The 144,179-nt window shown below is 47.2% G+C and overlaps 1 protein-coding gene and 1 pseudogene across 2 annotated transcripts; one reads left to right on the top strand and one right to left on the bottom strand.

The window, feature by feature from the left end:
• Positions 1-19,289: 19,289 nt before the first annotated feature.
• On the bottom strand, positions 19,290-20,807 carry LOC122673406 (annotated as a pseudogene).
• Positions 20,808-66,652: 45,845 nt separating this feature from the next.
• Positions 66,653-143,242, top strand: DRD2 (dopamine receptor D2). 2 transcript variants are annotated; one of them, XM_043870446.1, is made up of 9 exons: positions 66,653-66,753; positions 69,271-69,421; positions 130,038-130,353; positions 135,659-135,768; positions 136,770-136,906; positions 138,062-138,252; positions 139,126-139,212; positions 140,773-141,100; positions 141,978-143,242. In XM_043870446.1, exons 3-9 carry the CDS (start codon positions 130,069-130,071, stop codon positions 142,169-142,171), a joined length of 1,332 nt encoding a protein of 443 aa, XP_043726381.1. In that variant the 5' UTR covers positions 66,653-66,753; positions 69,271-69,421; positions 130,038-130,068; the 3' UTR covers positions 142,172-143,242. The 2 variants fall into 2 exon arrangements, with proteins under 2 accessions (XP_043726381.1, XP_043783183.1); XM_043927248.1 differs by lacking the exons at positions 66,653-66,753; positions 69,271-69,421 and adding an exon at positions 70,133-70,276.
• Positions 143,243-144,179: the final 937 nt, after the last annotated feature.

The raw sequence follows: 144,179 nt of genomic DNA, 5'->3' as shown, positions 1-144,179 counted from the left end.
TTAGAAAACAAACAAAAGTGCCTGAAGCAACAGTGGGAGAGCGGGAGTGAAACCCTCACTGATACCCTTTTCTGTGGCTTTGCCGGAGCAGAGCCCTGGACAGTTACTGATCAGCCTGACAGTGTAGGTGGGCCTTTGTGTTCTGTTTATGAGGCCGTCTTTTGCTCTAGGCTACTCCTCATTCATCCTCAAACCCCCAGGCCGGTCCACTGCCCAGAATTTAGCGGACCGGGGCCACACAGGTTTGTCATCTCAGCTGAACGCTGCAGGCAGTCCTGCCAACTGACAAGCAGAAACCACGCCCAAACACCTCTCCTTAGAAAACAAACTCCTCTCCTTAGAAAACAAACTCCTCTGCCCCACAGAGCGAATGGCACCAGCATGGGGCGTCCTGAAGGCCCTGTCCCCAGCCTGGGTCTTTAGGGGTAAACCTAGGAGAAGCTCCAGGCAGTGACAGGGCCCCAGAGTCCCTGAGTGTCTAAGGCATCCTTCGTGGCAAGAGGGTCTGGCTGGTGGCTCAGATGGAAGCGTCCCTTTCTTCCATATAGGGGTTAATTTCAGCATCCCAGAGACAAGCTTTTTCTGCAAAGAAGAGGGACTGAAGTCAGCTTTAGGGTCTCCCAGCTCAGAGATCCTCATTTTGATCTAGCCCTTTCTGCTTTAGTGATGGGTTCCTACCCAGGAAAACTACATGGTGGGGCGTGGGGGGTGGTGGGGATTCAGACCTGGAGGGCTGGAGGAGGTCTGTAATGGGAAAGCCCTCAGCCACCACTTTCATCCCCCGGGGGCCACCCCTCACGGATAAATCTGGGCACTGTCTCACGTATGTGTTCATTCAGCAGATGCTTATGAAGCATGCGTTTTCCAAGAACTCAGCTAGGCTCTGGGGCACAGAAAAGAAGTGAGGTTCTCCAGGGGCTCCCTTTGCTGACTGAGCCTGCCAGCTACTTGGCCTTCAGCTTGCATCCCAGCCCCTCCCTTCATTCACCAGGTGCTAACCACGCTCACCTCCAGCTCTCTCCAGCAAGTTTCGGTCTATCTCAGGCCTTTTGTGTGTGCTGTGCTATCTAGGACTTCGCAAGATGGATTCCTTCTCTTCATCCTGCCCTAAGACACCTCATTACCTCCTTGGAGAGGTGCCCACAGACACACGTGTATGCCCTTAGTATTCCGCATTCACTTTCTAGCATTTGTTCAGCACTGTGCTGCTTGCTCCCCTCCCTCTGAAAGTTAGTTCCATCAGAGCAGAGGCCCTTTAGGCTCTACTTGCGGTTTCTACCTGGAACGTGGAGCAGGACATGGCAAACGGCAGGTGCTGGGGAGGAACGCGTTGGCTGGCTGGGCGTTCATTACCTCACCTGGCCTCTAGGGGCGCTCTGCTCAGCCAGAGGGATAAGCATTTTAATACAGCCTTGCAATGTGGGAGACATGGGTTTGAACCCTGGGTCGGGAAGATCTGGAGAAGGTGACCCACTCCAGGATTCTTGCCTGGAGTATTCCATGGACAGAGGAGTCTGATGGGCTGCCATCCATGGGGCTGCAAAGAGTAAGACACGACTGAGTGACTAATATTTTCACTTTGGCCCATACAGGCTGATGTGTTTGGAAAGAAAAATTATGAAGGAAAGACAGAAAGCTCAGTTCATTTCAAAAGCTGACTGGTTAACTAAATGTGTATCCTAAGGTGACCTAAAGCCTCATGGGCGTCTTGACTGCCACTGATACTGGTTGATCCTGCTTTCATTGGACATCGGGCAGCTGTGCCTCCTCACTGCCGGATTCGGAGGGACTTTCAGGCCTGCTGCCCAGCCTCCTCTCGGGATGAGTGTTCTCCATGCGCTTCCTGGCCCTAAGTTGCCACGTGTATCCCTCTGCAGCTGTCCTGGCCTCTGGGGTCGACGTGAGCGTTTGCTGTGGCGCAGTCACTTTACAGAAAGGGTCTTGGGCTCCGGCCGCGCTGCACCGAACAGCAGGCATCTCCACTGCATATTCCGCAGGAAAACCTCTCACTTTGGTCCTTCTAGTCTCCCTCTTTGTAGCATGATCACTAATTGACTTACGGATGGTTTTCCTTCGTCTCACTGGATGCAGCCTGACTTTGTCTCTACCTCTTCTAAACCAGGCCCTGCCACAGCTGCACCTGGGGCCTCATGGCCTTGAAATGAAAGATGTCCACTCCCTATGTGGAATCTTGGGATGTTTGTTATAGAACTTCTGAGTTTTGTTGTTCTCAGTCTACAAAGTAGAAGTGATAAGACATGGCTCATAAAATTTTGTGAGGTCCAAAGAGATAATAAATGTACAGACATTGCAAAAAGTGGAGGAAAGTTAGAGATGATTATCCTTGTGACCATCACCAGGTCTTTAGCCCCATTACCTGCTGAGCTCCTGATTGGCTGGTAGGGGTTTCAAGACTCCCTGAAAAATGGGTGAGTTTCTGCCCATTCTTGGGGGAGGGCACTCCCAGGTGCCCCCCAGGCAGGCAGTGTGGTGAAAGGCAAGGACATTAGACTGGGAGTCAGGACCTGGTATGAGCCTGGCTCTGGGTGACTGTAACCAACTATCCCCCATGCGATCAAGCATTTCCTCTTCAGATCTGCTGTGCGGGGTTTTGCAGCCTGTGTTCTGAGAACTACAGGAAGCTGGAGAGCTGCTTTCAAGGACTGAGGAGGGGGATGTCGAGCCTTGCAGAGTGAGTGAGGGCTGCAGGCAGTGCTTGCCCTGACCTGTAGGTGGTGTTTTAGAGATGAGAGGATCATTTGGATTCATAAAACCAATTTCGAGTGATCTCTGAAGCTGAATCCCTATTGACAGTAAGATCTACATGAGTTTTCCAAGCTCCTGAGAAAGCAGAAGGGGTTCTTTGCTTTGGTTATATTTGAGACATGGAACAACAGACTGGTTCAAAGTTGGGAAAGGAGTGTGTCTAGGCTGTATATTGTCAACCTGTTTATTTAACTTCAATGCAGAGTACAGCATGTGAAATGCTGGGCTGGATGAACCACAAGTTGGAATCAAGATTGCCAGGAGAAATATCAATAACCTCAGATATGCAGATACCACTCTAATGGCAGAAAATGAAGAGAAAGTAAAGAACCTCTTAATGAGGGTGAAAGAGGAGAGTGAAAAACTGGTGTGAAACTCAACATTCAAAAAAAGAAGATGATGGCATTCTGTCCCATCACTTCATGGCAAATAGAAGGAGGGAAAGTGGAAACAGTGCCAGATTTTATTTTCTTGGGCTCCAAAATCACAGCAGCCAAGAATTAAAAAGATGCTTGTTCCTTGGAAGGAAAGCGGTGACAAACCTAGACAGTGTATTAAAAAGCAGAGACATGACTTCAGAGAAAGGTCCATATAGTCAAAGCTATGGTTTTTCTGTAGTCATGTATGGATGTGTTAGGTAGTTAGAATAGGGAAAAAGAATCCAAAATGGCGGTGGCTAAAAGACCTGGAAGGGAAAGCCCGTGAAAATAGAACAAAGGAAGGTCCAAGGACCGGAGTGAGAACCTCAGGTAAAACCACCAACACTCCTGGCCGGCCCAATTTACATAAGACAGGCCCAGGGACAGAGAAACATATAAAAAGAGGAGCCAAAGCCCTCTTCCCTTTTTTGCTCTCTCTCTCTCCCCCCCGCGCGATGGAGCGATCTTCTTTTCACGTCTTTGGATCGACGTGCCCTCACTCCTTGAAGATGGATTTTCCTGCTATTATCTAAATAAATAGAGCTGTAACACTGAGCTGTAACACTGATTTATTTAAGAGCTGTAACACGGTCCGTTCGAGACCTGAGAGCTATAACATGGTCTGTCCTCAGAGCTGTGACCCGCTAAGGGGCTTTAATGTCCGTCACTCCAAATTTTTGTTGTGACGAGACAAAGAACCGAGGAACATACACTCGCATGACAGATGTGAGAGTTGGACTGTAAGGCTGAGCACTGAAGAACTGATTCTTTTGAACTGTGGTGCTGGAAAAGATTCTTGAGAGAGTCCCTTGAACTGCAAGGAGATCAAACCAATCAATCTTAAAGGAAATGAATCCTGAATATTCGTTAGAAGGACTGATGCTGAAGCTGAAACTCTAATACTTTAGCCACCTGATGGGAAGAACTGATCATTAGAAAAGACCCTGATGCTGGGAAAGATTGAGGGCAGGAGGAGAAGGGGACGACAAAGGATGAGATGGTTGAATGGCATCACCGACTCAGTGGACATGAGTTTGAGCAAACTCTGGGAGATGGTGAAGGACAGGGAAGCCTGGTGTGTTGCAGTCTGTGGGGTCGCAAAGAGTCAGACACGTACAACAACAAACGATCAAGTCAGTGGGTCCCACAGCCCTGGCACACAGACACCTAAGGAATGTCCCTCAGGCACAAGAGAGAGAGAGAGGCTGGGCTGCTTTGCTGGGGATGGTCCAGGCGGCCCTATGCCTCTCCGCTGTCACAAGCCATGAGAACATGTCTCTGTCTGGGTCCTCAGGAAGCAGAGTGTAAACGACAGAGTTTAGCCTCATTTAATGCCAGGTGCTGCAGGTGCCCTGTTGGGGCACTTTGGGGAAAGCATCTAACCTCTGAGCCCCACTCCCTTCCTCCTCCTGTGAACCAGAGATAAGTATTGTGGTGTGATGATCTCTGCCTTGCCGGGATGCGGTGCAGTCAGTGAGACTGAGAAAGTGACTTCCTCACTTGGAAGATGCGTGACTACTGATAAAACTCCTGGAGGAAGGGCATCCACGTTATTTCAGGAGAAGGGGCCTGAAACTGACTGACTGAGTTATTATCTATTTCCATGCTTCACCTCCAGTTAGCAAGCATTTACTATCTTCTACTCTTGGTGATGCAAAAATGAATTGAACATGGCTTCTGCCCATAGAACTCACACTGTAAGTCCCCACTCTCTCCCCTTGGATACTGCCACCATTCATATGAACGACTCTGAGCCTGTCAGCTTTCTGCTTGCTTTCGAGCCTCCTGGAGGTGCTACGTGTTTTACTTCACTTAAGTCTCATAGTGACACCCGCTGCAGTTGATATTTAAGCATCGCTTTGCAGGTGTGGCACAGAGGCTCTGAGATGTTTCCAGTGAGGTGGAGCCCTCGTGAGTGTGAGAAAGTGGCAGCGTTCCTCCAGAGAACCTGGAGGGCTTCATGGAGGATGTGACACCTGCCTGGATTTTCATGGACAAGCTGAAGGTCACTGCATGGACAAGATGGCAAGAGGATTGCAGGCAAAGGGGAAAAGTTCGGTCAAAAGCTTAGAGGTGGGAATCAGCTGCCTGTGTAATGCAAAGAGCAGGCAGTTACGGCGGCAGTTTAGGAAAGTCAGGAAGGTCCTTGTGTACCAGGCTGAGGAACTGGGACTTCATCCTGGGGCGGTGCTGTGGGTATGTGTGCACGCACGTGTGTGTGGTGGTGTTTACACTGCACAGAATCGTTGCTAGGTTGTAGATCTGATCGCTGTTCTGATGAGAGGCAGATGATGTGGATGGAGATGGGGCTGGTGGTGGACAGACCAGTTGAGAGGTTCTCACGACCGCCTAGTATCTTAGCTAATGTTTACTGAATACTCTTCCCACACCAGGCACAGTGCTCAGCGCTTGCAGAGATTATCTAAGAAATCTTACAACAGCCCCTGAGATGGTACAGTGATTCTCCCCAGCATTACCTAAATGGAGCCTGAAATTTTGAAAGGCTCAATAATTTGCCTGAGATCACACAGCTACCTGCGTAAATTGGGACGTGAACACAGCTCTCTCTGATCAGATTCCAAACTCTCGGCCAACATGACCTACTGTGAACCTACGTTTGGGCAGAGACAGTGGGATGGACAGTAGAGGAAAAGTGTAAGGAACATTCGGGAGGCAAAGCCATTGAATCTGACGAGTGGATGGATGTGGGGAATGAGTGAGAGGGAGAGTCCTCTGGCCCAGATGACTCTGGAGTCTGAAGAATAAAAAGAATTTATGGAAACAGTGTTGCCTTTTTGACCCCAGATTCAGTTGGCACAGGTGTAGTTGGACCTGACTCTGCTCCTCAACACATGAGCTGCCTCTTCTTGTTTTGTTTATAAACTGATCAGCAATCCATCTATGCTGTCCTCCTACTGATATGAAACCTGTTGACCAAGATGAGCGCCCTGCCTGAGGACTCCAGGGCCTCCTCACCAGATTGGTTATGAACCAGCTAATCTAATCTCTTTGGTATGGTCAACCCATGCATCACTAAGCCCCTGACTGCATTACCGTCCAAACCACATTTCTCCACTTGGGACCTTGACCCCTAAGGCACTGCACTTTGGCTATTCATCTATCAACTCTATCAGAAAAGGAAATAAGAGTGTCAGGTGTGATGAGTTCTTGATGGACCCACATTGGGGATTCACAGCATTTCTGCCTGAGGGTTCAAAAGCCACCTATTTAATAAGCAATTCTGGAGTTGCACCTGGAAGACACCCCAAGTGTGCTGTCTATCCCTTTGAGAAAATCAAGGCATTTGTTAGTCTTTCAACACTTTTCAGCCGCATCCAGCAAATTCTAACTTAGCACTTGCTATGTCCCAGGTATGCCTTTTGTTTCCTTTTCCATTCTATGGGATTCTCTGAGGATTCACAGCAGCAAGTCAGCACTCTGCATGTTATCCTCAGACGATGGCTTGTAACTCTTCTGGGGCAAGAAGCTTGACCTCATTTTAACAATCGATGTGCTACCGGATGCATCAGTTCTCCTCTAGTGTCCATTCTAGATGTGCTAATCTGAGGACCATTGTCCTCGACAGGAAGATGGAAGCTGAAGAGTGATGCTTGGGGTTAATTTTAAACCATTAGTCATAGAAGGATAGGAGGACACTGATAACTAGTACTTTTTGAGAGCTTTCCCCTATGCTAGGGTTTAAAAAAAATTTTTTTTAATATATCATTCTATGTAATCCTCACAACAAACCCACAGTGTCAGAACTACTATTTCCATCTTACAGTTATGAAACTGAAGTTCTGAGAGGTTAGGAAAGTCGCCCAAGGTCATCCAGCCAGTACTTAAGAGAAGGATGTAGCCCTTCCCTGCTCTCATTGCTCTGACTGTATCCAGGGAAGCCTTTGTGTTGTGGATTCCTCAGCTGCTTCTGGCTTCAGCCTTGCTGGCATGACACTCAAAAGTCTTTATCACTCCTTTGTATTCATCCTGTGCAACCATGTTTCTCCCATATTAGAGTCATTTGCAATTGTATTGTCAGAATTTCGTTTTTGAAAGTCATCCCTCCAGAGCTGTCTTTCTCAAGAGTGTAAGGTCATGAGATCAGCTGATCTTGTCCTCCGAGGGTTTTGCAATCTGCCTTCATAAAGACTAAAGTACATGTCAGACCATGCCCAGCTTTATTCTCTGTGAATAGCATGACCTTTGAGATGACCTGGATACTGTTTCTCAGGATTTCTCTCCCTGTTCCTTCTCCAAGCCTTTCACCCTTGTTGGAGCAGAATTAAGTGCAAAATAGATGTCTTGCCCTGTCCCCAATCTCTGCTTTGTGAGATATTAAATTGCCAAGGCAGAATAAGAAGGTATTGCATGTTCCCTGTTTTTACCTGTGGTGATAGTTCCTGTAATGAAACGTAGTTGTAAATAGAATTGATTAGGTAACTCAGACTGGGAAATGATATTTCTGTGGGGCTTTTCAAAATAGAAATTTGATTTGTCTGTATGTCAGCTTATAGCAATTTACTTGAGTTTCTATCTGTACTTACGTAATATGAACACGTGACTCTAAGAAGAGCTATATTGGAGTGCATGTTCTATTTTAGGGAAAACAACATTAAGTGACTTTCTATGAAGTAGGCAGTATAGAGGGGTGGTTAAGAGCATTAATTTTTGGAGACAAACAGATTTCAGTGTTTTCTCAGCACTTCATTAGCTCTGAGACTCAGTGGATTCCTAATATTTTTAATCTTTAATTGTCTTATCTGTAAAGTGATGATGAAACAGGGTCTCTATCAATCTCTCAAGGGTGTGTGAAGACTAAAGGAGATAATGTACATAAATGCTTAGCACAATGCTGACACAATAAACTATACAATTCACTTAGGATATCATTATTATGCATACTCACACCTGTTCTCATGGGACTTTGTTTTGGTTTGTGTCAGTGGGTGTGAATCTTAATGTGACCCTCTGAGTAAATGCTTCTGGAATATTTTAGTCTTATTACTACTAATTAACATTTACAGACACATTATAGTGTGCCTAGAGACAGGGAGACCTTAAGAGTGAGGAGACTAGAATCTGAAGTCCTTTTACATATATAGTATATTCCTTTTGATCGCCTCACTCTCCAAGGGACTCTCAAGAGTTTTTCCCAGCACCACAGTTCAAAAGCATCAATTCTTTGCCACTCAGCCTTTATGATTCAACTCTCACATCCATACATGACTACTAGAAAAACCACAGCTTTGACTTATATGGACCGTTGTTGGCAAAGTGATGTCTCTGCTTTCTAATATGCTATCTAAGTGTTTCATAACTTTTTTCTAGGAGCAAGCATCTTTCACTTTCATGGTTGCAGTCACTGTCTGCAGCGATTCTGGAGCCCAAGAAAATAAAACTGGAATCCTTCTGAGCCCAGGGTCAGAAGACCCAGGGAGCATTTAGTTGGAGAGGAGAGTTGGTCTCTGAAATGCAGGGGCCAGAACTTCAAAGAGCCTCAGCAGGGAGGGGAAGTTGAGATGTGTGTGTTTTCTGCAAAGGGCAGAAGGAAAAATCCATAGCTAAAGGCGGTGTTGGATTCTACTAGAGGCTGGTGGAGCTCCGAGAGCCAAGCTGGCTGTGGGGTGGGACGCCTTCGCCGGCGGCAGTGCTCACACTGGGGCCGGCCAGCTGTCCTCATTCAGCCTCTTTCCCCAGACAAGAGGCCAGACTTAGGCTCTCCTGCCCGTACTTGTGAGAAAGAGTGCAGACTGCATGTGTGTGCTTCCCCAGCTGAAACTCCAACTTTGGCAGCACAACACTTGTTTTCAGAGAGAAAAAAAAAAAAAAAAACACCCAGCCAGCTCAGAGGTGATGAGGGTGACAGGGCTACAATTATCACCTGCTCCTCAGCACCTAGCCTATTGTGAGAAAGGCGCTGACAGCTCTGAACTCTCTTTGTGTGGGGAGCTGAAGCCCCCAACCTCTGCTCAGAACATTTGACACAGACAGACAGCTGTGGGACTGGTGTGGGGGTTCGTGGGGGTGGTGGGGGCGGTCACCGCCTCCCCTTCTCTTAATGAGGCGGGAGAGGGCTGAACAGTCCTCCATTTGATTCCAGTTTTGGACGTATTTTGTTTTTTTTATATAATACTCAACTAGCCTTTGCTTAAGAGTTTCCTCTGGGTGCTGGACTTTACGGAAAAAAAAAAAAAAGGAAGGAAACCAATGGGTATTGATTTGAAAGCTCACTGGTAAAGAATCCATTTGCCAAGGCAGGAGATGCAAGAGATGCAGGTTCGATCTCTGGATAAGGAAGATCTTCTGGAAAAGGGAATGGCTGTCCACTCCAGTATTCTTGCCTGGAGAATCCCATGGATAGAGGAGCCTGGCGGGCTACAGTCCATGGGGTCACAAAGAGCGGGACATGACTGAGCAGCTGAACGTGAGCAGGAGCCCGACCTTTATCAGGGGGCAGGGTGGAGGAGGGACCTGCAGAGGGCGCCAGAGGGATTCAGTGTTAAGAGAAGTTCTTCCTGCCACAAGACCCTGCTGAAAAACTGATGATGCTTCTTATTTAACAGGTGACCTTGCGTAACTTATTTAACTTCTTAGAGCCTCAGCTTTCTTATCTGTAAAACGGAGGTAGGTATATCTACCCTGTGTGTGAAAGTCGTTCAGTTGTGTCCAACTCTTTGCGACCCCATGGAAGGTAGCCCGCCAGGCTTCTCTGTCCATGGGATTCTCCAGGCAAGATTACTGGAGTGGGTAGCAGTTCCCTTCTTCAGGGGATCTTCCTGACCCAGGAATCTAACTGGATTCTGCTGCATTGAGGTGCATTCTTTACCAGCTGAGCTACCAGGGAAGCCCATCTACCATGCCAGGTTGTTATGAAGACTGTGTGTGCTCAGCCTCTCAGTCACCTCAGACTCTTTGCAACCCTATGGACAGTAGACCACCAGGCTCCTCTGTCCATGGGATTTTCCAGGCAAGAATACTGGAGTGGGTTACCATTTCCTTCTCCAGGAGACCTTCCTGATCCAGAGATCAAACCCGCATCTCTTGCATCTCCTGCACTGGCAAGTCTTCACTACCAGTGCTGCCTGGTCATCTGAATACTTGTTAGAAATGTAAAATATTAGCCCTCTCCCCTCCCCAGAGCTGCTGAATTAGAGCCTGCATTTTAACAAGATCCCCAGGTGATATGAACATGCATTAAAGTCTGAGAGTCATGCAATTAGTCCACATATGGGCTCTCATCTCTGCCCAGTTACTTTATGGTAAGGACAACTCTAAGTATTACTTGTAGCTACTCAGCACCAGGGGTATAGGCATGATCTAATCGTATCCTTACGTCTTCTCTCCAAGGCATCGTGTTCCCCATACATGATGGAGCAAACTGAGGATTGAGGAAGTTTGAAACTAGCTCACCATTCTGGAGCTAGTAAGAAGGCTGAGTGCCAGTGAGACTTGGAGAGAGAGGGAATTCCAGGCAGAGAAACAGCCCATAGAGAGGCATGGAGATGGGAGAAAGCATCACTGTCATCACTGTTAAGAAATCTTATGTGCATGGCACTGGGCTGGATGTTCATTCATTTCTTCATCTGTTCACTACTGAACATAAGAGGCCACGAGGATGAGGGATGGGAGGTCATCTAGGGCATTCCAGCCCCTATCCACGTTCCAGCTGAATGCAGCCTCATGAGTGAACTCAGCTTCTTTGTGCATGATATCATTTAAATGGTTTACTATAATAAACACATTTACTTGTGTAGAATATAATATAAATGGTAAATCATTATTCTGGTCACCACCCACTGAATGAGGAGGTTGATGCCAAAATGTAGTTATGATTTGATGGCAGTCTGAACTGAGTCAGAGCCTGATGGAAGGAGGAAGAAGGGAGATGCAGAGAGCCACTTAAGGAGTCATAAGTGTGAGATTTGGTGCAGTGAGGGCTGAAGACAAGGAGCTGTAAATAATACCATCTCCTCAAAGTGCTTCCCCCCACCCCTCCCTCCAATTCATTCATCTATCTCCAGAGGGTGCAGAAAGTCTAGCACTGACCAACGGAATTGCTTTGTAGGCTGGGTGTCTGAAAGGACATGACTCTGAAAGCAGGAACCGCTCAGAAGGGACAGAGCTGATCTATATTAATACACTGTCCACCTCACGGGCAACCCACAAGTAGACATGCAGTGTGTGTATCGGAGGGAGGAACATCTGGGGCTTCTGCGTATCCTTACTAGAACTACCTGGCTTCAGTCCTGGCTTGAGTGCTGGGTATTTTCTAGTTCTGTGATTTTTAGATAAGTCACCTAAACTCTGTGCCTTAGTTTCCTCACCTATGGAAAGTAGGCTACTATATAGGGTTATTGCAAGAATCACATGGAATCATGCTTGTAAAATCTTAGAAGCATGCTGGGAAGTAGAAAGCAATTGATAAATGGAAGCTAAAATAATTATTAAAGCAGTTTTTTTCAGCTTCAGAACATTCTGGACACTGCAACCAGAGACCCTGCTGCCCAGCCCTGCCCACCAGTGAGGCAGTACCAGCTCTAGGAGCACCGTGGCTTTGATTCCACTCATCAGCGGTCTGATACTGACTCTGAGACACCTGGTTCCTGTAGCCAGAGACCCCAGGATCTGGCTCTACCCGCCAGTGGCCAGCACTAGCCCTAGGACCTGGCTTCACCCACCAGCAGGTGGGCACTAACCCCAGGACCACCACAGCACCACACCCTGACTTGTCAGGACCCAGCCAATACACTAGCAGGCTGGCACAAGCCCCAGGACTCCTGGGTCCTAGACCTACCACCAGCCCAGGTTAACACCAGCTTTGAAGTGTGCTGAACCCCTCAGCCAGCCACCCCCAGGATTCAGCCCCACCCACCTTTAGACCAGTACTAGCTTTGGGACACCCCAGAAGCTGCAGCAAGCTGTGTCAGGAACTGGCCCCATCCACCAGCAGGCTGACACTAGCTCTGGAAACTTTGGACCACAGCCACCCACCCCAGACCCTGGCTCTGCCCATCTGTGAGCTAGAACTAGTCCTGGGACCACTTGGGATTCCACAGCCAGCTGCCTTGTGAACTGACCCTTTCAACCAGTGGTTGCAGCCTGTGCCCAAGGCAGGGCCTCACATCTAACCAGACTGCCCACAGTAGTCAGACCACCAAAGTAGACCACCACACAACCCACACAGGGAGCACCTGTAGAGCGTATAGCTCCCGTGACAGGAGGGAAGTTTGCTGCTGGGATGCATAGGATGTCTCCTACAATAGGCCACTTCTCCACGATCAGGAAATGTAACCAACCTACCAAATACACAGAAATAAAAAGTGCAAATTAGGTGACAGAAGAACATGTTCCAAATGAAGGAATAAGATGAACACCCCAGAAGAACTGAGTGAAAGTGGAGACAGGCAATCTACCTGATAAAGAGTTCAAGGTCATGATCATAAAGATGATCAAAGACCTCAAGAAAGAACTGATGGACAGAGTGAGAAATGAGAAGTTTCTAACAAGGAGTTAGAAAACATAAAGAAGACCAAACATAGATGAAGAATACAATAAATGAAATGAAAAAAGACACTATAAGGAATCAACAGCAGATTAGATGACTCAGAGGAATAAATCAGCCAGCTGAAGATAGAGTAGTGGAAATCACTGAAGCTAAATAGAAAAAAAAAAAAAAAAGAATAAGAAGTAAGGACAGACCTCTGAGACATCAAGTATACTAACGTTCACATTATAGGAGTCTCAGGAGCAGAAGGGAGAAAAGCGGGCAGAAAACATATTTGAAGACGAAGAGCTGAAAACATCCCTAAACTGAAAAAAGAGACAGATATCCAGGTATAGGAAGCATACAGAGTTCCAAATAGGATCAATCCAAAAAGGACCACACCAAGACACATTGTAATTAAAACAGTAAAAATTAAAGATAAAGACAGGATATTAAAAATAGCAAAGGAAAAGCAACATTACAATACAAGGAAACTTGCATTAGGCTATCAGCTGACTTTTCAGTGAAAACTTTGCAGGACAAATGGGAATGGTGTGATACATTTAAAGAGATGAAAGGGAAAAACCTACAGCTGAAAAAAAAAAAAAAACAATCTGGAGACAAATGCAAACAAAAGCACAATGATCCACAATCTGTATGACACAGCAAAAGCAGTTCTAAGAGGGAAGTTTATAATGATACAAACCTACCTCAGGAAAGAAGAAAAAATATCAAACGAACAACATAACCTTACACCTGAAGGAACTTGAGAGAACAAACAAAATCCAAAGTTAATAGAAGGAAAGAAGTCATAAAGATTAGAGCAGAAATAAATGATACAGAGATCAAAATACAGTAGAAAAGATCAAGGAAACTAACAGGTTCTTTGAAAAGATAAACAAGTGATAAAATTTCAGCAAACTTCAGGCTCATCAAGGTAAAAACAGAGGGGGCCCAAATCAATAAAATCAGAAATGAAAACAGAGAAGTTACAACAGGCACCACAGAAATACAAAGGGTCATAAAAGGTTACTATAAACAACTATACACTAATAAAATGGGCAACCTAGAAGAAACAAACTCCTAGATATGTACAATATCCCATGACTGAACCAGAAAGAAATAGAAAATATGAATAGCCCAAATACTAGTAATGAAATTTAATCATTAATTAAAAAAAACTCCCCCCAAATAAAGGTTTAAGATTAGATGACTTTACAGGTGAATTCTACCTAACATTTAGAAAAGAGTTAACTATCCTTCACAAGCTACTTCACAAAATTTAAGAGGAAGGAATGCCTTTGAACTCATTCTATGGGGCCAATCTCATCCTGATACCAAAACCAGACAAAGTTATCACAAGAAAGTAAAGTTCAGGCCAATATCACCAATGAACATAGGTGCAAAAATCCTCAATGAAATATTGGCAAGCCAAATTAAACAATATATTAATAGGATCATATATCATGACCAAGTGGGATTTATCTTAGGGAGGCAAAGATGGCTCTGTATCCACAAATCAATATGATATACCACATTATAAACTGAAGAATAAAAATCATATGATCATTACAATAGATGTAGACAAAGCTTTTGGTTTTCATTTATGGAAAAACTCTCTTCAAAATCAGTATAGAGGGAGCATACTTCAATACAATAAAGATCATATGTGACACACCCTATTAAAATAATGGCATTTTTCACAGAACTAGAACAAATAATTCTAAAATTTGTATGAAAACACAAGAGACTCCAAATAGCCAAAACAGTTTTGAGAAAGAACAGAGCAGGAGTTATTATGATCCTGGACTTCAGATAATGCTACAAAGCTACAGCAATCAAAACAGTATGGAACTGCCACAAATAAAGACACCTAGATTACTGGAACAGAAAAGATGGTTCAGAAATAAACCTGCACACTTATGGTCAATTAATCTATGCAAAGTGAGCAAAATTCACAATAGAGAAAAGATAGTCTCTTCAGTTAAGTGGTGGTGGGAAAACTGGACAGCTGCATGTAAAATAAAGAAACTAGAACATTTGGTCATACCATATGCAAAAAGAAACTCACAGTGGATTAAAGACCTAAACATAATACTGGAAACCATAAAACTCCTAGAAGAAAACATAAGGAGAATGCTCCTTGACATAAAATGTAGCAATAATTTTTTGGGATTTGTTTCCTAAGGCAAAGGAAACAAAAGCAAAAATAAACAAGGGGACCTAATTAAACTTAAAAGCTTTTGACTAGCAAAGGAAACTATTGACAAAACCAAAATACAATCTACTGAATAGGAAAAAGTATTTGCAAATGATATGAACAATAAGGAGTTAATATCCAAAACATATAAAGAGCTCATACAACTGAATATTTAAAAAACCAAACAATCCAATTAAAAATTGGCTGAAGACCCTTATAGACATTTTTCTAAAGAAGATATATAGATGACCAACAAGCAAATGAAGAGATGCTCAGCGAATCATCAATCATTGCTAATCATAATGTAAATCAAAATTAGAATGAGATACCCTACACCTGTCAGAATGGCTATTATTAAAAGATCTACAAATAACAAATGCTGGTGGAAGTTGTGGAGAAAAGAGAACTCTAGTGCACTGTTGGTGGGAATGTAAATTTTTGCAGCCTCTGTGAAAAAAAACAACAGTATGAAGCTTCCTCAAAAAATTGAAAGTAGAACTAGCATATGATCCAGCCATTCCACTCCTGGGTAAAAATCTGAAGACAGTGGAAACACTAATTTGAAAAGAAACACTCCCAGTGTTCATTGCAGCATTATTTACAATAGCCAAGCTATGAAAGCAATCTTAAGTGTCCATCAACAGATAAATGGATAAAGAAGATGTGGTAAATGTCAGAAAGTGAAGAGGAACTAAAGAGCCTCTTAATGAAAGTGAAAAAGGAGAGTGGAAAAGCTGGCTTAAAACTCAACATTCAAAAATGAAAATCAGGGCATTCAATTCTGTCATTTCATGGCAAATGAAAGGGAAAGTGAACGTAGCTCAGTCATGTCCGACTCTTTGTGACCCAATGGACTATACAGTCCATGGAATTCTCCAGGTCAGAATACTGGAGTGGGTAGCCTTTCTCTTCTTCAGGGTATCTTCCCAACCCAGGGATCAAACCCAGGTCTCCCACATTGCAGGAGGATTCTTTACCAACTGAGCTATGAGGTAAGCCCTCATGGCAAATAGATGGAGAAAATGTGAAAACAGTGTCAGATTTCATTTTCTTGGGTTTTGGAACAGCTATGAAATTAAAAGACGCTTGCTCCTTGGGAGAATAACTATGCCAAAACTAGACAGAGTATTAAAAAGCAGAGACATCACTTTGCCGACAAAGATCCATATAGTTAAAGCTATGGTTTTTCCAGTAGTCAAGTATGGAGGTGGTGGTGGTGTTTAGTCGCTCAGCCGTGTCTGACTCCTTCTGACCCCATGGCCTGCAGCATGCCAAGCTCCTCTGTCCATGGCATTTCCCAGGCAAGGATACTAGAGTGGGTTGCCATTTCCTTCTCCAGAGGATCTTCCTGACCCAGTGACTGAATCCGTGTCTCCTGCATTGGCAGGTGGATTCTTTACCACCGAACCACCGGGGAAGCCCTACGATTATGGGAGATCTTCAGAATCATTCAGAATTCAAAAAGTACAAGATTATACGCGAGTGAAAACTTACCACTGTCCCATAGACATTCAGGTCTTCTCCCTGATAGTGACAAACGTTACTAGCTTCTTAGGCATTCTTTTAAGATAGAGCTTAAAGGTTACACCTGTCCTATATATATATATATATATATTTCCCCCTTTTTCCTTTCTTTTTACAACAGAAGTGGTAGTATACTTTATAACATTCTATTGCAACCCCTTGCACTTTCGACCACAATTTCTCATAAGTACTTTCTTTAACTAGAACTACTGTCTAACCTTTTGCAGTTACGGTGGTGATGGGAAGAACAAACGACTTTATTTCACTCATGCTGGAATCTGGCCAAGTGAACATTTTTGGAAGTAGAATTTCTGGATCAAGAGTGTTCATGCATTTTTAATTTCACTAGATATTGCTAAATTACATAGATGTTATACCAATTTACACCTCCATCAACAATATATGAGCACAAAGAGTGTATTGGGATATATTTTATCATGCATTGTTGGAGGGAGTGTAAATTGGTGTCACCTCTATGGAGAGTAATTTAGCAATATCTAGCATTTTGATAATTGCCAATTTAATAGGTGACAAATGATATCTCAGCATAATTTTATTTTGTAGATCTCATCATCTGTGGAGTTAATTATTTTTCCCCTATGCTTAAAACCCATTTGCATTTTCTATTCAATAAACTGTTCCAAATATTTCATGCCTTTTTTTATTGTTCTGTTAGATTCATTTTCTTATTGATTTGTGAACTCTTTATATGTTAAAGAAATTGTGATATGACTTGCAGATATTTTCTGCTTTTGGTTTGTCTTTTAATCTTACATATGGTTGCTTTTGCTATGCAGGTCTTTAAACATGTTTATGTTGACACTCTTTTTGGTGTTTCTTTTGTGGCCTTTGAGGTTTGGATCATATTTAGGTCATTTATACTCCAAGGTGATAAAAAAAGTGTTCTCCCATGTTTTCTTCTGATGTTACTATGATATCAGTTTTGTATTTGAAACTGTTATTCAACATTTGGAGTTTCTTCCTGTGGAGGTGTTGTATGAATAAAAATTAATTTCTTTGGGGGGTTTTCTTCCTATTTTCCCAGAATTAATTTTTTTTTAAAGAATCCATTTATCCCTTCTGATTTCATATGGTTTCTTTATAATGTACTAATTTCACAGGTTATTTGGATTTATTTCTGTTTTTTTTCTTCTTCTGTGCCAATGATCTGTCAGTCTATTCATATGTCATATCACAATGTTTTAACTTTTGTAGCATTATAATATATTTGAATATACTTTTATATTTGAATATACTTAAATGTATAGTTTACATTAATTATATTCATAGATAGAGGAGAATTTATATCTTCGTAATGTTAAGCGTCGTCAAGACCATTATATGCCTTTTCATTTGTTCAAATCTTTTTTTGTATTCTTAGTTTTCTTCACATCAATCTTGCACATTTACCATTAATTTTCATTGCTTAGTATTTCATCTTTATTTGTATGTGTATTTTTTGCTGTTGCAAATGGAATCTGTCTTCTAGTATGCCTTCAAATTGTCATTTGTTGTTTGCTTATGTGAAGCTCTTAAGTTCTATATACTAATTCTGCATCTAGCCAGTGCACTGATATCTCTCACTGCTTGTAATAGTTTGAGGGCAGGAGGAGAAGGGGATGACAGAGGATAAGATTGTTGGATGGCATCACCGACTCAATGGACATGCGTTTGGGTGGACTCTGGGAGTTGGTGATGGACAGGGAGGGCTGGCGTTCATGGGGTTGCAAAGAGACAAAGTGACTGAACTGAACTATAATAGTTTATTTGCTGTTTTTTCCTCCTTGTTGTATTTGTAGGGTTTCCCAAATGAAAATACTGAAAAAATTTCTTCCTCCTTTTCAATATTTATAACTCCAATTTCTTTCTGTGTCTAACTGCATTGGCTAATACTCTAGCACAGCTTACTACCAGTGATAGTGAACATTTTTTTCTGAATTCCTACCATTACTGAAAATGCTTCTGATGTTTCCTTTTTAAACTCTGGGGTTCAGAGAGATATATCTTATCATGTTGAGGGAGTTGTCATTAAAACCTCTTAATTAAGAGAGTCTAATGAATGAATGTGACTATGGTATGATTCAATTTATATGAAAATTCCTAAAGAGACAAAAAAGTAATACATGGTTAAAAAAAAAAAAGTGAGGACAAGGTTTCCCTTGGAGGAGAGATTACTGACGGAGAAAGCAGATTGAGGGAGTTCTCTGGAGGGCTGGAAACGTCCCATATTAGGATCAGGATGATGACTGAAAAGTGAGTGTTGGTTGCTCAGTCATGTTTGACTCTCTGTGACATTATGGACCATAGCCCGCCAGGTTCTTCTGTCCATGGAATTCTCCAGGCAAGGATACTGGAGTGGGGTGCCATTTCCTACTCCTACTTCCTGACCCAGGGATTGAACCTGTGTCTCTCATGTCTCCTGCTTTGACAGGCAGTTCTTGACCACTAGTGCCACCTGGGAAGCCCCCACATATACAGTAAAGAGCACAATTCGCTAAGTATACAACTCAATAATGGTTTGCGTGCACACACACACACACACACACACACACACACACACACACACACATATAAAATCATCACCCAGTATTCTTGATTGGAAAATTTCGTGGGCAGAGGAGCCTGGCTGGCTATTGGACATGGGGCTGCAAAGAGTGGGACACAACTGAGCATCTGAGCACTACTACATATAAATTAAAGCGAAAAGAGAGATTATTGAATTCTATCATATGCTTTTTTAGCATCTGTGCAGATAATCATATCACTTTTCTTTTTCTATCTGTTAATTCAGTAAATGTGTTAATGAGTTTCTTAATATTGACTCTTCCTTGCATTACTGGGAAAAATCTCACCCAGTGTTAGTGTCTCACTTTATTTAGAATTTTTGCTAATAATGTTTTTTTTTTTTTTTTGTGCAGTATACATTTTATTACTTTGTACTAATACATTCATATTACAAAGGCAACTTAATGGAAGAATGTTTCTTTTGATATTTGAATAATCCAAAAGAACACAAACAGAACTGCACATTAAAAAAGCTCATTTCGATAACAAAAGACAAGTTCAACAACAACAACAAAAATTCTTCCTCTCTTACAGGTAGACATCGAAGTGGATCTAATTCGGTTTTCTTTTTAACAGACTCCAAAGACAAAAGCAGCTTAAAATCTAATTAAAATGAATAAAAAATTTGTTTATTAAACTACTGGTCTCTGGCACGATTTTCTGTTTTCTGTTGTTTTGATGGAGGTTCTTCTTCATCTCTTTCTTCTCGTGCTCTTTTTACTGCTCCAGATGCACCATTTTCATCACATTCATCATCCTATCAAATTAGTTTTCTTGCCTCGAAACTGTACTTTTCCTTTAGCAGACCCAGCCTGGGTAGCTGTATTTCCCTTTCCTTTTCCTTTAAATCTGCGACCTTTTGACTTCCATTTGTTTAGAGATTCCTGTTGATCTTTTATTATTTTTTTCAGTGCTTCTTTTTCCACATCTCCTTCTAATACTTCCCAGGTGACTTCTTTGTTCCTTAGTTGTAGGTTACCATTATTGGCCTCTTTTGCTTTATCCGTGCTTCCTTAGCTTTTTCTTTAAATAGAATTATTCCCTCTTTGGCTCCTCTAACAAAGTGTATCCATTTTTTTTCACCATGATTTGAGGAAAGAGTGTGCAAGTCTTCTCTGCACATCTGATCATCTAAGTCTCCTGAAAATTTCAGCAAGCAGCCAATCTTTTCTTCTAAAGATTTCATTTCAGCACTTTCTGCTAGCTTTTGTTTTTCTTCTTGTTCTTGTTTAGCTCTTAATTTAGCTTCCATTTTATTTTGCTTTCTTTCTTTATTTTTTTTGGTGAAGTAATCTTCCCTGAAAAGTATTAGCAGGTCTGTGTCTTTGTACTTCTGGCCGGGGTCTCGACAAACTTTTTAGCTGATTCAATACTATCAAATACAGCAAATACTGAACCCTTAAATGCTTCGTGTAACGTTCTTCTCATCTGAATGTTTAGTGCTTGACCTTTATCGTCCAACCATTCTTTTATGTCATCAAAAGCTGCATCAGTTGGGAAGCCTTTAATATAAACAGATCTGTTTTTTACATGATTTTTATACTCATCAGTCACTTCAGGGAGGGGTTTGCTTGGAGGTCTTCTAACTTTAGTTTTATCTTCACTTATTTCCATGAGTTCTGCCTTTGATTTATGCAGGACCTCTACTATTACATTAAAGTCTGTCGTTAAACGGTTTAACCTATTAAACTTTATCATTATCTCCAAAGGTACCCAGCCTTCATCCAGTTTGATCTGTTCCTTTAAAAATTTGTCCCGTGGCAAATGGAAGTCTCCAAAATAATACTCAATTTGACGACAGATTTTGGCCTCCAGAGTAGCCATTTTCATTATCACCATTTTCAGCCATTCTGGCTATCTTTCAGTTCCTGGCCCCACAGCGATGCGCCACACGGTCACCAGCAGCGTCTGCACTCCTCTGAGTCGCCAGCTTGCCCACCCCATGTAAAGAAGATCGCTAATAATGCTTATAAGAGTGTTAGTTTATTGTTAGGTTTTGGAATTAATTTTATGCTTCCTTTATTCAAAAGAATTTGAAAAATTATTTTCATCTATGCTCTAAAAAATTTTCAGGGCTATTCAGTTCAGTTCAGTCACTCAGTTGTGTCCGACTCTTTGCGACCCCATGAACCACAGCACACCAGGCCTCCCTGTCCATCACCAACTCCAGGAGTTTACTCAAACTCATGTCTATCGAGTTGGCGATGCCATCCAACCATTGCATCCTCTGTCGTCCCCTTCTCCCCCTGCCCTCAATCTTTCCCAGCATCAGGATCTTTTCAAATGAGTCAGCTCTTCACATCAAGTGGCCAAAGAATTGGAGTTTCAGCTTCAGCATCAGTACTTCCAATGAACACCCAGGACTGATCTCCTTTAGGATGGACTCGTTGGATCTCCCTGCAGTCTAAGGACTCTCAAGAGTCTTCTCCAACACCACAGTTCAAAAACATCAATTCTTCAGCACTCAACTTTCTTTATAGTCCAACTCTCACATCCATACATGACCACTGGAAAGCCCAGAGCCTTGACTAGATGGACCTTTGTTGACAAAGTAATGTCTCTGCTTTTTAATATGCTGTCTAGGTTGGTCATAACTTTCCTTCCAAGGAGTAAGCGTCTTTTAATTTCATGGCTGCAATCACCATCTGCAGTAATTTTGGAACCCAGAAAAATAAAGTCAGCCACTGTTTCTGCTGTTTCCCCATCTATTTCCCATGAATTGATGGGACCAGATGCCATGATCTTAGTTTTCTGAATGTTGAGCTTTTAAGCCAACTTTTTCACTCTCCTCTTTCACTTTCATCAAGAGGCTCTTTAGTTCTTCTTCACTTTCTGCCATAAGGGTGGTGTCATCTGCATATCTGAGGTTATTGATACTTCTCCTGGCAATCTTGATTCCAGTTTGTGCTTCTTCCAGCCCAGTGTTTCTCATGATGTACTCTGCATATAAGTTAAATAAGCAGGGTGACAATATACAGCCTTGACATACTCTTTTTCCTATTTGGAACCAGTCTGTTGTTCCATGTCCAGTTCTAACTGTTGCTTCCTGACGTGCATACAGGTTTCTCAAGAGGCAGGTCAGGTGGTCTGGCATTCCCATCTCTTTCAGAATTTTCCACAGTTTATTGTGATCCACATAGTCAAAGGCTTTGGCATAGTCAATGTTATAGCCATGCTTTCCGGGAAACAGACTCACTCAGAAGGACAATGCAGATAATGGAGTGCAGTTTATTACGCCGGCGGGCCCAAGGCAGAGTCTCCTCTTAGCCAAGGACCCCGTCCAGCATTTGTGAAAATCTTTTATACCCCATGCGTACGTGTCTAAACCCACCTCCTACCCCATGTGTACGTGTCTTAACCCACCACTTGCCCCATGTGTACGTGTCTTAAACAGTCAATAGTCAATAAGCCCGCAGTTACATTCCAACCAGTTAATAATCTATAAGCCTGTGATTACATCTTGACAGATACAAAAAAAAGTTTATGACCTGTCCGGAGACAGGTGTGATTACGGTATGCTTCCTCTTAGGCAATGAGTAGCCTGGATGTGATCTTCAGGATTCCTCTGTCTGGAGGGGGTCTTATCCTTCCATTGTCGTCCTCACAGGCACTAAGCAGAGAGTTCAGAGTCCACTGGAGAGGCAGTTGAGCACAGCCAGCACGGACAGGCCTGAGATGAAGTTCAGGCCCTATGAATTCCTTCTTCATCAATAAAGCAGAAATAGATGTTTTTCTGGAACTCTCTTGCTTTTTCAATGATCCAGTGGATGTTGGCAATTTGATCTCTGGTTCCTCTGCGTTTTCTAAAACCAGCTTGAACAAATGGAAGTTCATGGTTCACGTATTGCAGAAGCCTGGCTTGGAGAATTTTAAGCATCACTTTACTAGCGTGTGAGTGAGTGCAATTGTGTGGTAGTTTGAGCATTCTTTGGCATTGCCTTTCTTTGGGATTAGAATGAAAACTGACCTTTTCCAGTCCTGTGGCCACTGCTGAGTTTTCCATATTTACTGGCATATTGAGTGCAGCATTTTCACAGCATCACCTTTTATGATTTGAAATAGCTCAACTGGAATTCTATCACCTCTACTAGCTTTGTTCGTTGTGATGCTTCCTAAGGCCCACTTGACTTCACATTCCAGGATGTCTGTCTCTAGGTGAGTGATCATACCATCGTGATTATCTGGTCATGAAGATCTTTTTTGTACAGTTCTTCTGTGTATTCTTGCCACCTCTTCTTAATATCTTCTGCTTCTGTTGGGTCCATACCATTTCTGTCCTTTATTCAGCCCATCTTTGCATGAAATGTTCCCTTGGTATCTCTAATTTTCTTGAAGAGATCTCTGGTCTTTCCCATTCTATTGTTTTCCTTTTCACTGATTTCTTTGCACTGATCACTGAGGAAGACTTTCTTATCTCTCCTTGCTATTCTTTGGAACTCTGCATTCAAATGGGAATATCTTCCCTTTTCTCCTTTGCTTTTCACTTCTCTTTTTTCACAGCTATTTGCAAGGCCTCCTCAGACAGCCATTTTGGTTTTTTGCATTTCTTTTTCTTGGGGATGGTCTTGATTCCTGTCTCCTGTACAATGTCACGAACCTCCATCCATAGTTCATCAGGCACTCTGTCAGATCCAGTCCCTTAAATCTATTTCTCACTTCCACTGTATAATCATAAGGGATTTGATTTAGGTCATACCTGAATGGTCTAGTGGTTTTCTCCACTTTCTTCAATTTCTGAATTTGGCAATAAGGAGTTCATGATCTGAGCCACAGTCAGCTCCCAGTCTTGTTTTTGCTGACTGTATAGAGCTTCTCCATCTTTAGCTGCAAAGAATATAATCAATCTGATTTCAGTGTTGACCATCTGGTGATGTCCATGTGTAGAGTCTTCTCCTGTGTTGTTGGAAGAGGGTGTTTGCTATGACCAGTGTGGTCTCTTGGCAAAACTCTTAGCCTTTGACCTGCTTCATTCTGTACTCAGGGCTATTAGAAACCACTATTTTCTTTTTCTTCTTTTAAAAATAGGTATAGAAAATTATCTTATAAACATTTCTCATTTGGTAGTTTCATGGGGAGAAAATTTGCCAACATTTTCTATTTATTCTTTTGTAATTTTTCTGTTTAGGCTTTCTATCTTTTATTGTCAGTTTAGAAAATTATACAATGTATGCAATTATTCATTTTCTTAAATTTTCAGATGTATTTATGTAGAGTTAAGTGTTTTAATTTCCTCTATATCTGTGGTTCTCCCCCTCCTTATGCCTTATTTAGTAGTTTTGCTTTGTCTTTCTTTCATTAATTAGATTACTTATTTATTTTCCTAAAAGTCAGCTCCTAGATTTATACAAACATTTTCCTTTTCAAATTAATATATTTATTTCTGCCTCCAGCTATTACGTCTTTCCTTATGCTTTCCAAAGGGTTGTTTTATTACTTTTATGGCTTCTAGAACTGAATTTTAACCCATTTATTTTATAGACTCTTGATTATTATTACTATTTACTGAAATAAATTTCTCTCTTGATATTACTTTAGCTGCATTTTGTAGAATTTTTATATATTGTCTCAATTATATTCTAGCTTTTCTACCACATTTATTTGTATACATTTTTTGACCTAAGAATTGTTTTAGAAAGTCTTTAAATGTTTTCCCCAGTGTACAAATTTTTTGTGTTTGGTTTTATTATATATTTCTAATTTTAGTGCAGTATGACCAGAGAATAAATTTTATACTAAAAAGTACTTTAAGTACATTTCAGATGAAGACATTTTGAGGATACAGAGTTGGAAATATACAAGCTAAATGTACTTATTGAGCTATGTTATTTTGGTATTCTATAAGCTTAATCTTTATCCACTTGACCTGTGATCATAGCTAAATTAAAACCATTTACTACTGATAAATTTTCATCTGTTTATCCTCATGTTTCCTTTTATTTTTGTTTTGTAAATATTGATAATATGAGATTAATATTATCCATAGGTAGTCATAACTTTAATTTCACTATGAGTTTATCAGTTAGCATTATAAAGTATTATTCTTTGTCTTGCTGAGTACTTTCATACAAATTCAACTTTTCTGATATTAGATGATGACCCGTTCTGTTTTCCTGTGCAAGTTCCTGGTATACCATTATCTACCCGTTTGTTTTCAAACTTTTAAACCTCTTTGTTTTAAGTGGCTTTTATGTGCAGAAGAGTACGTTGTGCTTTTTGATACAATCTGATATATCTTTCTTTTAATAAGTGAGTTTAGTTCATTACATGGATTTATATGATGTATATGTTTGATCTTTCTTCTGTCATTTTATAGTCAAGGCTATGGTCTTTCCAGCAGTCATGTACGAATGTGAGAGTTGGATCATAAAGAAGGCTGAGTGCTGAAGAATGGATACTTTCCAACTGTGGTGCTGGAGAAGACTCTTGAGAGTTCCTTGAACAGCAAGGAGATGAAACCAGTCAACCCTAAAGGAGATCAACCCTGAAAATTCACTGGAAAGACTGATGCTGAAGCTCCATACTTTGGCCACCTGATGCGAAGAGCAGACTCATTGGAAAAGACTCTGATGCTAGGAAAGATAGAAGGCAGAAGGAGAAGAGGGTGACAGAGGATGAGACAGTTGGATGGCATCTCTGATTCAGTGGGCATGAACTTGGGCAAACTCCTGGAGATGGTGAGGGAGAGGGAGGCCTGGTGTGCTGCAGTCTGTGGGGTCACAAAGAGTCAGACACGACTTGGCGACTAAACCACAACAACAAACACGTTTGGCCTACATTCTGTCATTGCTTTATCATGTTTTCTGGTATTTTATTTAAGAAACTTCATCTTTGTGAACCGTTTTCCTCCTTTTTCTTGTGTGTGTAATTTGGAAGATTTGTGTTTTTCTGGCAGTTACCTTCATAACCATAACTTTATATAACGTGTTTAATCCTCTATTTCTTTAGACAGTCTGTTAATTATATAATGCATTCAATTCTCTATTTCCTTAGATAATAGGTAGTAATTTCTTTCATATCTTTGTTCAGTGCTTTTGCTTCACTGAGATAATTGCCTCATTACTTTCTTTTTACAAAATCATAGTGAAATATTTAGTCACAATTTGTTCAGCTCTGTGAAAACTGTTTCATGTTGCCTCTTTTTCGTCTGCTATTTGTTTTCACTGTTTCTTTCCTCCTTTGTTCTTGCTTTTTGTGCATAGACCTTGTTTTGGTTCCTTTTCAAATACTTTTGATGGAAGAGAGTTTTTCCGTGAAGGAGCTCTTTCTGGTTGGTTTGTGTGGGGCGGGGTGGGTGGGTGTGTTCTAGGTAACCAGAATTTCTTATTAGTACTCAGAGTTTTGTATGAGAGGCTGGAGCTTTAATTCCCTCTAGCCAGAGAGGACAGGCAGTTGTCGTGTGAATCACAGGGGAAAGCCTCTCTCCCCCCAACTGTCACAGAGATGATGGACTGTTTCTCATGACTACAGCTCGTTTGTGTGACACCTGGTCTCGCCCCACCTTCTCTGCTTCATGGAACTGGGACCCTGGACTCTCCTGACTCCACCCCATGTACTCCATTCCTGTTTTTGAAATTACAGCGTTTGAGTTTTACAGCTTGAGGAGGGCTGGCTTCTCGCCTTTCAGAAACATACTTTGAAAGTTCCTTCTGAGCTCTGCTTCGAGGACTTCCTCTCCCAGCTTCTTCCACCTGGATCTTCACTGTGGATGACGCTTTCTTCTTCCTATGGTTCTAAGACTCAGGTCTCTCCTACTTTGCAGAGATGGTGTTTGTGCTCCAGCCTGCCATTTGCCTTGTGGCTTAGAGGTGATTTCTTGGAGAAGAAAGGGATGCCAGTGTTAAGTCACACTAGTCACGCTGGGAGCTGACTGTCCTAGCTAACATTATCATGACAACTCTGTTGCTGGGGAGTGGGTCACAGTAAGGGGTGGCCCTGCCAGATGCCGAGAAGGTCTGCTTTTTCAGGCTTAGAGGAGACCAGGTGTGGATGAAAATGGTCTTACTGATAAGTGGGACCCCAGCTTCTGACAACCAGCCATAGGGGCAGGAGCTGAGGAAGTAAATTCAGTTTTGCCTCCTGAGGACCCAGAATCCCTCCGCATGGAAGGGGCACCATGACCGTCAACATGTTCAGTGGACAGAGGAGCAAAAGCATTCATCTTGCATGTACAGATGGTGCAACCAGGGGCTAGAGGGTGAAAAACATCACCGCAAATGAGTCTTCCAGTTTCCAGCCAGGAGCTTGCTCATTTTGAACTTCCTGCTTCACAAATCATCCTGAGAGCGTTGCTCTTTGAGAAAAAGAACACTTTCAGGGCCCAGAAGGCTCTCTGCACTCTCAACATCAGGGCCTGGCATATCTGGCCCCTGGATGTGACTTCTTCCTCCAACCCCATTTCCAGGCTCTGACAGGCACAGTCCTCTTACGCATCTCTCAGAGGTCAGCCCTCCTCGACTCTTTCCATTTCTCTTGCTTTGGTCTAATTAGGTTAACTTGGCCTTGAACTCCCTTTGTATCTCTCACTTGACCCATTGTTTGGAAAAATCCCATGCTTGTCCTTTGCCTTCACTCTTTCCTTTGCTTAAAGCTCTCTTTCCTTCCATTTTCCATTGTTTATTCCTTCATCTTCCTTAGGTCTTTGCTCAAAAGTTATCTGCTCAGAGAGGCTGTCCTTGTCTTCCCTGAATAAAATAGCACCCCTAATTACCTTCTAACCAATTTGCTTCATTCATAGAAAAATTATTTTATAGATGCTTTATTTGTTACTTGTTTATCTTCCTCATTAGAACATAAGCTTCGTGAAAGCAAGGATGTTGTTATATGTGGCACGATGTTCTCAGAAACTAAAAAAGAGATGGTACACAATAAACATGACAGAAACATTTTAGGGGGCTTCCCCGATGGCTCAGGGGTTAAAGAATCTGCCTGAGATGCAGGAGACACAGGAGACCCAGGTTCAATCCCTGGGTTGGGAAGAGCCCCTGGTGGAGGAAAATGGAAACCCACTCCAGTATTCTTGCTGGAGAATTCCATGGACAGAGGAGCCTGGTACTCACTGAGGGAGCTGGGAAACAGTGGCATCCAATCCCGCAAGAACTCTGGGAATTCACCAACAGAAAGGAGAATTCTGATGGAAGGGACTCACTGGAGTTGGGAGTGTTTTGCATTATTCGCCCCTCATAGGAAATTGCTTCTCCTCCTGGTCCTTTCACTAGCCCTTGTTGTTGTTCTGTAGTCACTAAGTCGTGTCCGACTCTTTGCGACCCCTTGGACTGCAGCACACCAGGCTCCCCTGTCCTTCACTATCTCCCGGAGTGTGCTCAAAGTTCGTGTCCAATGAGTCGGTGATCACCATCACTGCATCATTGACTCACTCACCCTTAGCTTCCCCCCGAAGAAACCACTGCTCTGAAGCCACATTCTGAGAGCGTTTCTACAGAGGATCCATCTGGTGCGACCTAGCCACGATCTTCCATAGGAGCCTGCGGTGCTCAAAACCGGATTGTTCAAGCTCGAATAATTAATTGTGATGTTTATCCATGTTCACATGGAAGAACATGAAATTGCTCAATATGCCAAGCAAGCAATTTGCCAAAAGAGGAAGAGGCACCCTGAGGTTGGGGGAGCCAGGTCCCATCCACGACACCCTGGCCTGTCCACCCACTGGAGCTGGTGGCATAGGACAGGTGCTATGCCTGTCCTATGGACAGGGAGACTGGCTCTGAAGTTTCCAACCACGGGACTGAGAACAGCTGTTGTGTTTGCTGGGACTTGGAGTGTGTGCTGCACACAGCTGGGGACAAACAAGTAGTAAACACTGCAAATGATTTATTGCATCAAAAAAAGCATGCATTATAATGGATCTTCAGTTATAGTTTATGACTTAATTGCATTTTGGTAGCCTTCCTGGAGGAAGAGAAAGAGCTGGGGGTTATACTCACATGAGTGCCTTAGAAGTCTCTATAGAAAGGACTGAAAATTGCTGAGCTGGTCCAAACTTCTTATAAGTGATGGAATCTCTTCTGTACATCCTTGACATATTATCTGGCCTCTGTTTGAAAACTGCCAGCATGGCCCTTACAACCTCACACGGCAGCTTGATGAGACAGAAAGCTTTTATTGCTATTGAACTGCCTGTGGTTTCCACCCATCGCCCTAGTTTTCCCTCTTAGAGAGAGAGAAAGGATCTCTGCTGCAAGCGGCCTAAAGCAGATGCTGTGCTAATACCGCCTCGGTTGCCATCATCATTTCTTTGTGACACCAGCTCCTGCTGGCAGGACTACTAGAAGCCACTTGCCTGCATGACCGAGACAAATACCTCGGAATTAGTATCTTCTCAAAGGCAGCCCTTCACTGATGAGTGATGCAAGGAGGGGTTCCTTGTCCCTTGGCTGAGCTAACCCCGAGGAATGTTCATTGCTCTGTTTTTCCAGAGTTTTCCTGCAGGATTCGGCTCCAGTCACCTATTTGGAAGCTGGCTAATTTACGCAAGCTTTATTGGCTTCCTGGTGGCTCAGATGGTAAAGAATCTGCCCACAATATGGAGACCTGGGTTTGATCTCTAGGTTGGGAAGATCCCCTGCAGAAGGGAAGGCTACTCTCTCCAGTATTCTTGTCTGGAGAACTCCATGGATGTAAGAGCCTGGCCGGCTAGAGTTCATGGTGTTGCAAAGAATTGGACTCAACTGAGCAACTAACACTTTTACTCCCCACCCCTCTGCGTTTCTTGTACCTTTTAATAAACTTTCACGGTTGAATCTTTAGCTCAGAGACTGCTTCTGGGGGATCCCAAACCAACCTAACCACAGAAGTACAAGGCCGTTTTGGAGAAAATTGTATGAAAACAAACAAACAGAGAGATGTAATGTATTCATTACCCTGAAGACTTAGCACTATAAGGTGACCCTTTGTCCCCAATTAATCTTTACATCTGATGAATTTGACTCAGACTCCCAGGAGGAGATTTCAGAAATTTGATGAAATGATCCCAAAATTCACACAGTAGAATCAAGGGCGCAAATAACTAAAACAATTTTTAGAAAGAAAAACAAAGAAGGGGACCTCACTTGGCCATCTATCAGGATGAATTTAAAGCTGCAGAAATAAAACCAGCATGGCACTGGCCAGGAATGAACAAGTTGATCATGAGGAGGATGGGCTTCCCAGGTGGTTCAGATTGTAAAGAATCTGCCTGCAAAGTGGGAGACCTGGGTTCAATCCCTGGGTCAGGAAGATTCCCTGGAGAAGGGAATGGCTATGTACTCCAGTATTCTTACCTGGAGAATTTCATGGACAGACAGATCTGGTGGGCTACAGTCCAAGGGGTTGCAAAGAGTTGGACACGACGGAAGCTACTTAACACTTTCACTTTAAAGATGGTAGCCAAAGCTAAGTTAAATGTGGGCGTGAAGTAGGTGGTGGCAGCAGTCGGGAGAGTCGGGGGGCGGAACTTGGGAGGGGGTGACTGGCTATTGTTCTACAGAGACCAGAATAAAGGAAAAGGGTTTGAACTCCAGGAGGGGTGCGGTTTAGATAAAAGGGAGAGGGTCAGATCCCAGACCAGATGGGTAAAGCAAACAGTGGCATATCTCACTGGATAATTGGGAACGCCTATTTTGAGGACACCAGAGTTTGTCCATTTTTCTGTGTTCTGCGTGCCATTTCCTGGTTTGATAAACACATACCACAGGCTTCCTGGGACAGGTGATTGCTGTATCAGCCAAGTCCCGAGCTCTTTGACATGACACTCCCCACTTAGTGCTGCTGTGAGCTTGCAAAGAAAGGCTTGCACAGCAGGGTAATGGGAAACTCTCTGGACAGTGATGTGTCATTATTCTGGGAAAGTGGCAGGCAGCGTGGCTGTGAAGAACAGGTGCTCATTTCCCTGGCCCTCACTGAGCACCACTGAGATTCCTGCCACTAGTTTCTGGTCACTTCCAGATACTGACCTCCAGACCAGGACACAGAGCTGACACATCACTCGTGCAGACGGGGACCCCCACCAAGAGACATACTGTACCACACTGGCCTGGGAACACGTCTGTCCTCACAGGCCTGAGCGTGACCCTCCCAGACTTCCCGAGAGGCCATCTGGGTGAGATTTGGTTTCTCATCACTAAGTTCCATGGGAAGACGCTTCCTGGTGCAGGGAGCTGGTGTGGGTGTGGGAGACGCTATGTCTTCTACTCCTCCCCCAAACACCACGCAAACACATGCTCTGTGACACGGTTAGTTTTATGTGTCAGCTCAGCTAGGCCATGGGGTGCCCAAGATATTTAGTCAAATGTTATTCTGGGTGTTTTTGTGAAGGTGGCTTTGGATGAGATTAATATTTAAATCTGTGGACTCTGAATAAGGCAGATTGCTCTCCCTAATGTGGGTGGGCCTCATCCAATCAGTTGAAGGCTTGAAGAGAGGGGAAAAAAAGTCAGCCTCCCTTGAGCAAGAGATTTCTACTGTAGATAGCCTTTGGATTTCATCTGCAACACTAGTTTTTCTTGTTCTATAGTAGATGGCCTTTGGATTCAAATTATAGCATCAGCTGTCTGAGGTCTCCAATCTGCCAGATTCTGGCAAACTACAGATTCTGGATTTGCCAGCTCCATAACTGCATGAGCCTATGACCCAAAGCCTTATAATAAGTCTCTTTATTGTACACACACACACACACACACACATATGTATGTATAGGATATGCATGTGTGCTAAGTCGCTTCAGTTGTGTCTGACTCTTTGCGACCCTATGGACCATAGCCTGCCAGGATCCTCTGTCCATAGGATTCTCCAGGCAAGAACACTGGAGTGGATTGCCATGTCCTCCTCCAGGCGATCTTCCCGACCCAGAGATCAAACCCATGTCTCTTACGTCTCTTGCATTGGCAGGCGGGCTCTTTACCACTTGCGCCACCTGGGAAGCCCATACATGTGTATATACATTCTATATATAATATCATAGTCCCATCCCATTGGCTCCTTTTCTCTAGAAAACTCTGACTAGCACATGTGCATGCACATGCATGTGTGTGCACACACACACACACACGAGTTGAATTTGCCTCTGAGGCAGTAGTTTAGAATGTGGTTTGGCAACACAACTGTCTCTCTCTCTGCCCATTCCCTGCCTGTTTCTCTGCCTCACACCCATCCACACAGCCCCTGCAGAGCCCAAGGATAGATAAGGATGGATGTAGGAACTCTAGATCCACCATCTCAAGAGCAGACAGGAGACCCTGGGGCTGACCCTGGGAGATCCATCTAGAAGAGCTCGGCCCCCACTCTGTTCCTGTAATTTCTTCAGCCTTACCCAAACTTTCTGGAAAGTTCCCGGAGGGCACTGCAGAATTACCTCTCCTGCCTGGGGGACAATAAGGCCTCAATAAGCTCCCATTTCTCTAGCCATTTCTCTTCTCTGCTGTCTCCCTCCCTCTTTCTCCCTCCCCCCCACTTCATTTCCAATCCCCATACACCTGGGTGATGCAATCACTGCTATTCACTAAAGCTCAGGAACAGACCCGAGTCTCAGTGTCAGGGAGGAGCCAGACCAGGAGTCAGAAAGAAGGGCCCCAGGCTCAGATCACTGTTCTGTTCAGTGACCTTGTACCCGTCACCCTTTCCCTCATCTGTGAGAGGAGGAGGGTGGGTAAGATGGTCTCTAAGGCTGGGCTTTGGGCAGGGGGGCACTCTGTCCTGTCCCAGCTGGGGTGTTGTGGAGAGAATGGCGGTGTGCCTGGCACTGGTGGGGGCCCAGTGAAGTTTTGTTGAAGGTCCCTAATGATGGAGTGACAAAAAACCTAGATTTGAGGTCACTGGTGTGATTTTCACCAAACCCTAGGCTTCCTTTAAGTCACAGTTTCAGCAGAGATCAGCATGTCTGAAATGACCATCCCGGGAGGCCACACCTGGGAAAGGAATGTTCCCCCTCAAGGTCATCTAATTTCCTACATAGGGCACAATCCTAAAAAAACTTAACACATTCAGGGACATATTCTCTCCAGAATTTTCTGACATTTCCTGAGCGTCAGGCATTGTACTAGCCTCATAGCCACCACACGTCCTCATCTCAGCAATTCTATGCAGGACGTTTTGTAATCAGTGTTCAAAGATGTGGAAGGTGAGACTCAGGTGGTGAAGTGACCCTTCCAGAGTCTTAGAGCTAGAAAGTGCCTGACCTGGGATCTGAACACTCACTCACTCACTCATTTATTCACTCACAATTCCTCCATGCCCTGTGCTGACGTGGGTGTGCAGCGGGGAGTCAGGACTGCAGGGCTCCTGAATCCTCGGAGCTTGGGTCTCAGAATCCCGCCCAGAGCTGTTCCACCCTCCCTTGTCACATGGGCTCTAGGACGCCCTAGCCCCAACACTGATTCTAGGTCTTCTGACGGTTCTTGGTCTGGGGTGGCTGCCCTCTACCCAGGCCAGCGGGGCCTTAGCAGCCCTTTGGGGTCAGATTCGGGGAACCAAGCGTGTCATTAGTCCATGTGGTATGATTCCCATTGGTCATCCTGCCTTCAAACATTTGTCCAGCTGCTGGACACACCAATTCCAGAAGTCGAGGGTGGGTAGCATCCTGGCATCATTGTCCCTGAGGAGCTGGAGCCCAGAACAGGCACGGTGGAAGGAGACAAGAGAGAAGGCAGGAGGCAGCCACGGGTGCTGGGTACCCTGCAGTGAGACAGAGCAGATGTGACCCTGTGACACCCTGTCTTGATCCTTCCAGTGGCTCCTCTTGCGGGAAAGTTAAAGAACCAGCCCCTTACATGGCTCACAAGGGTCCCCAGATAATTCCTCCAGTCCAGGAAAACCCCAGACTAGGTTAGGAGCCCATGCTTTGGGTGAGTGTATCCCAGCAGAATTTATTCTTCAGTATCTGATTGTGCACCTGTCCCCAACAGTCACCAGATTTCAAGGTCCTCCCAGGCACAGACCTCCAGTCCTTAATGTAGGGGCCTGGCACACACAGACGGTATTTAAGAAATAGTTGCTGAGTGAATGAATGAATCCAAAGTTGAGCAAACATTTCTCAGGGGGCTGAGTGTGAGCCCGGGAGGCTGGGCTCAAAGTCATGGGCACCTTCCTCCTGCCACCTCTTCCATATGGTCCCTGAGCACAGATTCCTTCTTCTTTCCAGAGTCCATAATAAATGCAGCACCCTCAGTAATAAACATGCACCTCGCGGCCCCCAATCTTTCTCATTAGAGGCTGAGGCAGATTGCTCATCTTCTCTTCCTGGTGCTAATGAATGAATCATGCTGCCCAGCAGATGGCCCTGTGCCGCCCTGGGGTGAAAGCGCTCCCATCCTCTCAGGATCTTAAGCTAGCGGCCAACACAGCCCTGCCTGACACTGAAGGGACACAGGCCCAGAGTTGGTGTCTTTGGGTGGAAGGTGGTCCGGGTAGCATCCAGACCTAACGGGCTTCAGGATAAAGCCACAACTTCAGCCTGACACTCAAGGCCCCCCACAGCCTTAGTCTCCACCTGCCAAGTTGGACATTTTGCTCTCTAAACGCATCCCTGCAGAACACTCCTTCCTCCTCCAGGAGCTATTCACGAAGTTCCCTGTTATTGATACCTCTTCCTTATATGTCTCTCTGAAGTTCATTCATTGCAAAAAAAGCCTATGAAAGTGACACCTCTTCTATGAAGCCCTCCTTGATCAGCTCAGTGCAGAATTCCAGGTCGTCCTTATGCACTTGGCATACTATGTCTTCTAGCCTCAGCTCTGTCACTAACTGTGTATCACTTTCCCTACCTGTATCTCAGATTCCTTGTCTTTAGAGGAAAGACAATCTCTCCAGAGACTTTCTGTAAAGTTTAAATGACCTTCATTCATTGACCATTTACAAACATTTATTCTGTATTTAGTTCAAAACATGTAGGACTGGGTACAGAGGACAAAAATGTGAATAAAATATAGCTTCATCCTCAAGTAGCTTGTAATTCAGTGTAAAATAAGGTAATAATATCAACAACAATAACCACATTTATGCTTTCCAGGACACATTGGACTAAATGCTTTATATAAAGACAAATATAAAGATCATAATATCAAGTACTAAAATGCTTTGAATTGAAGTTGCAAGAAAGTTGAAGATGATCTAGTTATCATGACTCATTTTTAGAAGTCTGTCTTTCTTAGTTTCCTATTTAGACTGTAAGCTCCGTGAATCAGGACAGGACTCAGGTTTCTTTATGGTTTCCGTGGTGCCATCAGCAAAGTGTGTCTCCATCCCTGACTGCCTGCTGGCTGGTTACTGTCCTTCCAGAACCAGAAGACCAGAGGACATGCCACCCAGGCAGAGGTAAAGACCGTTGAAGCCCAGTCCTCAGGGCCTTAGAGAGGTTGTTCTGTCCAGTTCTGCCCTCCACCAGGCCTGGCAGGTGAGGAGCAGTTGCCCTTCCTTGAAAGGCTTCAGAGTAGATATGTTTGCTTCTCCCAGGAGGTCCTGAGTTCTGTCTTGTTCATTATTCTTTGACAATTCTACTCTTGATCTTACGTTCCTCTCCCAGATCTTCTCTTCTCAGCATCCCTCGACTGCCAGAACAGTCATGCCCTCACGGCCTCTGTCCTCACTTGCCCCCCACCAGGCAGCACTTCCTCTTTCCCAACTCAACAGGTGCCCGATGCCGTCAGCCACTCCAGGTCCCACCTGGCGGGACACACACCCACGCTAGGCTGGTGGGAAGGACTGAGCATCAGAAGGCCGGGATGGGGTCTGCCTCTGGAAGCGGCCAGTTCTGCCTCAGGAGCCATGAAGAGCCTCTCCTGTCCTTGCTTACTTAGGGTCACCGGGAGAATCACGTGGTATCTGTGTTTGTGGCCTTTACCACCTGGATCATGTGAGACAGAGTTGACAGGTCGTGATTACCAGCGTTTTAAAGAGAAACATGTAGGTTTCGTGTTTTAAAGTGGTTTTACTAAACACACTGATGGAAGTTCAGAGCAAGTTCAGACCTTTCCTCCTCTCTGGGGAGAAAAATAATACAGGGACACCAGGATTGCTCAGGCTGAAACAGGGGACGCCATACAGGTAAGTGCAAATCTTTGGTCACCTGTCTCCCGTCACCATCACCCCGGGGTAGGGGGAGGCACTGGGGGAGAGTGGGGATGGGAGGTGAACCCCTGTTGCCCTGGGCAGGAAGTGGGGCAGATGGGGAGATGGCTGCAGGGTCCAGCTGGGTGCACGATGCTCCTTGGGGTCGAGCCAGTCTCTCGGCCACTTCACGAAAGGTCATCGCACCTGCATGGAGAATTTTCCAGCTTTTAATGAAGCCACAAAGGCAGTGCGTCGGTAAAGTTCAGCCTCTAATCCCCAATTAAGGTGCTGGGCCTTAGCCGCATCCGGCATCTGGTTGCTGATGGTGACGGTAATTGTGTTTCTCGCCGTCTCGCTCACAATCCCCGGTACAGTTTCCAGTGGGAGGGGGTCCTATCCTCCGGCTCCTGAAGACCAGAGACGTCTGGTCTCAAGGTGGTCTCAAGGTGATGTCTCAGGGTGTGAATGGGGAAACGGCTGGGCTCAGCCCTGCCTCCAGCTCCCCCACTCCCGTCTCCCCGAGCTCCTCCCCGGCTGCCTTCAATGTCCACATCCAGTGTCCCTGTTGGCCTGGGTCTGTTTATAAAGAGCCTATTCTGTGCCAGGTGGGGCTTCCCAGGTGGCGCTAGTGGTAAAGAATCTGTCTGTCAGTGTAGGGGACATAAGAGACGTGGATTCAGTCCTTGGGTTAGGAAGATCCTGTGGAGGAGGGCATGGCAACCCACTCCAGGATTCTTGCCTGGAGAATCCCATGGGCAGCGGAGCCTGGTGGGCTACAGTCCATGGGATCGCAAAGAGCCAGATACGACTGAAGCGACTCTACACACACACATGCACGTTCTGTGCCAGGCACTTTGCGTCTGTCATCATGTAATCTGTAAAATGAGCTTTTGAGAAAGACTGACCCCCCACCCCACTTTCACCAGAGGGAGAGCTGGGGATCTTAGAGCATGATTTACTGCAACCCCACAGATGGAAGAGGACAGAGCTCAGACTTACTCTGGGCCTGTGTGACCCCACCAGTTCATCTCCATTGTTGTGACATGGACTCTGCAGGGGCCCGGGGTTTAGGACAAAGAAGGATGACCAGATTGCGATCAAACAGCCTATTGCAATAGTAATGGTTGCCATTTTTGAGAGAGTGGCCAGGCATTTAGTAGCTGGCGAGTATTCAGTTTTTACATGAAAACAGTATATTCAGGTACTGTCCCAGCACATTATTACCCATCTCATTTAGCTTTACTGCCATGCTGCCAGAGAAGTAAATTTATCCCCATTTTACAGATGAACAAACTGAGACACAAGGAGATTAAATTCCTTCTCCATTGTAATACTTTTAATTGAAGTATAGTTGATATACAGTGTTGTGTTCATTTCTGCTGCATAGTAGAGTGATTCAGATATCTACATATATATAGACAGGTAAATGCATAATCTTTTAAAAGTTTTCTTTCCATTATGGTTTATCACAGGATATTGAATATAGTTCTCTGTGCTATGTTAGACCTTGTTGTTTATCCATTCTAGACATAAAAAGCTTACATCTGCTAGCCCCAACCTCCCACTCCACCCCTCCCATGACCCGCTCCCCCACTCTTGGCAACCACCAGCCTATTATCCATCCCTGATTCTGTTCCTGTTTCATAGATATGTTCATTTGTGTCATATTTTAGACTCTGTATATAAGTGATTTCATAAGGTATTTGTCTTTCTTGTTCTGACTTACTTCACTTACTATGATAATCTCTAGTTACATCCATGTTGCTGCAAATGGCATTATTTCATTTTTATGGCTGACTAATACTCTCTCTCTCTCTCTCTCTCTCTATATATATATATATATATATATATATATATATATGCCACATATTCTTTATCTGTTCATCTGTTGATGGACACTTAGGTTTTTTCCCATGTCTTGGCTATTGTAAATAGTGCTGCTACAAATATTGGCATGCATATATCTTTTTGAATGACAGTTCTGTCTGGATATATGCCCAGGAATGGGGTTGCTGGTAATTCTATTTTTAGTCTTCTGAGGAAACTCCATTCTGTTTTCCACAGCAGCTGCACCAACTTATATTCCTACCAACAGCAGAGGAGCATTCTATTTTCTCCATACCCTCTCCAGCATTTGTTATTTGTAAACTTTTTAATGATGACCATTCTGACCAGTGTGATGTGGGATCTCATTGTTGTTTCAATTTTCACTTCTCTAATAATTAGTGATGTTGAGCATCTTTTCATATGCCTATTGGCCATCTGTATGTCTTCTTTGGGGAAAAGTTTAGGTCTTCTGTTCATTTTTCCATTGGGTTGTTGTTTTTTGTATGGACTCTTCATATATTTCGGAAATCAAGCCTTTGTTGGTCACATCATTTGCAAATGTTTTCTCCCAACTGAGCAGCAGAATAGCCTGGGAATGTTTTGCAAAATATATGAGCCCCTTCCAACCCCCCAATGTCCTCCATCCACTTCTCCATCCTCTACTAACGCAGATTCAGTTCGCTTGCCTATAGTTTGAGTGGTGTGCTTTGAAAAAAACTTTTCAGGTGATACTGATGTGCAGGTTTGGTTAAGACAAATGAACAAGTGAATGAATGAATGAAACATACGAGCTAATAGGAGGAGTTTTAGTTGGGACCAAGAAACTGTGGGAGCAAAGACAGATGAGCCTTCTTTACAGTTTAGGAAATTGGTAAGGTTGATCTCTCACCAGTCTTCTTTCCTTCCACTCAATTGGCAAAATAAACACCACTAGCTGGGGAAGCAAGGAGCGGCTCCTTCCCCTTTCCTATCATTCCTTCTCTTTCTTTCTAGAAGTCAATAATTGCTCGGAAACAGGAGTCTAGCCTTTTCTCTTTGGGTTCCAATTTGCAGGTCGCCATGGTTGCTGTCTTGTTGTTAGCACGTAGATTGGATTGGAAATTGAGGTCATGGTGAGGGAGGGAGCTACTAATGGGAGAAGGAATGAGCCAATTCGAAATCTGGTGATTAATGCATCGTGCTCAGCTCAATCCATCAGGACCCTGGAGTCTGAGGAACCGTTTAAGATATTTAACCTGGGCAGTAACAGAGAAAGTCAGGGATGATGGTGAGAAAGAAAGAGACTAGCCAGTCAGCCCTGCAGGCAGTGTGAAGGGGACCCCTCTCGACTCACCTGCTAACAGAAGGAGGCACAGAAGTAGCCGCTCTGCTCTGTGAGGACACACCTTCTCGGCCTTCAGAGCCCTCCACAGTCGGCCAGGGGGAAGCAAGGGGTGTGAATCAGGAACATGAACTGAGTTCAGGAATCTGCAAACCACCAATGGCTGGGCTTACAGTAATATTTATTAGAAATAGCAAGATAATGTACATAAGAATAACAAAACCCCAGAAGTGGTTTTGGCTATCAATGTCCAGTGATATTTTCTGCAGTGGTGGAAATGTTCTACGGTGGGCTGTCCAACAGGTCAGCCACTAGCTGCATGGCTTCGCAGGTGGCACTGTGTTAAAGAATCCGCCTGCCAATGCAGGAGACCCTAGAGGCATGGGTTCGATCCCTGGGTCGGGAAGATTCCCTGGAGAAGGAAATGGCAACACATTCCAGTATTCTTGCCTGGAAAAGTCCATGGACAGAGAAGCCTGACTGGCTATAGTCCATGGGTCCCAAAGAGTTGGCCACAATTGAGCATATGCACACACACACTAGCTAGTGTGTCTGTGTGTAAAGTGATTAGAACAAGGAACTGACTTAAATTTTATTTCATGTTATTGAATTTAAATTTAAATAGCCACATTAGTCAGTGGCTGCCACATGGGTAGCTCAGCTCTAGGCAGAGAGCTGAATCGGTGGGCAAGGAGTAGGAAAACATTGACACATATGTTGGGCAAGAATTACAAGTCCCTGTTGTGTGTGGGGGGATTACTTTATAAAACATTGACCCTCATAGTGAGAGCCAGGCTCTCTGAGCTGTGGCTTCTTGAGACCTTGGCCTAATGAAGAGAATTCTCATTTTCATGGCACCATAAGGGGAGGCTACCACTGCATCTTGCAGCATTCAAGGGAGAAATGAATCTGTTCTTCCACTGCAACTGTTCTCAAAACACTTGCCTTAAGCAGCCACTACAGAGAACACTATGGAGGCTCCTAAAAAACTAAACATTAGAGCTACCATATGATTCTGCAACCTCACTCCCGAACATATATCTGGAAAAGGCAAAAACTCTAATTCAGAAAGATACATGTACCTCAGTGTTCACAGCAGCACTGTTTATAATACCCAAGATGCGGAAGCAGCCTAAATGCCCATCAGATGAATGGATAAAGAAGACATGGAATATACACACAATGGAACGTTATCCATAAAAGGCTTCTCAGGTGGCGCTAGTGGTAAAGAATCCGCCTGCCAATACAGAAGACTCAAGCGACATGGGTTTGATCTCAGGGTCAGGAAGATCCCCTGGAGGAGGAGATGGCAACCCATTCCAGTGTTCTTGCCTGGAAAAGTCCATGGGCAGAGGAGCCTGGCAGGCTACAGTTCATGGGGCCACAAAGAGTCTGGACACGACTGAGCGACTGAGCACACATCTGTAATGAAGAATGAGACAATGCTATTTGCAGCAACAGGGATGGGCTTAGAGATGATCATACTAAGTACAGTAGGTCAGATAGAGAAAGACAAATATCTTATGATACCACTCATATGTGAAATCTAAAAAAATGATACAAAAAACACAGACTTTCGAAACAAACTTACGGTTACTGAAGGGGAAATAGGGGGGAGTATATATTTTGTAGCATAAGGAATTATATTCAATATTTTGTAACAACCTAGAATGGAAAAGAATCTGAAATATATATGTGTAACTGAATTACTTTGCTATATATTTGATACTGGACTTCCCAGGTGGCGCTAGTGGTAAAGAACCTACCTGCCAATGCAAGAGACATAAGAGACACAGGTTTGATCCCTGGGTCCAGGAGATCCCGGGAGAAGGGAATGGCAACCCACTCCAGTATTTTTGCCTGGAGAATCCCATGGACAGAGGAACGTGGTGAGTTATATATAGTTCATGGGGTCACAAAGAGTCAGACCCAACAGAGGCAACTTAACACACATACTTGAAATGAATATATCATTGTAAATTAACTATACTTCAATTTAAAGAAGAAAAGCCTTAACACGAAGGAGTCACTAGAAGAAAAAGCCTCTTGCTGGACCAAGCGCAGAGCTGGGATTAGAGCTCAGAGCTGTCTGGCTCCAGAGCCCCAGACACTCGACTCTGTGCAGCCACCTCTCAGATGGGCGTCCAGACCTCCCCGAGTCAGAGCAGTTATTAACTTGCTGAGGGGCATTAAGAAAAATCATTTGATTTACCTGAACCTTATCTATAAAATGAGGGAGTCAACAGCCCCTAAGATGCCCAAGGTTCTTCATGGATGAAAAATACTGTTTCTGAAGCATTTAAAATCCCCCCACTAGATCCCAGTTGAAATCAAATGGGCAGCGGAATGGCTTCTCTTACTACTGTGAGCTTTCCTTTCAATGCTAAATAGCCTCGACATTAACTGTTTTATTTATTAATATTGTCATTACTATTAGAACAGATTATATTTTCTGCAATTCAGCCTGGATCACTCCCAGGAAAACCACTGCCAGCTGGAAACTTGCACAGTCTGGCCCTGAAACCAGCGGGGTTCACATGGCAAGAACTGTAATCCTGCCTTCTCTCGCTCCCTTTTCTGTTTTTAATCATCCCCCCACTTCTCTTTTCCCATTTCCTCTCTTCTGTTTCTCCACTTTTTCTTTGTCGAAGTATAATTGCTATACAAAGTTTTGTTAATTTTTTCTGTACATGGAAGTGAATCATATATACATATATATCCCCTCCCTCTTAAATCTCCCTCCCACTCTCCCCCATCCCACCCATCCTGGTCATCACAGAGCATGGGTGGAGCCTTCATGAATGGGATTAGTGCCCTTATAGGAGTTAGGAGAGAACTTGCTTTTTCTCTCTTCCTGCCACATAAAGAAAAACTGGCTGTTTGCAACCTGGAAGAGAGTTCTCACTAAGGCCCCCTTTCCAGCCCTATTCCTCTTTGTCAGTGGTAGCTGAGAAGCAAGGGAGGGGAAGACCTGTTGTCTCTAAGTCTGCAGAGTCAGTCTGGAGGAGTGAAAAGAACCCTAAGTCTGGGTTCCTGGCCAGAGCTACCACTTATGAGCCTTGTGTTCCCTCCAAGCCTCATTTTTTTTCCATATGTGAAATGGGAATAGGACACCTCCTTCACTGGGGACCTTATGAGAATGGAAAGGGTAGTAATAGATACCCCTTTGTCTTGGATGGTGAACAGGGGGTTTGGTTAACCTGGAAGCTGGGGGATGGACTCAATAACCTCTTTAGGTCACTGCCTTGCTTGGGAGTCTATAACTATAGGGAAACTTAAGTGATTTCAGAAATGACTGTGCAATTGGCTGAGATAGGTGAGGCTTAACAGCTCATTACTTGTGTGGCTGACAAAGCGACAGGGCCCTCAAGCAATTTCGAGAGAGTCAAGAGAAGGTGGCAATAATGGGCATCTGTTTAGCATCTGGAGCGAGTATCTCGAGCATCATACATCAATTTCCACGGCTCCTGCTGATTTGGTTTTCACTGTGGTGTGGTGTGGAATGGCTACCGTTGATACGCTGGGAAGGGGAGAACAAAGGGAGCGTTGTCACTTTTGAGTAATGTCGCCATTCAGCCAGGAACAAAGGCGCTTGTTATGCAATAGACATAATGGGAAGGGCCAGCCCAGGGCAGCAGCCTTGAATTGTAGAGCCATGGAGCAATTTCACCAAGGGAGACAGAACCAAACTAACTTCAGGTTCCAGCCTTGGGCAATGGGAGGAAAGTGGCTAAACTGAAAGAGACTGTCCAGCCTTCAAGAAGAGAGATGTTCTTGATAACTACCCACCAGGGCCACTAGTGGTTACTAGTCCAGTGTTGCTAGTTTGGGTAGTAACATAGGCTTGAGGGCAATGAGTGATGAGTGCAGGGCTATAAAGAAACGGCAGGTAATAGGTCAGTTATGGGGAGCCGAGATGCCAGGAAGCTGGTTAAGATAAAGGATCAGGTAAGTCTCAATGACCAAGGGCGATGTGGATACCAGAAGGGCCAGAGCTCATGGTGCCAGTGACCAGCAGGCACCTCCCCACAGAAGCTCCCTGTTCTCCCCTCGCTAACATCTCTGCAGAATTAGTCAAACTGAAGGAAGCTGGAGCCAGAGGCAGAATGCAGAAACTTGCTTAGAACCAGGGCAGAGCTATTAGGTGTCCCTTCAGGTTGGGACTTTCTTGTGGAAAAAGAAAGGGCATGCCACATTCTGGGATGGGTGATTTATTTAAAGAAGGGTGACAGGTGGTGCTAGTGGTAAAGAACTCATCTGCCAAAGCAGGAGACATAAGAGACACAGGTTTGATCCCTGGGTTGGGAAGATCCCCTGGAGGAGGGCATGGCAGCCCACTCCAGGGTTCTTGCCTGGAAAATCCCATGGACGGTGGGTGGAGGCGGGGGCTGGCAGCTTGCAGTCCATAGGGCTGAATGAAGTTGGACATGACTGAGTGACTTAGCATTCATGCACACATGCATGCAAGACGTCCTGACGTCTGTATCTGTCGAGGAAAGAGAGTCTAATGGAGCAGTAACACTGCCAGTGAAATCAGAGGAAGAGTTTCCTGATTATGAAGATGGTGAGCATGTGAACAGAAAGTTGGGAGATTTCTTTTGAAAGAGACAGGGTAGCAAGCAGTATGGGAGGGGTTTCAAGGAGATTTTCTTTCCATCTGGGATGGTTAGGGGTAGTTCATCTTATAGGAAAGGGCATGCAAATCGTCTCTCTGATTGTCAGGTTCTACAGTCTTCTGATCCACCTGTACGGTTCCCCTTGCTGCCCAAACCATCTAACCAGACTCAACGTATATGATAGGGATGGGTGACTTAGCAGCCATACAGCTTATCACAGCAGATCATGTTCCATCTAAATACCCGCCAGGATCCAGCTGCATGAATAGGAGGGCTATCATTTTTTGGTGTCCACGAATAATATTTCAAATATCTTGATATTACCTCCTTCTTCACTGTGCTGCTATGTGAAAGAAGTCAGCCTTCTCTACCTCTTTTGTCTCTATTTCTGTCTCTGTCTGTCTGTCTCTCTCACACACACACGCCCCGATCAGAATCCAGCCCTGGACCCGACATCTAAACTTGGTCTGCACATCCTGATGTATTCACTGGTGGGGGGCACACACGGGCCATTTGCATAAGTGAATCGAGACTAGTTATTACCAGGATACTGTTGTGATGGTTCTTCCCTTGGCTTCTTGCCATTCAAGTTGTCTGAGGACTGCATTCCTCAACTGCATGCGGAGATAACCTAAGAAGAAACACAAGGAGGTTCCGGAGCTGTGGAGCACAGAGCAAGGAGGGCAGAAGCAATTTTCTTGCCCTCTTTCCGTCTCCAGGGGAGACTGGGAAACACCGCAGTCATGATGATAAAGGTCACCATTGCTGAGCCCCTGCTATGAGTGGACACACACACAGAGATGCTGATCATGACACACGCCACTCTTTAGTCTCTGTCCCTAAGATGCATGTATCTTACATACATTACTGCATTTACTCCTCTCATCAAGCTCAGGAGCAAAGCATCATTATTCTCATTTTACAATTTTTCCATTTTATCACAGATATCTTCTATATAGGATGAGGCATCTGCCCAGCCTCATAGGCAATAGAACAGTCAGAATTTCCAAACCCAGGTTACTCTGGCTCTAGAGTCTCTGTACTCAGTTACCCACTGCTGTTTCCTGTTGACACATATATATGAATATACATATTATTTTCCAGATTCTTTTACATTATAGTTTGTTACAAGGTATTGGGTATAGTTCCCTGAGCTATGTAATAGGTCCTTGTTGTTATCTATTTTATATGTAGTTGTGTGTATCTGTCAATTCCAAACTCCTAATCTATCCCTCCCCCACCCTTCCCCTTTGGTAACCATAGGTTTGCTTTCTATGTCTGTGAGTCTGTTTCTGTTTTGTAAATAAGTTCATTTGTATCTTATCTTAGTTAACTTTTTTGACAGCACAGCACAGTTTGTGGGATCTCAGCTCCCTTAGTGCGGATTGCTACCAGGGCCCTCGACAGTGAAAATGCTGAGTCCTAACTATTGGACTACCAGGGAATTTCCTGTATCATATTTTAGATTCCACATATAAGTGATATCAAATGATATTTGTCTTTCTCTGTCTGATTTACTTTACTTAATATGATAAACTCTAGGCGCATCCATGTTGCTGCAATTGGCATTATTTCATTCTTTTTTTTATGGCTAATATTACATTCTATATATCTACTACATCTTCTTTATCCATTTATCTGTCAATGGACATTTGGGTTGCTTCAAATACAAAAGTTGCTTGGCTATTGTAAACAGTGCTTCCATGAACATTATTAGTCTGAAACGGTATGAAATCAACACCAAGACAGCTAAAAACGTTCATACCTTGTGACCCAGTAATTCCTCTTATAAGAATTTATCTTATAAAAATGTTTACAATGTAAGGGCAAGTAAACTTGCAAAATACTTGTATAAATGGATGTGTGTATCTTTTTGAATTATAGTTTTACCTGAATATACATATAAAACTAACTTTAATTTGTAGTAAGTGTGAATCACTTATTTTTCCAAGAAAAGTCAATAAACTGCAAGCACCTATTAAAACTCTTATATAATAATAGTAATAACAAAAAGAAAACACCCTGTTTCTATTCAGCTAAAGGATCTTTTTTAAAATTATAAATGAATGTTGCATTTTATCAAAAGACGTTCCCACAACTATTGGGATAGTCATATAATTTTTCTCCTTACCCTATTAATAAGGTAAATGACCTTGGTCAATTTTTCTAATGTTGAATCAGCTTTGCATTTCAGCATTAAATCCAACTTACTCATGCTACATATCTTTCTACAAATCATTGGATTTGCTTTCTAAATTTTTTTGAAAATTATTGCTTCTATGTGCAACAGTGAGATTTGCTTATAAGTTTCATTTCTTTTAATATTTCTGCCAGGTTTTGGTATCCAAGTTATGCTTATGTTGGAATGTATTTACTTACTTTTTATTTCTTATGATCATATAAAAATTCAGTTTTCAAGACACATTTACAACTTCTTAGACACTTGTTTCTTCGAAAGGTGGAACCTAATCCATAAATTTCTGATAGACTCACTGGTGAAATCAAATATGAAATTAATATGGTGAAAATAAAACTTGGAGTTTTATATTCAGAAATGTATATTTACTACTAATTCAATTTCTTTATTGCTTACACAGAATTTTTCAGTACTTCTCCATAACTTAATTGAACTCTATTAATGGAAATGCTAATCACTTTGAGTTTTCACTAACAAAGGGTACTGCAATGAACACATTTATACAAGTATTTTGTCAGTGTATGTGTCTTTACATTGTAAACATTTTAATAAGATAAATTCTTATGAGAGGAATTTCTGGGCCACAAAGTATGAACATTTTTCGCTGTCTTGGTGTTGATTTCAGACCATTTCTTCCCTGAGGGGGCAGCACTGGAGAAAGCAATGCCCTCTGTATTAGTTATTTATTGTGGGTAACAAATGACTGCAAAACCTGATGGTTCAAAGCAATGATAGACAATGATTATCCTCACAGTTTCTGTGACTCAGAAGTTGGGAGTGGGTTAGCTGAGCGGTTCTGATGTGAGATGGTCATCAAGATGTTAGCCAGGACTGCGACATATGAAGGCTTGTTGGAGGCTGGAGCACCACTTCCAGATGGCTCACTCACGTCGCTGGAAGTTGGTGCCGGTCCTTGTTGGGTGGCCACAGTTTCTTCCCCAGTGTGGCCTCGTCACATGGTTCTTGAGTATCACAGCATGGCAGTCAAGTTCCCCAGAACAAGCTATCCCAGAGAGGCAGATACACACACACACACAGGAGCGGTGAGATGGGAGCAGCAGTAGCTTTTGGGCAAACTTTAGAAATCACACACCATCACTTCCGCTCTACTCTATTCCTTAGAAACGCATCATGGACTGTAGCCCACATTGAAAGGATGGGGTATTAGACTCCACCTTTTGAAGGAACAAGTGTCAAAGAATCTGTAAGTGTGTTTTGAAACCATCACAGCCTCTCTGTACACCTAGTTTAAGTAGATCGATCTCCTTGAGTGAACCTTCAGAAATGTGTTTCATTTCAGTGGGCCTTCAGCCATTGAAGTCTCCAAGGCAAATGGCATCAGCTGGTGAGTGTAAAATTGGAGCTGTGAGCTGTCAAGCACCTGCTGCCCTTAGTGTCCAGTGTCTTTAGAGTCCTGGCTACTATCCAGCCTCAAGATTTATGTCTTAATTATGTAAATAGGGCAATTATGCCATCAGGGGCTCTGGTAAGCTAATTACTAAACAAGAAATCAATGCCGCTGAAGTCAGGCTTAATGAATCCCAAGGCACCCAACACTCTGACTGTAACCACAATATTGGGGATCTTATTTCAATAGATGATGCTCAAGAGCTTGGAGGGATAAGGGTCCTTCTCGCCATGACCAATGCACTGAGACCCTATCCAAGCTTCCTGTTCTCACGGATATTGGGGCCTGGAACCAACCCCTGGTCTCCTTCTCCCGTCCCACGGCCAGTTCTGCACATACCCAATCAGAGCTGAGGTTCTGGGAAGCGACCATGTGGATAATTAAACAGTGCCAGTGTGGAGGGAGAGGCTCCAAGCAGAGCATCAGCTCAGCTGGATGTGACATTTACATTGAAACAGAAAGAGAGGGTTTCAATGCGACCCCTTTCTCCCCAACTCTCTGCCTTGCATGAGATATTAGATTGCCCCGACAATGGACAAGACGGGACAGAGAGGTCTCCTGACCCTAAAGGTCCCTGAAGACACAAGAGTACCTACTCTCCTCATCCAACCCTTTGTCCTCCCCTACTCCCAAATCACAGGGCTCTGGGCTCTGTCTCTCTTGCTTTATGTAGCAACTTTCCAAACCGCCTTGTCTCACCTTTGGCTTTTATCCAGTGCTGCTACAAGGAATAGCCACGTGCAATCTGGTTCTGTAATTATTATAAAACTACTGTTGAGGACCCTGACTTGTACATCTGTAACACATGATGGGGGAAGGGTGTTGTCTTCTGTCCCGGAATTGTGAACCATGTCCAAGCCAAAGCAGTTGACAAGATGCCCTGAGGAACTCCGCATTCTGTACAGTGCTGCCCAGGCACTTCCCAGGTGGCCCGCTGGTTAAGACCTTCCCATGCAGGGAATGCAGGTTGGATCCCAAATGTGGGTCAGGGAGCTAAGATGCCACATACCTCACAGCCAAAACAACGAAACAGAAAAGAAGTGATACTGTAACAAAAATCAATAAAGAGTTTAAAAATGGTCCACATCAAAAAACAATCTTAAAGAGCACTGCCCAGGAGCAGAACCCGTGCATCCTGGCAATGACAAAGTAGTTTGACACAGGCTGCAGAATCAGCCTGCCCACTTCCAGCCACTCTCCATCCTGACCCTTGTCCTTCCACTCTTGTCTATATGGAAAGAGGGTCAGGGAATGTGGGGAGATGGCATCAGAGCTGCCAGCCTTAAGGTGCTCCTGATGAGGGGCGATTCCGTTTTCTCCCCAGGGAAAGAGAAATGTGATGACAGAGACCACTGGCTACTTCTGGTCCAGAAGTTTCTGTAGGGTTTCTGTGGAGGTGGCCCGTGCCAGCAGAGGAAGAAGGGACTGCGGAGGACCTGGGAAGGAAGAGCTAGAGGAATCCACATCCCAGTTCCCCTTGCCCTTGGAGAGCATAAAGGAAGTCCACAGTCTTTCCTGCGGTTGCACCGCAGGAGGTGCGTGGAATGAGGGGAGTCAGGAGCTGTGAAGAGTGAGGAGAGCCTCCATCCAGAGGAGGTTGGGGACCATAACCCGGGTTGAAGGAGGACTCTGCCATCTCCACTGTGAGTGAGTCCTCCTATGAGAGGAGACCCAAGTTAAGTTGAGCATTTCTCCAAAACACGCCCCACTCCCACTTTCCATGTAGAATCTACCAGCCTCACAGGGATCAGACTGAACCAGGAGAAGGTTGAAGGTGCTTCCTCCCCAGCACTGGGCCTCAACCATGCCGAGATGCCTCCTGCCTCCCCATCCCTCCATCTAAACCTAGAAAGCCAGACCCAGGAGAGGGAGGAACAGCAGAGGGAAAAGAAGAGACAACACTGCTCCTTCCTCCGGGTCCTTGGAGCCATGATCTTCCTGGGCTTTGAGTGGGAGGAAGAGCTTTGAATCAGATACAAATGAGCAGTTTTAATCTGGACTGAGTTTTTAATAACTGAAAGTGACAGGAACGTTCACTTTCTGCCCAAAATTTCATTAAGTGATGAGGAAAAGGGATTTGACAGAACACAGCAGAAGGCAGTGACTGGAAAAAATTAACTTTTTGTTTATACCCCACTGAGTTGAGACTCTTCAATAACCCACTGCACATCATTCCAGTCAGTGCTCCCTAAATAAAGCCCCGTGGAGGGAAATTATTTTCAGAATTTTTTGCAAGGCTCTCTAGGCCGTGAGGAAATGAACACATGTACACATGATGGGAGTTAAGGTAAATTTGGAAGGTCTTTGAGGAGGACATTGGAAATGTATATCATAATCCTTGGAAAGTGCATACCTTTGACCCAGCAGCTTTATTCTTAGGAATATAGTTATTTATTCAACAGAGTTTCACAGAGTCCCAATTGTGTGCTGGGCACTGTTCAGGTACATTGAACAAGACAGGCATGATCCCTATTCTACAGACCTTACAATTTACTGAAGGGGAGACAGAGAAACAGGATATTACAGTATAGCCTGAATGATGCTCTAGCAGAATGAAGGGCTGGTGATGGTGGCCACGATGGGAGGGATGTGTGATCCTGGTGATAATGGTGAAGGCAGGGTGACAGGGGAGATTCATCTGAGGAAGTGATGTCTGAACAAGGGGAAGGGTGAGCTAGGCATGGGATCACAGGTGACGAGAGAACGCTCTAGGCCGGAAGAGTGCATACAAGATCACAGAGGCAGAGAGAGCATGGTGCGCTTCAGGAACCTTAGAAAGTTTATTTGGCCAGAAAGAGAAGCAAGAGCGAGAGGATGAAAGTGAGAGAGGATGGAAAGGAAGGCAGGGGACCCTAAGGAAATAATTGGTGCATACGAAAACTCACCACAGCATCAGTGATGGTTACACAGCTGAAGCCCGAAGACAACTTAGATGTCAAATAATAGGTTCTCCGTAACACCAGTACCACAGAACACTGCGCAGCTACAAAGGATGCTGTGGAAGAATAACTGACACAGAAAGTGCTCAGTGCTACACTGTCAAATACAAAAACAAGGATACACATTGTATGTATAGTATGGTCTTATTTTTATGTTTAAAATTATGCATAGATTCTGGGGGAAAAAAACATAAGTTATTAACACTTACCTCTGGGTGCTGGGGTCATAGGTAAATGTCATTCCTTCCTTTTCACTCAGTTGTAGTTGTGACTGTGGTTTATCTCTGTGCAGGTACTGCTGTGGTAATAAAGCGCTGAAAGTTACAAGGCACAAAATCACTGAACTGTAAGCTGAAACAATCAGAGGCCAGGAAAATCTTGGTCTTCCTGTTAAGCTGAAGAAATTATCCAAAATTGAGAAGGGGAAGTTGGTGTAAGTGCAACGGACATGGAGTATTAATTTTAACATTTGTGGGCTTCCATCGACTCTGCAGGCACCTTCAGACTGCCCACCCCCGTGCACGCGGCCATGTCCAGCCTCACGCAGGAGTGGCAGCGCCCCTAGGCAGCACCACCAATTCTGGCTTCTTGGTCCTTGAATAACAAAGCTACGTTCTCTAGTTTCATCTCAGGTGCTTCCTTTAATTTCTTTTAGGCAGCTTTGTTGAGGCATAATTTATATACCAAAAAACCCCATGCTTATTTAATGGATAAAATTTGATGAGTTTGGACATATGCATACACCTCAATCAAAGTAATAGACGTGTATCACCTCCAAAAGTTTCCTGGTGCCTCTTTGTGGTTTATGTGTGTGCCTGTGTGTTATTAACACTTTACATGGAATCCACCTTCTTAACAAAATTTTAAGGGCACAAGACATTATTGTTCACTATAGGCTCTATGTTGTATAATGAATCTCTAGAATGAATTCATTTTGTATACTTGAAACTCTAAACCCACTGAAAGATTTGCAAGCAGATAATTCACTATGAATTCCAGTGAACTCAACTGGGTCATGTAGCTTTGTCTAAGAAATAAGCATCTTTTGCTGCTCTTGTATCCACTTTGGTACCTGCACACACACACACACACATTTCGAAATTATGAATATATATGGAGGTTTGTACAGTCTAGGGCAGAGGAGTTGGCAGTGTGCTTTCTCCCATTGGATAACAATTCTTTGTTAGTTATCATGATTCCTTTTTCCCTGGATGCTTGTAGTGCTCAATTATTAGGATGAAAAGGAGCTGTTTAGAGTCAGCACTTTGAGTTCAGTCTCATCCTTGTATGTGGTGTTGCGCCAGCCATATGGTCCTTCTGACTCAAGCAGACCAATCTCCTCTGTCTATTGAAAGAAGCTTGTTTTCCCCATTGCCATACCTGTGTTCACACTGGTCCCCTCACCAAGGATTTCTTCTCTGTACCACTTATGGTCTAGCCAAATGCTACTGATCTGCCACAATCAACTTGAGTCTCACCTGTGGGTCAGCCTCCCAGATGCCACTATTTATATGTACCTGGAGTCTACATTCTTCGTGGAAAGAGCATAGACTTTACCACTAGAAGCCCTAAGATCCAGTTGTGACTTCACTATGTACTAGTTGAGTGATCTTGGGAGGTTTACTTAACCTTTGAGAAATTCAATTTTTCACAGAAATGTCACAAGGATTACAAGATAATTTAAATCCCTTAAATTACCAAACACTACATGTGTTCAACAAGCATTTATTGAGCACCAGCAATGCAACCAACATTAAACTAGACATTACTCATATGCCAGTTCTAAGACTCAATAATTAGTAATAGTCTTCCAGGGAACCTAGCAACGAACATTCTGCTTTGTGCTTTTCATGTTTCACCTGTGAATATCTCATTAACTCTTTTGCATTTTTCAGGTTAACTATTTTGTGTTATGAAATAGTTATCAAATTTCTACTGTGAGCCTAGTGGGAATAAAATGGTGAAGAACCCGTCCTCCTGCAGTAAGTTGAGTACAAAAATGAACTTTTGAAGGCTCTAAGGAAGGCAGTGATTTGATGTGACTTATATCTTCAAAAAATAGTTTTATTTACTTTCATTGGAACTGTCTTCTCTCTGTTGCCTGGCTAAGTCTTAATGTTCATTGTTTCTCAAATGTGATGTCACCTGCTCTAAGGATGGGCTTCCTAGGTGGCGCTAGTGATAAAGAACCTGTCTGCCAATGCAGGAAACATAAGAGACTGGGGGTCTATCCCTGGATGGGGAAGATCCCCTGGAGGAGGGCATGGCAACCCATTCCAGTGTTCTTGTCTGGAGAATCCCATTGACAGAGGAGCCTGCTGGGCTACAGTCCATGGGATTGCACAGAGTCAGACTTGACTGAGTGACTTAGCACACACACTTCAAGAATACTTTTCTGACGTCCCATCCTGGGTTTGTGCCCTCCCATGTGTCTTTTTTTTAAAATAAGTATAGCTGATTAACAATGTTGTGTTAATTTCTACTGTACAGCAAAGTGATTCATTTATATATATATATAATATACATTCTTTTTAAAAATATTCTTTTCCATTATAGTTCTCTGTGCTATACAGTAGGACCTTGTTGTTTATCCATTCTATATATACAAACTTACATCTAACCCTAATCTCCCACTACACCCCTCCCCCAAGCGCCTCCCCCTTGGCCAGCACTAGTCTGTTCTCTACGTCTCTGATTCTGTTTCATAGGTTGGTTCATTTGCGTCATATTTTAGATTCCACATATAAGTGATATCACATGGCATTTGTCTTTCTGACTTACTTCACTTAGTATGATAATTGATAATCTCTAGTTGCACCCATGATGCTGCAAATGTCATTATTTCATTCTTTTTTATGGCTGAGTAATATTCTATTGTATATGTGTATCACATCTTCTTTATCAATTCATCTGTTGATGGACATTTAGGCTGCTTCCCTGTCTTGGCTATTGTAAATAGTGCTGCTATGAACATAGGGGTGCGTGTATTTATTAAATTTTGGCTTTTTCTGGATTTATGTCCAGGAGTGGGATTGCTGGATCACAAGATAAGCCTATTTTTAATTTTCTGAGGAAACTCCACACTGTTTTCTACAGTGGTTGCACCAACGTACATTCCTACTAAACGTGGAGGAGGGTTCCTTTTTCTTTACACCCTCTCCAGCATTTGTTATTTGTAGCCTTTTAATGATGGCCATTTTGACTAGTGTGAGGTGATATTTCATTGTAGTTTTGATTTGCTATGTGCACTCTTTATGTCTCCATACAGCTCTCAGCACACTGTCTTGTAATTATCTGGTTACCTGTCTAGGTAACCTGTCTAGGTACCTGTGTACATAGCCCTAGACCATGAGCTCCATGGGCCGACAGAGGTCCTGTGTGTCTTTTAATATTTGTATTTTCAATATCCAGCTGGAGCACAGAGTACAGGTTTGGTAAACACTGCTGAAAAAATAATGACCCTGGCAAGAGCAGTTTCAGGGAAGTAGTGGAGCAAAGTCAGACAACAGCAAGATGAAGCAAGAATGAGGGTCGATGAGATGAGGCACTTCTTTTGAGAATCTTACTTGAGAAGAATATGAGTGAGTAAGGCAATAGCTAGAAAAACATGCGGGGAGATGGAGGGCATGTTTTGTAAGATGGAAGAGACTTAGACACATTTAAATACAGCTGAAGACTGTTTGGAAGGAGATTCAGATATCAGAGTCTATGTTAGTCAATACTAACACTGCAATAACACTGAGTAACAAGCAAGCCCCAGTCCCAGCCATTCATGGTGAGGACAAACATTTAATTGACTCACTTGTGTGTCTGCAGGTTGATTCTGTGCCGTGTTGCAGGTCTGCATATCAGGCTGCTCCATGTGGCTCCCACCCTTCGGCCAGTGAGATAGCCAGGCGTGTTCTTCTCATCATGTTGGCAGAGGCTGAAGAGAGAGGAGCAGAAAGAGGTAAGGCCCTTAAGGTCTTGGCTCAGAACAGACACACTGTCACTTCTGCTCATGTTCTGCTATGCAAAGTAAGTCAGGTGGCAGTCTCAATGTGGACATCGATCAGGCAGCAAAAAGTGCTCTGCCTACAGAGAACCATTGCAAAGCGGGGAAGAAAGATTTGTGATCTGAGAATAGAGAGGTTTGCATGCTTGGGGGAGGGAGAAAGAGACAGACAGAGAGAGAGAGAGAGGAAACAGAACCAGCTGGTGTGTGTAACCTGAGGATGGAAGACAGCAATAGAGTAGCTCAAATAATAAACCATGTAGTCCAGGCTAGACAGAGAAGAATGGAAAGAAGGCGAAGGCTGAGAGGGTGAGTGAGTACAGGGAATAAGAGGGGCTGGTAAGGCTGAGGATGAGATGGGTCCAAGTACCTGAGTCAGAGGTGGGGAGAAAAGAGGCTAAAGGAAGAGACTGAGGCCTTTGAATGTGAACTTTTTGAAAGTGGTGTAGTCCAAGCCTCTGACCAGACTCAAGCTGTGACTATAAGTAGCTGGAGTGGAAGGGAGATGAAGGTAGTCAGAGCTAAGGCCAGCAAGGCACTGGGAGGCCCAGGGCTTGGATGAGTGGTCCACGCAGATGATGAAATCCTGAGGGTTATGGCAGCACTGGTTTGGAGAACTAAAGAGTCTCTTGATGAAAGTGAAAGAGGAGAGTGAAAAAGTTGGCTTAAAACTCAACATTCTGAAAACTAAGATCATGGCATCTGGTCCTATCACTTCATGGCAAACAGATGGGGAAACAATGGAAACAGTGACAGACTTTATTTTTGGGGGCTCCAAAGTCACTGTAGATGGTGACTGCAGCCATGAAATTAAATGATGCTTGCTCCTTGGAAGAAAAGCTATGACCAACCTAGATTGGTCATAAAAAAGCAGAAATATTACTTTACCAACAAAAGTCTGTCTAGTCAAAGCTATGGTTTTTTCAGTAGTCATGTTTGGATGTGAGAGTTGGACCATGAAAAATGCTGAGCACTTAAGAATTCAAGCTTTTAAACTGTGGTGTTGGAGAAGACTCTTGAGAGTCCCTTGGACTGCAAAGAGATCCAACCAGTCAATCCTAAAGGAAATCAGTCCTGAATATTCATTGGAAGGACTGATGCTGCAGCTGAAACTCCAACACTTTGGCCAGCTGGTGCAAAGAACCGACTCATTGCAAAAGACCCTGATGCTGGGAAAGATTGAAGGCGGGAGGAGAAGGGGACAACAGATGATGAGATGGTTGGATGGCATCACCGACGTGATGGACATGAGTTTGAGTCGGCTCCAGGAGTTGGTGATGGACAGGGAAACCTGGCGTGCTGTAGTTCATGGGGTCGCAAAGAGTCGGACACAACCGAGCGTCTGAACTGAACTGGGTTGGAGGAGACTGTGAGGCAGGCTGTCTCCAGGGAACCTGGAGAAGATAGAGGTGGAGCGGGGAGGGACACAGACCTCTGGAAGGCAAGGCCTTACATGGAAGCAAAGGCACAATTTGTGAAAGCTGCATCAGGGAGCTTGAAGGATGTCATTCCTGGCTCCTGACAGAGACATCTATGGATGGTGGAAGACAGAGCAATTCCTCATTGAGAAGCCTGCAGGGGAAACAGCATTTGAAGGAGGTTCCAGTTAAGCTAGGATGAGAAGAGTCATTCAGCTAAAGAGTCTGAGGGAATGGGAAAGTCTTTACTGAAAAGTTGGTTCTATGGGAAACCATGGCATCTGGCATTGTGGTGGAGGAAGCCCAAAGCAGTGGGAGAGGAGAGAGACATCAGAGGAAAGAGCGTGGATGTGAGGCACGGTAGGGTCAGTGGGGGAAAGAAAGTCCTGGGTATTTCTGGAAAGAAGGAATCCAAAGCCAGGGAGTTAGGGGAGTTAGTTCCTGACACTCTCTCTCATCATGTGGGGAGAAGAACAGGTGTCCTCGAGGATGAGGCAGCCCTAACCCACTAGAAAAGTACCAGGTGCTTGAGAGACACTTAATAGAATGAATACATGTCCAGAGAAAATACTGGATCCATGAGACACCTTATCCTCTGCCGGAAAGGGCGAGGGCTCGAACCTTGTCCCGAACAGGGAAAAGTCAGCAGCCTGCTGAGCTGCAGGAGCCTGACCCCTGTGGCTCCCAAACATGGGAATTTCCTGCCCAGAAATTTCAAAACCTTTGATTATGGGTTTTGATTTCTCATTCACTTTATGGGGTTTACCTTAGCAATTAAATTACATGTGTTATTTACCAGGTCATCATCTCCAGTTGAGATGATAATGAGCTTCCGTGTTCTGCCAGATATGTATCAGCCTCTCTATGAAAAAGAGCTTAATGAAACACTCAGGACAGGTAATCACGTTAATAATGGGGAGCCCCTGGGGAGGATTTGAGATGTCTGACAATAGAGTGGAGGGTGACGGGACTTCATGGTAAACAGTACTGACAGTCACAGACCCAGTGGCCCTGGAGGAGAGTCTGGGTCAGCTGGGAAGACTGGGTGCTTCTTCCCTTGGCAGATCACAGAGACAGGAGGCTGGTGCAACAATGTGAGCAACAGGTCTTGACAGAATGAAGGCCAATGACAACTTCTACTGCTGCTGAAATTTGTCAAATGCCTACTGTGTATAAGGTATTGTGCCAGGGGTTCTAAAAGCATTATGCCAAGTCAGACTTGCTGAAAGCTTCTACGTACTACACTAAGTGGTATTTTCCTGACAAAGCAACTGAGGCCCAAGGGACGCAGTAACTTGCCTGAGGTTATATGGCAGAGAAGTAGCAAAGCTGAGAGAAAAACAAATATGTATTAATGCATATATGTGGAATCTAGAAAACTGGTACAGATGAATCTATATCTAGGGCAGGAATAGAGATGCAGACACAGAGACCAGACTTGTGGACAAGGGGTGGGGGAGGAGGGGCTGGATGAATGGGGATAGCAGCACTGTTGTATATATATACTCAGTCAGTGCAGTTCAGTCACTCAGTCTTGTCCGACTCTTTGTGATCCCATGGACTGCAGCACACCAGGATTCCCTGTCCATCACCAGTTCCCAGAGCTTGCTCAAACTCATGTCCATCGAGTCAGTGATACCATCCAACCAGCTCATCCTCTGTTGTCCCCTTCTCCTCCCGCCTTCAATCTTTCCCAGCATCAGGGTCTTTCCGAAAGAGTCAGTTCTTTGCACCAGGTGGCCAAAGTATTGGAGTTTCAGCTGCAGCATCAGTCCTTCCAATAATATTCATTTCCTTTAGGATTGACTGGTTGGATCTCCTTGCAGTCCAAGGGAGTGTCAAGAGTCATATACTACCATGTGTAAAATAGATAATTAGCGGGGTGTAGCTGCTATATAGCACAGGGAGCTCAATTCGGTGCTTTATGACGACCTAGATAAAAGGGGTGGGGGTGGGGGGAGGTGCAGGAGGGAGAGGATATATGTATCCATACAGCTGATTCACTTCATTGCACAGCGGACAGTAACACAATATTATAAAGCAACTATACCCTAATTTAAAAAAGAAAAGAAAAAAAAAGTAATAAAGCTGAAAGTTGAACTCTGGTTGAGAGTCTGCCCTGTGGCAGGAGAGCAATGTAAAGCAGAGAGGTTCTGGTTCCGACAGTGCCTGCTCCCACACCCGTGTGGCTGCCACAAAAACGGCTTTGACCAAAGGCGGCAAATATGTGACACATGTACTACTGCCTGTCACTCCCTCCGATTCTCCCTGTGCCAGACATCTCTAATTTATCATGCTACTCTCCCACGGAGCACAGATGTGGCCTCGTAATCCTTCTCACCACAGCACTCTAGGCAGTGACTAAGTCAATCAGAACTGACAGGTGAGATGAAATCTCTTTGCCATCCCTGGTATAGGTGATGCTCCATGAAAACACAAGGGACCAAGCACTGGGGCCTGGAGTTCGAGGGACCCAGCTTTGAATCCTGGTTCTCCCTCTTTGAACAGTCCTAGAGCCCATCTTGCCATCTGTGACATCCGAGGGCTGTGGGGATCCAACACCATCAGAGGAAGCACAGAGCCTGCAGCAGAGTAAGCCCCAGGGAGGAGTCGTTTCCTTTTTCTGTAGACAGCGACCAATGCATTCAGACTTGGATCGGAGGCAAGGGTGTGTGTTCAGAGCCACAGAAAACTCCGTGGAGGACACAGGCAGTGAGAGAATAGCCTGGACCCCAGGGAAGGCAAGGGGAGTGTCAGGGTCCCGGGGTGAGGACCAATAGTGATGAGAGTGACTGAGGGGCTCAAGAGCAGTCTCTCCGGGTTTGCAGAAAGGCTGCCAGGGAGCGGAGAGGCAAGGAAGCTACCAACCGAGGACCGACTCAGACCTCATTCTCTTCTGATTTCTTTCCACTGGTCCCAGAGTGCAGGGGGCCTTCACGCAGTCCATGCAGTTCAGCTCCAGGGCACACCACAGATGGAGAAGGCTAGAGAGAGGCTTTTAAGTTCTTCCCTTCTCCAGGAGATCTTCCCAACCTAGGGATTGCACCCAGGTCTCCGGCATTGCAGGTGGATTCTTTACCAGTTGAGCCACAAGGGAAGCCCAAGAATACTGGAGTGGGTAGCCTATCCCTTTTCCAGCGGATCTTCCTGACCCAGGAATCGAACCGGCGTCTCCTGCATTGCAGATGGATTCTTTACCAACTGAGCTATCAGGGAAGCCAGAAAGCAGGCTAGGAAGGGTAAAGTCTGACATCTCCAACGTGGAGACTTTTTTTTTCTTTAAAGATGTTTTATGTGGACCATTTTTAAAGTCTTTATTGAATTTGTTACAATATTGCCTCTGTTGTTTATGTTCTGCTCTTTTGACCATGAGGCATGTGGGATCTTAGCTTTCTGACCAGGGATGGAACCCTCACCCCCTGCATTGGAAAGCATAGTCTTACCCACCGGACCACTAGGGGAATCCCTGGAGATGGTCTTAAATTGAGAACTTGATCACTGCTCTAGTGGTTCCTTCATTTTCTGGCTTGAGTTTAGCTGATCTATTACCCCGTGGCTAGCAGAGAACCAGTCAAAGGAGATGGAGGCCAAAGTAGCAGTAAAGACCACCTGCTGTTGAAAGAGCAGGCCCCAGAAAACAGAGCCCTGTAGGCCTGGAGGGCCGGCCAGTCTGGCAGGTGGATGTCTGGGGACTGGGGAACAAGCAGCAGGGTACAGGGGGTCCACGTGGAGGCTCACAGATGGTCCATCCAGCTGGTTAGGCAGCTGTGAGGATGCTCAGGCTGGCGTGAGACCTCAGCAGACAAACTCAGCTCAACATTAACTGAGTTGTTTTCTCTATTTCTGGCCCCATGGTAGGCACTGAGAAAACTAAAGATGGGTGAAATAATCCTTCCTAGTAATTCCAGCATAATGGGAAGTGTGGTTAGATAGAGGGGCACAGTGTGCTCTGGGGGCCCCACTGGGGACCTGCTGGAGAGAAGGATGCCTGGGGACAGAAATGCATTCCAACAGAGGGAGGCGTATGAGCAAACACCTGTGGACGGGAAAGCCTGCGGCGTGGTTGGGCACCGCTGCAGAGTCAAGTGGGAGAGGAGGAGGCGCAAGAGGCGTGGCTGAGGACTGCGGGGAGGCAGGAGAGGCTGTACGCACGCTGGGAGCAGACATGGAGGACCATGCTCCCTCGGGGCCGATGGGCAGCCCTTGAAGGGCTTAGCAGAGGGGCAAGGTGGTTACATCTGCCATGGGATGACTCTCTCTGGACCCTGAGCCAAAGTTGGATCTAGGGGTAAGTTAGGAGGCAGAGAGAGCAGTGAGGACGCAGTTACAATGGTCCAGATGGGAGGGGACCAGGGCCTGAGCTAGACAAGTGTGCCAGTGGGAACTGATCCTGCAGACTCCATCAGAGTTCAGCTACCGGCCCTGCGCCAATCATACCTAGCGTGGTGCTGGGAACCCTCCCCCAAAGGACTGAAAATATTGCTGCTGCTGCCTCCTCGTTGCAGGTGGCTTTCCCCAGCTGTCTGAGTAAGCAGTAAGTTCCCCTAAACCATCCTTAGGATTGTCATAGTCCCCAACAAATTATATTGCCTATACGTAATTATGGGATTATTTATGAGGCTAAGGGAAACCTGGGCAGTTCTCAGGTTCCCAGCCTGAGTGGCAAAGAGGGAAGCCAATGCCCTCTAGGAGGGCCTGATGGATGCTGCTAGGAGCTAGGCAGGGTGGGGAAAGATGAGAAAGGATCCCATCCCTTCGCTGGAGAAGATATTCCCCAGGAGAGTCTCAAGAGAGAATGGGATGCCTGTGAAAGTAGACAGGTTTACTCCATAATTCCCATTAAGTCAGTTGCCATCACTAAAAAACAGTAAATCCCATGTAAAGAGCCCTTCCTATGGGTCAAACATTCTTTCTCAGGAAACTACCACATACAGGGTCACATATAATTTTCACTAAACTTTTAAAAATGAATTATTATATCCATTTTACAGATAAGGAAACTATGACTCATTCAAAGCCACAGAGCTAGGCAGAAGCACACAACGTTTGGGGCCCTTCACGGGTGTGGTCATCTCAGCGCAGACCCCTGTAGCAAGTGTGTGATAGAACTCGGGGAGGGAGAATCAGACAGGAAAGCTGGTTGCTTGGCTCTGTGGGAGGGTCAGGACACGGGCAAGGGAGCTCTGCTCCTAGAACCCAAGCAGACCAGGGACTCAGGTGGGCCTGGGAGACTGGTGCGGTGTCTCCTTTCTCTCCTAGCTCTTTGCAGAGGAGAAGGGGCTACACCCAAAACAGGAACATGTCACACAACAAAGAGAGGCAGGTATGTCTTTGGTCTCATCCTCCTCCTCATCTTTCTTCTTTCTCTGCTACCTCTCACCTCTCCCTACATTTCCCTCCCCCATTCTCCCCTTGTCTCCTTCCCTGGGACTTCAGAGTCAAGTCGACACCCAACTACTCTCTCGAAAGCCCTGATAATTAAACCCACTTGTCCAGCAACCCTCTGTCCACACTCTGGGCATCTGGACCTCTCTCCTTAGCCCCTAGCTCTCCCCATTCTTACTCCCCATCAAGGCTTCCACATCCCCAGAGACTCTCGGCTACAAAGTTAGGAAGCAATGAAATAAAACAACTCACAGTAAATTGGGTACAACAGACAACTCTCTTTTAAGCCCTCAGGGGTGTCTGTTCATTAAGCCAAATGGATGACTAACTGGGGAGATTTCTCTTGATAACTATTACTGAGAGTCTGTTCTGTGCTGGGGGATGGAGTGAGGGACGCAGGGGAGCCAGGGGATTTCACTGCTTAGTCAAGAAGTAAGACAAGAACACAAATAATCATGCCGTGGATGTCACAAAAAGGTGCGTGAGTTTACTAAAACTGGGGAGGGGCATTATGTCTGGGTGGGGTGAGGGAGACGAGGAAAGGCCTATGGAGCACAGTATCTGAGCTAGGCTTTGGAAGACCAGTGGGAATCAGACATATAGATGGTGGTGGGGCGGTGGCGGGGGGGGGGGGGTGGTTGTCAATCATTTCAGACAAAGAGAGCACTGCGGACACAGCCCTGGAGATGGGCCTGGAACATGACTCAGTGGGCAATTCCAGTGTGAGAAAGAGGCTTCTGCTTGAAAGTAGGCAGAGAAAGGGATTTAAGTCCCATCCCCTGGCTTGTTACTGCAGTGGAAAGACCCAAGATCGAGGATCCCTCTTCCTCTCTCTTCCCATGATGCCCCACCCAGTCAGCTCCCGTCCTCACTGCAGGGAGGGGCCAGGGGGTGTTTAGTCTGTCTCCAGTCTTTATTTTTTTTAAATATTTTTTCATTTATTTGGCTGCTCCAGGTCTTATTTGTGGCATGTGGGATCTAGTTCCCTGACCAGGGATCAAACAAAGGCCCCCTGCATTGGAAGTGTGGGGTCTAAGACACGGACCCCCAGGGAACTTCCCTCTCTCCAGTCTTATCTAAGGGCTGGCCTTGAATCACCTCTCATCAACTCAGCTCCCAAATGACTCCAAGTCTGTGACAACCTCACCTGCCATCAGACCTGCTAGAGCCCAGATGATAGACCTGGGGGCCCTCTATGGAGCCTTAGAGCTGCACCATAATCTTTCCCAATGGCTCCTTTCCCTCTCCCCATAAAGCTGACCCTCGCCAAATCTTGGATTTCTATTCAGTTCAGTCACTCAGTCATGGCCAACTCTTTGCAACCCCCTGGACTGTAGCACGCCAGGCTTCCCTGTCTATCACCAACTCCTAGAGCCTACTCAAACTCATGTCCATTGAGTCAGTGATGCCATCCAACCATCTCATCCTCTGTGGTCCCCTTCTCCTCCTGTCTTCAATCTTTACCAGCATCAGGGTCTTTTCCAATGAGTCAGCTCTTCACATCAGGTGGCCAAAGTATTGGAGTTTCAGCTTCAGCATCAGTCCTTCCAATGAATATTCGGGACTGATTTCCTTGAGGATTGACTGGTTTGATCTCCTTGCAGTCCAAGGGACTCTCAAGAGTCCTCTTCAACACCACAGTTCAAAAGCATCAGTTCTTCAGCACTCAGCTTTCTTTAAGGTCCAACTCTCACATCCATACACGACTACTAGAAAAACCTTAGCTTTGACTAGATGAACCTTTGTTGGTAAAGTAATGTCTCTGCTTTTTAATATGCTGTCTAGGTTTGTCATAGCTTTTCTTCCAAGGAGCAAGCATCTTTTAATTTCATGGCTGCAGTCACCATCTGCAGTAACTTTGGAGCCCCAAAAATAAAGTCTGTCACTGTTTCCATTGTTTCCCCATCTATCTGCCACGAAGTAATGGGACTGGATGCCATGATCTTAGTTTTCTGAATGTTGAGTTTTAAACCAATTTTTTCACTCTCCTCTTTCACTTTCATCAAGAGGCTCTTTAGTTCTTCTTCACTTTCTGCCATAAGGGTGGTGTCATCTGCGTATCTGAGGTTATTGATATTTCTCCCAGCAATCTTGATTCCAGCTTTGCTTCATCCAGCCTGGCATTTTGCCTGATGTACTCTGCATATAAGTTTCTGTAACTGCAATTATATTCCTCTCTCAGAGGAAGGGCTTACTCTTCTGTAAACTTATTCCCTCTGTAAGTTTGCCCACTTTTTCTTTAGTTGCTGTGTCTGACTCTATGCAACCCTAGGGACTGTAGCCTGCCAGGGTCCTCTGTCCGTGAAATTTCCCAGGCAGGAATATAGGAATGGTTTGCCATTTCCTGCTCCAAATTACCATGCTCTATGTGCCCAATAATTACATGTAGAAAACTAAATCGGTCCAATCAACTTTGCTCAAAGTTTTGCTTCATTGCAGCACGAAAACTGATTCATACACACTGAGTATTTAACCTATTCAGGCCTTGGCTCACATGTCTATGAAGTGAGGGGGGTGGATTAGACAGTGTTTCCTCATCTGGCTAGTGCTTGGAACTGCTGGTTGGCTTTTTAGAAATACTGGAACCCCCGTCCCCTGAATTCTGATCTGGTAGGTCTGACGTTGGGCTCCCATACCTGTATTTCTCTCAGTTTCCCCGGCATTTCTATTGCATCTAACCCAAGGACTGATGTTTGGGAAACTCTAGGTAGCTCATTTCTGTGATTCTTCCTGACACTCATTGATTCATTCTCTGCAAAGGGGACACCAGCAGAGATGAGACTGGAGAGAGGCAAGGGACAGATGTGGCAGATTTAATCCATTTAAACAAGATTAGAATTTATCTCAAAGGCAAGGGAAAGACTTTGCAGGGTTTTCAGCAGAGGTGACATGATCAAATTTATGTTTTAGAAACAGCTCTCTCATGCAGTGTGGAAGACGGGCTGGAGGTGGGGGACCTGAGAAAAGGCTTTGGTGATAACTGTCTGAGATGCTGCTGCTGAGCTGGATTGCACTGGTGGCAGCGAGCGCGCGTCCAGAAAGTAGAGAGGACGGAACTGGGTTGTCTCTTGTTTCCTTTGGATCTGGGACGCGGTGGGTCATCGCTGTTCGGCTCTGCAGCCTCCTTCCAACACTGGAGAGCCCCTCACTGTGTAGTTCTCGGTCAGCTCAACAGGAGACAAGTGCCCCCGATTTTGACCAGGTGCTGATGACTCAGAGAGGCAGAGACCACAGAGCATCCACTCCAGAGGTGGCACAGGCAGCCCCAACTTTCAGTTTCCAGAAGCAGCAGGACAGAGTGTCAGAGGGAGGCCAGAGTCAGATGCCGTCTGGTGCCCTGGGTTTACCTGCAACAACTGAATGCTTCCTGGACCACTAGGTGGGCTTGATTTTAGTTGCAGATCTAACATCATCTGGCTGTTTTGTTGCTGCCTGTTTTATAAGGCTGATGTTCTCATCTCCCTCGTGACTCTGTGAGCCTTACAATATTTTCAGTGACTTCCTTCCCTGCTTAAACTGCCCAAGTTGTTTGTTTCTTGCATCCACGTTCCCTGACTGATACCCTGACTACGTCAGAGGCAGCAAGGGCATGAGCAGCTGGGTAGGGTCCTCAGACAAGGCAAATGTGTAAAGGGGCAGGGCGTGAGAAGAAATCCTGAATGCTGCTGGTTGGCTTACAGACTGAAAATACCTCTGCTTCTGATTTGTTCATCCTCGATAAGGAAAGCTCAAATGGAGCTTTTCTTAGAAGGCTCTTAGAAGAAAGCTCCACTTGAGCTTTCCTTCACTATTAGAACTTTCTCTGAACTGTACCACTCCATTCAAAACCTGAATGCTTAACGAGTTTGGGATCAACACATATATACTACTCTATGTAAAACAGTAACCAACCAGGACCTACTGTACGGCACCCAGGACTATACTCAATATCTTATAATAAGCTATAATGGAAGAGAAGGTAAAAAAAGAATACATACATACATATATATATGTGTACACACACACACATATAATTGAATCACCTTAGTGTTCATCTGAAACTAACACAACATTGTAAATCAATTATATTTGATAAAAATTCAACAAACAAACAAAGCTGAGTGCTTGAATGTGCAGACTGTCAGAAAACTATCACCCTCGTCTATTCCTATGTTCTAGAAGGGGACGCCCCTTAACCTTTCCAGCGCTCACCCCAAATCATGATATTTTTGACATCACAGAGCTACTGGAAGTAGATGAATCACAGAAAGGGCTGAGGAAATCTAAGGCAGTACTGACTGAACTTCCCTAAATACAACTTCCCAAGTTAGATATAAATTGATCGCTTTCTAAATTCAGTCACTTTTCCACCTATTTAATATCTGGTAATTTCCAAGATGTTTTATTTTGTTTTCATATATATGGTGACTTCAGTGGCTACTGAAACACAAGATTTATATATTTTATGTATGTATAGTATACATACTATATACAGTAAAATATAGATAATATATAATTTATCAGCTTAGTGATTTTTAAGCATACAGTTTAGTGACATCAAGTAAATTTGTATTGTCGTGCAACCCATCACCACCATCCATCTCCAGAATAGGCTTCATCTTCTGAAACAGAAACTCTGTACCTTTAAAATACTAACTCCCTATTCACCACTCCCTCCAGCCCCTGGCAACTGCAACTGGAATCTCCTCCTTCCCTAGGTACCTCATGTAAATGGGATCCTACAGTATTTGTCCTCTGTGACTGGCTTAAGTCACTTAGCTTAATGTCCTAAGTTTCATCCATCTTGGAGTGTGTGACAGGATTTCCTGCCTTTTAAGATTGGATTAATACCCCCACTCTATGTAGTACTTTGTTTCATTTATCTGTTCATCTGTTGATAGGCACTTGGGTGGCTTCTACCTTCTGGCTGCTGTGAATAATGCTACTATGAACATGGGTGTACCAATAAGGCATATATTTTTATGACCTCTGCCCATCAAGCATTAAGTAAATTTTTCATGTGAATAATTACATTTTATCTGTTTTGTAACTCTGTTGTATAATAGATGTTCTTAAAGTGGGTCACACCTGTATTCTTTACTGTTCCACAACAGGAGGATGCAAAGAGCATCTATAAATGTCCATTTCACACTGATGTGGGAAATCCCTGTGAGCATCTACAAATGTCCATTTCACACTGATGTGGGAAATCCCTGTGAGGAAATGAGTCTCTAAGGGTGACCTGCACACGCAGACGTCAAAACTCTCAGGTAACTCTCTCTCTGCTCTCCTGTCTTGGTCAAGGAGTGTGCCCTGAACCTTGCCTTTTACAAGAATCCTCTCCATCCCACCCCTTCCTTGGGAGGCCCAGCCCCCGCTTTCTTCAGTCCCTTCACTAGGCTATTCTGACATGGGGTCATGGATCTCTCAGCAACATGGGTAACTAAGAACTCTCTCTCTAAGGTTTTCTGCACTTTGATAAAAATAATGAAGTCTAAAAAGGACACGTGCATTTTCTTTGTGCCCTGTACCTCCTCTGATCCAGAAAGATTGCCACCTTAGCATTCTCAGAGTTGTCTGCAACTGGGATAAGCACAAAATGACAAAAGGGAAGAGGACAAGAAAAGAAGCATTCCCAGAGTTTGAAAGTAACGACTCTGTTTTCATCTGTGAGGTAGGTTAAGAAATCTGAAAAGTAGGCTGGGACACCACAAAGAGTTGTGTGCATTTCTGTCAGCACTTCTCTGGTTGAAGTTTTCAGTGAGAGCAGAAAGCAGGCAAAACGTATTGATTGAGCACCGATATGCCGGTGGTCGTTCCCACTTAATTTCCACAATAACGCTGAGATAGGATCGGCATCCCCGCTTCACAAAATGAGGAAGCGAAGCGGGGGGCTGGGAGACATTCAGAACTTCCCCAAGGGCGTGGAATGTGGCGGTGAACTCCTGTGAGTCTCCAGCGATGCTGCTTCCCTGATCCGGCTCTGCTTCTAACCCCTCCAGTGAGGGCACGGCCCTCGTCTCCTGTGGAATGATTTCCAGAAAGGGCCCTTTGACAGCCTGTTTGTGTCTCTCTCTGTGGATGCAGGGTTTGACAGAGACCAGCAAGGGACTCTCCCTTCCAAGCCCCAGCCATGCCTCCTCCTCTGGCTCAGAAGCCATTCTTGGAGCACAGAGGGAGTTCTAGATTTTCCTTCCTGTTTGTTGGATCCATCCTTTGCTTCCTTGTTACCATGGGCCAGCAAAATTTCTACCTGCCTTAACCCATCCTCTGCCCCTAATAGTCATTGCTAAACATTGCTTTACCGTTTTCAAGGATAAAGAGTAGAAATAGAGGTATAGATACCACACCAGGAACAACTTCCTGACTCTGAGGTTCTGGAACATATGGAAACTCAAGGAGGCTCCTGTGGCCCCCTTTCCAGGAAAGCTGTAAGGAAAAGGGCCACCCTGACACTGCCCGGCCTGCTTGGACTGGGGACAGTTCTGCCTGGAACAGAGGGGAGGCACCCAATGATCTCCAGAGGGCCCTGCCACTCTGGGAAGCCTGAGTCTCCGGTACAGCCACCTGCTTGGCCACAGATGTTCCCTGTCATCAATCATTCAGGGCATCTGTTTGCTGTGCCACTTGTTTAAAGAGCGAGGCGTTTGCTAATTGAAAACTAAAAGATCCATCCGTCTCACTCAGAGCCAGCATGAAATCCACTCAGCCATGCAAGATCAGGGTGGAAAAGGCAGAACAGAGCTACCGCTAATGTATCTTTGGGTTGGCGCAGAGATGACCCACGGAGGTCATCTCCTATTTCCTGAGCAAGCCTGGCTCCCCTCCCCACCTTGTAGCAGCCAGGGGCTGCCCATGTTATCATTTCTCTAATACTTCCTCATCTATTATCCCCAGTGTACTCCAGAGAGATAGGTATTTTTAGCCCCAATTTATAGATGGGGGATCTGAGGCTTAGAGAGATTAAACTATTTATCCAAGGTCACACAACGGGTAGGTGACAGAAGCAGGACATCAACCCAGGTCTTCTGACTGGTCAGGAGAGGGGTGGCCTGTCCACTGTGTGGCTGTGGGCCTCGACTGATGCACAGGTGCTGAGCCAGGAGGTACCAAGTGCTTCTTTAAGTGGATTTTAAACGTCACTTGGGAAGAGTGATGTGAGGCTATGCAAGGCAGAACCCTGAGATTTCAACTATGTCTGCAATTTTTTATTGCTTTAATAGCAGACATGGCAAAATGTTAGGATTCCTGATTGTTATAATATCTCCCCATCAAGCCTGCAGGGAAATTGGAATGGTCCAGATCCACGTATAGCGCCAAAGGCATAGAGCAGGGGAAGAGACGTGTCACGCCACTAACGTTTCTTCCCTTCCCTCCGGTTGCCTCCAGAAATGATAGATGTGCTGGTCTGAGCCCCCAGAGACGGGGGACTGATGCAGAGCTGGATCTCCGTGGCATCTGGAAGGGATTCCATTTCTCTGTACCTCAGTTCTCTCTTGCAGAGTGATGAGTGGGATTTAGATGAATGTTAATTTGTTTTTCCAACTCTAATTCTTGATAATTGTGTGTGTCACTGAAGGAAATGCTGAGTCAAATTTAACCTTTAGGGCCTAGAGCCTCAAAGTCTTGGAGCGGCTTGACTCCAGCCACGATGGACTGACTCCCTGATATATAAGTCTAATTCTCCATGCTATTCCCCCCTGCCTGGAACACTGCCTTCTTCCCCCAAGGGAACTGGTATTTGCTTCTTCAATGCCTAGCTCCTGTCAGGCTTCCCTTTTTGTTTGTTCCATGGCACTGGTATAAGCTACAGGTACGTTGGCTTAAACTGGGAGGAGGTGAGAGCAGGAGCCTGGTTTCATTCCTCTTTGCGACCCTTGAATCTGACACAGCCTGGCAAAGGAAGGACAGTCAGTAACTACAGCTAACCCTTGAACAATGTGGGGGCTAGGGGTGCTAACCCTCAAAAATCAGCATTTAATATACAGTCCACCCTCCTTACCCACCTTCTCCATGAGTGGTTTGAACCAACCCCATATAATATAGGTGGTTTAGTCACTAAGTCATGACCTGCTCTTGCGACCCCATGGACTGTAGCCCATCAGGCTCCTCTGTCCATGTAGTAGTGTATTATTCACTGTTGAAAAATATCTCATTTTGATCTGTGATGTTCAAATTCCTGTTGTTCAAGGGCCAGTTCCTTGAAGTAAAGGGAAGAGGGAAAGGTGGGAAGGCGGTTCCTCTGCAGGCAAAGACCAGCGGCAGAGGACCAGCAGCAGAGCAGTCCTCGCCACCATCTCCCTTCCTCTCACTCCAACCCCTTACTGCTTCTGGAATCAAAGGTGAGCTGGAATCTCTGGGCCTCTTGAATTTCCATGTCAAGTCAGCTCCAAGCAGGCTTTCTTTCCCCTGGAAATGAGGTAAGCAACGGAACTGCTCTGACCAGAGCTTTGAAGAGATCCTGGATCTCTCCTTCTTCGACTCCCTGGATGGGAGGTGCCTCCCCCAACCCTTGTCCTCTGACTCCTCAAAGGAGGGAAGAGACAGGCGACGACAACACCTGTCCCCGCCGCCAGGCATTTACAGATTGCTACTTTGGGGGTGTGGTGGGACAGCTCAGTTCCTGCCTGGGCTCCATCTGCCTCAAAGTCAAGGATGGCGGCAATGCCCACCTGCCAGCGACTCGGGTGTTGCCGGCACTAGAGGCTCGCTTACCAACGGGGGCGGGACGGGGCGGGGCGGGGCCTGTCCCGGGGGCGTGGCCTGTTCCGGGGGCGGGGCTCGAGGCGCCCCGTGGTCCAGGCGGCCCCGCCCCGCCCTCCCGCGCTCCCCGCGCTCTCCGCGCTGGAGCGCCGCGGAGCTGTCCAGCTTTTCAGTGCCGGAGCCGGCCGCCTGCCGCGCGCAACGCGCCGCCTCCGCGCCAGGTCTCTGCGCCGCTCGCCCGCCCCGCGCCCTGCCGGCCCCGCCCCGCCCCGCCCCGCCGCGGCCGGTCCACTGCTCCCCGCGGGCCGAAGCCGGCCAAGCGGCTGCCCGCCGGGGCTCTGAACGGCGCGGCGGGGCCGGGAGCCAGGGACCCGCCGAGGAGAGCGGCGGCCCCGGACGGCTGCCGGAGGGGCGGCCGCGCGTGGATGCGGCGGGAGCCGGAAGCCTCGAGCAGCCGGCGCCGTCTCTGCCCCGGGGCGCCCTATGGCTTGAAGGTAAGCGCCGACAGGGTGCAGGACAGGCGGCCCGGGTCCAAGCAGGGTCAGTGGGAGAGGAGGAGGGAGCTCGAAGGGCGGCGCGGCTGGGACCAGAAGTTTGTCCGGCCACTCTGGCGCTCGTCTGCCCGGGGACCGCCCTGCCCTGCTCTTCCCGGACTCTCCGTCGGGCCGCTTCCCCGGGGACGAAGGTGAACATCGGCGGCTGTCCTCTCTCCCACCCTCTGAGCATCCTTCGCACTGCCCGCGTGCGAATTCTCGCTCCGGACACGGGCGGGCAGTGCCATGTAGCCTCCGGCGGAGCGCCGAGAGCGAACCCCGCGAAGCCGGGGCTTCGCAGGGCGGCCGGCTCCCGGACCATCTCGTGAGGGCACTTTTCGCCCGGCACCCAAGCCGGGAGCCCCCCGTGCGCGCGGCCAGAGTTCCGATCGCCCTGGAGGGAAAAGGGTTGTTCTTGGCAACTCTGCATTTGTGCGACCTGAGACTTTTCAGTTTCTAAGGACCGAAGCCAGTGATTCTAACTAATTGCTCTCACAGCCAATATGCCGCTGTCCTTGGTTCTGAATTTCCGTTCTTGGCCGTCTCTCCGTTTGTGGAGAGACGGAGGTTGGGGTTTCAGACCCATCTCAACCCGGGAATGGGGGTGACGATAGGCGCAGAGGCAATGGGTGATTCTCCTACTTTGGAATGGACCAAAAGCCCCGGTAGGGCGGTGTACAAAGACAAGAGGCAGCTGTAAGCGCCAGACAGAGCGCGTGTGCATCTCTGGCTGCCGCCGGTAGCCTGTGAGCCATTCCTCTTGAAGAGCAGAGGTTAGAGGGTGCCTGTGCATCTACACAACAGGCTTCGCCATGGACACAAGTCACAGCACTGCGCCTCCGTAGGGACAGGTCCTTTCTCTCAGCCTCGGGGAAGCTATCTGAGTGAATGAGTCACACTGTTCGCCTACCTCACACCCCACTACTTTTTGTCCTGGGGGGTCCTGAGGTTGGTAAGGTGCAAGACAGTTTGTGGATCCCTCTCTAGTTCCTTCTTCAGATCCAACCATTTCTGGATTTTGACCAGGCTATAAACCTTTCAGACTAATTCTTGCTCCTCCCCAGGACGACATCAACAGGGATTCTTACCCCATTGGATGCAAATGCTCTGCTTACCCCTGATTCATCCTGTGTCATTAGGACCACTTGAAAAAGAAATCATTTTTTGTTTCATTTTTCTCCCTGTTGCTGCTATTTAATGAAGGTGGACAGAAAGAGAGGCTTGTGGTGAATGTGACCAATTGCAAGAGAATTAGTGACCTGATTTGTTGTGTCCCAGTCCCCTGCCTTTGACTTGTCTGCTTAGTATTCAGGATTCCTGGCATATTTGACTGGGATGGGAGCTGCTGATGCTTTCTCTGAAATCAGACATCTGGTGGGAAGACATTTGAGAGGGTTAGACTGAGAGCCAAGTGAAGGCCACCATGGTTCTAGCCTTGGTCTCTTGAAGAACATTCTGAGTTCCTTCCGTCTTACCTGTACCTCCTGGGGGGAGGAATGTGCCTAGAACAGAGGAGATTCTGAATTATTATAGAGGTCTGGGACAGCATTTCTCTAAGGGCTGGGTTTTGTTTTAATAAACTCTCTGTATCTGAATCACCAGAGAAGCTAGTTTAAAATGCATGATTTTGTTTCTTGTCTGAAGAACAGCTGAATGATAGTCTCAAGCTGAGGCTCAGAAATGTATATTTTAACAGTATTTCTGGGTGATTCATATGTACACTGGGTTAAGAAATCATCTCTCATACAAGTTATTACTTCCTTAACTAGAGAGAACATGATTAAGGTCTTGAGTCAACCCCCCTGCCTTCTGCAGTTACACGTGTTAAATTCTTTGGTTGTGGGCTTGTGGATGAACCATCCTCCTGGTCCAGTCCCTTTGCTGTGATAGAGGTTGCAGCCCAGTCTCCTCCCACAGGATCTGCCTGGGCTTCCCTTTTTTTCTAAAACAGATTTTTGGTCTCTCTAAGAATCACCAATATGGGTTTACATTGACCTGTGTAAATACTAAGTCTCCTCTGGGGGCCAACCCAGTGTGTTTTCCCTCCCCTCCCCTTGTAGGGGAATCATCGTCGTTCAGTATGTTTATGCCGTGATCTGCTAACCCAACTGCTCCTGAAATGCCAAGGAGTGATTAGTTCAGCTTAGTAGCACACCATGTTCCCCAAGGCTGATAGCCATGTGTGCCCTATTGGCAGTGACATATTGACTGTATCGATCTGGTTCTTGTGCTCTATAAAAGCTGGGAAGCTTGTAGCGGTGAATAAGGCCAGTGATAAGGCTTGTGGGCTAGTCAGTTTTTTTCCTTCACCTGTAAGGTTGAATTATTTCTGTCTAGAATGTGCAGTGATATAGGAGAATCTGAACTTGGGAGAAAGCCTGTTTTTTCCTCCTACCAGTGGAAACAAAGGGAGCTCAGGATCTCATAAAAATTTGGCCTCACACATACCTGGGGCTGACCTGCTGAAGCTAGACTGGTCTAAGATCCCTGTTCTCTGTTTAAACATGTATCGGGGAAAGGCCTGTGGACTCGGTCTGCAGGGAGCTGGCTCCATCTTCCTTGCACGTGGAAGTTGTATTTCGGTGTTGGGGAAGAAGCTATGAACATAGCACAGGTGATGTGTGTGGTGAAGGTAGGGGGCAGAGCGTGATGAGACTGTCTTGAGTCAATCCTTCCCCTTCCAGTGACTCATACATTCTGACCTGCCACCCCTCATTTTGCCCTCCCATGTGGTGTAATACCCATGAATCTCCAACAGTGAAGGCTGAGGAAGGGAGAGGAGAATCAAAGTTGATTTATAATGCTGGGACCCCAAGCCATATCTCCAGCATCTCCCAGAATCAGATTGTGTATCGCAGGTCACAGCAACCTAAGATATGAGGGCTTGAAAAGAACAGGATGACTGCCCAGTCAGTTCCATTTCCCCTCAGACATAGTTACCAGGACTTTAAAATCCTTAGATTATTTGGACTTCCTCAGAAATCATTCTGGATGTTCCTGACTCCAAATACGGCAGCTTTTTCTTTAGTCCAGAAATATGGTTTCTGTCTCCTGTTAAGAAATTTCTCCAAAAACTGAGTGGTGCACACTTATAAAAAGAACTTATGGTTGCCAGGAGGAAGGGATAGTTATGGAATTTGGGGTGGACATGTCTACACTGCTGTATTTAAAATAGATAACCAACAAAGAGCTAATGTATAGCACAGGGAACTCTGCCGAATGTTATGTGGCAGCCTGGATGGGAGGGGAATTTGGGGGAGAATGGATGCATGTATATTTGTGGCTGAGTCCCTTCAGCTGTCCACCTGAAACTGAAGCTATTGCAACATTGTTAATCAGCTACACCCCAACACAAAATTAAAAGTTTAAAAAAATAAAAAAGTAGGAGATTAACTTAAAAAATATAGCCTGTAAATAAATTTCTTTAAAAGAAAAAAAGTGGTGTAAGCTTTGCAGTTCCAGTGCACCAGGATTGAGCTTGGCAATCAAAGCTTCTCTGTCTTATCAAGAGCCCTGCTAGCAGGAGAGCATCCTGCATCTAGGAAGTACTTGGAAACTACAGGCAGCAGAAAGGGCTCAGCTTCCCAGTAGGCGTCCTCCTCTGTGTGTGGCCTCTCACTTAGATGACCCCCAGTGTCATAGTTCCTTCCTTTCACCCCCCAGTAGGGCCTCTTACGGCCCTGGGAAGACTACAGCATTTGCTTTGGGATTCTGTATGAACTCTCAAGGTTACTACATAGAGCCACTAAGCAAGTTACTTATTTACCAATTCTGGGTGGTAGACTGATATTATCTCCAGCCTATTTAATTATTGCAGCAGTGTTGGAATCCGATGTTAATATACTGCTGCCTCTAACCTGTCCCTGTCACCAGTGTAATGGAAGATTTCTTTCTTGTTTTGTTTTTTTAAAAAACAATAGAATCATATTATCTAAATGCATAGGCTTGGAAAATAGCTTGATTATAGTGTCAGTACATGTGGGTGGAGGAGTAAAACTCCACGATCCAGCCACTTGGTTTGTTCCTGTTTGGGTCCAGAGAAAGGAGAGAAATTTGCCCTTCTGGTCTTGTACATTTCCCCTCTTCTTCTCCCTTTCACATCAATCTGATGAATGAGGTAAATCAACACCCTTGGCAGGTGGGAAGCCCCCTGGAGGGTGCAACCTCCTTTCTCCCTAGGAGACCTGGGAACGTGTCTCTGGAGGAGCAGAGGCCCCTGCTGGCTTCAGCGAACAGAAAGGAGCCAGAGACAATGCCCTCGGGCCTGGGGATTCCCCCTTCCCAGGGATAGAAAAGGCTGTGCCCACGCAGGGTCCCAAACTCAGAGCCCTGGACGCCGTGGGGGCCTCTGAGAGTGTGGGGCCAGCGTCATGGATGTGGGAGCTGAGGAAAGTGAATTCTTGAGGGCCCTTGGAAGCAGTTGATGTTCAATATGCATGTGTAAGGCATCAGTGTGGCGCAGATGGGTGATTTGTCGTAATCCGATGGCACCTGTGAGGATTTGCACTTTTTCCAGGAACAGACAGGGCAGGAGGCGTCAGCCCCTCACCACACAGACCCGCCCACAGAGCTGCAAGCATCCTGATGACATGGCAGCCGACTTTCCCTAGAATAAGTGATCCAACAGTAGAAGAAGGTGGAAATCATGTCTCCAGTGATGGCGGGATGGGAGGGAGGGGGAAGAAGGGAGGACCCCTGGCTTTCCCTGGAGCCCTCTGAGTGATGTCATTGTGTTCCCAGACAGAGGATGATGGTTAAGTGAAGTCAGACAGATTCGGCCCCGAGGGGCCTTGTCGATAAGCCTGCAGTCAGCCCGGGCAGTCAGCCCGGGCAGACCCAGCTTCCAGGGCACTGAGGTTCAGCACCTAGAATGGCAGCCACAGTCCCCAAGGACATCCCCCTGCAGATGTCTGGGAGCCAAAGTGAGTCGTGGGGCACGTGCATTTGTCACCGGGCTCCTTCAGAACGTGCCTCATTTGCACCCCCACCTTGTTGTTATTGTTTAGAGTCTAAGTGGCCCAGCAGGGGAAAGGCATTAGAAATGAAATTATGTTTGTTACACGCTGTATAATTGCCTCCTCTCCTTTCTGTTACCCCAGGCAGCAACATCACTAGCAATTCCCCTGGAACCTTTGGTCTGGAAAAGTGGCTTACTCACAGGCTTCCTTACAAGGGCTGCTCTGAACAAGTGACCCCGCTCACCAGTCCCTCTGTCACTGACCTAATCATCGTAACAGCCACTTTGCTCTGTGCAGGACACTGTGACATGTGTTTTTTATTTCACATGACATGTGTTTTTTATTTCAACTCCCATTCCCACGACAACTCTAGGAAACAGGCACTGTTATTATCCCCATCTTACAGAAGAAGTGTGGCCTTAGAGAGGTAGGTAGCTTGCACAAGGTCATGGCTAATGAGGGGATTCAAAGCCAGACCGTCTGATGCTAAAACAGTGCTTCTCTCTAAGTGGCATACAGAATGGGGGAAGAGAATATGGATAAGAAGTGGCATACAGAATGAGGGAAGAGAATATGGATAAGAAGGCATTTTCTTCGATAAACTGGGGTGACTGTGACCTTTGCATATGAAGGCAGGAAAGGAGGAGATAGCAGAGGGGAAAGAAAGGATGAAATAACTTCTTGGGATTCTGAAAGCTGAGGACCATCCAGGAAGTAGCTCGGCAACTAGATCTAGGTGTTTTTGGATGAAATGCACTAGGAATGAACCTCAACAAGTCCTGGGGGTAGAGGTGGAAGAGGTAGGAGCAGGAGGAGGCCTGGGGGTGGAGGAGCAGGAGAGTATGGACTGATACAAGCTTTCCTGAAAAACACTGATAATATCACCTCCTGTTTCACACCTCTCCAAGGTGAACTGAACTGTCCAAAACCGGTAAAACCCAGACTTCTTCCAACCTTTAGGCCTTTGGTGTTGCTTTCTTATTATCACAGGATGAAAACTTGTTACATCTCCAAGACTAAACTCCTAGATTTTCCAGAGGCAGCAGGGGAGTGGGGCAGGGGGGTAGCATGGCCTGGGACCCTGCACAGATGCAGGAATGACTCATGGGAGCTGGGTGGGCGGTCAGTGCTTTTCTGGTGGATGAAGGCAGTAGAGGTCCAGTAGCCCTGAGCAGGGTACTTGGCCACATTGATTTCTTCAGGAATAAAATCATGGGATTGAGATTCAGCAGCACAGAAGGCTCCACTGAAGTGATGAGATAATGGTGTTCACCTCGTAATGAGCTGGAAGACTTCCAGACCATTGTGTTGAATCTCCCCATGAATTCTATGAATGATACTCACCAGCATTTGTTCCCTTTTTTAAACCCTTTAAAAACAATATAGTGTGGTGGTTACAGCTGTGGGCTCTGGGGTAACACTGCCAGTGTTCAAATCCTGACTCTAAATACTGAACTGAACTGATGGTACCTTAAACAAGTTGGTTAACCTCTATCACCTTGAGTTTCTCATCTATAAGTGGGTATATTAATACTGACTTCATTGGGTTGTGGTGATTGATTAAGGCATTTAGATGTAAGACATTTGGGAGTCCCTGACAAAAAGAAACACTGTATAAATGTTAACTCCAATGACTGTTAGTTATTATTAAGAAACTTTAAGAGGAACATTTTCAGCTGTTTTTCTTCTGCACGAATTCAGCCTCTGATTTTACATGTCTGAAATTAAGCATGTTTTTAGAACTTTCACAGACTTCAAGCTTACCTTTCTTTCTTCCATTCTATTTATCTGCACCACAATTCTTTGGCACTTGCCTGTCGAAAGCTCTTACTCATCTTGAGCGAGAGGGGTTCAAGTTGCTTGTCATCCCTTTGAATTAGGTTCCGCTGAGCTCCCATCTTACCACGCACAAGCCGGGAGGAGGCGTTGGCCTTCGTGGTGATGCTTTGGCACAGCCTCCGTTTTCTTCCTGGCTTCTCAGGCCCTCCATCTGCCTCCTCGTGATTGGAATCTTCTTGATTGTCATTGTCACATGGTGTGGTGCACTCTGGCACAGACCACTTTTTATTATAAATGAAAAACAAAGAGAATATATTGGTGCCCAAGGACAAGGAGATTTTTCTTTTTCTAAAATCTCCAAAGCTGGTGGAAATGCACATTCTCCATCTTTTGGAGTCATTAACGGCAGGAGCAAATGCTACCCATTTTTTTTTTTAGATGAAGTATGGGACCTGTCTGAGAAAGGAGGATGGAACACGATAGCTGCAGCCTTAAGAGTCTCCAGTCATGAAAGAAACACCCTCTTTTGGGCTTTTTCTTTTCTCATGAAGCCTTCCTTGGGTAGCATTCTTTCTTAATTGACACATATACTTCTAGGCAATTAAAAAGGCTTACTGTTTAACCATGGTAGGGGATTTCTGAGGCCACACTGGTATTCTGTTCCCTGACCATCTTCCTTAGGTCATGTGGCCACTCCTTTCTTAGACTCTGGGCTCCCTCTCCTCTTTCATTTATTAATGGCAGGATCAACAAGAGAAATGTGCTGGCAAGCAGGAACCAGCATCCAGGGTCCCAAATGGAAGAAGTCAGGTACCCTAAAATGGATCCATGTTTCCATACATTGCCTTGAGCAATGTGTACAGCGGAAGGCCTGGAATTGCTGTTGATGACTTGTGACACAAAGTCTGCCTTCTGGCCAGTCGTCTCTGGCCAGCCAAAGAGGGCGGGGGGAGATGATGACTGCTCTCCATAGATCCATGCTGCTGCCACACATCCTGCATTCTTGCTGAGTTTCATTCTGTGGTAACCAGCCTCCAAGATGACCCTCAATACTCCCTGCCTTCTGGTATTCATGTTATTTTGTAATCTTCTCTTACATGAAGTAGGGCAGACCTGTGTAACAATAGAATAATGCATCAATGACAGATTGTGACTTCTGAGGATAGATCATGAAAGATATCATGATTTCCACCTTCTTCTGCTGTTGGATCACTTATTCTAGGGAAAGTTGGCTGCCATGTCATCAGGATGCTTGCAGCTCTGTGGACGGGTCTGCGTGGTGAGGGACTGAAGCCTCCTGCCAATAGCCACATGAATGAACCATCTTGGAAGCCCATCTCCCCTCCCCTGACAAGCCTTCAGATGACCGTGGCCGCCTCCAAGGTTTTAACCACACCTTTTGAAAGACCCTGAGCCAGAACCACCTGACTGAGCTGCCTGAATTCCTGACCCACAGGAGCTATAAGATAATAAATTTTTGTTGTCTTAAATTGCTAGGATTTGGAGTAATTTATTATACCTAGTAGAAAACTAATGCACGCTCTGAAATTATTCAAACTTTTCTTCTACAGTGACATGGAGTCTATTTGCTCAATTGTGTCCGACTCTTTGTGACCCCATGAACTGTAGCCCTCCAGGCTCCTCTGTCTATGGGGTTTTCCAGGCAAGACTACTGGAGTGGGTTGCCATTTCCTTCTTCAGGTGATCCACCCAACCCAGGGATCGAACCCAGGTCTCCTGCATTGCAGGTGAATTCTTTACCTTCTGAGTCACCAGGAAAGCCCTTTAAATCACTAGGATTTGGAATAATTTATTATGCATAGTAGGAAACCAACACACACTTGGAAATTATTCAAACTTTTCTTCTACAGTGACGTGGAGTCTCTTCATTCTCCATGTGTAAAGACGGATTCCTCTCATTGGATTAAAACTGCCTCTGTGAGTTTTAAGGGGTGCTCTCTTGCTTGTTATTTTAGGATTCTAAATCACTCATGTTTCACACATTGCGGTCATGAACTTCTCAGCCACCATCATCCCAAGACCAGGCTGCTGATTTCTGTATTCTGCCTTCCTGTACGCAGTCTTGCAAGAATGACTTCTGATGTGGCAGCCATTCAACATACATTTCACTTCTCATTCTTTCATTGAGCAAAAATCATTGAGAAGCTACTACATACTAGGTACTCATTTTGGTGCATTGCAAATGCACCAATGACGAAACAAAGATCCCTGCACACATTCTGGTGGCAGGAGAAAAATGATAAACAATAAGTATAAAGAATGAATTCATGAATGTGTTAGAAGGCAATAAGTACTTGGAAAAAGACAAAATTGATTAGGATTAGGTGATGTGGAGTGCTGAAGGGTGGGAGGAAAGGAAGGTTTGCATTATTAAATAGGTGGTCAGGATGGACGTCATTGAGAAAGTGACATGTGAAAAATGACACAGGATATGGGAAAGTGAGCTACGTATATATCAGAAGGAAGAGCATTCAAGGCAGAGGGAGTCTACAGTCTACATGAATTTTTAAGCATTTTAAGTAATTGTCTTATTCCCTAAAGAGCAACAGTAATAATAAGCTGCATTTGGAACTCCATTTTCATTTTTAAAACCCATGAGACAATAGTAATTTCTTTCATTTGTAACTCACTTTCACATATTGTTGTTCAGTCACTAAGTCACGTCTAGCCCTTTGTGACTGCATGGACTGCAGCATGCCAGGCTTTCCTATCCTTCACTGTCTCCCAAAGCTTGCTCAAATTCATGTCATTGAGTTGGTGATACTATCTAATCATCTCATCCTCTGCCACCCTCTTCTCCTTTTGCCTTCAATCTTTCCCAGCATCAGGGTCATTTCTAATCAGTTGTCTCTTCACATCAGGTGGCCAAAGTACTGGAGCTTCAGCTTTAGCATCAGTCTTTCCAGTGAATATTCAGGACTGATTTCCTTTAGGATTGACTGGTTTGATCTCCTTGCAGTCCAAGGGACTCTCCAACACCACACTTCAAAAGTATCCATTCTTTGGCACTCAGCTTTCTGTATGGTCCAACTCTCACATCCATGCATGACTACTGGAAAAACCATAGTTTTGACTAGATGGACCTTTGTCAGCAAAGTAATGTCTCTGCTTTTTAATATGCTATGTTTGTCATAGCTTTTCTTCCAAGGACCAAGTGTTTTTTAATTTCATGGCTACAGTCACCATCTGTAGTGATTTTGGAGCCCAGGAAAATAGTCTGTTATTGTTTCCAATGTTTCTCCATCTATTCGCCATGAAGTGATGGGACCAGATGCCATGATCTTAGTTTTCTGAATGTTGAGTTTTAAGTCAGCTTTTTCACTCTCCTCTTTCACTTTCATCAATGAAACTTTCACTTTCATCACCTCATCACTTTCATCTTTAGGTCCTCTTCACTTTCTGCCAGAAGGGTGGTATCATCTGCATATCTGAGGTTGTTGATATTTCTCCCTGCAGTCTTGATTCCAGCTTGTGCTTCATCCAGCCTGGCATTTCACATGATGTGCTCTGTGTATAGGTTAAATAAGCAGTGTGACAATATACAGCTTTGACATACCCCTTTCCCAATTTGCAACCAGTCTGTTTTTCCATGCCTGGTTCTAACTGTTGCTTCTTGACCTCCATACAGATTTCTCAGGAGGCAGGTGTTCCCATCTCTTGAAAAATTTTCACAGTTTGTTGTGATCCACACAGTCAAAGGCTTTAGCATAGTCAATGAAGCAGAAGTAGATGTTTTTCTGGAATTCTCTTGCTTTTTTAAATGATCCAGTGGATGTTGGCAATTTGATCTCTGGTTCCTCTGCCTTTTCTAAATCCAGCTTGAACAACTGAAAATTCTCGGTTCATGTACTGTTGAAGCCTAGCTTGGAGAATTTTGAGCATTACTTTGCTAGCGTGTGAGATGAATGCAATTGTGCGGTACTTTGAACATTCTTTGGCATTGCCTTTCTTTGGGATTGGATTGAAAACTGACCTTTTCCAGGCCTGTGGCCACTGCTGAGTTTTCCAAATTTTCTGGCATATTGAGTGCAGCACTTTAACAGCATCATCTTTTAGGATTTGAAATAGCTCAACTGGAATTCCATCACCTCCTCTAGCTTTGTTCATAGTGATGCTTTCTAAGGCCCACTTGACTTCACATTCCAGGATGTCTGGCTCTAGGTGAGTGATCACACCATCGTGATTATCTGGTCATGAAGATCTTTTTTGTATAGTTCTTCTGTGTTTTCTTGCCACCTCTTCTTAATATCTTCTGCTTCTGTTAGGTCCATATCATTTCTGTCCTTTATTGAACCCATCTTTGCATGAAATGTTCCCTTGGTATCTCTAATTTTCTTGAAGAGATCTCTAGTCTTTCCCATTCTGTTGTTTTCCTCTATTTCTTTGCATTGATCACTGAGGAAGGCTTTCTTATCTGTCCTTGCTATTCTTTGGAAATTTGCATTCAGATGAGAATATCTTTCCTTTCTCCTTTGCCTTTAGCTTTGCTCCTTTTCTCAGCTATTTGTAAGTCCTCCTCAGACAACCATTTTGCCTTTTTACATTTCTTTTTCTTGCAGATGGTATTGATCATGACCTCCTATACAATGCCACGAACCTCTGTCCATAGTCCTTCAGGCACTCTGTCTATCAGATCTAATCCCTTGAATCTATTTGTCACTTACACTGTATAATCATAAGGGATTTGATTTAGGTCATACTTGAATGGTCTATGGTTTTCCCTAGTTTCTGTAGTTTAAGTCTGAATTTGGCAATAAGGAGTTCATGATCTGAGCCATAGTCAGCTCCCAGTCTTGTTTTTGCTGACTGTATACAGCTTCTCCATCTTCGGCTGCAAAGAATATAGTCAATCTGATTTCGGTATTGACCATCTGGTGATGTCCATGTATAGAGTCTTCTCTTGTGTTGTTGGAAGAGGTTATTTACTATGACCAGTGCGTTCTTTTGGCAAAACTCTGTTATCCTTTGCCTTGCTTCATTTGGTACTCCAAGGCAAAGCTTGCCTGTTACTCCAGGTATCTCTTGACTTCCTACTTTTGCATTCCAGTCTCCTATCATGAAAAGGACATCTTTTTTTGGTGTTAGTTCTACAAGGTCTTGTAGGTCATCATAGAACCGTTCAACTTCAGCTTCTTCAGCATTAGTGGTTGGGGCATAGACTGGATTACTGGGATGTTGAATGGCTTGCGTTGGAAACAAACATGAGATCATTCTGTCATTTTTGAGATTGCAGACTCTTTTGTTGACTGTGAGAGCTACTTCATTTCTTCTAAATGATTCTTGCTCACAGTAGTAGATATAATGGCCATGTGAATTAAATTCACCCATTCCAGTCTACTGGATTCCTAAAATTAGTTCACTGATTCCTAAAATGTCAGTGTTCACTCTTGCCATCTCCTGTTTGACCACTTTCAATTTACCTTGATTCATGGACCTAACATTCCAGGTTCCTCTGCAATATTGCTCTTTACAGCATTGTGCTTTACTTCCATCACCAGTCACATCCCCAACTGGTCATTGTTTTTGCTTTGGCTCCGTCTCTTCATTCTTTCTGGAGTTATTTCTCCACTCTTCTCCAGTAGCATATTGGTCACCTTGGGAGTTCATCTTTCAATGTGATATCTTTTTACCTTTTCATACTGTTCATGAGGTTCTCAAGGCAAGACTACTGAAGCGTTTTGCCATTCCCTTCTCCAGTGGACCATATTTTGTCAGAACTCTCCACCATGACCTGTCCATCTTGGGTGGCCCTACATGGCATGGCTCATAGTTTCATTGAGTTAGACAAGACTGTGGTCCATGTGATCAGTTTGGTTAGTTTTTTGTGACTGTGGTTTTCATTCTGTCTGCCCTCTGGTGGATAAGAATAAGAGGCTTGTGGAAGCTTGCTGATGGGAGAGACTAACTGTGGGGGAATCTGGGGCTTGTTCTGATGGGTGGGGCCATACTAAGTAAATCTTTAATCCAATTTTCTGTTGATGGGCGAGGCTGTGTTCCTTCCCTGTTGTTTGGCCTGAGGTCAAACTATGATAGGGGTAATTGTAGTAATGGTGACCTCCTTCCAAAGGACTACGCCCACACTGTTTTATTCGGTGCCCCTGACCCTGAAGCAGGCCACTCTCGATCCATGCCTCTGCCTCCTCCAGAGACTCCTGGACACTCACAGGCAAGTCTTGCTCAGTCCTTTGTGAGGACACTGCTCCTTGCTCCTGGGTCCTGGTGTTTGCAAGGTTTTGTTTGTGCCCTCTAAGAGTTTGTTTCCCCAGCCCTGTGGAAGTTCTGTAACCCAGTTCCACTGGCCTCCAAAGTCAAATTCCCTGGGGGTTCTCAGGCCCTTTTTCTGATCCCCAGATTGGGAAATCTGTTGTGGGTCCTAGAACTTTCTTAACAGTGTGAGATTTCTTTGGTATAATTGTTCTGCACTTTGTGGGTCATCTGCTTGGCAGCTCTATGTTGGGGCTAATGGTGACCTCCTCCAAGAGGGCTTATGCCACACGCTGTGTGTCCCAGGTCTGCTGCAGCCAGAGCCCCTGTCCCCGTGGCAGATCACTGCTGATGTGTGCCTCTGCAGGAGACACTCAAACACTCAAAGGCAGGTCTGGCTCACATTCTGTGGGATCTCGGTCCTGGTGCACACACGGTTTTGTTTGAGCCCTCCGAGTGTCTCTGGTGGGTATGGGTTTGATTCTAAAAGTGATTTCACCCTTCCTAACACCTTGTTGGGGCTTCTCCTTTGCCCTTGGATGTGGGGTATCTTTTTTTGGTGGGATCCAACATTCATCCGGTCAATGGTTATTTAGCAGCAAGTTGCAATTTTGGAATTCTCGCAGGGGAAGATGAACACACGTCCTTCTACTCTGATGACAATTCTTGTGCTCCTTTCTTATATTGCCATCTTAATGTTCAATGCTAATCTCTCAGTGATGCATTTCTTGTCTTCCCCACCTGACTGAGATCTCCTTGAATCAGAGAGTCTGTCTCAAATTTCTCCTGAAGCTATTATAAATGAAAATGATGTTAAGCCCTTGGTAGTCACTTAAATTGTTGACTGAGGGAGTGGGTGAGTGACAGTTTACCTCTCATGGCCACACTTACTTGAAGCCCAGCAAGGATGTCTGCTGTATCTGGGGAATCCCCTACAGGCGGAGGGGTTCAGCAAGATGCTTCATCTCTCTTTCATCATCAGCCAGCACTCTTTGGGTACCTTCATCAATGAGCATCTTATAGTTTGGTTAGAAAATCTTCACAGTTGTGGGCATGGAAGTAGGGGTTATTGAATAGTTGGAGCCTGCTTCAATCAGACATGTATATAGAGAAGAAGGTATTGGGTGAACTGTCAAGGAAACACATACAGATGTGTTGGTCCAGATCAGCCTGGCGGCCTGAAAACAAACAGAATGGAACACTCCTTGGGAGTGGTCTTTGGGGCTTTAGGTGGTTTGTTCTGAAGCTGGAATTTAGAGATTGGGGAACTAGGCTGAGCCTTTAGTTTAAAAAGTACAGAGAAATCCATGGCTGATTCATGTCAATGTATGGCAAAAACCACTAAAATATTGTAAAGTAATTAGCCTCCAATGAATAAAAATAAATGGAAAAAAAATAAAGAAAAAAGAATAAAGCTGGAAGCAGAAAAAATAAATAAATAAAAAGTATAGAGAAAAAAAAAAAGTATAGAGAAGCAATAATTACCTAAGACCCTTATTTATTAAGTAGTAATAGTTTAAACCTTCTTCTAAAATCACTTCTAAAAAATGAGATACTTACTGCCTGCCCATCTAACTATTCAATATAACAAAGTGATTCAGAAGATGATCTTGGGAGCCAGACTGATACAGGCTCAGACCTGTGTTCTGCCAGAAACCTCAGTCAAATTACTATAACCCCTTTGAGATCAGCATTTTTCTTTCATAGACTGGGGATGACCGTGACACTTGCTTCATAAGGTTTTATAGGAAGTGAATGAATCATGCACATAAAGTACTTAGCCTAGTGCCTGACATGTGGCAAACTTCTAGTAAACATTCTCTATCATCATTCTATCATAATTAGTAGGAAGCATTTAAATGTCCACAGGATCCTTCCCAATTTCCAAGTTTTATCTTCTCTCTACTGGAGGGAAGAAGGATGTCATTGCAGGTGAGGGAATTAGACAAGTTGGGATTTGACTCATAGAGCATTATCCTTGGAAGGACCCACTGTCACACAGCAAGAGAGCAGAGCAGAGCAGGACTAGGATTCACCTCTGCTCCCCAGGGCCTTTTCTGCCATATCCTGCTGTCACCAACCTCAGGTTAGAGCATGGAGTATTCAAGGAACTCAAAGAAACTGAGTGCTGAAGAATGGAGTTTGAGCTGGGCATGGTAGATCCCCTGGAGAAGGGAATGGCCCACTCCAGTATTCTTGCCTGGAGAAGTCCATGGACCAGGCTACAGTCCATGGGGTCGCAAAGAGAATGGACATGACGAGAGTGACTAACACAACAGTCCCAGGTGAGACCAGAGACAGGGGCAGGGGCCAGACTAGGAACCCTGAAGCTTTTGTGAAGGAGACTGGACTCCATCCTGAGGGCAACAGAAGTCATCTCAACGGGTTGGGTTTTAGGCAGTAGAATAACTCAGTTGATCTTATTTGCATTAAAATAAAAATCACAGAGGCTGCCCAGTGGGAGACCTGATGGTAGAGAAGGAAGTTGGAAGCAGAGCGGTGAGGAGAGTTTCCAGTTGTCTGGGACAGTCGTGCTGGAGGCTGGTGGGCAGTGGAGATGGAAAGATAGGGGTGATTTGAAAAATTATTTAAAATTCAATAGAACTTGATGATTGATGGACCAAGGAAGATGAAAGCAAGGGAGAAGGCAAGGATGATTTAAGGACAACGAAGCAAGGAAATTAAGGGTATTTGTAAAAGTGTCTGAATGTTGGGCTAGAAATCTGATTCAGCTAGAAAGGAAAGTGGAGACTGTGGATATTAAAGGGGAATTGGAATCGGTGGACTGATGGCATGGATGAGGTCAGTGACCCACTATACTTGGAGTAATTGGTCGACTGAACTGGGATGCAGAGAGAGAGAATGAAATGTGGTCACACAGAGAGAGAACAAAGTTTCTGACTTCAGAGAGGAGCAGTCCTAGCAGATGACAAGGTCCAGGATACAATCATGAAAATAGGTGAACTGAAGTGGAACATGTACTGGAGATGGGGGGTGGGGAGGGTCAAGGAGCTGAGAGGCCAAGATACTTGAAGCTGATTCCACCCAGTCAGTGGCAGGACATGGACTGGTGTGGAAGATGTTGAGCTACATGCCAGTCATCAGTGAAGTAGGGGATGTGACTGGGAATCTGTGGGTGACCCTGACAGAGGGATGGAGGGGTCATGGAAGGGTGGCAGGTACCTCAAGAGAACAGGGTCTTGTGAGAGGGTGGGTGAGGTGGTCATGAGTCACAGGGAAGGGATGTGGGGGAAGAAGTGCCCTGGTAGAGGCTAGGAGGGGAGGAGCCCCCTCCTGGGACCCAGTACCCACCTTTTTCAGACCTCAACACACCAGATTTCTCCTCACTCCCTCACTAGCTCATGAACTCATTGGATTACATTCTTCTCTTTATCTAAAGAGAGTGGAAGAGAAAGATGACAAGAAAAGAGAGAGAAAAAAAAAAAAGGGTGGTGTGATGGTATAAAGCTGTGGATTAGAGAGGTGAAAGGGTTGGATATTACAAGGAAGAGGAACAAAAAGGATCTGTGCACACTCGTTCCTCTGTGCTCACTGTCCCACACTCAGCCCCTGAGTATGTTGTTTTCTCTGCCTGAATGCTCCAGCCCTTGACCTGAAAGACTGACTTTTAGTCAGCTTTAAACTGAGCAGAGGCATCACCTCTTACAGGCAGTCTTCAATGATTTCCCCTATACTATTCCACCAGCCTAGGCTAGGGACCTTTCTTCATATTACCATAGGAAGAAGTGTAAGATTTATCATGGTGTACTGTAATTGCCTGTTTACTTGTCCCTTTCCCCACTAGATAATAAATTCCTCAAAGGCAAAAATGCAGTCCTTACTTTTCTAGGCTTAGGTACCAGCTTCACTAAATTCCACACGGCAAGACTGTGATCAGGGGAATTCCCCTGCACCCCACGTACATACAATAATAAGATAGGAGGGCATGCTGTCTTCCGCTCATCCTTAAATTCCCCCGCATTATTAAGGCAGGCTAGAATGTTCCTCCAGAGAAAGATTTAGACAGGAGAGCCCCCAGCGTGTCAAGGCTGTAAATAACCTTAGGAACCTCAAATAACTCTTCACGCATGGATGAAAAAATTGTGCCCAGAGAGGCACTGAGTGAGGCATCCAGAGTGTTATTGCAGGAAGGGGGACTGCCTTCCAAGGCCCAAAAGTGGGCTCTTGTCTAACACTTGGAAATGAATTGTCTGAGGAGACACACATGCTGACAAAGCAAGAGACTTTATTGGGAAAGGGCACCCGGGTGGAGAGCAGTAGGTGAGGAAACCCAGGAGGACTGCTCTGTCACGTGGCTCGCAGTCTTGGGTTTTATGATGATGGGATTAGTTTCCGGGTTTTCTTTGACCAGTCATCTGACTCAGAGTCCTTCCTGGTGGCACATGCATTGCTCAGCCAAGATGGATGCCAGTGAGAAGGATTCTGGGACGTGGTCGGACACGTGGTGTCTCCTTTTGACCTTTCCTGAACTCTTCTGGTTGATGGTGACTTACTAGTTCCATGTTCCTTACTAGGACTTCCTGTTGTAAAATAACTCACGCAAATGGTTGCTATGGTGCCTGGCCAGTCAATTTCAGTCAATATGCTTCCCCTAACAGTCTGAAGGCTGCTAAGCCCAGACCAAACCCAGATCCCAGATCTGCCAGTGACCAACTCATTTCCCACCACACCAAGCCTGTGTCCTGTACTGTGCTTGATAGATAGAGATGGTGTTTGCCACACAGTTTGGCCTCAGGTAGCCGCAGCAAAAGTTTCCTCAATGTAACCAAGATCCAAAAATCATCCCTTTGTCCTTTCTTCCTGTTTCTAGGTCCAGAATTGCTGAGTCGATGACCTTTATTACTCATATCTACTGTGTTGCCTGGAAAATGCAGATGAGTGAAATGAAGTAGGACCCAGTGGGCACTTCATGTATTTTGAGGGGCTTACAGCTTTGAGTGATGGGGTTGCCTTAATGGCTATGAATGTTCCCCTTTTCTCATAAAGAAGAAGACTGCAGGCAAGCTGGTGCTCGCTCTATATAGCGTATGACATGCGAAGGCCTTTGAATGCTATGTTACTATTATTCACAATAACATATTAAGGTACCCTGGTCACTCCTTGGTCGTCAGTCACATCTTAGGGCTGGGCAGCAGGGAAAGAGCAGGAGGAGGAGTTTCCGGGCCCTACCTTGAGCGTATGCTTGGTGGTTGGTAGGATATCAATAAACAATTGTTGCATGAATGAATGAAGACTATTCTCATGCAGTGCAAACTGAGATTTGCTCAAACTTGATCTGATTCATCACATCTTGAAGAAGCTGGATAAAACCCAGGAAACCAGGCTGGAAAAGCCAAACGTCTGCTGTCTTCATTTCTAATTACTTTTGCTTGGCTCCCAAGTGTGATAAGAAAAGAATGTGAAAAGAGATGACTGCAAACCTGTGTGGGTTCCCTGAGCTCTGGGGCATCAAGAAACCTGAAATCAAGGCGCCAGCAAGGCTCTAGGTGATTAAGGTGCTCTGAAGGCTCTAGGCTCTCTTTGCCTCTTGCAGCTTCTCATGGCTCCGGGCCTCCTTGGCTTGTGGCAGCATAACTCCATTCTCTGCCCCCATCTGCACATCGTCTTTGTCTCCCTGTGTCTGTCTGTCTCCTCTTCTCTTAGAAGGGTACCAGCTTTTGGATTTAAGTGAAAGTGAAGTCGCTCAGTCGTATCTGACTCTTTGCGACCCCATGGATTGTAGTCTACGAGGCTCTCCCATACATGGGATTCTCCAGGCAAGAGTACTGGAGTGGATTGCCATTTCCTTCTCCATTTGGATTTAAGACCCACCCTAATCCCATACGATCCTTTCTAGACCCTTAACTAATTATCTTTGCAAAGACTTGTTTGCAATAAGGTCAGACACTGAAGCTCTGGATGGACATAAATTTGGGGGACACTGTCCAACCCACTCCCAGGAGCTTTCTGCCTCCCTGGTTCCTGGTCCCTAGAGACATCCTTTGCCTCCTCCCAGGCAGGACCACTTCCCTTCCAGACACCTGTTCTTAGAACAGCTGCTTTCTTATTTGATTGAAACCTTGTCTCCTGAGTTAGAAAGCAAATAAGGACAAGAAAGAATGCAATGGGTAAGACTGGGAGTTCAGGATTAAAAGGGATCCACCGACTTGCTGGCTAGGTGGTTAGTAAGAGGGAGGCTAGGGGAAAAATTTAAGGGGTGAGAGGAGAAGGAAGGGGGTCCCTTGAATGTTCAGAAAGGAGAAGGGATGTGGGAACCTGAATTGCTGCAGCAATTTAGCTGAGGCCCCATGAAGGTGGTGGTGGTTGTTGTTTAGTTGCTAAATTGTGTCTGATTCTGTGATCCCATGGACTACAGCACACCAGGCTTACTTGTCCTCCATTATCTCCCAGAGTTTGCTTAAGTTCACGTCCATTGAGTCAGTGATGCCATCTAACCATCTTATCTTTTGCCACTCTCTTCTCTTTTTGCCTTTCTCACCATGAGGCTGGTGGCTTGGTGCAAATATTAAGTGCCTGAAGTAGTTGGAAGGAGCACAGAAATGTGGAGCTGCTCACTCAACATTCATCCTACAGACATTTACTAAATGTCTCCTATGTGCCCAGGTCCTCAGTCTGACACACTCATTTCACAGGTGAAAACCCTGAGGCTCCAGGGGGCCAAAGGAATCATCCAAGGTCTCTTGGGGGCAGAGTCAGGACCAAAAGCCAAGTCTTCTAACTCAGTACTTTGTACCTCATACAAAGCATTGTTCTTCTCTCATTTGCTCCAGTCTGACAGGGAATCTCTGGACTCCACCAGGGAGTAGTAATAATAGTAGCAACCTGTGTGTATGGACAGGGCTTGATCACGTGCAGGGTGTGTCTCTGGAAGTCATTTTACTACTGCGCCTTGAGGCAGTGGGACTGGAGGCAACAGTGTGGAGAGCTTCCTGGCTCCTGCCCCGGAGCTCAGCTTGGCTGGGAGTAGAGGAAGGGAGGAATGAGATCCCCCTGGAGAGAAGAAGGGCTGGGACCACAGACAGAGGCTAGCAGACTCTGCATTATAAACCACACATCCCGAGGGAACCCCATTGTCAAGTTTGTCCAGCTGGCCAGTCCTCCAGAACCTGGGAGATGCCGAAGGTGCTCGGGAGCCTTCTGGGCCCTTGGTGTGGATTACATGCCTGCAGATAAGGAACCCACAGCCTTGCAGATTTACCTCCTTGGAGTCCTGCCTTAGAAGCCAGCGTGGCAGCTGCTCATAGTGTCTCCCAGTGGGCCTACCTCCCCCTGAACCTTCCCTCCTGGACTTTTCAATTTGGACGCTGGTCTATAATGACCTGGTCCATAGCAGATGTTCAGTAATTCTATATTAAGTGAATGAATCTATTCACAGTGATAGGCATGTGTGCGCGCGCGCGTGTGTGTGTGTGTGTGTGTGTGTGTGTGTGTGTGTGTGTGTGTGTGGTGGGGGAGGGTGGGGAGTGGAGGGTTGGGTAGCTGTAATCAGGGAGGGAGCTGTTCTGTGCCCAGCTTTGGGATTTGAAGTCAGAGGTTCAGCCTGAGGCCTGGCTTGGGACCTGCCCCAGCATCCTGAGCACCAGAATGCCAGGGCCCAGCTTCTCTGGTTTCCCCAGCAGTTACCTGCTCTCCATAGCATTTCTCTACTCTGTCTCCATGGCAATGTCATAGCCCAGGGGTCCATGGTCCTGCTGGGGGGAGAGGTGGAAAAGGGCAAGGGCAGGAGGACATGTGGCCGGCAGTGTCCACGTGCCTCTTCTGAGCAGTGAGACTCCAGCAGGCGAGGGAGGGGGCCCCCATCCAGGCTGGCAGTGAGGAGGGCCTCACGGCAGTGCCCCTGGACATTTCAGAGAAGGAGCCTGGAGCTCTGGAGCAACAGGTGGAGGGGGCTTTTGGAGGCTGGTGGCTCAAGGACCTCTTTGGATCCCTGCAGGGTCGTCAGCTACCAGCACTAGCAACTTGGGCCCTGGGAGCAGCTGGATAAACTAGGTAATGATCAAAACGTGCAACTTGTCTGAAGACAGCAGATCGGATGGTGCCTCTCGGCATGTCCTCGGAGTTTCAGTCCACCAGACAGAGACCCAGGAAAACCTAACAGAATGGACACAAAGAGCAAAGACATACGAGGCAGAGCTGGACTCCAGTGTGTTTCTGTCAGATTATGGTGCTGCCCTTTGGAGCCTGCTGCCCAGTTTCTTGGTGATCCCATCTGGCAATCTGCTAATTTGCTTTCTGTTTATGCAACCAAGACCCACATGGGCTTTTGTAGGGGTCTAGGGAGTCAGGAGTCTTCGGTTATAGTCTTAGAAAGCATTATTCTGACATTTGTGAAGACAGTAGGGGAGACTTGATTCAGGACTCTGGTCATAGGTGTCAAGATGATCATAAGACTGGCTGGAGGGCTGCCTCAACTCCAAATATACAAAGACAGCAGTGGTGGTGGGGGCGTGGATACAACTAGTGGGTAGAATGGAAATAAGGGTGGGGAGTCAGGAGCAGTGGATGGGAGATTGCTAAGCAGAGACATCAGGGAGAGGGGAATTCTTACTGAAGCCAAAGCCAATGTGATCAGGTGCCAGGGATGAGGAATTCTGTCTAAACTGACAGCAGGATTCTTGCTAAAGCTGGGCTGGGCCAAGAGAGGTCCCAAGGACAAAGTCTAGTAGAAAGAAGTTCTCTGAGGAGCTTGAGTAAAGCTTGATCAACCCTAGCCAGGTGGCCTAGGAATATTTAACCTCCTCTGTCTTCTGATTTCTATTTCTGAGGATGAGATTGGATTGGATGAGGTCTCTTCCAGCGCAAACAGACCATGGCCAGCAGCAGCTGCTCTAATCCTGTCTCCCTTCACCCAGTGCGGCATCTGAGAGTCACAAGCATTGCTTTGAAACACATCTACTATTTAGGTGTTAATTTTATAATCAGATTCCTTCTTACCAATGGTATTCAAATTACAAGGGAATAATATCTACCAGTTTAAAATCCTGGCTTTGCTACATATGCTACATATCTCCTACACATCGTCTTTAATCCTTGTGAGAGCCCTTGAAAGATAGGAACCATGATCCTCACTTTACAGATGAGAAAACTGAGTTTCAGAGATATTGAGTAAATTTTGTATTCAAGGCCACACAGGTGCTAGGAAATGAAGCTCTACTGAGCACGGGTCTGGCTGGTATGGCTGCCCCTGGGCCACCTTAAGTTCTCCAAGTACTTGGTTTATTTCCTTGACTTTTATTATAGTACCTGCCACAATGTATTGTAATGACTCACCTCCCCAAAATCACCCCTGCAAATTAGGGCAGCTTCCTCTCCTTGGTGTTTAGTGGACCCTCATGAATGATGTAGAATGAATATATGAATGAAGGAGTATGTATATTCCAAAAATTTGGAACTTGGGGAAATTGGGGAATATATGTATATATATTCCATAGTGTTATGCACAATAATGGAAATCCAATGAATTCTAATTCACATGCACACACACACACACATACCCACAAGTCATCAGTGTTTGTTTGTGGTGGTATCCACACGGCCTAAATTGTGATGGACCAGCATTTTTTTTTCCAAATCACAAATGATACATGTCCTTTCAAATAAATTAGTTCATTAATCTTGGCTGACACATTTGGAGGAAGAGTAAACCTGCCCACCAGTGCAAGGGTAACCCCTGTGGCCTCTCCATCAAAATCTATCCAGAGCTGTCTCTCCACATGGCAAAAACATCGAGACGCAGTAAGCACAACCTTTTTCTTTTTTTTTTTTTCCTAGTGATATTTGTAGGCTTACACCTGGCATTCTGTGTCACCGATGTGGGCCAGAAATTACAAATGCAGAAGAGTCAAGTCATGAAATGAGGAAACTGGAGAGAGAAGCATTTATCAAAATAGGAAGGAAGCCTGGAAAATGATCATATAATTTGAAAAATTACATTTGTGTGTTTATATATAAAAATTACTAAATACTCAGGTTAGTTACAATTAACCAGCTGAGCTATTGCCTCGGGCTGTTGTTTTTCTAATTATAGGTCTCTGCTGTGTCACCAGCAAGCTAGAAGCCCCGGGGGAGCTAAGTCTCATTCTGTCCTTTTAATCCCTTTTAGAGAGTCTTGCTCCCTTATCCACAAACCCCCATGCCGGCTGCTTCTAGGAAAGTGCAGGTCTTCGGAGCCCCTCCCTAGCCCAGGTGGTCCTGGCGGGGCCCTGCCCCGTGCCCAGTGGGCAGCCCTGGGAACCAGTGGTTCCTGGCAAGTCTAGCTTCCAGGGCTGAGCGGTAATTGGCCCAGGCTCTACTGAGCAGGGCCAAGGTGACAAGGTCCATCAGTTGCTTAGAAGTGCTACCTGCAGAGGGACCAGGCTGAGCATCAAACCAGCCGCCTGGAGAGCTGCCACTTGGATGGTGCACATAATTTCCAAATTAGATATTTCTGAGGCTTGGATCTTGCGGTGCAGACAGCACTCAGAGGTGGCTCTGGCTGAAGCTGCAGAAAACAAACAAATGGAAATCTTACACGGAAAAGTGATTTCATTCACAGTCCACACGCTCGGGTTTCCCTCTCCCTCTCCACCTTTTTCATTAAGATGCAAATAGAGCTTTTGTTGCCAGGAAGTCCCGCTGCTCTCATCCTGGTCCTGGGGGCAGTGGTGACGGCGAGAGATTCCAGCTCTGGTTCCTGAGGACCCAGTTATGGGGGCCTGGAGGAGGGAAAGGCTTCCCTGGTGGTTCAAAGAGTAAAGAATCTGCCTGCAATGCAGGAGATCGGGTTTGATCCCTAGGTTGGGAAGATCCCCTGGAGAAGGGAATGGCAGCCCACTGCAGTATTCTTGCCTGGGAAACCCCATGGATGGAGGGAGAGATTGGCGGGCTCCAGTCCAGAGGAGGGAAAGGAGGTGTTGGAGTCAGCAAAGCTGGAGCTGGCTGAGAGCCATTTCTACCACACAACTTTGGTTCAGTGGAAGCAGAAAAGCTATCAGCCCTATAGATTAATCCCCAAGTCCCCTGCCTAGAATGATACAGACACAGATCACGGAGAAGTGAGGTATGAGAGCGCAGGGTCACTGTTTCTGTCACTGAGAGCTGTCCTTCTTGCTCTTTACATACAGCTCTCTCTGATAGAAAGGATGGAAATTCATTGAACAAAACAACACACTGTATGAGGCTTATATCCTTTAATTCATTTTTATCCAGATGCACTGAGGGAAGAGATACCATCTCCATTTTACAGATGTGTCTGCTGAGCCTCAGAGAGGTGGCGTGACTGATCCAAGGAAGAGGCACAATCAGGATTCAAAAGCAGCTCCATGTGCCCTTTCCAGCAGCTCCCCTGCACTGGCCTGCCTCTCCTACACACACGTGAGCTTTGAGAAGGAGCGTGCTGTCTCTTTATCACCCCTAGCAAAGTGCTTTGCATCCAGTAGGCACAGATGCATATTTGTTAAAATGAATGCATACGTTTTTAGAATTTTTCTATAACTACTGAAACGTGTAGAATTCTTTTAAAACTACTGAAACTCAGTTAGCTACTGAAACTTGGGCAAATTACAGACATTTTATTTCTCCGATTCCTTCTGGGAATATCTTAGATGACAGTCACCTCCAGAGCCGGTTGGATATTGGATTGTCTGAGGTCTGTCTCCCAGCACAGTGGCTCTGGAGATGGAGAAGTCTGCCTCTTGGTGAGTCTAATGGGCTACAGTCCATGGGGTCACAAAGCGCAGGATACAACTGAGTGACTAACACTTTCATACTATAACCATCTTAACCACTTTTAAAGTGTACAGTTCAATGGTGTTAAGTGTATTCACATTGTTATGTAACAGGTCTTCAGAACTTTCTCATTTTGCAACACAGAAACTCTATACCCCATAAACACTAATTCCCTGTTTGCCCCTCTTCTCAGCCCCTGGCAACCACCATTTCACTTTCTGTTTCTATGAATTTGATTGCTTACATTCCTCCTATAAGTGAAATCACAATACTTGTCCTTTCATGATGGGCTTAGTTCACTTAGCATAATGTCTTCAAGGTTCATCTATGTTGTAGCACATGTGAGAATTTCCTGCCTTTTCAAGACTGGATAGTATTCCATTGTATGTATATATCACATTGAGATCCTGTTTCAATACTTTTAGGTGTATACCTCAAAGTAGGATTGGTGGTAACCGATTTTTTGAGGAATCTTCATACTATATTTCAGAGGTTCCAGCATTTTACATTTCTACCATCTGTGCACAAGGGTTCCAATTTCTTCAAATACTCGCCAACACCTATTATTTTCTGTTTTTTAAACAGTGGCCACCTTAATGGTGTGATGTGATGTCTCACTGTGGTTTTGACTTGCAGTTTTCGAATGACTGGTGAGGGCTTCCCTGGTGGCTCAGTGGGAAAAAGTCTGCCTGCCAATGCAAGAGACATGGGTTCGATCCCTGGGTTGGGAAGACCCCCTGGAGAAGGAAATGGCAACCCACTCCAGTCTTCTTGCCTGGGAAATCCCATGCACAGAGGAGTCTGGTGGGCTACAGTCCGTGGGATTGCAAAAGAGCCAGACATGACTTAGTGACTAAAACAAAAGCAATGACTAGTGAGGTTGAACATCTTTTCACAGGTTCATTCATTGTTGGTGGAACTGAACAAGAATCTTCACAGTGGATAATAAAAAGGCAGATATCACAGGGCTCCTTGGCCTGGGTCCAGGGAGCCCTATTTTCACAAGGAGGCTGAGTAGAGGGTGAAGCTTTTCTGCTCTGCCCTTCAGCCAGGACAAGGTATAGAGGATGCGCTAATCGGCTGTTGATCAAGCCCACTAGGGCCTGACAGGGGAGGAGGGCAGTTGTAATTTACAAAGAGAAAAGCCAGGGCTTTAGAATGAGAGCAGTTCAAATCCTAAGTCTGCTTTTTATGGCCTGTGTGATCTGGAGCAAATTACTTAACCTCTCTGAACCTTAATGTCTTCATCTTAAAATAGATTATTGTGGAAGATCCTTGTGGTTTTGTGTGGTTAATGTTTTGACAACGAGCTTTCCAAGAGAAACTAATGCTCTGGTTTGTAGCACTTGCTGATTTTGTTACGTAAGTACTCAGACCGAGGGTAATTTCAAGCCGCCAACTTGGGACGCAGTTGGGAGGAGGGATCCGCAGACCGGCTCCAGCACATCACTGGTCCTCCCATGAGTTGCCTCGCCCAGGATTTGGCAGGTGTCAGGGTCTCAGCAAAGTTCCCTTCCTCACCTCCTTCCACCGCAGGGACTCTGTGTGACCTGAGAAAGAATTCTTGGGTTTATTTAACATGTTTTTTCAACTATGTATTTGTATGTATTGAGCTCCTATTATGTACAAAACCCTGTCCTTGGAGCAGAGTATAAGGGCAGGAACCCAACAGGCAGGAAATCTGCTTTGAGTCTGTTATTGTCAGAGACTCCAGCTTGGCTAGGTGATCCTCCCATAGGCTTTAATCTCTCTCATGTAGTATTTTAACCACCTTTGTGCTTGTCTTTCCCACCAAGCTGTGATCGCCTTGAAGACAATGACTGTGTGTTTGTTTGGTATCCACGCCGTCTGGCACCTTGAAGTTCTCCAACAAGTATTTGTCAGGTGATTTCTGAAGCTCGAAAGCTATCTAAGGAAGAGATGTAGCTAATGCATCTGAAACATTCAGAGAGTAATACAAGAGCCATAATTACAAAGCTTTCCATTTGATAAGAATCCTAGTGCTTCAAAGCATTTTCAGTTCAAACAGTTAATGCCTACTGAATGCTTGTGGTATATCAGGTATCAACAATCATTCAGTGTTATCTCATTTAATCTTTGCAACAACCGAGTGGAATTGGTGCTGTTTTTACCATTATCCACATTTCATATATGAGTAAACTGAACAACAGCCGTTAAATATTTGCTTGGGAGTGGACCTTTTGGCCAACCCAGTGGATTTCCCAGTGGTTTTGATTATATGGGTAGAGCCAGGATGTACACCTCAAATTTGATCATGACTGCCCCAAGCAGTGGAGAAAGGGGTTCTGTTGTTATTTCTATCAACATTACAAAATCTCTCCTCGATGAAGGTGAGAAAACAGACTTCGAGAGGGAGAGAGAGACTAAGTGACTTGTCCAAAGTCACACAGCGAACAGGGTGTGGAACCAAGACTAAGGCCTAGGCTTTCTAACAGGATAATAAAGTACAGTGTGAGGGGACGTACGAACAAACACTGTTCCAGATAAAGTTGGCACTACTGGATGTCAAGTGGTCAGGGAAGCTTCCAGAAGACATTGAGCTTGAGTCGGAGCCTGGGGAGCTGGAGGGAGACCTGGATCCGCAGATGTCATCCTCCTGTCCTCAAACACGGACACACACACACACACACACACACACACACAGCCCAGTGCCCCTGACCCCTGGTCTCCAGTGTGGAAAGCAAGGGGATAATGTTCAGACAAGCTCACCCCATCTCATGGAGACTCCACAGGAGATGTGCCAGCAGCAGCTGCTGTATCTCCCATGTGGATATTTGTTCTTTATATAAAGGATCCACCAGCCCCTAGGTTGCTTAGATGGCATTGACCTTTCTCATGGCCTTCATCTCTGACTCCAGGAGAGGCTGTCATGCTTCCAATCACTTAGAAAGTGCCTGTCTCCTACACATAATCCAGTGTCAGCCCCTCTCACTTTGAGGACAGGGTGCAACCACAAGGGCAGAGCCTGAAGCCATGAATCACCGCTTGAGGAGGCAGTGTGGACGCTGTCCCCCAGGCAGGCAGAGTGTGGACCGCGCTCTGGGCTGGCAGGAAGCCAGGTGAGGGAGAGAGAAATGAGACAGTGAAGTTCACTGCTCCATCCCCAGATGCTGGAATCCCTGTCAGTGCTTAATTTATGAGTCATGTGAACTGTTAAATAATTTTCAAAAGGTTAAAAACATTAATCAAAGGTTAAAGGTTAAAAATCAAAGGTTAAAAACTGTTAATCAAACAGTTACATGTTAACAATTTATTTACCTTATTAATGAAGCAACCAGTGAGATGACAAGCTAGATTCGAAAGAGGATAAAGGAAGAAAAAATCGGTGAAAGAAAGGAAGCAAGCTGGAATAAGATTGCTAAATTTGATAAAGAGCATTAATGTCTTATAGGGCAATAAAATCATAGAATTTGGGACTATCTTCTCTACTGGGTGGAAGACATTTGCATACTACCAGTTTCTCTCTGTTAATATCTGTCTTACAGGGTTGGGCCCCTAATGGATAGTGAACAGCAGATAAACAAAGGGCACTCCCCTCCAGTGGCCTTGTTGGCTTATTTCCACATTTTCTTAACAGCTCAAAGGAACCCAGCTGGTCCCGTGCTATTTGGGATTCTGCCAGTTGCTGAGTATGTTTAGTTCAAGTATGCATTCCCGGTCTGGGGACAGAACCACAACATGAGTTCGGTGACCCATTGGACCTATTGTGAGAAGCATTGAGCTCAAAGACCCACTGATCACCTGTCTTCTGTAAGCTCCTGTGAGGACTGGTGGATCGCAGTGATGTTTGGGTTTCCTGGCATTGGTGTCTGTTCACTGCCAGAGTACACTATACGCAGAGTTCAGAGAGATAGCGGCTTCAGTTCCAGACTGCCCCAATAAAGCAAATATCTCAATAAAGTGAATCACATGAATTTTTTGGATTCCCAGCGCATACAAAAGTTATGTTTACAATATACTGTAGTTTATATGTCCCCCAAAATACATACCTTAATTAAAAAATGCTCTATTGCTCAAAAATGCTAACCATGACCTGACAATGCAGGGTTGCCACAAACGTTCAAATCTGTGAAAAATGTAATATCTTTGAATTGCAACAAAACAGGGTAGGCTGCAGTCCCAGAAAAGTCAGATTATTTCCTTTTCTCCAGTGCACGGTCACCCTGGTAACAGACTAAAGATCCCTTTGGGGAAGGCTGGGAGAAAGATTAGCTATTAATTTTTCACCATGTAGTGAGGATCTTCCTCAAGGGGCCCTGGCCTCCCCTTCATTCAAGGGATTCTGGGTAAATGAATTGGGTCTGGGAATTAACTGAGGGTTGATGACTCCCTTTTTTGGTTATTTAAGTTAGACTTCTGTTTACTTGATCTAGAACTCTTCCACTTAAACACATCAGGTAGGAATTTAGAAGATGACCATTCATGTCTCTTCTGGGAACACCACGGTCAACCAGCTGGTTCAACAGGTCCCTGTGAGTCAGACTTTTCTGACTGCTGCTTTGATTTTGCTGTCCATTAGGGCCTGGAGACAACGTGGGCTCTGGGGAGAGAGCTCATGAGAAAGAATAAGATGTGAGTTCTGGTTCTGCCTTTGCTACTAACTAGCTGGGTGACCTTGGGCAAATTAATAAGCCTCTCTGAGTAATCTTCCTTAACCTTTAAAAAGGGAATACTAACCCTGCCCTGCTGGTAAAGAAGGCTGTTGTGAAGCCTTTGAAAAATATAACCATGTCTTTATTATTTTTTTTTAATTGAAGTATGGTTGATTTACAATGTTGTGTTAGTTTCAAGTGTACAACAAAGTGATCCAGTTAAACACAGTGCCTTTAGACTGTGGCTACTTGTGTAGCTTTGGTGTTTTAGATGGTGTGAATGGAGGATGCAAGCTGCATCTGATCTATCAAAGTGCTTTGGCTCAAATGATGTGATTAGCTTGTTGCCAGCATTTTAAAATAAGGGGATTTCAAATAAATGTCTTGATTCTGGTTGTTTTTGAAGCACTGGAATTTCTGGCACATTCTTGTATGAGGGCGATAGACTGTAAGGTATCCTTTAAGAGCTGTTGTTTCCGGTTAACCTGCCCTGCCTGCTACTTCTCTCCCGAGGATTGAGTTTATGGAGGCAGCCCGCAGGTGCCTGGTATGATGCTGGGAAGAGAAGCTTACCAGATGCAAACGTTGGGTTAACAATTCAGCGTGACAAGTGCCACCCAGGGGTCGGTGCCAGTCTGAGCAGGAGGTCAGGAAGCCATCAGTGCTCCCGCAGAGTGATGTATCTCTGCCCCCTGAACACCACCCCCAGACTCCTTCCTGGTTTTCAGCCATCTTGCTCTGACTTGGGGGCTGATTTTTGCTTCTCTGGTCATCTCTCTAGTTCCAGTTCTTAGAAGACCCATCTGACTTGTCTGAGCTGATTCACTTGCCAGATACTAAGGCTAGTTCTGTTCATTTTCAGCTGTGACTCCAGCTTGAAATCTTGGCTTTGAACTCCCCATTGCTATCCCCCTGGCAAATGCCATCTAGTTGGAAACAGCTCCAGGTCACCCTGCTACTCTGCCAGGGGAGCGTATACTAATTCAGCACATTTTCCTGGGCATCTGCTATGGGTGTGTGCCCCGTGGGAGAAGCCCTGCACTCTTCGGCCTGCCCTTGGCCGCGGTGACCTGTGCTGGCGGGGGCAACAGCCGCCTATCACAGCTCAGGGCATGGCACTCACTTGCCTCGCCTCAGCCTCATGAATTCTGAGTTCTTGCCATCTGGCCTGCCCACCTTCCACCTGCCCAAGGCATCTTGGGCACCCCCTCCCCAGGGATCTAGGCTGCTTCTCAGCTTTATAATGGAAGCTAGTTAAGAATGTTGCCTTGTCTGAGCCTCATGTCACTGCTCTGAGGGAATCAGGGTGCCGAGTCCAGTGGTCAGGGAAGGTCTCCTTTAGGAGGTGGGCTTTGCCCCTCCAAGGGTCCGTGGGATGTGGAGAGTGGGGAGGCAGGTGGATAGACGGCAGCTTTCAGAGTTGAGGGAACAGGGAGGGTGACGCAAGAGGAGGACGGAAAAGCACAGATCAGCTCCAACTCGAGTCTGCTTCCCATAGCAGAGCAGCAGGTTTCATTTAGGGAGGTCAAAAATAGAAGGATCTAGACTGTCTCCTTTGGGGGAAGTGGTTGGTTGAAGGTATTTTGAGCGAGGTGGTGACGGCAGCCAAAAGCCGTGGCTTGAAGAGGTGATCTCAGGAGAGCTTTGCAGGTAGTCTGGAGGTGAGGCCGGAGATGGGGTTCGGGGGAGAGACTCTGGGTTCTGGCTCCCCCATCATGTCGCCTCCACCCGCCTGTGGCCTCTGGGCCTGATCTCACCCCACAGGCCACGCTTGGCTCAGGTCCTTGGGGGCGGCCAAGGAGTGCTGCCTGCTCCTTGTTGCCCTTTCCCACCTCAGGAGGACCCGAGTGAAGTCTGATCTGTCATTTCCAAGCCTCTCCGGGAAGCAGGATGGGGCTTGAGAGAAGCACCAGGCAGATTGTGTTTCCCTTGCCCTTGGGTGGGGCAGTCAGCAGCCCCAGGCCCCTCTGCTTCGGCCCTCCCCAGGCTCCTTCTTTCTTGGCTGGACTGGGAGAGTCTGGAAAGGGGAGAGGAGATTAATACTGCTTCCAGGAAGAACCACGTGGCAATTACTGAGACACCAGCTCCTTCCAAGGGGAAAATATTGTGGCAGGAACTCCTGGGCTTATTAGAGTGGGGAGCAGCTCTGGGAGGGTGCCAGGCGTCCCTGTGTTTCCAGAAATAAGCAGAGCAGAGAGTGTGGTCTCCAGCCACAGCTCCTCTGGGCAATGGTGGTCAGCCAGTTGCCACCATGGCTGGTTTGCCCTGTTGCTCTGGGTTACCCTCTGGGCAGGAGTGCTCTGCTGGCCCATGGACTTGAGATCTCATCAGAACTTTCAGAAGGGTGTCAGAAGACGGCTGAGCCTTCCTGTCTCAGAGCTCATTATCCCTGTGACTCACCCAGCTCTGTTTCCGGGCCCCATTTCACTGAGTGATGGTGACTTCTTGTCTGAAGTTCTTCTGAGCGTGTTCTATCGCCGGCCCCCTCTCAGAGACCTCTTGGGGTCCTTTATGGGGTCTTGCCCTCATCATGACCGCAGACATCTGCTTTAGTGGGCAGTAACTGCAGCAGACAGCAGTCCCCAGACTGATGAGGTGGATGGGGGACTGCCCAGGCCCTCTGATTACCCTCCTTCCACCCCGAGCCCTCAGCCCTGGCTGGGCTGGAGCTCACATGGTGACAGGTGGGAGGACATTGAGGGGAAGAAGCCTTGGAGCTGCTCCAGGGTGGCCATATGTCCCTGTTAGAAAAGGAAACCGAGGCTCAGAGGTCACACGGCTGGAGGCGCAGGGCACAGCTGGCCTCCTGTGTCCATTCATCCATCTTGTCCCCAGGTACTTACCCAGCTCCGGAGCTCTGCCTGGGCGCCAGGTGATGACAGCAGCGTGGCTGGCTGACCTGTGTGTTCTCGGAGCGCTGAGAAAGCTGCATCTTTTCTGTCTTTTTTTCCCCCAGAGTGTGATAGGGGAGCCTTGAAAAGTTTTAAAATTTTCTTTGTCTTGTTCTTACAGCCACTTCCATCAGCCAGGCCAGGCCTCCTATGCAACAAGGATGCAAATTCAACAGGAAACCCGAAAGAGTGGGCCAGGAAAGGTGCGGGAGTGGGAGATGATGTTACGATCATTAAAAACAGCCTCTTGAAACCATGCAATTGCCAGCGCAGAGCAGTGGGCACAAACATGCAGACAGAGGAACGGAACGTTCCTGAGCAGGGAGTGGGTCTCTGGCCCTTGGCCCACGCCGCTCCCCGTCCAGGCCCCGTGTGTGGGGGAAGGGCTGCTATCTTTGGAGGTTGGAGCAGAGTTTGGACTTCCAAGGGCAAAGACACGCTCCTGGGTCCGTCCTGGCGGGCTCTGAAGGCTTCGGCCCAGATCTGTATCAGCTCAGCGCTCTCAGGAGAGTTCTAGCTCTGCTGTGGTCCAGGCTGTCATGAGATCACAGAAGGCCAGTCGGGGTTCTGTGACCCCAGCCGGTCAGCACGGGCGGCAGGTGGGCAGGCAGAGGGGACAGTGTGGATGGTCCCGTGAAGTTTCTCCCACTTCGGAACATGGAGCGCATGACTCACTGTAGTGACAGCATCGCCTTCATCAGTCACAGACACCCACTTCCTAAATGGTGCCCTCATGACGACACAGCTCCCCGGACTTCCTTTGGTTGGGTTGTGCATTACCAACCAGTGGTGTCAGGCCACAGGGACTTGGCTTTGGTGATGGCAGAAGTGTGGGCTTTGGGGGAGACCAAGGGACCTGGCTGAGAACCCCAGATCTGTCATTTACCAGCTGTGATGGTCAGGAAGTTTCTGGGTGGAATGACAGGTGAGAACCGTGTATGTATACATGCTAAGTCACTTTAGTTGTATCTGACTCTTTGCAACCCCATGCACTGTAGCCTGCCAGGCTCCTCTGTCCATGGGATTCTCCAGGCAAGAATAGGCCATGTCCTTCTCCAGGGGATCTCCCTGACCCAGGGATCGAACCCACGTCTCTTAAGTCTCCTGCATCGGCAGATGTGTTCTTTACCACTAGTGCCACCAGCAGCACCTTATTCCGGGAAAGATGGCATTCTGCTTTCTGGCTTCACACATTGGCATGATAAATGTTACCTGATTCTTCTTATTTTCACGATGACTTGCCTAAACCTATGTTGTGAAATGGGGTTGTTGTACTGACTCTGGAGGGCTGCTGTGAGGCTGAGTGGTGAGACTGGTAAAATCTCTGAGTGTCTTGCTTTCCAAGCACTTGGTAGGGGCTTACAGCCTAGTGGACAAGAGGGACTCTGCTACTAGACACACCCAGGCTTCAGTTCCCCACTGTGCTAAGTTGTGACCCCCTTAGACTCCCCTGCTTCGTCTGTAATGAAAGGATTGATAGTATTTACTTTTTAAGGTGGTTTAAAGAATTACAAAAAAGGAGTGTAAAGTGTGCAACATGGTACTGAGTACACAGCCAATGGTCAAGAAACAGTAGCTGCTATTACTATGACTGTTGTTGTTGTTCTAAATGAGAATCCATTTTCTCTAGCACTTTCAGCAGTCCCATTTCTGACCCTCAATGGCATAGGGGTAGACAATGGTTTTCTCAGCAGAAATAGTTATAAGAAACACTTGGATGGCGAGGGTGCCTGGGTAATTAAGGGTGGGATCCGTGGACCTCAGGCTCAGAGAGCAGTTCCAAGGGGAACTGGAGCTAAGACTGTCCGTTTGCTTCCTGTGCATGAAGCAGAGTCCACGTGTCCCAGCAGGAGAGATACAGGCCCTGTGACCTGCCAGGAAGCCCCAGGAGGAGGAATGGAGGACAGGCAGAGAAAAACTTCCTGAATCAGGACAGTGGGCAACTCACTGGAACTCACAGACTCAGGCCCCTGGAAAGGCACCAGAGCCTTGGCTGGGAATCACCTCCAAGCCAGGCGACTCTCAGCATCTCTGTATCCAGAACGGGCTCTGGGCACAGGCTGACCTTGGGTAGAGACCTGCTTCCACCACCCTCCAGCTGGGACTGTGCGTACATTGTTGACCCTCTCTGGGCCTCAGTCTCCTGAAAGATGGGGTCATTATGAGAGCTAAAGGAGCACAAATAAGGAATATTTCTATGTCCAGAACACAATAGGGGATCAAAATGACTGGTGTGGATCAATTGGCAGATATTAATATTAATTTGCCTCTTTCTCCTTCACCCTTTGCCCTTACACTGGAAGCTTGATGCCTACCTGATTCTGTCTGTGCTCCATCCAAGGGGGAATGGACGGGGGACCTCCTCTTGCTCAGGAGGCATTCTGGCCTCCTGTCTGCTGGTGGAGCTGCAGCCCTGCCCCTTCACCCAGACACCTGGGTACTGGAGGTGCCATCCACTTGACCATGCAGCACTCCACATCTGAACGCTTGTTTTTGTTTGAGATACTTTTAGACTTTCTGAAGAGTTGCAGAAGTAGTACAGAGAGTTCTCTTCTACCTTCCACCTAGCTTCCCCTAATGTTAGCATCCTATCGAGCCCCAGCACAATTACCAAAACTAAGGAAGTAAGGTTTGTTCAATGCTATAATTAAATGGCAGGCTCCATGTGGCACAGCGGTAAAGAGTCCGCCTGCCAGTGCAGGAGACGCATGAGATGTGCGTTTCTTCCTGGTTTGGGAAGACTCCCCTGGAGAAAGAAATGGCAACCCACTCCAGTCTTCTTGCCTGGAAAATCCCATGGATAGAGGAGCCTGGTGGGCTACAGTCCATGGGGTTGCAAAGAGTTGGACACGACTGAGTGACTAACATTAATACTACTAGCACCCATTTATGATTTAAAAAAAACCCTCCAGAAAATGGGCATAGGGGGAATCTACCTCAACATAATAAAGGCCATATACAACAAACCTACAGCTCGCGTCATACTCAATGGTGAAAAGCTGAAAGCATTTCCTCTAAGGTCAGGAACAAGACAAGGATGTCCATTCTTACCACTTTACACAGTAGAAGCCCTTTAGCTCAGCATGGTTGATTGACCAATTGAAAAATTTCATTAATGAGAAGATGCATTAAAAATGATACTTCAAACATATCATTGTAACTTAGAATATTTATGTCCATTAATTTACCAGACTTTTGGTATATATTTTGAGTTTTTTCTTTGAGTATGAATCCACCTACTAGAGTTTTGCCTCATCTTGTTTGCATTAGAATCCCTATAACGCTTTAGCTACAACTTCCAGTATTTTTGCTTTTATTTTTAAAAGTAGAGCAAAGACTTAAATTTACAAAAGAATATAAATGTAGACTCCTGGATTTCAGAATTTTTTGCATCATCTTATTCACATATAACTAGTCAGGATTTTTTTTAAAGCAATTTTTCTTTATCAAAAAAATGTCCCCAGTCTGTTCAAATTAGTTTTCATGAAATCAGTATTTTAATTTGGTATTCATATTTTATTGTTTATTAAACAGTGAACTAGATTAATGGCAATTAGAAGGAAAACTAGCATGGATGGATTTGGGAACAGATGTGACGGGAAAGCAGACAGCTCTCCAGGTGTGCAGGGAGAGGAGCAGAGCGTGGGTTCCTACAGTGGCTGCGCTATGTGCCGTGGGTACAGTCAGCATCTTTTCCTGGGAGTGAGAACTAATTCAATGGGCCAGCAGCGTGGAGGGTCTTGGAGAGCTTTCAAAGTATATGATCTTTCTGGCCCTCCTCCCATCAGGAGGAGGAATCCACGCCCTTCCTTTGGAGCTTGGTGGGCCTTTGTGACTGCCCTGATGAGTAGAATGCAGTAGAAGTGGTGCTGTGGGAGGTCCAAAGCAGCATTTGGAAAGTTTCTGCAGTGTCTGCAGGCTTCCCTTAGGACAGTCCCTCGAGGAGGGAGTGAAGAGAAATGCCCTAGAAGCCCCAGCTGCTTGAATCTTCCCAGCTCCAGCACTAGACCTACAAGTGAAGAAAACTTTGAGACAACCCACATCTAGCCACTTTCTGACAGTAATTGCGTGAGAGATCCTGAAGGAGAACTGACCCATGGACTCACCAACTTCATTAGTAACTAATGACATCATTACTGTTTTTTTTAAATAAGTCTGTTTATTTACTTATTTTTGGCTGTGCTGTCTTCCTTGCTGTGTAGGCTTTTCTCTATTTGCTACGAGCGGTAGCTGCTCTAGAGGTGTGGTGCTCGGGCTTCTTGTTATGGTGGCTTCTCTTGTTGCAGAGCATGGGCTCTAGGGCACCCAGGCTTCGGGAATTAAGTAGGTGTGGCTCCTGGACTCTAGAGCACATGCTCAATAGTTGTGGCACATGGGCTTAGTTGTTCCTTGGTATGTGGGATCATCCCAAACTAGGAATCGAATCTGTGACTCCTGCATTGGCAGGTGGATTCTTTACCATGGAGCCGTCAGGGAAGCTCTGTCATTACTGTTTTAAGCCAGTATTTTGGAGTGGTTTGTTAGGCAGTGAGGACCAAAGGCCTTTCACTGTTAATCATTTATATATTTTGAACTTTGAATCACATCAATGTATTTCTTATTTAAAAAGTAAATAAAACTAAAATTATCCCCCCTCAGATAAAGCAAATGATCTTTCATTGTAATTTCATTGTTATTTGTGGGGCTCCCACTTCATGGCTAGCATGTCCCAGATGCTGGAGGTACAAAAGAAGAATAAGATATAGACCTTGCCTTGAAAGAGCACAGGAGCTGGGAAGACATAGATTTGCAGGTTTTGATACCACAGATGCCAAAAAGGAAAAAAATCCTATTTGTGAAATGGAAGAGGAATAAACAAGTAACCCTCCCTTGAAGCGGACCATGGAAGGCTTCTTGGAGGAGGTGGCATCAGAGACCACAGGTGAGAATGGGGTTTGGAAGAAGCAGGGATCACCGAGCATCATCCTCTCAAGGAACTCAGGATGGAGGTGTTCTCTGAAACAGAAGCAGAAGGTACCAGCTCTTCACTCTTGTTAGCATCCTCCCTGGAGGGGACAGGATCCTTGGGCCTCCCCTCCAACAAGTAAGCCCTGGTGTGTTTGTTAGAATTAACAGATATGGGAGGAGGATGGGGCGACAGAAGCAGTCTTCTCTTGGGGAAGCCCAGCATTTCACAGAGTGAAGAAGGCAGCAGAGATATCCTATGGGCACCTCTTCTAGCTCAGTAGCAGCCTGCCTGTCATGCTGGTACATGAGGCAAACTCCAGACCTCGGTTTGCCACATACCAGGAAGATGGAATGTTTTGTCTCAGCCTGCGATGTGCACCCCATTTGCTGAAGAGATTACCGCTTCCTGAGCCGCAACTGTAATTAGATGATCAATCATAGAAAGTCTAAAGCCAAGGCAGGCTTGGGGGAGAGAGATTTGTTTTACGGTGTCAGTTCTAATATCAGCTGGGCAGAAAGGGCCCCAAGAGAGGCTGTGCTTCAGACACAAGGGCCTCCAGCAAGAGCGCTGAAGCCTTCAGGCAGGGCTAGGAGTGGTAGGAAAATCTCAGCTTTGTCCAAATGGCACTGGTGTTTCCTAAAGCCTCCCCAGCCCTGAGGGTTCCCATCTTCTTGCGGCCACCAGGCTTAAGGGTGCAGATCAGGTGGGGAGACCCTAGAGTACTGTTCAGACCAGTCTTTGTAGTCCAGCAATGTCTCTGCAACTCAGTTCCCCCGGATACTGTTACAAAACAGGGGCTGCAAACTTAAATGTATGCGGGGCCTGGAATGAAACGTAACCTGAGTGACACCAGCTGGGTGCAGGGTTGTAAGGATTGGTGAGGGGACTTCCCTGATGGTCCGGTGGCTAAGACTCCAAACTCCCAATGCAGGGGGCCTGGCTTCGATCCCTGTCGAGGGAACTAGATCTCACATGCGGAAACTAAGGAGTCTGTCTGCTGCAGCAAAGACCTGGCACAGCTAAATAAATAAATGAGATTGGTGGGGACTGTGGCAAACCTGAGGACACTGTGCCCCAACTTGTTGGAAGGGGGAAGGAAGAGGAGGAAGGGAGCTCTGCTAAAGCCTTGGGCCCTGGCCCCTTGCAAACTGGGATGAGTGAGGAGAACACAGGGAGTGAGGGACACAGAGTAGGGATGGAGCTCCTCCTGCCCCCTCCATCCTTGGAGTGCAGAGACTGTCTCTTCCCCAAAGCTGGCCCCTCCTCTGTCTGGGCAGGGCCACTGCCTTCTTTAGTTACTGCGTACTCTGTGTAAACGGGGCTGCCTTCTTTGGAGAAATGTCTGTTTAGATCTTTGGCCCATTTTTTTGATTGGGTCATTTATTTTTCTGGAATTGAGCTGCAGGAGTTGCTTGTATATTTTTGAGATGAATCCTTTGTCTATTTCTTCATTTGCTATTATTTTCTCCCATTCTGAAGGCTGTCTTTTCACCTTGCTTATAGTTTCCTTTGTTGTGCAAAAGCTTTTAAGTTTAATCAGGTCCCATTTGTTTATTTTTGCTTTTATTTCCAATATTCTGGGAGGTGGGTCATAGAGGATCTTGCTGTGATTTATGTTGGAGAGTGTTTTGCCTATGTTCTCGTCTAGGAGTTTTATAGTTTCTGGTCTTACATTTAGATCTTTAGCCCATTTTGAGTTTATTTTTGTGTATGGTGTTAGGAAGTGTTCTAGTTTCATTCTTTTACAAGTGGTTGACCAGTTTTCCCAGCACCACTTGTTAAAGAGGTTGTCTTTTTTCCATAGTATATTCTTGCCTCCTTTGTCGAAGATAAGTTGTCCATTTTGTTCCATTGATCTATATTTCTGTCTTTGTGCCAGTACCATACTGTCTTGATGACTGTGGCTTTGTAGTAGAGTCTGAAGTCAGGCAGGTTGATTCCTCCAGTTCCATTCTTCTTTCTCAAGATTGCTTTGGCTATTCTAGGTTTTTTGTATTTCCATACAAATTGTGAAATTATTTGTTCTAGTTCTGTGAAGAATACCGTTGGTAGCTTGATAGGGATTGCATTGAATCTATAGATTGCTTTGGGTAGTATAGTCATTTTCACAATATTGATTCTTCTAATCCATGAACACAGTATATTTCTCCATCTATCTGTGTCCTCTTTGATTTCTTTCATCAGTGTTTTATAGTTTTTTTATGTATAGGTCTTTTGTTTCTTTAGATAGATGTACTCCTAGGTATTTTATTATTTTTGTTGCAATGGTGAATGATATTGTTTCCTTAATTTCTCTTTCTGTTTTCTCATTGTTAGTGTGTAGGAATGCAAGGGATTTCTGTGTGTTAATTTTATATCCTGCAACTACAGATGGCTAACAAACACATGAAAAGATGCTCAACATCACTCATTATCAGAGAAATGCAAATCAAAACCACAATGAGGTACCATTACACGCCAGTCAGAATGGCTGCTATCCAAAAGTCTACAAGCAATAAATGCTGGAGAGGGTGTGGAGAAAAGAGAACCCTCTTACACTATTGGTGGGAATGCAAACTAGTATAGTCACTGTGGAGAACAGTGTGGAGATTCCTTAAAAAACTGGAAATAGAACTGCCATATGACCCAGCAATCCCACTCCTGGGCATACACACTGAGGAAACCAGATCTGAAAGAGACACGTGTACCCCAATGTTCATTGCAGCACTGTTTATAATAGCCAGGACATGAAGCAACCTAGATGCCCATCAGCAGACAAATCGATAAGAAAACTGTGGCACATATACACAATGGAATATTACTCAGCCATTAAAAAGAATACATTGGAATCAGTTCTAATGAGATGGATAAAACTGGAGCCCATTATACAGAGTGAAGTAAGCCAGAAAGGTAAACACCAATACAGTATACTAACGCATATATATGGAATTTAGAAAGACGGTAACGATAACCCTATATGCAAGACAGAAAAAAAGACACAGATGTATAGAACAGACTTTTGGACTCTATGGAGAAGGCGAGGGTGGGATGATCTGAGAGAACAGCATCGAAACATGTGTATTATCAAGTGTGAAACAGATCGCCAGTCCAGGTTGGATGCATGAGACAAGTGCTCGGGGCTGGTGCACTGGGAAGACCCAGAGGGATGGGATGGGGAGGGAGGTGGGAGGGGGCTTCAGGATGGGGAACACATGTAAATCCATGGCTGATTCGTGTCAATGTATGGCAAAAACCACTACAATATTGTAAAGTAATTAGCCTCAAACTAATAAAAATAATTGGGGAAAAAAAAAGAAATCATGATAGAAAATAGTAGGCAGAAGTTACAGAATCTAGAACTATACATATAAAATGGATACATTTCTAAAGTATTTTAAAAAGCAAGTGGCTGACTATGTGCAGGCATTTTTAAAGTTAAAAAACTTGCAAAATTACCATATTTGTTTGTGAATGCATATATTTGTAGCAGTCCATAAAATTATACAGATCATTGAAGAGATACAAATCTTACTCATAAAACGTGATTGCTTATGAGGAGGGACATATAAGACAATTTAACCAGGAACATGCTTTTAAAATGTAGGTACAATACAAAAAGAAACATAGCAAAATGCTATTATTTTGATGAGGACCAGGAATATGAATGTAGATATTTATTTTAATAACTTTGTGATTATTTGAAATAAATGTGAAAACAAAACAAAACAAAAAAGTGGGGGGGCTGCCTCTTTTGACCCCAGTGTGTTGTTCCCTCGTGAGAATTCTGACCCAGTGTTTCCAAAATCCTGTGATTCTTTTGATGGGAACCTGTATTTTCATGTGACAACCCCAAAGTTTAAATATTGGCAACAAGTTGCAATCTTTCAACAATGCTATATAAGCCCAACAAAACCTGTCTGCAAACCAAATGTGGCCAATAGGCTGCCAGTTGGCAACTTCTGTTGTCAAAGGGTTAGCTAGCCAGTGCTGGGTCTCTGTTGCTGGACTGGCAGAAAACAACCAAGGAGTTGGCAAACTTGTGAATAGAAAGGATTTTACCAGCCTGCCATCACCAACCTTCACTTTTCCCATACAACAAAATAGATGGACCCTGTGTTCTGGCATGTTCAGGTGTGGTCTGGACCCTTTGTTGGGCTAATGGGCTGTCTCCTTCCTTTCAGAGAGGATGATGGCTTGGCTGGTAGGGACAGGAAGTGGGGGTGGAGGCCTACTTTAAAGACAGACAACCACTGCTGAACTCCTGTTCTGTGCCAGTCACCCTGTGGAGTGCCAAACACATGCATTCATTTAATATGCACAGCAGCCCTATGAGATTAGATACTATTTCCATGTTAAGACGAAGAAACAGGCACAGAGAGAGTAACTCACCCAGCGTCACCCAACTGCAGTGGCTTATGCACACAGGTGTATCTGCCTACAAGACCCAGGCTCCTCTCCTTATACCAGGAGGTGAGTCCAGGTCTAGAGCAAGGAGTGAGGTCTGTGGGACCAAGCCCCAGAGACACCCAGGAGACAGGTGCCTTTATTTCTCCGCAGACAGGGTTCCTTCATGAGTGTGTCCAGAGTCTTACTTCACCAGGCTCTTAGGGTTCAGGCTGGAGCCCACAGGAGGCCCTCGGACCCTTCACAGCCTTCTAAAGAGGGAAGATGCAGTCCAGGCCATACCTGTGTTTCCTCAGAGTCCTGGGTGCCCTTAGGCAACTGGACATTCTGGCATGTTCTGGCTTGCCCAAAGCTGTTCCTGCGTTGGGGCTTATGGCATGCGGCTCATTTGGAGGAAGACAGCCAACTCTGTTTCTCGGATACCCAGCAGGTTAGACTTCTTGGACAGCGACTTTGTGTGTGACAGAACGTGGCTTGTGGGGAGAAGCCGAGGTGCCTTGGCATCAGTAGGTTATTTTCACAAACTTGGCAGCTCCAACTATTCCCCGAGAAGAACTTCGCCTCCCTCCTGCCACAGCCATCAGAGCTCTCCATCAGCCTGTGCCTTGAGGAGCTGTCACAGCCTCATTACTGCTAATTCATCTTCACTTAGTGCATCAAAAGGCTGGCGGATTTATCAAATAGGATGGGTGCACGGGAAGTTTGATTAGCGATGTTGTGTTGTCTGCCCTGTTGGGCTGAGAAGACTTAGCTGCTCTGTGTCCCAGGAGTCCCAAGACAAGACCGAAAGTATTTGTGTTCCGCCTCAGATACTCTCAGGATCAGAAGCTAGCATGAGAACTCCAGCCAGAGGTGTTTCCTTAGTGACTTCCCCAAGGGGAACCTTTTCCGTGTGTCTCTCCATCCCTCCCTTCCTCTGTCTCCTGACTCCATAGGTGGGTTCCCAGCTGAGCAGGGTTTCTGGTCACATTCCTTATCCTTTGTGGCTGAGCAGCTCTGCCCCCTGGGAATCTTCTATCTCACGCATCCCTCCTGGACTTGGATTATTGGCTCCTGCTGTTGTCTTCAGCCTTGGCCATGTCAGGCTGCTGAGCAGCAAAGCCAGAGATTCAACCCTTTCCTTGGACTCCTGGGGAAGAATGTGTGTGTGTGTGCACGTGTGCTTGCGTGCTCAATTATGGCCTACTCTTTGATACCCCATGGACTGTAGCCCGCCAGGCTCCTCTGTCCACAGAATTTAGGACAGAAAAGCCTCCTCCAAAAGTTGTCTCCAGGAGCAGCTTCACACAAAGAAACCTAACACACCCTGTGGCCCCAGGACTGCTCCCTGAACAGATGTTCAGGACACAGTCCACGAGCATGTAACATGCGATGTACACGGCTTCATCAGTATCCAGGGGAAAGCGAGAGAAGAATGTCAGGTTTAGAGAGCAATGATTATAAAGAAAGGATTATTTCCAGGGTGAATGGGCTGAGTGGGGACTGGATGTATAGACGGCTCCTGGATGCCTGCTGTTGCTCACCTCTGCTGACGTATCTCTGGGCGAGATGAGCATACACAAGAAACTGGATGAATCCAGGTTAGACTGAGGAGAGATACAGAGCCTCCAGAGTCGCCCTGTCTTTAGCTGACTTAATAGCTTTGAAGATGCAGCTGATGATGACCATCATAGAGGCCGTGATGGTAGCTAATACCTGCCATATATTGAGCCCTTTGTAGGAGCCACAGAGGCCATGTAAGGTCAAGCTGGGGGCCCATCTAGAGACCTTAATGGCATTCCTGGTAATGAAAACCACCAGCTCCGTGAACTTGGGTGAGTTTTTACACTCTTCTGGGTCTTAGTTTTTTGATCTGTAAAATAAAGGGACTATATTAGATAAGATTTCTTTGACAAGCAAAATTCAATATTCTACATTTTTTTCCCCGTCAAGAGAATAGGAATAACTGAATGCCTCCTCTGGGCCAGAGACTCTGCTAAGGGCTTGAAGTATCTCATTTAACCTTCAAAATAACCCCACAAGGAAGGTGGTCTCAGCGTGTTTTAGAGCTGCACTATTGCTGTTAACACCCACCAGTACTACCGACACACATTAACTCTTAGCAAGCTGGTATCCTTCTCAATAGGGGCTTCCCAGGCGGTGCAGTGGTGCAGAATCTGCCTGCCAGTGCAGGAGACTCAGGAGACTTGAATTCTATCCTTGGGACAGGAAGACCACTAGGAGAGGGAAATGGCAACCCACTCCTGTATTCTTGCCTGGGAAATTCTATCGTATGGAGGGCTACTGATGATGGAGTTGCCAAGAGTCAGATACGACTGAACGACTGAGCAGGCACCCAAGGAGATGCTAAGGATATAAATGGGTTTAAGACAACCTCTGCCCAGCAGGCTTCACAGACCCATCATCACAGAGGCAGGACAGACATTGAAGCCAGGAAGTACCAAAGAATATGTACACACAGCCGGTGAATGGCACCAGCCCCCAACCCTCTAGTGAGGATGTCTGTGGGATCAATTTACAGATGACAAAGGAAGGTCTAGGTTGAAGTGCTAATAGCACAGTAACATTTTATAGGACTTTAGACTTTGTAGTGGAGAAGGAAATGGCAACCCACTCCAGTATTCTTGCCTAGATAATCCCGTGAACCCGGGCGCCTGGTGAGCTGCTCTACATGGGGTCACGCAGAGTCGGACACAACTGAAGCGACTTAGCATGCATGCATGCATTGGAGAAGGAAATGGCAGCCCACTCCAGTGTTTTTGCCTAGAGAATCCTGGGGACAGAGGAGCCTGGTGGGCTGCCATCTATGGGGTTGCACAGAATCGGACTTGACTGAAACGACTTAGCAGCAGCAGCAACAGACTTTGTAGGGCATTTTGAAATATATCAATTTACATGATTATTTCAGGTATGACTGCTCTCATTAAATTATTATCAATTATTAAGTTGAGAATTAGGGAAGTAGCTCATCTAAGGGAACTAGATTATTCTTCTGCCTATCAGACTCCACCAGGTGGATGAAATAATCCACTGCTGATGGTGGACTCTCAGAGTCCCTAAGGTCTCACTGGATGCCTGGCCCACCTCTGCCTTAGAGAGTAGAGACATCCCATAGCTGTTTTAGCCATAGAATTTATCAGGAAGGTTCCTGGCCAACTAGAGTTTTTCCTTGAAGTCAAGGTGGCTGAACATCCACTTGAGACACTCTGAGAAGATCATAACCAAGGTCACCTGCCAGGTGTCCCCAATATCTCTTGGCCTTTAGCTCAGGGCTGGTTGGTGGGAGCCAAATGTTGGCTGTGACTGGAGTCCCTCCAGAGTGTTCAGAAGATTGGGGGCCACGGAGAAGTAGGAGGTTTCTTTCTCTCAAGGGCACTCATCCCAGTGTGGGTCTTTTGATAGTGGTACTGGTGGGCACTGACAGCAACAGTGCTACTCTGCGTGGCTCTAAAACAGGGTGAGACCACGTTCCTCATGGATTATTTTGAAGCTTAAACAAGACACATCAAGTCTTTAACATAGTGTTTGGCCCAGAGGAGACCCTTTTGCTGGAACCTGGCAGAGTTCCACACCCCCTACCCCTGCCTCCAACAGTGAAACGAGTTTCTGATTATTGAGTCTCTTATTGACCCCTTCATTTTGCATTTTCCACATTAATTTCACAACCACTCCAATGAGGAGGGATTTATCATCCCCATTTTACAGATGAGAAAACCAAGGCTCAGGACTATGACACTGTCAAGGCCACAGTGCATGCAGATATTGGAAATGAGACTGAAACCCAGGTCTATCTGTTTGATTAAAAACAACCAGGCCAACCTGGCTGTTCTCCTTCAATTCTCAGGACAGAAGGAAGCCCCTCCTCTTTCTTCTCTGGTCATCACTGCTTAAAAAAACCTTAATGTTGAGGATGGGGATGGGGGAGGGTAACGCAGTGACAGTGGGCGCATAGCTCACCATCAAGGCTCTGTGCCCATCACCGACACTGCCCTTCTGATCTACTTTTGTCCTGTGGGAGAGGAAGGTGAGGCTCTATTTGAGATCCCCAGCCTTTCGCTGCAGCAGGGAAACTGCCCCCCACTGCCTTCTGTGACTGTGTGGTGAGCCCCTCCCCTGAGTGAGGTGCCAGCAGTCCAGGACGGGGCTGGGGGAGCGGAAGGGGGTGCTGGATGCCTGGACCCGCAGCGCCCCCACCCCATGGAAGGAAAGGAAACACAGGAAGGACAGGAGGAAGGCGGGCTGAACTGGCCCAGAGGGATGAGCCTGGAGACAGTCTAGGCTCTTCCTTGCCATGCAGAATCCAGCATGTCTGTCCTCCTCTGCCTCACTTGATCCAGGCAGCCTAATGCTCTGGAGACCTCTAGAGTGTCGTTTTCTGGAAAGCATCTGGTTGCCTAGGGGCAGTCAGGGCTCTGAGGAAACACGGGTGAGGCTGAGACTGCATCTTCCCTCTTTGTTAGGCTGAGAAGGGTCCGAGGGGCTCCTGTGGGCTTCAGTCTGAGCCCTAATAGCCTGGTGAAGTTATAGACCCAGATTCATCCCCTGGTATGAGGAGCGGAGACTGGGTCCTGTAGGCAGATACATAAGGCCCTACACTTGGGTGAACTTGGGCGAATTACCCTCTCTGTGTCTGTTTCTTGGTCTGCAGCATGGAAATAGTATCTAATTTCATAGGACTGCTGTGCGGGGTAAATGAATGCATGTGGTTGGTGCTTCACACAGTGACTGGCATAGAATTAGGAGTTCAGTAGTGGCTGTGTTTGTCATTAAAGTGGGCATCCACTCTTACCTCCCGTCCCTACCAGCAGAGCCATTGTCCTCTGTGAAAAGGAGGAGATAGCCCATTGGATCAAGGAAGGGTCCCAGGGCTCCAGCTGTCCTGGGCAGGGCACAGCAGTGATGCGGACAAGGAGATGGTCTATTGGGGGCCCCTCCGGCAAGAAAGGAAGTCAGCATTTATAATAAGGGAGCAGGATGGGAATGCTGGCTTGAAGCCTGGTTTATATCCATGTTGTTTTGGGGGGGGAGTGGGTGATGAGGGCTAAAAAGAAAGTTAGATGTTTGAAAAACAGTTATAGAATATTGTAAACATGCACACAATTAGAAAGAATAATATAATGAACCTCAATGTATCCATCACCCAGCTTTAACCATAATCAGCTTATAGCAGATTTTGTTTCGTCTGTTCCATCTTATATTATTTTCAGATAAATCCCAGGCATCATATAATTTCAACTGTAAATATTTCAAGTATGTTTCTCTCAAAGATAAGGACTCTAAAACGATGAACCGGAATGCCATTGCCACACTTAAAACTTGTTGTCAGTAACTCCTTAATATCATCCAAAATGTACTCTTTTAAACACTTAGTTGTCTCATGAATGTCACGAAAAGTTGGTTTCTTTTGAATCAAGATTCCAGTAAGGTCCACACGTTGCAATTGGCTGATAGGCATTTAAGTTTCTGTTATTATGAAGGCTCTCTCCCCACCCCCATCTTTTTCTATTGTGTCCTTGCAATTTATTTTTGGAAGAAACCATACCATTTGTTCTGGTTCATTTTCCACAATCTGGATTTTGCTGATTGCATTCCTGTGGCGAAGTTTTACCCTCCATTCGTCTTTGAGATATGGACACCAAACCCTATTTGCGTGGGAGTCCTGAAGTTACAGCTTGCTTGCCACCACCCCCAACCTCCCACCCCCCTTCAGAAAGGGCTTTATCCTTTGTGGAAAAGAAATGTCCCCAGCATCCCCTGAGCCAGCCTGCTGGGGTTGAAGGATGAGGGAACCAGGAGAGGGGCTTCCCGGCGGTCCCCAGCATATGACGGATGTGGGCTTTTATTTGGACTGGCCGCTCTCTCTGTTTTTATGAACAGGGATGTCTTTTCATAAAGCAGAACAATTTTCTGCCAGATAGCGAGGATTGTTTTTCATCCTTCTAGAGCAATAAGGTTCAGGATTTGTCTCCCTCTTGACTTTCAAGAGCGTGTTTTCTCAATTCTTTCCTGAAATTAAAGTAAAGGTCAAGGAGGCTGGTCTGAGGCCGGGTCCTCCTTCCTCTCCAGCTCCTGCTGGTGAGTTCGGCAGCTAAGTGGGGTCCTGCCCCCTGGCCTCGGGCGACCCGGCCCGGCCCGGCCCCTGGGGCAAACCCAGCTCCACTTCCCAATTCTTTCCTTCCTGGGGGAAGCTTGAGGAGGATGAGGAAAGAAAACAGAAAACAAGCCTGTGGACTGCCTTCTGACTTTAGATTTCCTGAGCAGCTTCTGGAGGTTTCGTCCCCACAGGGTCCCGTTCCTCGGGGAAGGGGCCCCAGAGCCCCAGCCCTCCGCCCTGCTTCCCGCCTGCCCTTCTGCACGTGAGCTCCCCCAGGGATCCGCACTCTGCTGAGCGCTGAGGAGTTTTTTCATCAAAAGGCAGAGCAGGCAGAGAACGGTGCCGCCGCCCCCCCACTCCCCACCCCCTCCCCACACTGAGTCACTCCAGCTAACACTTAATTAATTTGTGACACTTTGACAGTTTGTGAGGAGACTTTTTTTTTTTTTTTAATACGGAGCCATCAAAATCCACAGGGACGGGGCTGTCAGGCAGAGGCCCGTTCCCGCGTGCACCCGTCCCTCTTCTGTTAGACTAGGGACCCTGGCCCAGCCCCCGGGAGACCTGGGGCGAGGCCACGAGGCCCTGACGCCAGACCCAGGGACGCTGGCCGCCTTGCGGAGAAGCGGAACCTCAGAGGGGGCGTCCGGGACGAAGCCTCAGAGCGGAGGAGGCTGGTTGCGCTGTCCTCTGGTCTCCTGCTTTCACTCAGAAGCCCCCTTTCCCCAGCTGGCCCGCGAGCTGTGGCTGCCTCTCCCTGGGACCCCCCCCACCCACCGCAGTTCCTCGGTTGGGCTGGCTCTCAGCCGCGCCCAGCGTGCCCCGGGAAGGCTTTAGAGCTCAGTGAGGGGCTGACTCCTGGCCGCCGCCTTGGCCGGCTGAGACTTCACACCCACAGGGGGCGCTAGTCTGGATGCTGCCGCTGGGTCCCCAGGCCTTCCGGTAGACCAGAAGCCCTCCCCTCCAGCCTCTGTACTCCCCTTTCTACAGAATTCGAGTTATCTCCCCACCCACTTCCCAACATACCTACACTCACCTTCATGGAGCATTCTCTTTTTTCTTTCAATGCTTCTTAACCCTGTGTGCCCAGGCATGGCCTACATGGATGATTCCCCAACCATCTGGACATCTGACCCCAGCTACCTCGTGACTGGGACCCAGGGGGCCAGGGAGAGATCCCAAAGGAGGCTCCTGGGTACCCCTTGAGGAGGATCCAGGGGAGAAACAGCAACCAGGGTAGAGACAGACCAAGGGGCTGGCTCCTTCACACCAGAGCGAAGCACTACCTCCCGTGGACGCCTCTCAGACATTTAAGGCGCACCTGCCATAGCCAGGAGCCATGCTGGGAGGCGAGAAAGCCACGCTGAGTCGAGACAGGTGTGAGTCGTACACGGGTGAAGCCCACAGTTTGGCAAAAACAGACACTAAATAAATAATTAGACAAGTAACAGCTTAATTTTACCTGTGATAATGCCACCAAGGAGCATGTGCGCCAGGAGAGCTTGAAGTAACAGGTCGGCTCTGTGCTGGAGCATCAGGGAGCCTTGCCGGGGAGGGGCTGTCCTGAAGGATGAGAAGGAGGAGGACCTGAGCCAGGAGGGCGTCCTGAGCCTGGGTGGGGGGGATGGGCTGGGAAGGGCGGCAGACACTGCAAGTTGTCTGAGGCTCTGGTGAACTGATGTTGAGTGAACGAGCGTCCCAGGGTAGCTTCTGTTGGCTCTGAGGTGGGAGACGATGCCTGACCACGTGTAACTCCAGGGCAGAGTGGGGCCAGTTCACCAACTTTAGAGGCTGGGTAACTGAAGGCCCTCAAAGGCCCACCCTCCTGGCTCCAGCTGGGTTGGACCAGACACAGCGGGACAGCAGGAATGGGAGGGCTTCCCCCACGTTGTTGCACACACTGTAAGGAGCCCTGGGCAGTTCTCCCCACAGATAAGTGGTCTGAGTTCTGCTGCCGAGCTGCCCTGTGGAACTCTGGGTTGGGCCAGGGAAGCTTGAAGGCCTGGAGGAGCACTAGGGGGTGGTGTCAGTGTGACCTCTGCTCCCCCCAAGCCACTGCAGACAGGTTTACCCACTAAACCTTTCCCCAAACAAGGTTCCTCGTTTTATTGTTCAGTTGCTCAGTCACATCTAACTCTTTGCGACTGCATGAACTGCAGCACACCAAGCTTCCCTGTCCTTCACTATCTCCTGGAGTTTGCTCAAACTCATGTCCATTGAGTCGATGATGCCAACCAACCACCTCATCCTCTGTTGCCCCCTTCTCCTCCTGCCCTCAGTCTTTCCCAGCATCAGGGTTTTTTTTCCAATGAGTCAGTTCTTCACATCAGGTGGCCAAAGTATTCAGTTTCAGCGTCAGTCCTTCCAATGAATATTCAGGATTGATTTCCTTTGGGATTGACTGGTTTGATCTCCTTGCAGTCCAAGGGACTCTCAAGAGTCTTCTCCAGCACCACCATTCAAAAGCATTGATTCTTTGGTGCTCAGCCTTCTTTATGGCTCCTTTCAGCAGTCCTGATCTGTCCCCCCACAGGCAGCATTGAGGTTCTGGGCGGAGGGAGGCACCCATGTGGGCAGCCATGGGAAGAACCTTGGAATTTCTGGGAACTGGACCTTTGTCTGAGTCCTGGAGGGTCCCTCTCCAATAACGGCAGAAAATCAACTGGGATTCTTCCTTCCAGCTGCTGCTGCTTGACAGACTCAGCCTCACCACCCAGCTCCCCTGTGCATGTGGGTCTGGGCCACTGGGAAAGATGCTCAAGGCCAGGAGAGACTGAGCACTGAGGCAGCATTAACACTCCCGTTGCACCAGCCCCACTACTCAGTCTCCCTTATTCTCCTCAATATGCCTCCGTCTCCACTCCTCCTGCCCCCCCATTCCAAAGACCCTTCCCCACCATCCCACCCACTCCCCCAGCTCAGCAGCCTTTCTGCTCCTTAGCCTTTCCAGGTAAGACGGGACTGCACCTGTCAATGGCCCACGCCAGCCTTCCCAAAATCTGGATGCGGAAGGCTCTTGAGGCTGCATGGACTTGGGCCCTGGGCATCCCTGCCCTGATGAGGCCACCCTCCAGGGTCAATAAGTGAGGCCTTGTTCACAGACTCTTCTCCTTTTTCCTTTGAAGAAGGAAGGAATGGAGTTGGGGTGGGGGCTTCTTCCCCCTTCCCCTCCCACCCATCCTTCCCAGAGCTGCCTGAGGAGCTGGAGGAGTGCCCACCCCAAGTCACAGCCTGGACCTTGGTCTGGAGGCGCAGAGGGTGATCTGAATCACTGGGGTTGTGGGGAGGAGCCCCCTTACCACTCACTCCCAATTCCCACCCAGTGCCAGCAGCTGCTTTTGAAATGCAAATGCGAAGCACCTCCCGCCCCCCTTTTTCATTGAAATGCTTCAAGTCTCAGAAATGAGGGAAAAATGATGTGTTTAAGACAGCAGTGTCTCACCCGCCATCGAGCCCAATAAGGGATTGTTAAATTTTAATTAGACAATTTGACTCCTTCAAATGCCAACCTCCCAGGGGAGGCAGCAGCAGGGAAACAGGTTGCTGAAGTTTCTTCTGTGCCAAGCATTCCTCACCCCTTCCTCCTAGCCCGTGCCCTGGCGTTTCCCTGGTGGAGGGAATCCAAACCAGGGAACAGGATCCTCGCACCTCTCCTCCCCTATCCCTCCAGCTCTCCTCCAGGGTCCCAGGCACCCTAGCAGATTGACGCTTTTGCCTTCACCCTGCCGGGCTAGGGACCAGGGCGACCACAGCCTCTCTGTCCTTCCTGAGAGGAAAATATCAGGCTGAGGTGTCAGCCTCGGACTGTGGAGCTTCAGAGGAGTTTTTCCTCTTCCAGCAGACCTGTTGGAAGCTGTTTCTGTTTACAGGCTGGAAAGTGGCCTTAGCTCAGCCCCCCTCCCGGTTGCCCTGTCTGCCCATCCCCCACCACTGGGCAGGGTGGGCGTGAGCCCAGTGGGCCGCTGGCCTGGGCCCTCTCGATGGGCCAGTTCAGCCCCAGGTGGCTGTCTGGGCTCACAGAGCACTTCTCTGCTTGAGAGCTAGCATATTTTCAAATTAGAGCACACACACAAAATGCTAACAGTCAGAAAGCACAGTGTAATGGCAGAGGCCCTGGGGGCAGGGCACGCCCAGGTCCACCGTCCACTTGCCCTGATCGCCCCACGCAGCCCCATCCTCCTAGACATCTCCTGAGGAAGCTCTGCCGTGGAGACTATGAAGACAGCAGGTTTCACACCAGGCTGGAGTCAGACTGGCCATTAGGGAGAACTTGACAGAAGGGTCCTGCCTGCCAATGCAGGAGACATAAGAGATGTGGGTTTGATCCCTGAGTTGGGAAGATCCCCTGGAGTAGGAAACGGCCACCCACTCCAGTATTCTTGCCCGGAGAATCCCATGGACAGAGGAGGCTGGTGGGCCTCCTGCATAAAAAGCTCCAAGTCGCAGTCCCCAGTCCATGGGGTCGCAAAGAGTCAGACACGACTGAAGCGACATAGCACGCACGCATGATGGCCGTGTACTGACCACCAGCGTGGATGATTCTAGAAGTTCTTTTAGTAGGTCTTTGGCCTTCTGCGAGGGGTGAGGCAGTGAGTCCTGAAGATACATGAGGCCCGGGTGAGCTCTGGCACTCTGATGGCCAGAGGCTTGCAGGCTCCCACACAGATGGGGTCTACCCTTGCTCCTGGCTCTTTCCACTTTCCCCCACACTCAGGCAGTTAAAGAAGAAGAGCACAGGTGGTGTCAGAGCACACCCGGAAGCCTCTGCTGATGAGGCTGGGGGTCAGGGCATGGTTGCCCCAACCTGCAGTTGGCCCCTCTGCTGATGAGGCTGGGGGTCAGGGCATGGTTGCCCCAACCTGCAGCTGGCCCTCTGCTGATGAGGCTGGGGGTCAGGGCATGGTTGCCCCACCCCGCAGTTGCCCCTCTGCTGATGAGGCTGGGGGTCAGGGCATGGTTGCCCCAACCTGCAGTTGCCCCGCTGCTGATGAGGCTGGGGTTGGAAGCAGTGGTTGCCCCACTTTGCTGCCCAGGTGAGGATGGTACTTAGGGGAAGAGGCTGTGAGCAAGGCCTGGCATCTGCACGTGTCTTTGTCAGCTTGCTTGGGCTGCCTTCATAAAACACCTAGACTGGGGGGCTCAATGAGAGAAATTACTTCCTCATAGTTCTGGAGGCGGGGAGTCAGGGACCAGGGGGCTAGGGTGGTCAGGCTGTGCTGAGAGCTCTTTGCCTGGCTGGTAGATGGCTGCTCCTCACTGTGTGCTCACGTGGCAGGGAGAAAGAGAGGTCGAGCTCTCTGGTGTCTTTCCTTAGAAGGGCAGCCACCCTACCCTCACGCTTCCTTGTTGGCTCAGAGCCTGAGAAAGAACCTTGGCAAAGAATCTGCCTGCAATGCAGGAGACCTGGGTTCGATCCCTGGATCGGGAAGAGCCCTAGAGGAGGGCTTAGCAACCCACTCCAGGATTTTTGCTGGGAAATCCCATGGACAGTGGAACCTGGCAAGCTATAGTCCATGGGATCGCAGAGACTCAGACACGACTAAGCGACTAACACACACATCCCTACCCTTATGAGGACCCTGCCCCCGTGACCTTCTCCTGACCAAAGGCCCCATCTCCAAATAGGATCACACTGAGGGTTAGGACTTCATATGAATTTTGTATGAACACAGCTCAGTCCATTGCAGCAGGCTCAGATCATCCATCCTGCTCCCAGGAGACAGAACCAGGCAGTTAACCCCCCCAAGAGCTTAGAAGCGGCCACAAGCATGCATGTGTTTGGAGCTCATCGAGTGATATTGACTGGGGACTGCGACTTGGAGCTTTTATGAATGTGGCAGGAGCCCCCTGAAAGGAAGGACGGAGGTGGCATGTGGAGGCTGGTGAGCAAGTTGATCATGTTCTCATAATCCCAAATCAAAATGCTTGTTCTAATAAAAAAAAATTTTTTTTAATAATATGCAATATTATTTATCTGAGGTCTTTTAACTGTAGGAATAATTCTCCTTGGGTTATACCATAAAGCCTAACTCCTTTTTTCAAAAGAGCAAGAAATGTGGACCATCCTGGCACATCCAGGGAGACAGCTTTGTGTGGTATTTCCATCTTATAGGAGCCCCTAATCTCACCTGGCTGATCTCACCCGGCTTCTCCAGACCCAGGGCCAGACCAGACTTACCTAGAGCTCTCCCCCGACAGGCGCAGGCTCTGACACAGATGAAGTTTGAGGGGCAGGGAAGGGGCAGGAATTGGAGGGGAGCCTCTGGAGTAAGAAAGACCACAGCCTGGCTTCTCCTTTGTTCTATCTTCTGACAGATGCCCCTGGGAGCCCTGGGCAGAAGGAAAAGAGGAAGGGCTGGGGCTGGAGCAGGGGGAGCCTGGGGACCAGCAGGCTTTCTTAGAAAATTCCTCCTGAGAAAATGCCAGCAGAGAAATGCCTGCAGATCACTCTATTTTATGCATGCTAAGATGCAGAGCCTCTCCGACATTTTAAAGTCTCTGAAGTCATAATGCCTTTTGCAATCAATGCCATCTAAGAACTGTATTGGAGTTTGATGGCATTTCTTCTTTCCAAGTGGTACATAAGACAACTTACTTTTAATTCTGTCTTAAAACCTAGGAAATACGATAGTCTCCAGTAAGGAGCAAGTGGGCTGGGAGAGCTGGTCCTTCCAGGCCAGCTGCTACCCCATCCCGAGGGTCTTTCAGATTCATCCAGCAACCACAGTCCAGGAATACACTTTACCTTTTCTTTCCTTCACTCCTTCCCAAGGACTCAATTGCTGCATCTCAGAATTTTCTCCTCGTCTAGCGCCCACTCTCCAAGCATGAGCGGCCAGGTTTCACAGGAGGAGCCCAGCAGGTCCTCTAACCTTGATGGGCTGCATTTGGACAGCGCCTGTCACTTCATCTCTTGGGGGTCTTAGGTTTGTTGTCTGATTGCTTGTTTCTTTGGATTATTTTGCTTGGTTTGTTTTCTCAAAGGTTTGATTTTTCCATAAAGGTTTACCCGTGCCGGCCACATATGCATCACCTTACTCAATCCTCACAACAGAAACTGCTGTCCCTATTTTGCAGATGGGAAAACCGAGGCTTAGGAAAGCCAAAAAATCTGGCCAAGACCCCCGAGTTAGGAGAGCTACAGTTGGTATTTAACCCACGTGTTCTGGTCTCCAGCCCCTATGTTATAGCAGTGTCTCTCATGCCAATAAACCCCATCTGTGGGGGTGGATGTCCAGATTTGCTGATGTCCAGATCCCAGATCAGTCTGAGAGCCAGCCGGGCAGCCCCTGTGGTTAAGAGATGTCAGCCCCGATTAGGAAGGTTGCTGAGGACACAGGAGAATCTGGAGCTCACTCAGCACTGGTTAATAGGGTCTGCAGGTAATTAGGCATGTTCCATACTTTCCCAGTTTTTTTCTACAATGTGATTATGTTACATTTGTATCAGCAAAAAGCTGTAAGAACAATTAAGAATAAATGTTCAATTTGAAAATTAAATGCATGAGGCCTTTCCAGCCTTTGGCAAGACTTACTCTGTGGAGTAACCAGCACCAAAGGGGAGTAAGTGTTACCCCTAGCCACCACCCCCAACCCCCGTCTCGCCCATCAGTACTCGCATTTGCCATCAAAATTGCACCCATAATGTAAGTCTCAGTTGAAGTTCTTCCCTCTCCAGGAAGCTTTCCATGAACACCCCGGCTGTGCCCACACACGCATGCTCCCTGGGGCCTGAGCATCACTGTATCCCCAGTAGATCTGCGTGTTGCCTCCTCCTCTGTCTGCTTCCTGGGGACCAACATGTAACACCCATGATACTCTTGGGTTGCATCTCCCCTTTGTCACTGTTGATCTGATGAGTTACGCTAGCAGTTACATTTCAAGTGTGGAGGGGTTTTCTTCCCAGTTGGACTCACCCTTTGATTCAGTTCTGCAAACATCTGTTAAACACTTACTGCCTGCCAATCATAGCGTTAAGAGTGAAAAGGGAAAAACAAGATAGTATGCTTTTTTGTTTATCCCACGAGTAAGATGAGGCGTGAGCAAGACATGGTGTAACCCTGGAGATGCTTGCACACACACACACACACACACACACACACACACACGAACCGAACAGACACACACACACACACACACACACACACATGAACCGAACAGACACACACACACACACACACATGAACCGAACAGACACACACACACACACACACACACATGAACCGAACAGACACACACACACACACACACACATGAACCGAACAGACACACACACACACACACACACACACACACACATGAACCGGACACACACACACACACACACACACACACATGAACCGAACAGACACACACACACACACATGAACCGAACAGACACACACACACACACACACACACACACGAACCGAACAGACACACACACACACACACATGAACTGAACAGACACACACACACACACACACACACACACACACACACACACACACATGAACCGAACAGACACACACACACACACATGAACCGAACAGACACACACACACACACACACACACATGAACCGAACAGACACACACACACACACACACACACACACACGAACCGAACAGACACACACACACACACACACACACACACATGAACCGAACAGACACACACACACACACACACACACACACACACACACATGAACCGAACAGACACACACACACACACACACACACATGAACCGAACAGACACACACACACACACACATGAACCGAACAGACACACACACACACACACACACATGAACCGAACAGACACACACACACACACACACACACCTGGAGATGCTTACACACACACACACACGAACCGAACAGACACACACACACACACACACACACACACACACACACACATGAACCGAACAGACACACACACACACACACATGAACCGAACAGACACACACACACACACACACACACACACACACACCTGGAGATGCTTACACACACACACACACACATGAACCGAACAGACACACACACACACACACACATGAACCGAACAGACACACACACACACACACACACATGAACCGAACACACACACACACACACACACACAAATGAACCGAACAGACACACACACACACAAATGAACCGAACAGACACACACACACACACAAATGAACCGAACAGACACACACACACACACACACACACACACCTGGAGATGCTTACACACACACACACACACACACCTGGAGATGCTTACACACACACACCTGGAGATGCTTACACACACACACACACACACAAATGAACCGAACAGACACACACACGAATGGAGAATGTTCCAAAACAGAACCATGAGGCAATGCCTTGGCAGCCCCCAGGAAGGAGGGAGATGGTCCAGCCAGGAGAACTTGGGACAGATTCCAGGACAGGAGGATTCTGGGAGGGGCTTGCTTTGAAAGACATGTAGGACTGGCCAGTAGGCGCAAGGGAAAAGAAGTTTTCCAGGTACTTTTCTGATTTGTAGAGTGAGGATGAGAACTACAAGCCTTAGAGGTTATTTTGAGGGTAAATGAGATAGCATATCTAAAAAAGAAAAAAAACTTGGCAAATGATCACATCCTTTGCAGGCAGATGAAGCTGTCATCGTATGTAGGTTCAGAATTGTGCTGCAGAAATGAAAGTCTGGTTGGGCATGGAGAATGGGTGGGATGGGAGGGACAGGGGGCTGAAAGTCCCCAGCAGATGCCGCCGGCTCTACGGAGAGAGGAACCAGAGGTAGGAGCAGGGCAGAGAGACGCAGTCAGGATCGTGGGGGAAGGGAGTGTGTCTCTGACTTCTCAGGCCCCTGACAGTGCTGGGCACAGTGCTTTCTGCCCGGCAAGCTCGATAGATGCTGATGGAGTAAATGAATGGCGGGAGCAGCCCCTGCTGCCTGATCGATATAGACATGCAGGTCTCCTGCTGTGTGCTCCAAATGGGAAGAGGAGCCAGTGGGCTTTGCAGAGGGCAGCCTCCACGTGGCCCAGTGCTTCGCTCCCTTGGAACAGGAAGACTTGTTGCAAGGATGGCATTCCATGTCACTCCACATGGAATTAGGCGTTTTGCTTTCCCCTAAGAGGCTCCGGAGTGGTGGTGCTGGGTTGGACATCATCTATCCTCCTCTGCTGAGAGCTGGCAGAGCAGATGTGTTAGCGAGGCGAAGCTGGGCAGACCCTTCTCCAGGGCTCCCCTCTGACCCGTCGAGGCTGGTGTGCCCTCCTCCCTGATTTGGATATGGTACCATGTTCAGATCGATTGGAATAAACTGCTGGATTTCAAATCCATTCGGATAGCAAAACACCTGGAAGTTGTGGAGTTCTGTATGGAATGCCTTGAAGTACTGTTCATTTAGTTCCATTGTGTGAAATAGGAACACTTTTGTTAGCAGGAGAGCCAACTGTATTATGTGTGCATTATGTTTCAATCACAACCAAAACACAGGCTGTCAAGCTCATCCATACCTGCTGCCTCTGAGCCCCTCCGCTTTCTTTTTTCAGTAAGAAGCATCTCCAAGCCTCTCAGAGCCCAGTGCAGAAATCTGGAGTTATCCTCGTCTCCTTCTCTCCTGGCTTGCCTACCCCCACTCCCACCCCACATCTATTCAGTGACCAAATTCCATGAAATCGACAGGTTAGCTACTGACTCTGAACATGTCTCTCCATGTTTATTCCCATGCCATCATTCAGAGGACCACCATCTCTTACCTGAATTATAGTCACAACCTCACTTCCTGCTAACATCCCAGCTGACTGCACAGTCAGCAACCTTTCCTAAATACTAATCCAATGGAATCATTCCTTTGTACCTGAACTTTCAGGGACTCCAAGCTTATAAGACCCATTCTGACCCCACGAAGAGCCCTCTGGCTTAATTTTCCCCAGCTTCTCCATTATGCTCTACAGTTTTTTAGCCAAATAGAATTAATTTCTATCTGGGACCGTGTCAAGTTCCCTCTGGCTGGGGCGTATCCCCTGGACTCAGTTGCCCGGCTCACTCCTCTGTCTACTTCATCTCCGATGACGCCTCCCTCAGGAAGTCTTTTCCCTCTGAGATGAGATGCCCATTTCTCAGGGCTCTCAGTGCACAAAGGCAGAACCTCACCAGCTCTTTCTGGGGTCCCTGCAACCTCCCAGTTGGTGACCTGCCTCTCCACTTAGCAGCACCCTTCTATTCTCTGCACGGCAGTCAGACTCCTCTCTGAAAGGCAAATCTCATCATGTGGCTCCTGCTGCCCTTGAGGTCAAGTCTGAACTCCTAGAGTGATTTATAAAACCTTCCAGGATCAAGCCCATTGCAGCCTCCAGTTCAGCTCATTCCAAGCTCTCTGCGCTCCAGCTGCCCCGGATCCCCCACTATCCCTCTCACATGGCACCCACTCTCCAGCTTCATTATTTGCTTACCTGCTTCCTATGCCTGGACCCTTCCCCTGGCTCCCAACTGTTTACCTAACAACATTCTGCAAGTGTCTGTTGAACATCACTTCCTCAGGAAAGCCTTCTTTGAAACCCTAATCTAGGTTGTGTCTCTCTCCTCATTCCATTTTCTAATGCCTACCACTCAGACATTTAATTGCTTGGTTAATTGGCTATTGTTTCTTTTAGAATGTGAACTGGAGAACTATGTATATTTTGTTCCTGCCTGTTTCTGGCATTTATAGAACAATGTTCAATAAGCAATTACAGAATCAAGACAGAATGAATTCATATTTCTGTTCTTACCACTGGAATCTAGAATTTGTGTGGGGCATGGGATGTGCTTAATTGTTTGTTGAATAAGTGGGTGAATAAATGATCAGCTCTTTTCAAGCTCATTGATTTTATTATACTTTAAAAAATGGTACTTTCTCATTTGTCTTACCATCAGCAAGAACCTGCTAGCAGAAGAGTGGCAGCAGGCTGCAATGTTTCAAGAAAATCTGGGGATGCAATCTTAAAATCCTGAGGCTGGAGAATTCTCTTTTAACCTCCTGTGGTGGGTGTTAGCCCCGAGCCTCCAATGGGTAACTGCATGCTTTGGGAGGTCCTCCTGCTCACTCCCTGTGTCTGTTTCTCCTGGCCAGAGCCTGGCCACCCAGTGGCCCCGCCGCCCCCATGGATCCGCTGAACTTGTCCTGGTATGATGATGATCCAGAGAGCCGGAACTGGAGTCGACCCTTCAACGGGTCCGAAGGGAAGGCCGACAGGCCCCACTACAACTACTATGCCATGCTGCTCACCCTGCTCATCTTCATCATCGTCTTTGGCAACGTGCTGGTGTGCATGGCTGTGTCCCGTGAGAAGGCGCTGCAGACCACCACCAACTACCTGATCGTCAGCCTCGCTGTGGCCGACCTCCTGGTGGCCACGCTGGTCATGCCCTGGGTGGTCTACCTGGAGGTAGGTCTGGGCCCCTGCAGAGCTCTGGCACCTCCCCCGGAGATGCTCCTCACTGGTTCCCATCCAAGGAGGAGTCCAGCCTCCTCACTGGTTCCCATCAAGAGTGTGCCTTCTCAGGTAGGCCCTCTCTCCACTCTGGGCTCAGTCTCACAAAAATGAGTGGATCGTCTCCTTAACAGTCCTGGCTACAGGTTATAAGGTGCTTACTAAGTAAATGCCAGGGGCTTCCCAGGTGGTGCTAGTGGTAAAGAAACTGCCTGCCAGTGCAGAAGATGTAAGCGATGTGGGTTTGATCCCTGGGTCTGGAAGATCCCCTGGAGGAGGAAATGGCACCCCACACCGGTATTCTTGCCTGGAGAATCCCATGCACAGAGGAGCCTGGTGGGCTGCAGTCCATAGGGTTGCACAGAATCGGACATAACCGAATCAATTGAGCACATGTGCATGCAATAACTGTCAGGCCTCACGTTAGTCCTTCAAAGACAGCATCTCCCCACTGAGTCTTCACAGCATCTTCTAGATGGTGAGCTGGATGGTCGGATAACTTAGGTGACTTCTCCAGCCTCACACGGAGACTGGAGCCAGGGCCCCAGAGTCGGTTCATTGGGTCACGTGGAGAATGGGAGTCATTGACGAGGATCCCCGAGGACAGCAGAGGCTCGTGCTCCCAGGCCTGATGTCTTCATCCCTCTCCCCCTGACTTCAGAATGGGGGCGGCGGCTCCACACTCTCCTCTCTGCCTCCCCACCGCACTGTGTGTCCGGGATCTCGAGGTTGAGGTGGCTGTGAACTGTGCTCCAGTTCCTTTCTTTAGGAAGGGCCACACAGTGACCCACTGCTCGGCTGGGGACAGAGCCTACCCAGCCCGAAGCCCCCACTGGGGGCCAGGAGCTACCGGGCTCTTTACAGACCCACTCTCAGCAAATACTCCTGCTGCTCCTGAGTTGATACCATTCTTCGCAGTTTAAGGAAGGGGAAACAGAAGCTGTGAGAAGTTGCCTGTCTGTATCCAGATCACACAGCAAAGGGAGATCACACTCTGGGATTCCCAAAGTGGGGCCCCGCTTCCAGGAGGACACTGTCCAGAGCTGACAGGTGGGAGGGTCTAGGGCAGTGGCGTGGGCACAGGCTGGTCCTACTCGAGAAGTTGCCTGTCTGTTTCCAGATCACACAGCAAAGGGAGAAACCTCTGGGATTCCCAAAGTGGGGCCCTGCCTCCAGGAGGACACTGTCTAGAGCTGACAGGTAGATGTGGGAGGGACTAGGGGACTGGGGTGGGCACAGGCTGGGTGCCCTTTTCTCTTCCCAGGGTTCTGGGGTTGTGTCTGGCTGCATGGGAAGCTGGGCAGGTATTCAGATGCCAAGGTCACTAAGATCTCTGTGTCATGACCTTCTTGCCCTGGATGCGAGGGGAAATTACCTGTGCTGTAGAGGCAAGGCCCTTCCTGGGAGGGAAAGGCTTGCACCTCTCAAAGAAAACAAGAAACGGTTGTGGGTTGAGCAGAGGAGACATCCAGGAAAAGAAGCAGAGGTGGGAAGGGGAGGTTGGTCCCTCTGTCTCCATGTCCCCAGGGCCTCCTGTTGTCACGACCACAGGGAGCTCTGGGCCATCACTCCCCTGGTTTTCTCTGGCATAACCCGGACAGGTTGTAACCTTCAAAGTGACCTGAATGTTAAGAGAGAACCAGCAAGAAACAAACAGTAGAAACAACACAACCTAAAAACGCACAGGGACCACGGACCCGGCATCCGGTTCCTCCATGATGGCACGTTTACGGGGACCCCAAGCCTCAGTCTGTCCCACATCCTGTCTGAGGGCCTTGCCCTCTGGAACACTTTTCTGATTCTTAGGGCTATTCCCCTCCTGCTCCCTTGTAAAGTGGGTTCCCAGGTCACACACCAGTAGGCAAAAAATGATGGGTAGCTGGCCAAGCAAGCAACTTCTCTGTGCCTGGTCTTCTCATCTACAGAATGGAGATAATCACAGTACTTACGTCATAAGCGTTGTTTGAGACTCACGTGGATTAATATACGAAGAGTACTTAGAATGGCAGCAGGCACATAATAAGCAGCGTGTGAAAGTAGCCATGATGACGGTGATGAAGATGAAGGTGACGATAAATTGTCACACCCCCTCCAAACTGAAGGACCCTCCCTGTGGCCAGGCAAAGAGATGCCCTCTTCCAGAGGAAGGCATGCTCTACCCAGGGCTCTGGGCGTGGGTTCTGGGGCTTTCAGACCCACCATCCCTACCCAGACCCTCTAAGGCAGGACCCAATGTGTGCATTAGGGCACCTAGGAGTCTTTAAGTCCTTCACACGGATATTTTAAACATTATCTGTTCACATTATTTTAAAGGCGAAGCTCAGAGTTTCAGGGGAGAGAGGAGAGTGGTGGTCAAACTCTTCCATCAAAACAAGAGCTGGACAGTGGGCCTTGCTTACATGACATCATCTCAGCTACTTATTGTCCCTAGAGAGTGTCCCAAGTGGAGGCTCACCCCATCCCAACATCCTGTTAAAGCATTCTCTCAGCCTATACTGTGTTCTCTCCAGAAGGTGCTCTAGTTGTCCAGAATTTTCCATCCGGTTCCATCTCCAGGGATGTTAAATCCTATGATAACATCAGCCGGCACCTGGCTAGGTGGGACTGGATGTGCATCCTTTATTCTGCTCAGAATAAGGAAAGGCACGCTGGCTTTGGAGTGAGAGGACCAGGCTCCGGTCTTGACCCTACCACTTTGCATCTGGAGAAGCTGAGAGAGGAGAGCCAGGGCTCCGTTGCCAGCTGTGCTGTTTCAACCTCACAGCCGTTTGAAGGGAGGTTTGCTGGGTGCATTTTCCAGAAGAGCAGATGTAACAGACTCAGATCACAGTTACTGACATAGTCAACAGCCACAAGCATCTTCGGGGCTGGGGTCTGAGGCCCCGGCAAGGCCATTACAGTGGAATCTGATGGAAATGACAAAGCCCGTTCTGCAGATCCCAGCCTCATGTGAGCAAGGATGTTGATGAGTGTTGTCAAAGGTTCCGAGGAAACAGCCCTCGAGTGGGACAAGCAAACTTGAGGGTCCGTCCTCCCTCTGCTACTAAATCACCAGGAGAGCCTGGACAAATCTTTTTCCTTCCTGACCTCGAATTAGTCTACCTGTACAGTTACAATCGCTCCTTTCCCACTTTATGCTTCTCTAGTGCTCGTGTCAGCCGTGTCTAGACTAGATATGCTTATCTAGTCAGCTGTGTCCAACTCTGTGACCACATGGACTGTAGCCCACCAGGCTCCTCTGTCCATGGAATTTTCCGGGCAAGAATACTGTAGGAGTGGGTTGCCATTTCCTCCTCCAGGGGATCTTCCTGCTCCAGGAATCAAACCTGTGTCTCTTGCTTCTCCTGCATTGGTAGGCAGATTTTTTACCACTAGCGCCACCTGGGAAGCCCTGTTTATCTAAGGACTTTTCACTTAATTTTCTCCTCTTTTGACAAACTAGATGGTCCCTTCCAAGGCAGCTCGGGAGAGAGCATAGGATGTGCTGCCCCAAAAACTTGCTTCAAATCCCCGCCCTGCTGCACATGATCTGGGTGTACTCCAGAGCTTCACCCCTCATCCAGGAGTGGGCATAAGCAGCACCCGCTTGTATGAGCTTTAATTTACAATAAATGAGGTAAAGTGCTTGCGGGAGATGTTCTATAAACAGTGACTACTGACACACTTTCTTGAGCCTTTCCCCAACCTGCGTTCTAGAGCAGCTGTTCCTGGGACCTTGCAGGAAGCCCCCCTCCCACTTCTTCTGTGCTCCAGGAAACCCTTTAGGGACAGGGGTTGAGAGCTCCCTAAAGACTTTGTCAGGATTTTTCACTGTTGTGCCCCAGAGTCTAGGACAGAGCTGGACACATAATAAGATGCTCAGTAAGTGTCTATTAGAAGTAAGGAAGGCAGGGAAGAGGGAAGGAAGCGAGGAGGATGGAGGAGACGACCCTGATATCTCAGACCTAGGTTGCCAGGGGGGTGAGAGCAGCTTGGAAATACTGGTCCTACCCTAGGAGGACGTCAAGGTGGGGCACAGAGCAGGTGTGCCTGGGACTCTCCCAGGGGTGCCTTAAAGGTAGACTCTGTTGATGCCAGGGAAGCCCCTCCTATCCCATGCCCCCCACTCTGGCCTCGTGCCTGCCTGGCCAGTGCTTAGATACCCTTGCCTCACGTGAGCCCCAGAGAGGGCAGTGCCAAACAAGAGGCTTCCTGTCTTCCAGGGAAAGCTACAGATTCCTCCATGCACTGCCCATCTCTGTCCTTAATGCCAGCAATTTGTTTTACGCCTGCGAGCGGCTAAGAGGGCAGCGCTGAGAATCAGCTTTGTATCTAGCCCTGCTGTGCACACACAGTGGCCACTGCTCTGCTCACATCGCCAGGACAGGCTTTCCTGCTCCTCCTTCTCCAATAGGTAGTGGCCCAAGTTGTACCTCCCTGTCTTGACTGTCCCCAGGGATGGAGCTGCTCCAAGCTTCCACAGCCGCCAGGGTAGCCTGCTAAGTGAGTGGGTGTGTCTGTATGGGTAAAGGGGAGTTATGGGGTGGGGGTGTGCATGCGGGGTGTGAGTGTGTGTGTCAGGCAAAAGAGGAGTGCAAAATGCTTGTGTCAAAAGCTGGACTTCTGGTTCTGCACTGAACCAGGGATGATTTATTACACGTCTTCCCCAGCCCGTTCTGTTCTTCCGAAAGCTTCCCCCTCTTTCATTCTCCAAGTGCAGCGAGGAGCAGAAATGTCTTCACTGTTTCATAATCACATCCTCACTGTTGTTCTTCACAGACACTGAGTCTCAACTCTGTGCCATACCCCATGCTGCACTGAAGGAGCAGCCCAGCCCCCACCCCCAGACGCCTGGGCCAGGGCCGGGCCAGAAACTGAGCTGGAAGGCCTCGGGCGAGTCCCCACCCTTCTCTGGGGCAGTTTCCCCATTGGTAACATGAGATTCGTAAGGTTTTCACACAGAGGTTTTACAGATGAAGGTTCAAAGCTGAAGCACTTGTGCAATTCCATCTTCTTTCTTCTACCAAACTTCTTGGCATAGAATGCATGGCCTTACCTGTCTAGGAGGAGGGGTGACCCAGGCAAGGACCTCGGACACCCACGAGCACAACTCCCCATGGCAGAAAATTGCCCCTTTTCTCCCCAGGCTGGAGACCCATCACTGAGACCCATCAGACCTCAGCTGAGCTCGTCACCCCAGGAGACCTGCCCCAGGAGACCCAGCTCTGGTGCATGAGCCAGTATCCTCTGCTGTCCACCCATTATGTTGGTTTGTCTCCAGGTGGTGGGCGAGTGGAAATTCAGCAGGATTCACTGTGACATCTTTGTCACCCTGGACGTCATGATGTGCACAGCCAGCATCCTGAACCTGTGTGCCATCAGCATTGACAGGTGAGCCCAGCCAGGGCGGGAGAGGTGACCCAGACCATTCACCGTGTGGGCTGCCCTGCCTCTCCTGCAGGGTTAGGCCCTGTCCACAGTGCTGAACGGCTGGCTGTGTGCCTGAGTCCACCTGTCTGTATGCATGTGTGTGTGCATGCGTGTCTGGCTGGCAGAGGACAGACCTCATAAAGGGAGGTGTGTGTGGACAACGATGCTACCAAGAATCCCTGGACAGAGATCAGCATACAAGACAAAGCGCTCGACCTGACAGCAGGAGACCCTATCACTTCTTACTTATGTGACCTTGGGCAGACTGAGGATGTTCTTAGAACCCGAGTTTCACTGTCTAGACACCAAGATGATGACACCTGCCCATGTGTGACTCTACCGTCAGTTGAGCATTTTGTGTCCTGCACAGGGCACCTGGCCAAGGGGACTCGGGCTCTGCTCATTTTGCTAAGTTCTACATTTGGAGCCTTTTACTAATTTGCACACACAAGTCATATGGGCTTCCAGAAGCCCTGGCTCTCTGCCCTTCACAGGATTCTTGGAAGATGAATGGAGCTGATGTCAGAGAAGTGCTGAGCAGAACCATGTGTGGCATCATAAACAATTACCGTTGTTATTCTTTTCTGCTGAATGAGACCTAATCCTTGCTTTATGGGGCCCAAGTACCAATCCATCAATAAACACTTCTACCCTCCATGTGCCCAGCACAGGTGCAGCAGGTGCAGTTTCAAAGGTGCAAAGACCCAGGCCATGGCCCCTCAAGAAACCTAAAATCCAAGCAGGGAGACTGGAGTGGTAGACACAGTCTAGGATTGAATGGTAGCCTGTCAGTCATTAAGCACTTGATGAGTGTCACCAACTTCCTTACTAAGTCCGGGACAGGAAAGGGTTGAACAGGAGGGAGACCAATTTTCCATCCTCCCAAAGTGGGGTGTCTCTGTGGAGAGAGGAGTCCCTGGGCCTGCACCCCAGACTCAGGGCCACACCCTGTGCCCTTGCAGGTACACGGCCGTGGCCATGCCCATGCTCTACAACACACGTTACAGCTCCAAGCGCCGAGTCACGGTCATGATAGCCATCGTCTGGGTCCTGTCCTTCACCATCTCCTGCCCGATGCTCTTCGGACTCAACAACACAGGTGAGTCCTGCCTCTGTCCTCCTGGGGCTCAGCTGGCCCCTGAGGGAGCTGAACCCTGGTGTGGATATGGGTGGTGGCCCACCAAGAGCCTGTTCACCACCTTGGACTGAAGCCAGGCTGAGTCTCCTGGGTCAAGGTGACTCAGATCTCCTGGATTTTTCCTGGTAAGGTCAGAGAGGAAAAATGGCTTGGAGCACAATGGTGTTGGGTGAGGAATGGGGATAATGTTTAGGGAGGATGACTGGCGATTTTCAACTTTGTTTATTAAATTGGAGTCGACCAGACAGCCTGGCAGACTGCATGTCTGTGCCTGTCTGTTTGTGTACACCCAGGGTGGGAGGCTGCTGGGCCTCCATCACCTCTGATAATGAAGCTGCAGCCCCAAGGGCTAGCCAAACCCAGGCCAGGCCTCAGCCACCTGGAGCAGAAAAGATAGAAGGAAGTAAGAGCCCATTGTGACTGGGTCCTGTGTGAGGCAGTCAGGAGCATCTCAGACAGAGAAGGCACAGCCTCCATGAGGGAGGTGACATAATGCCAGCGTGCCTCTGGAGACCATTACTGAACAGGACACAAGGAAGACTCAAAAGCATGTGGTTCAAAATCTAAGTGTTGTGGGAATTTCAAGAAGCAGGAATGGGGCTAAACATGCTTGAATTCATCTGGAAAGAGGCCCTGGGAGACAGCACAGTCATCTGCCAGATCTGACAGGGAACTTGGAAAGACAGTGGAACAACAGGTTCAGCAAAGAGGACCAAGTTGTCTTGTTCCTAAAATTAAAAGGTATCAGATCTACCCCGCCCCGCCACTCCATACACAGGAAAAGCTTCAGTAATAATCTACTTTTTAAAAATTATTTTCTCCTATTATTTTTTCCAAAAAACCCCATGGCTCCACTTGTGCGCTCCTGAATGACAAAACGAATGAGGAAGCAATGAGGGGTTATTAATGGAAACGCTTGGAAGCAGCTTTTTGTTCATGGTTGTTTTTAATACTCCGATTTGCAAATTTGTTTACATCTAACGCTTCCAGGCCACCTTAGGCATCTAGTCCTACTCTCTGTAACATTGCTCCTTGGCGGCAGGAAGGCACTGTAGCCCCCGGTTGGGGGCCCCCGCTGACGCACCCATCCCCGGGGCTTTCTCCCCCCTCCCCCAGACCAGAATGAGTGCATCATCGCCAACCCCGCCTTCGTGGTCTACTCCTCCATCGTCTCCTTCTACGTGCCCTTCATCGTCACCCTGCTGGTCTACATCAAGATCTACATCGTCCTCCGCAGGCGGCGCAAGCGCGTCAGCACCAAGCGCAGCAGCCGGGCTTTCCGCGCCAACCTGAAGGCCCCGCTCAAGGTCCCGAGACCCCCGGGGCGACGCGGGTGGGGGGAGGGCTGGGGTCCAGGCTGAAGGAGCCACGAGGAGGGCAGATTTCAGAGCTGGGGCCTCAGTGGGCAGCTTGAGTCTCCAGGACGGGGAGGTGGGGAAGGGGTGGAGGCCACCCGGGAGGAGACCTTTGCCGGAGCGCAGCAGCTCTTGGCGCCCGGCTTGCTCCTCTCCTCTCCTTCCTCTTCCTTCGCTCACTCTAGCCTTCCATCTCCCTTTCCGGCGCTCGGATGCCTTCATCCCATCTTCTTTTCTGTGCTCCGTCCTCTTACGCTCAAACCTCCCTCTGCTCACCTGCTGTCACCTGCTTCCCTCCTCTGCCCCCTTTGCATTTCCACCCTGTGTCTTGTGACTTCTTTCCCACCCCCCACCCCCCACTCAGCCCTGCCAGAGGAAGATGGTATGTGGGCACAGAAGGAATAAGAGCGTGGGGCTTAGACACATCATGTTCAAGTCCTGGCACTGCTGCTTTTTTGCTGAGTGACCTTGGGCAAGTTGCTTAACCTCTCTGAGCCTCCGTCTTCTCATCTGTTAAATGTGAATCAGAATACCGATCTCACAGGGTGGTCTTGAGGATTCAGCGTGAGAGGGACTGGGCATGCCCGGTAGGGTGCCAGAGCCTTAGCAGGTGCCACGTAGAAGTCAGAGTCCTGTTGTCCCTCCTCCTGCCCACCTCGTCGCATCACACTACCGGCCTTCAACCTTGCCTTAGTTGCCTCCTCAGGCCCCACCCTCCTAATCTCTGCCCTTCTCTGAGCTCCCATGCCCAGTCTGACTACCCTGCATTGGGTTTCTGTCCCCACCCCCTCCCCATCATGACCCATGTGCTGGCTCACTCCACAGGCCAACTGTACTCACCCTGAGGACATGAAACTCTGCACCGTAATCATGAAGTCTAATGGGAGTTTCCCAGTGAACAGGCGGAGAGCGGTAAGTGTTCAGGTCAGGGACCCAGAGCCCGGTCTGTCTGCCTCCAGGGAAACGACCTGCCATGGTTCTCAGAGACCTCACCAGCTGGTCCGAGGGACAAGCCCCTCCCAGGACCCCCCACGTTGCCTCAGCTGAGGCCAGGCTCACCACACACACTTGTAAGCAGGCATGGAGCAAGACAGCTCAATTAATTCTACAGGGCACAGAGAAGTACCCTTAGTGCAAGGAGGTGGATGGGAGAAAGCACTTGGCCATATAACAGTAATATTAATGGCCATGCCCATTAATTGAACACCTACCATCTTCCTATTTTCTCATCAAGTCCTCACAGCGACCCTGAGAGGTAAGTCTTATTGATCTTGTGGAACTTCATTTTACAGAAGACGAAACAGAGGCTCAGAGAGGTTAGGTAACTCACCCAAGACTAAACAGTTAGCGACAGAGTGAATAGCTGAGCCCAGACCTAAGTGACTCTCTGAAACCCATGCCCATGTTCTTTTTACTTGCACATACCGCCTGACAGACAGGCAGGTCTGGGGGCCTGAGGCTGGGAGCTGGTGGAGGGAGGGAGGGAGCAGAGCACTCGGGGATCACAGTGCAGTGCAGCCTGGAATTAGAGCCCAGAAACCCAGAGTCCCAGCAGACCCCAGGCTGTGCCCAGGGATAGTAGCACCGGGGTCCAAGCAGCACATGTCCCTTCCCCCAGCATGAGCAGAGGATGGGGGCCAAGGAACACGGGGAGGACTGTACACCGAGTCCAGGTCAGGTGTCTTCAGCAAGCAGGGCCCCTGCTTGTCACCTGAACAGTTGATGTTCACCTGCAAGGGCAGGACTCCAAGGACCCATTTGAGAACAAGGATCAGGGCACAGTGAGGCTGCATTTCAGAAGCTCAGGCTGAGCCCCCAAAGCCTGGAATAAGGGGGCATGGGGAAGGACCTGGGAGGCCATGAAGACCTGAGGTCAGGGCCCTCCAGATCAGCGCAGCAGGGAAGATGTGGGCATAGAGGGGTTCGTCCTTCGGCACCTCCAGCAGTCTAGCAGGAGAAGTGGAGCTCACCTGTGAGTGCTGGTGTAAGTGCCTCGGGTCAGCCGGGGCGGGGAGAACAGGGTGCCCTCTCTGTAGTTAGAACATGAGCTCCTGGAGAGGCAGGCATCAAACGTCAATCACTAACTTACTCTCAGCCTCCAGCTTGGCTCCCGGGACCAGCTGGCACTCAGCAGCTGTTGCTCAGCTCCTGGAAGAGAAGGGCCTGGGCCTGAAGCCCCCACAGTGTAGCAGTGGGGTCATTGAGGCTGCTTGAGGATTGCTCCAGGGAGGGGCTGGGGGTGACCCGGCAGGTGGGGGCTGTCGTGGGCCCTGGGTCCTGTACCCACCCAGCCCTGGCCTCCCAGTGACCATCCCCCTTGCCTCTCTGGCAGAGGGACTCTGGGGTGCTTGCAGGAGTCTTCAGAGGGAGATAAGGGAGTCTGGGTGAGGCCAAGTGAGGCCAGGCGAGGCTGGGGTGGCCGAGGGCTGAGAGCTTGCCTGGCTCCACCCAGTGCTCTCTGCCTCTGTGCAGGATGCCGCCCGCCGAGCCCAGGAGCTAGAGATGGAGATGCTCTCCAGCACCAGCCCGCCCGAGAGGACCCGGTACAGCCCCATCCCCCCCAGCCACCACCAGCTGACCCTCCCCGACCCATCCCACCACGGCCTCCACAGCACACCCGACAGCCCCGCCAAACCAGAGAAGAACGGGCATGCCAAAGACCACCCCAAGATTGCCAAGATCTTTGAGATCCAGTCCATGCCCAATGGCAAAACCCGGACCTCTCTCAAGACCATGAGCCGCAGGAAGCTCTCCCAGCAGAAGGAGAAGAAGGCCACCCAGATGCTCGCCATTGTTCTCGGTGAGTCGGTCCTGGCCTCTGGCCACAGCCTGGCCTGCCCAACCCTGGCTGGGCGACGGACCCAGCAATGTAGGCTCCCTTACCCGCCATCACTCCCTAACCAAGACTGGTAGGTCACAGGACTGGCACTTTTCAGGCACAGGTCAAACCCAATGGCATACCTGACTAGGTAGATGCTATAATTATGCTCATTTTAAAGATGGGGAAATTGAGGTTCAGAGAGCTTGTGTAACTTGATCAAAGAGGATGCATGATTTAAACTTAGGCAGCATTCTTGCCTGGAGAATCCCATGGACAGAAGAGCCTGGCGGGCTACAGTCCATAGGGTTGCAGAGTCGGGACACCAGTGAAGCAACTTAGCACACATACAAGCACATGCCGATTCTGGAATCTGAACTTGACCAGTGTACCATCGTGGCTTTGAGAACCTAGTGACCCTGAGCAAGTCACTTCTCTCAATCTCCTTATCAGCAGAGGAGACTACTTCTCAGGGTTGTTGTGGTCATCAAGTGATGCACGGTGGTGAAAGCATTTTACAACCGCAAGTCAGTACCGTTCACCGTTGTTAATGCTGTTATTGTTGAGGAATCAGGAAGTTTACTTGCCTCAACCAAGACCCAGTGGAACCAACGCTGTGAACAATTAAAGGGGCAGTGAGGGACCCGGCTCGCCCACTACCCCCCTCCCCATCCCCTCCGCCCCCCAGCTAAATGAGGGTGAGCGAGACAAGGCTTTTGGGCGTGAGCTTTGGTGCCTGGGCGGGGCTGCAGCGAGCGATCCGGTCCAGGTCCCCCACCCCCTCCCCCACCCGGTGCACCCTCGGGCCCCGCCCCTCCCGGCCCCGCGCCGGGCCCCCTGACAGCCGCCCTCTCCCCAGGCGTGTTCATCATCTGCTGGCTGCCCTTCTTCATCACCCACATCCTGAACATACACTGTGACTGCAACATCCCGCCCGTGCTCTACAGCGCCTTCACGTGGCTGGGCTACGTCAACAGCGCCGTGAACCCCATCATCTACACCACCTTCAACATCGAGTTCCGCAAGGCCTTCCTGAAGATCCTACACTGCTGACCCTGCTGCCTACCTGCACAGCAGCCCGCCGCTCCCCTTCCCTGCCCCGCGGCCCCGCCTGGGGCCCCGGGAGCCGCGGGCAAGGGGGGCAGGGCGGCCTCGGCCATGTCCTCGCCCGCGGGCCCTGCAGTGTTAGCTCGGCTCCCGCCCCGCAACGCCCGTGCACCTTGGAGCGGCGAGCGGCAGCGCTAGAGAGCGAGGCGCCACGGGCGGACCCCGGGCTCACGGGCAGCTCACGGGGCCCCCCGCCCACTCCCAGACCCTCCCTCCTTGGCACCAAAGACGCAGCTGCCTTCTCCGACCTTTCTCTGGGGCTCTGGGGTGGCGGGGGCCAGTGTCGAGGCTCGGAGGCCTGGTTTTCACAGGCCGAGCCGGAGCGGGCGGTGGGGAGGGGTGGACAGTCACAGCCCCCCAGGGCCCACACCTGAGAAGCCAGAGCTCTGGCCGCGGCCACAGGCAGTGTCAGGCCTGGGAGACCCGCGTACACCCCAGGTCTGGACGGACCCCAGGGAAGCCGAAGCCCAAACTCCTCACCCCTTCTCCCACCTGGCCTGGCAGAAGCCGCTCAGTTATCCACAGCAGGGGTCCTGATCCCAGCCCTGCCCACCAGAAGGTTTCCACGCCCCTGAGAGGGAGGAGCCCTGGTCTCCAAGGGCCTGGGGTGGGGGTGGTCTGTGTGGGCAGGACCCCCGCACCCCAAGCCCGCTTGGCTGACGGACACGGGTACAGCCCTTCTCTTAGCAAATGCTGGGCCAGCGGGGGCTCCGGCAGAGAAGGGGGACTCTGGCAGAGAAGGCGGGCTTGTCACATGTCTGGGGCCGGGGTTGGAGGTGTCTGGGGTCCTTGGTGGGGGGCCTGCCACCCTCTGCCACAAGCCACTGTCCTTTTCTCTTCCTCTCGCCTCTTCGCAGTCCCGTCCCCTTTCTCTGTTGCCTCTGCCTTACAGGGGCCCACGGCTGAGCGGCTGCTAAAGGGAGAGGGGCAGCCTCTCCTCTTGGGGGGGGGGGGGCCCAGGCCCCACACTCTGTAACATCACCACACATGCTCCACACTAATAAAACTTTGACAAGAGTCCCCTCCAGGCTCCCTCGGGCAGGGGGTGCAGTGTCCCCTCCGTCCTCCGCATCGGGTGTGGCCAGGGCTCTGTGTGTGCGGGGCTGCGAGCTGGAGAGACCCTGGGGTGGGGGGGCCCTGACACCATCAGAGGTGCTGGGGGGGGTGGCGGAGGAGCACAGGGGCTGTGCTGGGAGGACCAGGAGAAGAGGTACGTGCCTGTGTGTGTCCCCCTCATCCCGGCCCCTCCTCCCCAGTGGACCTGAGCGCTCAGGGCTGCTGTGGGGTGGCCCTGTGCTTCAACTGTCGGCAGGATGGGGGCAGAACATTTCCAGTGGGAATCGTGTGGAGTCCCCAGGGTTCCCTAAAGCACCAGAGCCGCAGGGCAAGCCAGGCTGCCCCCTGCCCTTCGCCTCCTCTCTCCAGGTCCGAGCACCTCTACAAGCTCAGGCTTCAGCCCTGCTCACCCACCAGGGCAGACGAGGCTTCCGGAAACAGTGGCCTTTGAGGTGCGGCCCCGCCCAGGTCTGTGTCTGCGCCTTGCCCGGTCTGGTATCAGGACCCACTTACTGCGTGACGTGGCCTGGTGTCCTCCTGGCCTCCAGACCAGTCACAGCTCCAAGCCTTCTGGGGCCACGACTTGGCAGCGACCTAACAACAGAAGTTTGGCTTTTTAAAAATGAAATATAAGTCAAGCCAGTGAAGGAGGAATATTCTTACCACCTTGAGAATAACAGCGGTGGTAACAAACAAGGTGCTGGCACCCACGGGCTCAGGCTCCTGGGAGCTGTCAGGGCATAATTTGCATGCTAAATACAATATTTTTAGCACCAAAAGTTTGGAGCACTTGACTTGCCCTGAACACTTAATTATGGACTTTGATCTTCTCCCTGAACCTGAACATAGTACTAAGCCCTGGGAGAGGCTCCTGTCCCCAGAACACCCGATTCCAGAA

Source organism: Cervus elaphus, chromosome 1, assembly GCF_910594005.1.
Source record: "Cervus elaphus chromosome 1, mCerEla1.1, whole genome shotgun sequence".
In the NCBI taxonomy this organism is placed as follows: Eukaryota; Metazoa; Chordata; class Mammalia; order Artiodactyla; family Cervidae; genus Cervus; species Cervus elaphus.
Note: the sequence above shows the minus strand (reverse complement) of the source record. Positions and strands in the feature narration are given on the sequence as shown.

Excerpts from the sequence above, each read along its gene's own strand:
- DRD2 (XM_043870446.1), top strand. The coding sequence starts at position 130,069 with ATGGATCCGCTGAACTTGTCCTGGTATGATGATGATCCAGAGAGCCGG. Across the intron at positions 136,907-138,061 it reads CTTCGGACTCAACAACACAG|ACCAGAATGAGTGCATCATC; the intron begins GTGAGTCCTGCC and ends CCCCTCCCCCAG. Across the intron at positions 139,213-140,772 it reads CAGTGAACAGGCGGAGAGCG|GATGCCGCCCGCCGAGCCCA; the intron begins GTAAGTGTTCAG and ends GCCTCTGTGCAG.